General features: G+C 44.1%; 2 protein-coding genes across 2 annotated transcripts; one reads left to right on the forward strand and one right to left on the reverse strand.

Annotated features, from left to right (window-relative positions):
- Nucleotides 1–24520: 24520 nt before the first annotated feature.
- CISH (cytokine inducible SH2 containing protein) lies at nucleotides 24521–33594 on the reverse strand. Its single transcript, XM_032120837.1, has 3 exons — nucleotides 32830–33594; nucleotides 28027–28250; nucleotides 24521–27540 (listed from the first exon to the last, which is right to left on the reverse strand). Exons 1-3 carry the CDS (start codon nucleotides 32874–32876, stop codon nucleotides 27038–27040), a joined length of 774 nt encoding a protein of 257 aa, XP_031976728.1. The 5' UTR covers nucleotides 32877–33594; the 3' UTR covers nucleotides 24521–27037.
- Nucleotides 33595–40879: 7285 nt separating this feature from the next.
- Nucleotides 40880–92668, forward strand: MAPKAPK3 (MAPK activated protein kinase 3). Its single transcript, XM_032120900.1, has 11 exons — nucleotides 40880–40970; nucleotides 41739–42088; nucleotides 73993–74132; nucleotides 74963–75027; nucleotides 77138–77217; nucleotides 78643–78766; nucleotides 80214–80289; nucleotides 80469–80593; nucleotides 82434–82519; nucleotides 85146–85226; nucleotides 86632–92668. The coding sequence occupies exons 2-11, from the start codon at nucleotides 41864–41866 to the stop codon at nucleotides 86788–86790; spliced, it is 1161 nt and encodes a 386-aa protein (XP_031976791.1). The 5' UTR covers nucleotides 40880–40970; nucleotides 41739–41863; the 3' UTR covers nucleotides 86791–92668.
- Nucleotides 92669–110935: the final 18267 nt, after the last annotated feature.

A 110935-nucleotide genomic window follows, 5' to 3' on the forward strand; every position in this document is an offset into this window, starting at 1 on the left:
CAGGTGTACAAAGCCAGCAACAGTACTCCTGCAAGAATCACAAAGTACTAGCTGGAGTGTCTTACAAGATCTAGACATACCAAAGGTTTCCCAGCTTTCAGAAGGGGGAACAAGGAGAGCCTATGAGCACATCTGTGTTTGGAAAACAGGAATAAGAGCTTTGGCCTCTGCTTTTGGTGGAGGGGGATGGTCTGGAGAAGCTCAGTGGCAGGGGAATAGGAGAGCTGTGTTGTGGAATATCTCAGTCAATGTCAGGTTCATTGCTGTCAAAAGGAGGGATTAGAGATGTGGTCAGATCTTAACTGCGAGCATGTGAGGTGACTGGCATCTCCTCTTGGAAATCCATAGCAGGTGATTACTGTGCCCATTTCTGTGTGCATTATATGACTGCTCCTTTTCTTTTTGTCCCCTGTTTATTGACCTTTAAAAAAAAAAAGCTATAGGTTGTAATAGAGTGTCAAATTTATATTAGGAATGGTGTCATCTTACAGTGAGTGCTATAGGTGTATCTTAAAGGGCCTCTCTAGCAGGGAAAGCCTGACCTAACACAGCAAGTTCTCCTGCAGGTCCCTTTTCCCCTATGCTCCCACTGGGTAGCTTGTTTTTGGGGGCAGGGAGTCAGGTGGATGAAAAGGACAAGGAATAGTTTGTGTGTGTCCTGGTCACTCTGATTAGTGGGGGAGAGGCTCCTCTGCTAACTTTGGAAAACCAGTTTGGCTCTAGCTGTTCCAAGTTTGGAGGGATGGGAGGATTTTGTAACAGAACCTGGTCTCATTCTTTCTTCCCCCTCTGACATCCCTGAACACTCTCCTGGAACACTGGGAGTTTATCCCCCATGTCTGTAAGGTTTTCTCCTAATACATCTGATAGCTAAGGAAGTAGTTCTACAGCCTTGTCTTACACTTATGGTAAAAGTCCTTGCTTGGCAGCACTTGCAATCTAAATAATGCAAGATAAAACCACAGCTGATAAAACCCAGGGCACAAATCGAACGAAAGGTTAGCGAAAGGGCGGCTCAGACGTAAAACAAATTAGAGATACTGAACTATTTCAGGGTTCTTTTCACTGGAATGGTTGACATTAGTAATGTGGGGAGGGGACTTTCCTTGAAGGCTTGTGTTGAGTTTGCATATCTGGTCAGAATGGAGCTCTCTGCCCATCTGCTCCTGTGTCTCGGTCTGCTAAACCTGCACAAGGGGAAAGTCTGTGCAGCAAACAAAAAGCAGCTTTGACGTCAATACCTGGGACTGTTGCCCTGACACTGGGAGGTGGAGCCCAGAAAAGAATCTGCAGCTAATAGGCTCTGGACTGGAGTGCACTTTGGCAGAGGGACAGCTACTATCCCTTCTTTCCAGGAATAATATTGTTTATTTCTATCTCACTCTCTGGCTAGAGTTACCCTACTCAGGTTTCACTTCACCTGTCTCTACCACAAAGTCATCAGAGCCCAGGAAAAACTGAATCTGCAGACTCCCTGTTCTCCAGATCCTCTCCCTGAGGAGGGATTCACTAATACTGCATATTTGCTTTATTTCTTTGCTTTGCTGAGTTCGTGACTGCAACTTTCTCTTCCTGAAGCTTTTGCTGGTACAATTCAATGAACACCTGCACATGTGGTTGCTCTGTTTGTGTGTGGCCGCACCCATGTAGAGATAGATACTCGAGCAAGTACCATTCCTGCCTACTGAGGAGCACTGGCTCTGTGTGTGTGTGCAGGATTCACTGTGGGACAGCACTGGCTCTGTGTGTGTGTGTGTGCAGGATTCACTGTGGGACAGCAGTGGCTCTGTGTGTGTGTGTGTGCAGGATTCACTGTGGGACAGCAGTGGCTCTGTGTGTGTGTGTGTGCAGGATTCACTGTGGGACAGCAGTGGCTCTGTGTGTGTGTGCAGGATTCACTGTGGGACAGCAGTGGCTCTGTGTGTGTGTGCAGGATTCACTGTGGGACAGCAGTGGCTCTGTGTGTGTGTGTGCAGGATTCACTGTGGGACAGCAGTGGCTCTGTGTGTGTGTGCAGGATTCACTGTGGGACAGCAGTGGCTCTGTGTGTGTGTGCAGGATTCACTGTGGGACAGCAGTGGCTCTGTGTGTGTGTGTGTGCAGGATTCACTGTGGGACAGCAGTGGCTCTGTGTGTGTGTGTGCAGGATTCACTGTGGGACAGCAGTGGCTCTGTGTGTGTGTGTGCAGGATTCACTTTGGGACGGCAGTGGCTCTGTGTGTGTGTGTGCAGGATTCACTGTGGGACAGCAGTGGCTCTGTGTGTGTGTGTGCAGGATTCACTGTGGGACAGCAGTGGCTCTGTGTGTGTGTGTGTGTGCAGGATTCACTGTGGGACAGCAGTGGCTCTGTGTGTGTGTGCAGGATTCACTGTGGGACAGCAGTGGCTCTGTGTGTGTGTGCAGGATTCACTGTGGGACAGCAGTGGCTCTGTGTGTGTGTGTGTGCAGGATTCACTGTGGGACAGCAGTGGCTCTGTGTGTGTGTGTGTGCAGGATTCACTGTGGGACAGCAGTGGCTCTGTGTGTGTGTGTGTGCAGGATTCACTGTGGGACAGCAGTGGCTCTGTGTGTGTGTGCAGGATTCACTGTGGGACAGCAGTGGCTCTGTGTGTGTGTGTGCAGGATTCACTTTGGGACAGCAGTGGCTCTGTGTGTGTGTGTGCAGGATTCACTTTGGGACGGCAGTGGCTCTGTGTGTGTGTGTGCAGGATTCACTGTGGGACAGCAGTGGCTCTGTGTGTGTGTGCAGGATTCACTGTGGGACAGCAGTGGCTCTGTGTGTGTGTGCAGGATTCACTGTGGGACAGCAGTGGCTCTGTGTGTGTGTGTGTGTGCAGGATTCACTGTGGGACAGCAGTGGCTCTGTGTGTGTGTGTGCAGGATTCACTTTGGGACGGCAGTGGCTCTGTGTGTGTGTGTGCAGGATTCACTGTGGGACAGCAGTGGCTCTGTGTGTGTGTGCAGGATTCACTGTGGGACAGCAGTGGCTCTGTGTGTGTGTGCAGGATTCACTGTGGGACAGCAGTGGCTCTGTGTGTGTGTGTGTGCGTGCAGGATTCACTGTGGGACAGCAGTGGGTGTGTGTGTGTGTGCAAGATTCACTGTGGGACAGCAGTGGGTGTTTCTGCTTTGTGCAAGTGGCTCTGTCCTAGGGGTAAAAGCTTTGTTCTGGGAAGTTCCAAAATGTTGCAACACAGCGCAGTGACAACCCGAAGTTCAGTGGATTTGTTACAGGAGTTTGATTGGCTCTGGAATTACTAAAAAACACTCTATTTTTACATTAGTTTCAGGTTGCCAGCCTTTCCTGGGCAGACTGTACAAACTGTTGAGTCATAGATCAAACCTACAGTAAACTGTTCCATATTTTCTGTTTTATTCATCTTTCCCTGCAGCTCAGGTCAGTGTGTGTTTGCCCCCTGTGCCCTTGGGGACACTGTGCGGCCTTTGAAAGTTTAGGAGCTGAATCCCAGCCTCTGGACAGGATGGCAAAGGCACTCTCAGGTGTAGCTGTGTTTGGCTGCATATGATCCAGGGGGAGGTGAAGGGGAATTTTATGACCAGCTTTGGAAAGCTTCACTCAATAAATCGAATCAAGTTTGCCAGAGTCCTGTGAGCTGTATTCCCTGATCACTTGTTCTTTAGGTTGGCTGCAGGGAGCAACCTGTAAATAAGCATTCCCTCTGCTGCACAAGGCAGAACTGCTACCCAGACTATAGAATTAGAGACTTTTTCTCCAGCTCTTGTTTAACCCTTCCAAGATTTAAGCTCACAGAAGTGCATTGCCCCTCTTTTTATGTACACATACCATATGGATGAGAAGTACTGAGAATAAGCCTACGAGATATTAATGGCATAAGAGTCTGTCTGGTTTTGACATATTTTTAATTAAAGTCACCCCTTTAGAATACATTAGTTAATTTTTTCCATTCAGGATCAGTTACTCAGGACTGTCCCTGGTGAGACGTGACTTGCTTTGCTATGTTGGCGGCCATTTGCTTCCTCCTCCCACCTCAAATTCAGGCATGGAGATTGTCTGTGTCAAAAAACCCCCAACAGTTTAAACCAAGTTTTCAGCAGCTCCTCAAGTAGGAACATGTAACAGAGGTTGTTTTTTCCTTCTAGTTCCTAGCACAAGCCTGTTGAGGATCTGCAAGTTGTCAAGCTTGGGTCAGAGCTGTCTCCGCTTCTCTCTGTACTTCCCTAATCTGAATTCGTCACTGTGTATGTTGTAAGAGTTTCTTTGTGTGTCATTCTACACAGAAGCCAGATCCCAAGAAACAGTGAAAAGTTTCTTTTTTAAACAGTGAGTTTCCTGTTACAATCTCTTGCCCCACAGTCTGATTGGGTAGTTGGCATGAGGGATTCGACTCTTCCCTGATTTCCTGGAAGAGCCTGGCTGCTGGCTGAAGTGACTGCAGCAAGGAGGATGGGAGGGACTGCCTTGCAGAAAAGGTGGTGATGGATGAGTGTTAATGGAGAAGAAAGAGTTCTTGGACCTGGTTTAATTTCCTCAGCCTTCCTATGAAAGGGAAGAGAATGAATACATCTCTCCAACGCTGCACTGTTCCAGCTGCCTCCTACCCTTCCAGATAGGCACTAGCTCCATGTTTCTATGTTGAGCAACAGATGATGCTCCAGTCTGGACCTAAAGCATCTTAATGCTTATACCATGGTTTCTCATTCTGTTTTCCACTGCATTTTAATTACAGCCTGTTCCTTAGAGCCCTCATTGTCTCTATAAAGTGCACTGTGAGAAGAGAAGGTGCTGCCCAGATGTTTCAGCAGGGGAGGAAGGAAAGGTGGGGTACTTGGAGACACAGGAGAGGGCTGGTAAGATGAGCACACTGGCTGGGTGCTTTTGATAAACTGATTGGCAGTGAAGTAATTAGCACTGGCACACTGCCTTCACTGAGCATTGATGCAATTTGCTTGGATCAGGCTTTCAAGGTTTTTTGCCCAAGTCTTGATTCCAGAAACCCCAGCAGGGAACTGCAGTTCATCACAGGAGAGGGGTGATAAACTGGTGTGATAAATCTCATGGCTGCCCAGCTATGATAGGTGTAGCTGGGGGATGAAAGGTGGAGGATTTCTGAGTATCGATAAAGTCAGATCCTGGCAATCCAAACCCTGTTTGGAAACCAGCTCTGTGGGGAATTAATCTACATTTTATGCTATGTGGGCAGAAAGACCTGCTGGGGATGTGTATAGAATTAAAGTCCTGTGAGGTGAGCCTGGGACACGAGTGGTTTGCTGGAAAAATTCAGTAGTTACCTGAGTGCTGGCTGAAGGAGTTCTCTTAGAAATGGGCTTTCACTGTTTGGACAGACTTAGAGTTGGTGTTGTGCTTAAACTCTGAGAACCCAAAAGGACGAGAGAGGGCTGCTGTGGAGAACAGCTCTTCTCTCCTAGATGCTTCCTTTCTTATACTCCCACCCCATGGGGTACAAGGCAGGTGTCTGATGCTGTAGGATTGATGAGCAACTTAAATCACCACCTTGAAGAGTAAATATTATTTATAGTTGTGTCTTGATGGCTTCAGAAAGAGTACATCCAAAATGAAGAAGTAAAGAAGGAACATCTCGTTCAGCTGATTTGAGTTGTTCTCTGAGAAAAGGTGGAAGCTCTAAGGTCCTGTCGAAGGCAAGACAAAGCAGCAGCACAAAGTTGTGGAGAAAGAACTAAGGACAGTGATTTATCAGGCTTGAGTATGCTGTGTGTACAAATTGACAGCAGTGATGTTACACACTGTATTAAGAAGTTAATATGTAAAGGCAGGGTTATGTACTCAATTTGTGCAGTTTTACATTGCTTGAAGGGTGGAATATGGGATTGTTTTTCTGGAATTCAAAATTTCACTGTCTTAGCTAGCAGAATTGGAGTCAAGAGTATGGCAAAACAATGGCTGGTTTTGTAAATAGAAAGAAAAAAGGATGGTGCTTTTATTTTTTGGAGTGCTTCCTGCACCTTTTTTTCTCCCACATCAGTAAAATCACCTCACGTGCTCTGCCTGAGTGAGAGTTAAAGTTGCTGTGTTGTCTGTAACTTCATAGCAGTTTGAGTTACAGCGGCTGTAACTTCAATAGATCTAAGACATTTTCTATGTAACTGTCTATTACATGTACATATACACCATACATTAATACCTAACAGGTGGGTTTCTCCTAGGTTCCTCATAGAGCAGATGAGGCCCAACTCCCACCTCCAAAGAATTTTCCTTAAAGCTGTTTCCCAGCTCATCTGATGCTGCCATTCTGCCACTCACAAAGGGGTTCTGCTTTACATGATGTTGGTGCAGAGGGGCTTACAAACATGGTTAACCTTTTCACATATCTGGGATGAATCTGTAACCTATTTCACATTTCTGGAACTCCTGTACTGTAGTCTCAGTTTTAGAGATGACTACCCAAGGAAGCTGCCTAGAATTTAAGAGGAGGAGCTAAATTAGGAAGGAGTGAATATAACTCAGTGTATGAGTGGAGGAAGGGGAGCATCACCTGTCAGCTCTCACCCAAAACATTCAAAGACTCAGGGAAACTGTTTGCCACTCATCACCAGGGGACTGGTTGTCAGCACGTTCAACATAAGTAGCTCAAGACTTGCCACCAGAAAGTTCTCCTGACAGTAGGCATCCTCTAGTTAGTCATCTTTTGTGGATGGCAACAATAATCCGTGGAAACCCCCTTGTCCTAAGGGCTGCAGCTTGAAAACCACTGGTTAAGACAGCTTAATGGTGCCTCTGGTGATGTTGGTGTGTATTTTATCACGTGTTTTTTTCTTCCCTTTCTGTGTCAGAAGGGCTTGGATCTGAGGGAAGTCAGGCTCTGCATTCCCATGGGGTCACTGTACACATCGTGCTGCTGGGTCAAAGCCAGCACAGGTTTGTCCAGAGTCAGTGTGGGTGGGTTTTCAGCAAGAGCTCCTGGCCTTCTGCATTTGGCACGTTCTGACCTCTTGAAGTGTCTCAGGAATGTGGATTTTTGCTGTTTGTTCTCTACTTGTGCAGCAAGGGATGGTTTCCTTTGCAGTTGCTCCTTCTGGAAAAGTGAGAACAAGTTGTGGACCAGTGTCAGGCTCATGATCCTCTTGATTTCTGGCTGTTTCCTTGGCTACTGCAAGGAGGAAAAGGACTGTCACCAGATAGACCGTGGAGACCACGGGGCTGTGAAGAATTGGCCAGGGTGCCTTTTGAGCACTGTGTGTGCTTAATGGTCTGATTTTACAGACCACATCTCAAGGTACACAAGTACATAAAGTTCCAGCCTGTTGAGGTTTCCAAGGAAAGTAAGCTGATAAGCCAAGCTAGTGTGTCTTTGGATGCTATGGAGAAGGCAGTACTGCACATCACTTGCTTACTGCAGCTCCTGCCTGCCCATTTAAACTGGTGTGTGAGCACAGAGGACCCAGGTACCTGCTCTCTAACAACAGTGCTTATTGCTGGAATTCTTCCACACAGACCAGTGCCTCACTTGACTGTGATTCATGGCTTGAAAAGATCAGCAGTGTTTTCTGGGATCATTGTACAGTCTAAATCTTGACATTTTTTTCTTTTTCCTCTTGTGTGTAATAAATAATATTTAAGGAAGCTGTTGAGAAGGATGTGGGATTGAAAGCCCTCTTTCTTCCAAAAGCCCCCCCACCCAATATGTGTAGACAGCTGTAAATATTTTTCATTGCAGTTGTCACACTTGGTTTAAGATCACAAAGGTAAAAGTCCAGAGTAAACTTTCTGTTTTACCCAAATATGCTTCCTTGACTTTATGAAAAACCAAATAAACACACAGTATTGTAGCCTTAGGGACAGGCCAGGAAAAGCTCTGTAAATGGAGCAATATCATCACCTTTCATGGCAGTGCAGATGATTGAAGGAAAAGTATGTGCTGTCAGCAGCAGGGAAATCCATTTAGTTTATTTACTTTCCTTCAGCTCCTGATTTTCATCCACCACATTCTGGGTTTTTCTGGCTGTTACTTGTCAGCCAGGTGCTCAGAGAGCTTCCTTCTGTAAACCCTAAAGCTGTCTGCAGCTAAATGCTGTGCTGGGGGAACCCAGACTGCGGCCAGGCTCTTTCTCCATCGGCTTGGCGCAGTTTTCTTGAGCCAGAGAAATTGCATGGGATTAGCTAAGAACTTGGTCCCAGCTATGTCTGGCTCATGCTGTAGACATCTATTTATCTAGAAATAAATTTTATAGCTAGGTGTGTGCTGGGCTGTGCACACAGCTGCTTGGAGCAGAGTTAGGAGCTGAGGTAGCTCCTGAAAAAGCCTGAGGTAGAAAAGGTGCTCTATAAAATGAGGGCACAGGACCACCCTGGTGTGTGGTCCTTGTGCACAACTGCCATAATGGTACTGGAGATCGTGCCCAGCCTGGATTGCCTGTGTTAGGCTCAGCCTAGTTTAAATCTTGCTGTTGTATGGCAGATTTCCATCTTGGTGATCTTTATTATTGCTGATGTTTCCTGGTATAGTGTGTGCAGACGCTGGAAAGGATTTTCAGTGTGATATCCAGGTGTGGCTGCTGCCTTCGACAGAGTCGTTTTCAGTTGCAGGGGCTGGAATTACTGAAACCAAAGCTGGGATATGGCAGGAGCAGGGAAGGCAGCGCCGGGCAGGGGAGCTGGGAGAGAGGTGGGAGCTGCTGCTGCCAGTGCAGACAGGCTGCAGCTGGGCTCATCCCACACCGCCAGCACTGAGAAGGTCAAAACAATCCTTCTGGGACTGACATGAAGAAGGAGAGGGGAATGTCTGGAGAGCTGAAGGGTCCGTGCAGTGTGGCCTCTTTGCTGCCATCCTTCCCCCGCTGCCGTGCCCTGGCCCCCCCGGTCCCCCATTCCCGGGGGGAGCGCAGCCCCAGCGGTTCTAGGAATAGCTCGGCCCGAGTCAGCAGCCGCCAGTTCCGGGAACCGCGGCCCCGGGCCCTGCGGGACGCTTCAGGGAATTCTCGCTGCCATTCCAAGCATGGCAAAAGAGCTCGTCCAGTGACCTGGGGCTCCCCCGGGGGCAAAAGTTTGGAGTCAGGCCACGGGACTGGGAAGATTACCAGAGACTGGAGGGGCTGGAGATTTATGCCCCACTCAGCTCTTTACTATAGAATGTTGTTTGGCTTCTCGAGGGATCGAGAGAAGGAATTTGCTACATAAGAGACAGCAGTAGTGACCACAGGAATTTAGAAAAGGGATATGGAGTTAAAAGGTCGAAATTTCCCACCATCAGTCATCATTTCCATGGTAGGAGTCAAAGAGCGTGCCAGGAGCTCAGACAGAGATTTTGGGACCCTGAAACCTCCCACAACCACATGACCTTGTATAAATGAAGCAAGACAGATTGGGTAGCACTGCCTGGTGCTGCTGTCCCACACTTTGTGCTTCCCAGTGCCACAACTCATCAGTCCTTTGCCTGTCCTGGGTTTAGGCCTCTGCTGCATGTTCCTTCATTCCAAAGCAGAAGATGATGGGAACTTTTCTCCCAAGCCCTGCAGAGCTTCTAAGGAAAATACTCAGCATGACACTGACAAATTAATGTTATTCTTACTGCCCAGTTAGAATTATTTCGCATGTTGCTGGCAGCCTGGGAGGAGTGAATTTCTCACAGCACTTGGCTTTAAACACAACTTTTATATGCAGTTATTGAGTTGCTCTGGGTTGACTTCAAAATAGCAGGGAATTGAGGAAGTGTGTAAGTTGGATATTGGCTTTCAAGGTACTTTTCTCAGTCACTGTAGCAGTGCTGCAGACAGTGCCTGCTTTCTCAGTTTTTGGGTAGGGCACATGTGGAGGGGGTTGCTCTCCTGGGAGAGGTGGACTAACCTACCATGAGTTGCTCCAAGACAGAAGGGGAAGAAGTCACATTTTCTGGCCTTCTGGCCAGACCAGACAAGTTCCCTAGGCCTTGACATAATCAGTGCTGTGAATTTCATTTGGATGTTACCATTTTGCACACTATTTCCAGTCTAGTTGTAAGCTTTGAGAAGATCTGTGAACTCTGTTCCGACTCTGACCCTGAATTTTGCTGCTCTTTTTTCACTTGAGCTGACAACCACAGCTCTGTCACATTGTGCTCCAGCTAGCAAGTGTGCTGTCCTCTGGGGCTGTTTGTTTAATGTCATCAGCTTTTCCCTAGACTTTAGGGCAGATTGTTTCTTTACTTTCACATTTAATGCCTTTCTCTGGTACCAGTCAGCCCCCAAACCTCTTTCTCCCCATGTATTTATTGGGATTCTGCTTCTAATGTTTGATCAGACTTTCTGATACTGCTTTTGAGTCTTTCCTGCTCTTCATTCTTTCTTATTTCCTCTGTATTTTTCCACTGTGGAGAAACTTTAATAAAATGAGAGCCAACAAAATCTTTTCAGCTCACATATGCCCTGGGCTTGGTAAGAAGCATATGTGTTTGTGGGGGAGGCAGCTGTTCCTGCTCTTCATGTAAAAGACCTTAATGCATTCACAGGATTATGCTGTTTCATCAAAGCCATAGCAACTTCCTTGTTGCCTTTCATTTTCTTAGTCTATTATATGTGTTTGGTTTCTATGAACAACTAATTAAAATGCAGAAGAGTAGCTCTTTATTAAGGTTTTATTAACATTTAATTTGCTTTTCAGTTTTTGGTAGGAGATCAAAAGGCTTAGCTCTTTCCTAGAAAGATAATAAAAGAGTTGCAGTGCTGTGCTAGGATAATGTCCCTCTAACAACTTCATGTGCTCAGCAGGGAGGTGGGCAGAGACCCCTTGCCATCAGGGGTACGTGGAAGGAGGGCACAGTGGGGTGTTCACCAGAACTTGGGAGTCTCCAGGTTTATATTTGTTTTGTTTGTAGATGCTCTGGTCTAAGGGCATTATTCCCAGGTCTTTCAGAGCATCTCCACTGAGCCTGAATGTAGCTAAAACAGTAGAAGTAGCTTTTCTTTGATGTTTACATTTTTCCTTTGTTCACCAAAAATTCTCCATTTGGATGCAGGCATGTGTTTAAAGTGCACAGGACTCCTTTGGGTTTGTGACTTGTTGCTTTGCTGCAGCAAAGAGACAGGATGAAGCTGAGGAGAAACCAGAAAATTCTGTATGAAGATGGGGGGGGGGGGGGGGGGGGAAGAGATTGCTTTCTTCTCTCCTTTTCCCTTTCTGCAACTGTTGCAGGTACCCCATGTCATTATTCTCTCAGTTCTCAGCTGCTGCTTATGTGGATAGACCCTGCATTTCAGCTGTTGCTGACTGCCAAGAAAGAAGGGTGATTTGATGACAGAAACTTCTTGCTGCTGTTGTAGATCAGCGGCAGAGAAGTAGAGCAATTACCTTGTTTGTTTGTGTAGTCTTGAGGGACTTTTGATCCATCCATTGTTGCATTTTCTATTGACTTTCCTTCTAGCAAAGGTTTGCTTTGAAGTTTGCATGTAACTCGTTTGTTATGTGCATCTGCAAAGGGTGAAACAAGTCTCAACTTTTCTGGCTGCTTGCTTTCAAACAAGCTGTGCAATGATTCCTCAAAGGAGCTTTCAAGGAGTTAACTCTTTATGAATTTGTTACCTAATCTGAAGGATAAGGAAGATGCTCAGCTTGCTTTTCGTATGGGAAACTGGAATCCTAAAGCAAACAGATCCTTCCCCTCCCTAAACACACACATTTATTGCTATAATACTTCCTTTGTCCTGTAAGAGAACCCCCTTTCTTTCAGATATTAAATGCAGAGGTAGTTCCTGCCTGAGCAAATTTCCTTGTGAGTTATGAGCAATGCCTGGGATTGGGAAATTGGGCATGGCTGTGTCCCCTGCAGCTTGGACTGGCTGTCCATGGCCCTTTGGCTAACTGGGTTGTGCCGTGGGCTGTTTTGTCTCCTAGAGTAAGGCAGCTTTTGCCCTTCCTCCTCTGGGGTGTTCATTGTGCCACGTTGTCATGGCAAGAGTTGCAGTGGAAAATCCCACTTGCTGGACTCCATGGAACTGCCGGCTGACGGCAGGGCTGGCACAGCAAAGAGTGTGGAGCAGCTGGAGAGAAGTGGGAAGAGTTACAGTGTCATTTTTAAAGACTGTCCTGGTCTCTTTGTGGTGTCCTAAAGAAGGTGCAGAAGGCATGAGAATCCCTGCCTCGTTAGCCAGGGGAGACATCTATTCAACCTGAAACTGAACGTCCTTGGAAGAGGGTTTTCCCTGTGAACTGGCTCCTGGGTGGGGATTGGGGAAGGCCTGTGCAGATTTCTTGCTCAGCAGTGGATAGGAAGCTTCCAGAGGTATTCACAGCACCATATGGCTGCAACGTGATGTAGTGCCAGACTACTAATGCCCTCCTGAGACTGTGTCTCTCTCCCTCTTGTTTTGCCTTCTCATTCGTTAGTTTATTGTCCTGTTGCACGAGACTGTCTTGGAGAAGGTTGAAGGGAGCAGAGGCAGGTGAAATGTTGAGAAACAACACAATTTCCTGGAATAAGGCATTAGCAGTTGCCTTTATCGATGCTTCTCAGTCCCAAGGGGATGTTTAAGCAGCTCAAAGGCTGTACAAACCATCTGTAGTAACAGTAAAAGGCAATGCAGGGGCTGATGCCCTGCTGGCACAGCCCTCCCTGACCCGACAGCTGGAAACACTGAGTCCCTAAAGCTGCCAGGATGCAAATGGGGGGTGTTTGCATGATTTGCTCCCCCCAGTTTGGCAGGCAGACCCACTGGTGCTGCAGTGCCACAGCTCAGGGCCATCTGCTCCTGCAGCCCAGAGCAGGAGAGCACACACCACTGGAGCTCCACAAATAAAGGCTGTGTGCTCGGTGTCCTTGGCCTTACTTCCCCCACTTCATTGTGTCATCACTGGGGATGGCTTTGCACAGTGAGCAGCAATTCCTGTCACAGGGTGAATTCTGAGTGGATTTTTGCCCCACAGCCCTCACTAAAGGTGTGCGTGAGGCTTCCATCTTACCTCTTTTCTAGGCATTGCTTCCCAAAATGAGACCCCCTTGTCAGTGTAAGGTGCAGGCCAGATGTGGGTCTTACGTTCCTTCCACACTCCAGAGAGAGTTCATTTTCAGCTTTGTGTGCTTCCCTTGGCAACATATCCAGCAGATCCATCTTCCTTTCTGTGTTTTCTGTGTTTCATAGAATTTGCTCATAGAGCAAAGCAGTGGATTTTGGGTTTTGTTTTTTTTTCTTTGCGATTAAGCTGTTCAATTACCCTCCATAGAAATCCCTTCCTCGGTGCGCTGATTGGGCGTGTGGCAGAGGAGGGACTGCTGTCAGCATGGCTCAGTTCCTGGAAGAGCTGAAGCGCAATGGAAATGACCCCAGGGAGCAATGGGCTTTCCACAGAAACCTGATGGGGGAAGGGCTGCCTGGGGCTGGATGGCTTTAAGAGCTCATTTAGTTTCCTTTCTGCAGCCTGACAGGGAAAGGGAGGGAGTGACAGTGTTGCACACAGCTTCAATCACATCATAGGGTGTTACTGCAGCATCCTGCGCAGTAAAGACATCGGGCCATCCTTTTGTGGTTCTGTGCCCCAGGGCACCCTGTGGGTGCCGTCAGCATCCTTCTCATCCCCAGAGACCTAAAGGCTCAGTAGATAAATTTGTCCGCTTCTTCCTTACACTATAGATTTGTAATTCTACATCATATTCCCATTTGGATGATGTTTTCCTTCACCTTCCACTATTTTACTTGCACTGTTTCTGCTTTTAAAGGAACAAACAAAAATTGCAAATTTCATAGCTGTGATTTAACCTTTTTCCTCTCTTGTACTTCTGGGCTGGGTTGGTGATAGGGCCTGGACTGATCTTTTAGGATCAGTCATCCTACAGATGTTTTGATATTTACAGAATCACTTGTATCTTCTTTTATCACTTTTATCTTCTTCAGATATCTGGACCAAATATCTGTTGCCTAGCACTTGGGGGCAACCAGGGAAGAAGGGAAAAATACCACCTCAGTCCTTATGGCAGAGGCCTAAGGGAGTTAACATTAAATGAAAAATCTGCCTGTGCCACAGTCTGGAAATAAGACAGCAGTGGAAGGATCTGGAAGTTTCTCCCTACCCCAGCTTGCTTTGTGTGCAGTGTCCTGTGGTGCAGCCTGAGGTGTGAGCAGGCACGGGAAGGTGCTGCTGCCTTGGTGCTGTCAGACTCAACTTGCCATGTTGGAAAATGCTGCTTTGCATGAGAGCATTCCTGAGGACTGCAAACCTTTGGAGCCTATGGCTTCAGCTGCCCTGAGCTCAGGAGCTTGTCTGTGTCAGGAAGTCAGAGTGAACTAAGGCAGTGCCTGGATTTAAAGTGCTTGTGCTTTGTGGGCTCAGTGTCTTCCGAGAGGTCGATTTTCTGTAGCTCACTGAAATGACTTAATTACCTTGTGTCTGAAACAGACCAGAACATGGGGGATCTGGGGTGCTCTGAGGTGCAGGGTTATGTGACCCTCCTGCAGGTTCTGCTGGGCTCTCAGCAGGACAGACTCTTGCTCTGAGAAGTTATCCTCTCGGGATTGATTCTTACTCCTGTAATGTGGGGTGAGCCTCATCTCAGACTTCAGGTGCCACTGGCACTAAGATTTAAAGTTTTCTTGCCTGCACAGGTGGCCCTTCAGAGTTTTAGTAGAAGAAAGAGATACTGCTGTTGATGTCACACTTGATGAATGGATGGATCCTGCTCAACCAGCAGCAAATACAACCCTGCTTCTTGGCTGGTGAAAGGTCAGAAAAGACTCTGCTTTTCTTTCCTACCCCCACTGGCTCCTCCATTCCCACATCAAAGCCTTTTGTTAGGCTGTCTGCAGCCACTGCTGCATAGAGTGGTTGTGACTTGCCCTTTCCTACACACTTGGGTGACTTAGCTGGGAGCTGCACCACATTTTCCAAAATATGGGAGGAATTCTTCATACATTACAAAGTATAAGTGCACCATAGGGAAGAAGCAAAAAGTACTTTTCCAAACAGAGGGGTTGAGTACAATTAAAAATTTATTTTTCCAAGCTCCTTTGGTCTGCACTGGAGATTCAAAAAAACTAAGGATATGTATATCTGCGTGTATATATTTATATACATATTTTTATATATATTTATATATAAAAGGACTTGACATTTAACAGCATGGGGAAGTGAAACTAATCAGATACATTGTATGAAGACAGCATGAGGAAATGCTGGCTTGTAATTGGTTCCTTTCCAGGCAAATCCTCTTAACTATCTTCTGTCAAGTAAACACAGGGTGGAAGAGGTGTTTGTCACGAGAAGGGCGTAGCTAGATGTAATTAGTAACAGAATCCAACTTACCATGAAAAGCTTATTAGCTTATTAGTGAGGAGTCAGACCTGTTCAGGTACTTCAGTGCTGCACTGCTCCTGCTCCATCAGGGTGAGCTCCCACGGAGCAGCAGCGATTCCTTGGTCAGCAGAGCTGCCTCCACCATGGTGGGGAGGCAGCTGGGCAGTGCTGAGCACAGCACTGGGCTTTGTGCAAGAGCAACAGAGCCCAGGGTGCGAGCTCTGGCATCAGAGGTCAAGCCAGAGAGTTCGCAGTTTGAGAGGGAAAGGACCAAGGGAAGACTTTGTATGGTGAGAACACAGGACAACTTTGCCTCCCGAGCATATAAAGCCAGGATCAAGAAATGTGGCATTGACTGCCCTAGGGACAAGGGAAGCCACTGGTGCTTTCCTTTATGGTCCTACCCCTCTGCTGCACTTGTCTCCCCTGGCAGTGCAGGGAAGAAGGGAGGCTGGGTCACTTACAAATTGCTCTTGCTCAGATTTGAGGCAGCATTGCAAGGGCAAGAGTCACCTTTGCACAGAGTAACTTTGGGCCTGACTTGCTTTGTGTCAAGGTTGCTGATGTGAGGCTGAGCTCAGCGGAGGCGGCGGCGCAGAGAACCAGCCCCTTAGCGTGCTGCCATAAGCATTTCTCTGGGATTGCTGTCGGGCTCGTTTGGAAGCTGCCCTGGGTGAGACTCTTCAGGCCTGGGTCGAGCCCTGCTTGTTCTGGCACCGGGCACTTTGCCCACTGTCTGTAAAGGCCGTTCCCGCTGCGGCGTCGCCAGCCGGGCGCCAATGAGGTTCTGGTTCAGAGGAGGCAGCCTGGGGGACTTGAGCTCAGTTTGGTCCCTACCATCTGTAAATCCACTGACCAAACATGAGGCGTTCATGTAGCCCTGTGTCATCCTTGGGGATAAAGGAATGATTCCAGCTCTGTTCTTGGGTGGTTCAAAGGATTTTTGACAAGGTGCACTGGATTCCTTTTAGTGTAAGACAGCAGTAGGAGGTGCCTGGTATAGGCAGAATAACTGGTTTGAGTGAACGCAGCTACGGTCGGTCTGCTTTGACTTTGATGTAGAAGAAATGACCCACTTTTGGCAGGGACAGCTGTCCTTTGAAAACAGAAGTTAAATTGTTACTTGGTAACTGTGTAGGATTGGAAGTGCCTTTAACATCCCAGTTTGTCCTCAGCTGCTGAACCTGTGGTTGCCTTTGTGTGTCTCAAAGTCAGGCTGGTCACCACTGATAATTTTGTATCACTCAGGTATTTTCTGATGATGTGGAAGATCACCAGCACAGGGAGCAGACATGAGCAATACCATGAAAACTCCACCCATTCAGGCACTTCTGTCAAGTACCATGCAGGAGATGTACGCTGAGTCCTTGTGTCCTCAGCCTTTTTGTTCCTGCTTCCCCGCTGGAGGTCATGGGGAGGACACACAAAGGTCCAGCATCTCTCTGCAAAGCAGAAAGAGGAACCAAAGATGAAATTTCCTCCATTTGACAGTTTTCCTTATGTTCCCTGAACATGCACATAGTTCAAGTGGGAAAGGAGGAGAAAAAGAAGAAAGTAAGTGTTGCTGAGGTTCATAGATCTAAACAACCAAAAAATAAAAAAAATCCAGAGACTTTTCAGTGCAGATTGTCAGTGTCTGACATTTTGCTGTAGTGATACTCATTGCTTTAACTGTTCACAGGTTTGCTTGTATTCTTGTACCACCCTCCTTTTCCTTGTTGCTGTTGGAAGGTATCCCAGCCATGGTTCTTTCAGGATAAGGGTCAAGTTAAGAGGTTTGTGCCCATGGGGCAGGACTTCAGAACACATTTCGTGTTGATCTTTAATGTAGTCATCTTGGCATATATACTGGTCCCAAGGTTTAAAACTGGGGCTGGAGGTGAAGCTGAAGAGAGTCTGTGTGAACCATCTTTGCTCACTGGCATTCTTCACACAGCTGGAGTTTTGGGGTGTCTTCCACAGTAATGAGCTGGGCTCTTTCTTTGGCAGTAATTCCAGCTGGAATGAATACCTAATGGCAGAGAGGCTTAAGGGCCTGGGCTTTCCCCTCTCCCTTTTGTTGGCAGCAGAACATATAAATCTCATTTGACTTATTTCCCTTTGCATCAAAAAGCAATCTCTGCAAGGCAAAAGAGACGTGAAAAGTCTGTGTTTCCCTGACAGAACTTGAAGTGCTTCCTTTTGTAGGCATTAATCATCAGCTGCCTCCAAACAAGCACTGCTGCACTGATTTTATCAGCCTTAGGAAGGCTTGAGGGAAAGGGTAAAAAAATAATTCCTTTATTCTTTGATTCCTGTGACATCATCATTTGAAATGCCCGTCTTGGAAAGCAAACACCCTGGAACAGCCAAGTACTGGGAATATTTATATCTCTGGAGCTGGGAAAGGTAAACCCCATGAGGAGTGTGACCTCAGCTGGCTGCGTCACCCGGTGTTTGTTGGGCTGTTCTGTGAGATCCAGGGCTACCTGGAATCACCAGTGCCTGTAACATGTTCCCTTTGCATTAGGTCGTTTGTTTTGTCAATAACTGGGAATTTTGAGAGCTTTCTGTTTCTGCTCCAGTAAGAATTGATGGTGCTAGTTATAGCAATTACTATAGGATATACAGTATTTCCTGTAAGCCTTTGGGGTTTTAACTCAGCTAAGTAATAGGCTGAAGAGGAATGCTGCTGGTGGGGAATGGGAAGAGTGAAAAACCAGCTTCTTTGACGGTTTCCTATTTCACTTAAGCATAAGAAGAGAATGTTTCTTTTGACTCACAGGACAAAGATTGTCCTTGGTTTAAGAAGTTATTTGACAGGAGTGTTGTTCTTCCATCAGCTAATTCCTCTAAGAAGAGCTGAGACAAAGGAGGTGATTATTTGAGTAATAACAGGCCAAAAATACAAAAAATTACAAAAAATAAACTGCAAAATAAACATCCAAAATCCTGCTTGTTGCCTCCTACAAACTGGGTAGAGAAGCTTAAGCAGGATAATATATTATTTTTATTGTTTATTAGTCAAGTAGGTGTGGATTGATAATATGCAATGGGGTTGTCTGGTTGTGTTATGGAGTGGACTTTTCTGAACCCACCTCTCTTCCCATCCAAGATGGGTGGAGTATTTCCACTTCCAGTAGCTGTGCTGAACCATCCCTTTGGAACGATGGTTTGTATAAGCACTGATACCAACGTGATGATCAATGCATATTTTCTGTTAATGCCAATGCACTTCTATGTTAGGAAACAGCAGAAGCCAGCATGTGACATCTTCACTTACTGCACCAGTCAGTGTCACACTGTCACTTGACACTGGCACAAGTTATTTTGTTTTTAGCTGTGTGCCTGACTTGTTCTGGCTTATGTAGTGAAGTTTCCTCTTTCAGGCTGTGCTATACAGCCAGGCAGGAGAGAGCTAAGGGATGTAAAACCTGCCTTCAGGTGCCTTCTTCACGTGGCACTTGGAACAGGAGGGACTCACACCAGGGCAGGTGTGGATCAGGCCTCCTCCCCGCCTGCCGTGGGTTGGCAAGGCACAGGGAAATGCCTCCCTTAACCCAGAGCCAAGCTAGAAGGTTGTATCAGCCTGGGGTGCATGACTGTGTCAGATGGAAACTGCTGTGCATGAAGAGAGATGAGTGGAAGGAGTAGTGGGGACCATAGGAGTGGGAGACCAGTCTGGTTTGTGTCATTGGAGGGTTCTGCAGTGGGAGCGGAGAGTGGAGAGTGCTGCTGTTCCCTGTCTAACACGATGCATTCCTTCTGCACCAAGCTCCATGGCAAACTTGCTCCCAGCTGGTTTTCAGTATCCTGGGGCATGGAGGGCGTTACAACACCTGCACACTCTGGCTTGGAATGGCTGTTTGTGGATAGCCCTGAGTCAGCTGCCTGGCAGCTGTTCACTAACCCTGCTCCAAAGGCTTTCATCAGCAACAAAAGGTTCTGCATGCACAGAGAAGGCTTCAATCTCCCGTATTCTTGGAAAGAAAAGAGTCATATGGAGTCTCCATGTCAGCCCATACCAGGATTGTTCTGCCCCTGCTGATCCATCCCCAGCCTTGCAGTGCTGTTTTGTCCCTGTTCTTCCCAAAATGCTGCCCAGTGCCTCTCAGCCAAGATGATTTTCATAGCACAGGACTGGAGGGAACAGAACTAAAAAGGGGTGAATTACAAAGAGTCTTAAAAGAATGTAAGGAGTATTCCAAAACCAAGGAAGAGAGTGAGGTATTTTCAAAAAGTTACAGAGATTTCCCAAAAAGTTCCCTGGAAATAATGTTAATAAATAACACTAGGTCATGCTTTAGGCTATTTCAGATTTATGTTTTAATCATAACACCACCTTTTATTAGTGCTGAGCACTTTCAGACAAGTGCAAACATATAGCGTGTGCACTGGGCAACATATTTCTTCATTACATTTCCAGGCTTGGAGGTAGAGTTTTGAACTCTGCAGCATTTGGCAATGACTGTGATGACACTTGCATGATGGGAAGAATCCTTGCCAAATTGGGTAACTTCTGACAAGTATAAACATGGCTCTGCCCTCTGTAAGCTAGATTTCAAACCATATTGCTGTTCTAGGGAGGAAACAGCCCTGACATTAAAGACTCTGCAGTCTCTGATCAGCTATTAAATCTCTGCTCCTTTGCGCTGAGTGAGCCCACAAGGAACAGGCAGCGAGGGACAGCTGGCAGGGAAGGGTGTCCCAGGAGATGAGCAGTGGGTCTTACTATCTCTTTGTACCAGATAGAACCCAGATCTGTTGTTTTTAGGAGTTGTCATCACAGAAAGTTCTGTCCTAGCCAAGGTGAAACGAGTTTACTGAGATCAATCCAAGCTTGGCTGCTCAGTTTTCCACGGGCTGATGTTTACATCGTGAAGTGGCATCGCACATGTTCCCACTGGAGTATTTGTAGGTGAATTCAAGAAAGCCAGAACTTAATTGTAAACTGCTCCATGGGCTTTCCTTCTGCTTTTAAAAGAAAAACCTCAGTGCTGGGTTTGTGCATGCTGGGGACAGTGTGTGAGGGAAGGGGGTTTTTGTGTTAAATCAGCAGGACTTCAGTGTTACAATTTCCCTTGAAGACAAATTCGTGTCAGAATTTCACCAGGGATAAAATTCTTGTCTGTAAAACTAGGAATATGAAGTGGACCAAATTCAGCCCTGAAGTAAATGAATTCCCATCCCACTCCATGGGAAAGGAACCTGGATTTGGCTCGGTGGGTTTTACAGGTTTCCATGGCAGAGCTCTTCCAGCAAGGGCAGCGTTTCTCCAAGAGTCACAGTTGGAAAAGTTGCAGCGTATCTTCCAGACCAAGGCAGTCACATGATGGAGTTACTGGCCAGGCCAGAGTCCAAGAACTCCAGTCCTGGCTGAGCTCTGCCACTGAGTCTTGGTTGACCAGCTCTTCCTTTGCCCTTCCATCTGGCATATTTATATCAGGTTTTTGAGAAATACCAAGTCTCTGATGATCTGTTTGGGCAATCTAATGCTGCAGTAACCAGTATTATTTCAAGCTCTTATTATCACTGTAGTACCATGGGGGGACATTAAAACAAATGCCTTTCCCGGCTAGATAGAGTGTTAAAATATTTATTTTGACAAAAACTAACATTGTATTTGGTTTTTGCAACTCAAATCTGAGCTGCTGCAAAGTGCATTTACTCAGCATTTAGGAAGTAATGGCATTGAGGGGAAAGCCCTGCCAGTGAGGTCTGAGGAAGAGGAGCAAAAGGGGGAAGGTAGTTCTTGTTCCTGAAAGGAAACCCTTCTCTGCAGATCTAGGTTGGTATGTCAGGCTGGAGCAGCTCTGACTGAACCCTTTCCTCTGCTGGGCCAGGCTGCTTCCCCCAGGTCTGTTCTTTTCTATATTTAAATTAATCAAATTATGATTTTGCAATGGGGGGACCGATGGGCCAACAGCCTGTCTCCAGCTGTGACTACTGCCACAACTGCTCACATGGGAATTGAAGGGCTAAGCCAGCAGTGGTTTGCAGTAAAACTTCCTTTTTTGTTCTCATCTGTAGTGAATATTAGCTGGAGTTCTGAAGCTTTGTTGTTTTCCCTGCCCTTTCAAAATCCAAAAAAACACTCTGAATTGTTATGTTAAGATTGTTATTATGTGAAGCCCAAACTGTGTTTTACTTTCCATAGTTTTCTTTTGAATTTTAATGCCCAGTCTTACAGTGAAACCCTTAAAATTACTTTTCTTCTCTCTGGTCAACATGTTGCCTACTAATAGCCTTTTCTTCTGAACAATATATTATTTTTCAAATAGAAGAAATTACTAGTTCTTGCTAAAGTTTGGAAGAGTGTGTTCGTGTAGACTCCTTAGTCCACATAATTGAACGCTGAAAGACTCTATAATTTTATTGCTAGGGCCACTTTGTCATTTTCCCCTGAGCTTGTTTTTTGCTGCATAGCAGAGGTGATGACAGATGTCTGATGGGTGCTGCAGGGTTGTGCCTGCTCCCGAGGGCCACTTGCTGCACTTGTTTGTGCAGTGAGCAGCAAGAACCACAGGATGGTTGTGTTTCATGGGAAGCAGCAGTGGGAGATCAACACGAGGTTCATTCAAGGCAGCGTTAGCCTCCAGATAAAGCCGTGCCTCCACGTGTTCCTGTTCCCTGGGCTCTGGCACCCAGCACTATAAAAAACCCACAGAGGCAGCCTGGGTGTGGGCAGAGAGCAGACATGTCTGAGTCTGAACGTGTTATCAACGCTCTGAGCAGCAGTGGGGCCTCCTCGCTGTTGGGCAATGCTGGCAGCACCGCCTTCCCTCAGACTCCTTCTTCCACATTCAAAGCTAGCTTGCTGTGACCAGAGGATGAATGTTTCTGCCCAAAGACAGGACAGATCTCTAAGTAATGCCTTATTTTTATCTCTGACTGGCTTGTTTCGTAAGGAGCTGCCCAGACTGATGGGTTTTTCTCCCATTTCCCCTGTGAACGATGGGTGGGGGTCACTGACAATGTGATGTGAATGCTGTGACAATGCTGCTCAGAACTGAGGGAGCTGGAGGATGTTACTTGGCATCCAAAGTTGTTTTGGCACATCTTCACTGGGTATTGCTTTACCCTCTGCTCCAGACCTTTGGACTGCTGATGATGTCTGGGCTGGGGAAGAGGATACTGCAATTCCATCGGGATTGCAAGGGTCTCAGCAGCCATTAGGGAGAGATAGGAGAGGGCTGTGATATTTGGCTTCTGACAGATTTGAACATGAGAACACGTTTGGCAGAAGAGCCACACATACAGTGTCCAGTTAATTTTGGGTTTAATTCCCTTAATATCATAGATAGCAGGTAAGACTGACAATGGAATTTTGACTAGAAATGACATGTAATAGGTCAATAACTGGAAATACCTGACCGTGTCTGTCCTAAGAGAATTAAATACACTCTGCTGATTCACTTGATTTGGTGCTGGTTTCCCTGGCTTGGACTGAGGGACGCTGGGCACTTGAAAGGATGTGGGGAAAGGACTAAGATTTCAGTAAGTTAGAAAGGATAGGGATATGTGCATGTAAATGGGTTGTTTTATGCTTGCATGTGTTGCTTTTTCAAAAGGCTGATGATTTAAGACAGAAAATGATACCATATGTGCCTGACAAACTGCAGGGGAGTTCTGCTGTGGCAGTGGGCCACGGGAGTGTGGTTTCACTCATGGACTGGGATTTCTACTCCCAATCCTATCAGTCTGCTTTTCAGACTCCGTGAGGGCTCCACACCCATGTTTCTGTAGACAGAAACTAAACCAAGAGAAAATCCAAGTGCATTGGCTCTACAAGCCATACAGGTGCCACTGGGAGAGGAGTTGCAGCTGTACTTGGGTGCTGATAAAGGCCAGTCTGCATTGCCACAAACGCTCCTGGTTCCAGAGATGTGGAACTCAGTTCAGTCTGCACAGAGGTTTGGCACAGGAGTTTTCAGAGCATGATCCTGTTTTATTTGACAAAATGTGTGCTGAAGGTGCAGGAGTGGGAGTTGTTAAGGTAACAGGCAATGCAGTAAAACTGTGTGTGACTGCAGCTCTGGACCAGCCTGGCTCATGCCAATCATCTCCACCTTTAGCCTGTGGAAAGGGAACAGCAGGGTTTCCTATGTGTACTCAGAGGAAGAGTTTAGCCCAGCTAAGAAATTAAGAAATCACTCAATAATGTGTCAGAAATGCTGCATTTTTTTTTTCCCAGATTTTGCAGATTTCTTTTTAAAGATGGATGCAGCTTTTCCTTCCTTTTGTTTTTGGGTTTCCACTTACTTTGTGTTTTGCTTCTACCCTGTGTAGTTCTCTTTCCATTATTTTCTGTTAAACCAAGAGGGATGTGATTTTGTTTAACAACTTGATCTGGAACGGATTATGGCATTGCCAATATTTCCTGGTTGGTGTGCAATGGAAATCTACCCATGGACTCAGGTTGATGAGATTGTGGAAACAATATTTGCTAGGGAATGCCAGCTCCATGGCTGGCATAGGAAGCACAGCATTGCTTCAGGAGTACTTCAAAGCAGTATTTTGAACTTTGAAACCAATGGATTCACAGAGGGAGAAGGATGGGAGAGGAGCTAGTTCAGTTTGTTGGGAAGAGTTTTTTTCTGAGCATGTTTTCCATTGCCCAGTGGTTGGGAGCACGTTATGCTTGCTTTGGGCAGGATGGAGGGACATGTCTTGGGCATCTCTCCTTGAAGAGGAGCACGGAGGGGCCACAGTGCAGTCATCTCCCAGTAGTGGCATTGGCTCAGTGTGTTCCCTGTGTTTCTGGACAGATGGGGTGTCCTCTGTCTCCCTCTGACATCATAGGGCAGATCCACGCCCCATGGTTTCCCCACCTGCTGTCTAGTGTCTCAGGTGATGTGGGGGGAAAGGCTGCAGGGCCAGACCACAGGTATGGGGACACTGTGGCCCAATGGCACCAGAAAAGGGGAAAATGGATCTGCCCTGGATTTCCCACCCTAAGCATCATATGCCCATTTATGTTCTGTCTTCTTTCCCCTGCATTTTATTGGTTTTCTGTGGCATACAGAAACAATACAAGAATCATTCCTGTGTTCTTCCACATTACTGAAAAATGTTCCTTCAGTCCTTATTAACTTGGGACTTGGGATCTGCCACTGCTCATCTGTGTGCAGTAGAAACCAGGCTCACACTGAGGAGGATTTTGGTGTAAATTCTCCCAGTATCTGAAGGGCCATTTTTTTGTTAAAAGGCTTTTTGTCTTGTTTGAAAAGAATGGTCAAGAGTTTACTCTGTGTTCTTGGGGAGGATTTCTCTAAATAGAAAATGAATTCATCCATTTGGACTTTACCAAAGACTTTTACATTGAGTGGCTTTAAAGTATATTTAAAATGTTTATTTAAAATCCAGCGTCAAATGATTTTTAACAAACTGTCTCAAGATAGAAGAAACTGACTTTTTGGAGTAACTGTATTGTTTATTTGTTGTATTGCAGTAGCACCTAGAGATCCCTACTGTGCTAAATGCAGAACAAACACAGAACAGAGCTGGTCCCTGCCCCTGGGAGCTCACAGCCTTCAGCTTGGGGTCAACCACAAGCTCTCGGGCTCTTGTGGGTCAGTGAGTCAAACCCACAGCTTGACCTCCCCATCACCCCCAACAAAGAACAGATCAAGTAGGAGGCAAGTTTCAGAGAGCTGAACAACCTGCCCTTTCCTGCTGTACACTTCTCCAACTGATTTTTCCCAAGCTGTAGTTACCAGGCCTGTGGCTGAGCTGTGTGGGCTTCCTGAGATCACTGCTGCTCCTTGGAGAGCCGTGGTTTCCTTGTTCCCAGTGTCCTCAGGCAGATAGAGGTGTTTGGATAAAAGGAAGCCTTTTCAGTGGTTTATCATTTATATTATTAAAAAAAAAGTTTCCTTTTTGCCTTCTAAATTTCCATTCTCATTCAGTACCTTCCCATGGTTGCTGCCATAGGGGGCAAGGGGGAAGGATATACCAAAAAGCAAACCTGACATCACACATGCACACTGTCAATCATCAAAGTATCAAAAACAAAGCTTGCAACAGCACAAACTTGTATAAATGTGGAGAGAAAAAAAAAAGGACACCGACTAAGCACATCAGGCCATCTTGTCCCTTTTGGCAGCTTTAAGATAGGGTGGAAGAAACCCATTTTTTGAGTCTCCTGGGTCACCATCTCATCCTTTTCCATCTTCTCTTCCAACACTCAGCTATAGCTGGGGGTTTGTCCACTCTGATTTACAGAGCCTTAGAGAGAGTCCCAGGGAGGGATGAACAAGGAATCCTTAATGTTCATTCATGCTAGAACAAGTCAGGGGGTCTTAGGGGCAAAATAACCCAAATGGTAATTTCTGTAGATCTGTTTGTTCCCTCCTCTACTCTCACTCGATGGCAAGGCTGGGAAGGTGATGGGATTCAGCAAATGCACAGGAAGGGGCAACTTGTCTGTGCTGGTTTGGGGCAGATCCCATCTGCTGTTTGTCCCTCGTGTCTGTAAAAGAGCAGGGGAAGAGCCATTGTGCCTCATCTGCAGGGGGTGAAGGGGATGGGGCACAAGAAGGAAACCCAGAGCCAAAAGCCTAATTATGGATAACAAACACACAAGGCAGAGCAGGGGAGAGGAGAGGTCTGGCCCTTGGCAAACAGAAATGTTGGATTGTGGTTTCCAGTGTGTGCTCCAGGCTGGAGCTGGCAGAAGCCATGTGGCCGGTGACTAATGCTGGCAGGAGCAGAGCACGCGGCAGTCTGGCACTGTGTGAGCAGGGAGGAAGGACAGCTCGTTCTGCTGAGGTGCCTCCAAGTGTTACCCTCAGAAATAAATAAATAAATATCCTGAAGCTGTGCGTGTCACTGGTGCAGCCCAGCAGAGCTGTCTCTGAGCCACTGCTCAAGGAGAGCCTGGTCTTGCCCTGTGTCTCAGGGAAGGGCAAGGTCAGGAAACAGCACTTTGAAAATACAAGCCAAACACAGGGTGCTCTGAAACCAAATCCTTCTGCCTGCATCTGAGAAAATTTGGGTTCGAATTACTTGTTTCTAAATGATGCATCACAAACTTCCTTTGGAGATGGAGAAGATGGGAAAAGAATGGGATGAGTGCTCCCTGGCCCAACCTCACTATCCAGATCTCTGGTTAGAGCTCTCAAGGAAGAAGAGCTTCCTCAAAGAAGTGTCCTGTCCACAACGTGTGATGCAGCACACATCTCTGGGAGCTCCCACTGTGCTCTGAGGTTGTGATACCCTCTGTAGCTAAGGAAGAAAAATCAAATAGTCTTTACCTCTGTAGAGGTGGGTCTAGATACAGTCATCTGAGTCCCACATACCCCAGAAGCCTGGGAGAGCTTGGATGTTGATTCCTGTAACCTGTCACAGGGACAGGCTCAAACAGAAGCTGTTTGGATGTGAATCCAAATTCCCACAGAGCTTTGGCTGCCAGTTGGCTGGGAGCCTTTATGCGATCTCTAATTCCACAAAAGAAACAAAACAACAATAAAGTAAAAGGTGCTTTAAAAATACCATGAAGAGAGAAACTGCCATGGAAATAAATAGCAAAAATAACAACGTTAACATGTCCGGTGTCACAGCAACTCTGACGTTCAAGTAGTGTGGCCATGCCCACAGAGCTTCTCACAGCCACTGCCGGCACGGCCCAAGGGTCAGAGCTCAGCTGGTGCCCCACTGCTCACTGAAGCAACCCACTCCTCCCTGGGGCTGGAATGGATGTGAAGAGAAGGGGAGAGGAAAGATGGATGCAGTCTCTGCTGATAATCAGGTTGTCACTGTGCCCACCTTTAGTGGGATGGAGACACAAAGTTCTCGTGGTTGTGTCTCTCTGTCGTTTGTGCCTGAGCGAGAACGGCCACGCCTCAGAGCTGGAAAGGATATTGCTTCAGGTAGTCCCCCATGCGCCGGGGCAGGGGCAGCTGCTCCACGTCGGCCGTGCACTTGTTGATGCGCAGGCGGCACAGGTGCTGCAGGCTGGGAATGCTGTCCTTGCGGCCCAGCGGCCGGATCAGCTTCAAGTGTACTGCGGCTGCTGCCATCTCTTTCTGCAGGGGAGGTAGAGGAGACGGAGGCGGGTAAGGAGCCTCGGTCTTGCTTTCCGTCGTGCAGGACGTGACATAGTGCTGGATAAGACTGACCACATCGGGGAAGGCCAGGATGCGAGGTTTGGACAGGTAGTTGGAGTCCAGGCGGAACCTGCTGTCAGTGTATTCGATACGCACGTTGGTGGGCCCTCGGTTTGTCTTGACGGACAGTGTGAACAGGTAGCTGGGGTGGGTGCTGTCCCGCACCAGGAAGGTGCCCTCGGGCATCTTTTGCAGATGCTGCTTGGCCTCACTGGCGGTGATGGAACCCCAGTACCAACCTGGAAAAACATCCGAGAAAGAATTTGTTAAGCAAAGAACATATTACAGGACTGGCAGTATATTTAGGGAAGCCTTGAAGACAACCACATTCAGGGCCTGGGAAGCAACCAGAGCCAGAGTTGGCAAGAGCTTCAGAAATTAAGACCAAGTTCTAAGGGCTTCCTGCCTATGCTTGTCATTGCTGTGCTGGGGCTTGGGATGAGGCTGGCAGCTGCTGCAGCAGCTGCAGTTTACAGAGAAAAAGCAATTTGCTTTTTGCAATTCCTTCCCCCAATTCAGTTACAAAAGATAAAGCAATAAATTAGTTCATAGTATAAGTTTGTAGAGACTGCAGATACACTTGGTGTGTGCACAAGAGTCAGACGTGGCTGTGACAGAAGCAGGTTCCTATCTGAAGTGGGATCAGGAGATTCTTCCTGGTGCTCAGGTTGTGGAGTTGCGTCCCCGCACCCTTCTGCCCCTGTGACTTTGCAATTGGGTCTTACCAGATTCTCGCAGGTAGGAGAAGGTTTTCGCAATGCAAAGAAGGTCTTCTTCAGGGTCCCGTGTCTGAGGTGGGTTGCTGTCTGGAACTGGAGCTGCAAGGGCAGGCGCAGACTCCTCCTGGAAGGCCATAACTGGGAGAGGTTGCATGATGGGCTCTGACAATTCCTCAATGCCCCTGAGTGACAGTCTCCTGATCTTTTCCTCCGCCAGCAAAGGATGAGGTCTGAAATGAAAGGCACACTCTGCTATTTCTCCTTGCCTTGAGATCAGTTGCAGAGTCTGTTCAGTGCATGCTACATTGTACTACAACGTGTTATGTTTTACAAACAGATCCTTAGCACAATTGTTTCTGAGAGAGGCAAGGGAGGAGGGAGGAACACAGCTAAAGATGAGCCCTTAGAAACAGGGAGCGAGTCGGCCCCTTTGGCCTTATAAAAGGTTGTCCGTCTTGCCATTTAGGAAAATTTTATCTGATATTTTTAGATGTTGCCTTTTAATACATAGTTTCAGGGACAGTAAGGTTTACAGCAGCATTACAGCTTCATTTACATGATTACAATGTTAGAGCATTTCTGTTTCTGCCAGTGGGATTGTCATTTACTGCAATATAATTAGAAGCAGAACTGGGAATAGCTTAGGTTTTGTCCTACCCACTTTCTGCTCAAGGATGACCTGATCCTAAATGAATCTGTCAGAACTCAGAGTGAGCCGATCGTGTAGGAGGACAATGGGAATTCTTGTTTTAGCCAAGCCTGTGCACTACACCCACCCCACCGTTCAACAGCTCGATGGAGAAGTCAGTGTGGCTGTAATCCCTGCAGGACTGCAGCAGGAGGAGGCTCTGCCATGGCCACACTGCTAGAACATGTATTCCCCTGTGGCCTAAAGTGGTGTAGCTACTCAGCATCTAAATGCATTTTCACAGAGCCTGGAGCTCTCATGGGTCATGGGTGCTCCTCCTCTGCAGCATGGAGATTCCTAAAAGAAAGCAGAGCTCCAGGGGAGGATGGATGCCAGAGGCCAGGGAAGCCTTCATTCCCGGGCGAGCTCCTGAGCAAAAATTAGTGTCTGTCCCGGTGTGTGTAGGCTCTTTGCCTCTGTGTCCCCTGTCCTGCTGCATGTCCTGTGTTACATCCCCCCATCATCCCCAACACACCTCAGATGTTCTTTCAGACACTTTAAAGAAAAGATGGCTGAGAGAAATACACTCAGTCCTCAGTGTGACACTGCCATAGCACTGCTGGAGCTGACGGTGATGGCACAGGGTGCAGCTACCTCCCCACATCACTGAAGAGAAGCAGGAGACTGAAGTCATAAGAGCTTCCCTTCGGATGTGCCTCCTTCCCTGTGCTCTATGTGAACAGGGACACTTCAGGTACATAAATAAATGTGCTGTAAACTGATCTGCACCTGATCATAGCTGCACTCCACCACCTCAAACTACTGAGACTCAAGTCCAGAGAACAAGAAGAAGGGATGTGGGAGGAAAGTACATTAGAGAGAACCTGAGATCACCTTCACACCTTTTAAGTGAGAGCCATGATCAGTTCCACAGCTCTGCATTTCTAAACAAAATGTGGAGGCTTGGAGTAAAGTTTTGTAAAACCACTGGTAAATTGAAATCTACAGAGAGAGATTTCTTGCCCTTGCAATACATAGGAAACCCCCTGCTATTCTGTTGGTATTTAGGAAAGAACATTCTCTCTTTTTCGATGTGGCAAATCACATTTCAGAAGCAGGATAGCTGCTTGGCTTTCATGGCATCTAATCTATGTTTCTTAATTTCTATTAATGGTAGGAAGCCAGGCTGAATAAAAGTGATGGCTGGCCCTTGTCCTCACCAGGGACCCTTGGTCGCAGGACCTGCATTTTCAGGGGCTTTGACAGAACTGTGCATCTGGATATATTTTTATACCCAGAGATCATTGCTGGGAAAGCTCCAAGTTCTCTTTTAAATCCTCCTTGAGATACATTTATAGGTTTTGAGGGCTGCATTTTTCAAGATTTTTGGATGTCTCCCTCTTAATGTCATGGTCTTCACAAATGCCCAGCTACCTGTCTCCTTGGGGAGATTCCCGATTCTCCATTACCCCCCCTTTTTGCACAAGGAGGACCATAAACCAGCTCAGCTGCTTGGAGAATGGTGCAAATAACACCAAGGTCATGGATTTGATCCTCATATGGGTCATTCAGAGTTAGATTCAATCATCCTTGTGGGTCCCTTTCAACTCAGAATGTTTTGTGATTCTGATCTTTCCCTGTGCTGAACCTAATTAACAATTAGTGCTGTGCAAAGAGGGTGTTCCAAGCCTGCTGGCAGAGCAGTGTCTCCCTTATACCAACTGTTCCCTGAGCTGAAAATGACTGTGGCTGATAGTAAGGAAGATCAGTCCTGCACCATTCACTCCCTGGAACTCGAATACTGCAGTCCAAGTGCCAAATGTCTCTGAACTTATTTTCTGCTGGAAAAATTTTCTGGCCTACCCTTCCAGAAAGGTTTGGAACATCAAGAAAATTTTTCACAGCATGGAACTTCTTTTCTTTTTATATACCAACTTCAGAGAGGAAATTAGGAATTGGCTGAGTGACGGGGAAGGAAGGGAGAGTAGCAAAGATACACAGGGAAATGTCTGCCATAAATCAGGAGGAAAGTTTTACTTTCAAGGGCTGTACCAGCTCACAGTTCGGTCCTCCAAAACCCACATCAACTATGTAAATTTGTCAGTAGGTTTCTTTTACAGAGCCCATGTGCTTGAGATGAGGCTTCCCACTGTACTCATGCTCTGCTGCCTTACACTTTGTGCCACATGAGGCTGGAGGAGCCCAGACCCCGTGCAGGCAGTGTGAGGATCCTTCCACCAAAGCCAGAGAAGGGCCGGGCTCACACATTTCCTATTTTCCTTCTATACACCAGCCTTATGCCCCTACAAACCTTCCAGTGCATCTGTAGGCTCAAAGGAACACGGTGGAAGAGAGGAGAAGGATTCAAAATTTTGACAGACTGGGAGGTGCTGCTGTCTTAAACAACTGTACACAGGTTGAAGAAAGAAGAGCTGCTGCTGGGAGCAAACAGAGAAGCACAGGAAAGGGAGAGCAGAGGGATCAGCAAGTAATGGCACACTACAACTTTTAATGCAAAAACATTTGCAAGAGGGTTAAGAAGAGTTTTCTGGGATAAGGAGAGGCTGAAAAAGATTTGCTGACATGAAAAATTCAATGCTTTGGTGGCGCAAAGAAAGGATTTGCAAAAGAAAGAAAGAAAAGGAAAGGAGAGGAAAGATGTGGAGAATCAGGACTGAGTAGAGCAAAGTGTTTGTACAACAGCTGTGAGGAGGAAGCAAACCACCATATGAAACTTGGCATGTCTAGCTGGGAGTCTGGGTGCACTCTCGAGAAACAGCAAATGAACTTCCCTGTGATTTGGCAGTTAGTGTTTCAAAAAGCCTTGGAATGGCAAGAAAGTTCAGGAGAATCAGATATGTCTTGACAGCATTTAGTGTTGGCTTTGTAGTTACTGTGCTGGATAAGTTAAACTTCATAACACAGCATAAACACTACAAGAAAAAGTGTGGAGCTGCTCTCCGTTCAGCCACATCCCAACACTCCAGTGGGAGCTTGGTCTGAATAGGACAGAGAGTATGGAGTCCAGGATACATGAAATCCTAGAGGATAATGAAAATGGAGCAATAAATAGTCTTCAAAATAGACATTAAAAGAAAAACATCTACATATCTGGCTCCATAACAAGTTCTTGGTGAGTAAGGGAAGCAGGAGCTCTGGTATGTTGACCCTGGAGAAAAGCTTCAGATACGGGTTTCCCAAAGGCCAAGCTGAAAACTGAATTCCCTTCACCGTGGCTATAGGAACTACAGCTGCAGACTGAAAATAAGAGTGAAAACAAGCCCCCTTGTGTAGTAGGAAATTAGTGGTAAGCACGAGCTCTCCTTGTCTGTGGAACAGATTCTGGGGGGAAAATGGCAGAAAAATCCCCGTGCTTCGGTCATTGCAAGCAGACAAGGAAGATTTTCCTCTGAGGAAAATCCACCGTACACCAGAGCAATAGGAAATACTGACGTGATGGCTCAGACTGAAACAAATGCTCACAATTTCCAAGCATGCAGCATGTGTAAAAATAGCAGGAGATTCCTGCACACCAGGTATTCCTTAGTTGATGAACTGAGCTGGTCACAGGGACACTGAAGTGCCAACACATCAGTACTGATACCAGAGAAGGCACTTGGATGTCACCTGTTCTCCTGAATGCAGCTGTGGAACTATCCATGTGCCCCCTGTGGCTCTCTACAGAATGCTGTGTATGTGTACATACACTTAAGCTTACACAAAATTGAAATTATTTTAGCATGAATATCTTCTTAGAAATAGACCAAAGCACCTAAACTCCAGGGAAGTTTTTCCCTGTAAGCAGTTCGTTTCCAACAGGACTTTAGAGAGCACCTATGGTGTTGGGTTGGTGTCCACACTGGCACTGCATCCCCCACACTGAACAACACACTCCAAGTTGTTTTTACTCTCTCAAAAACTTTGAATACCATGTAGTGTTTCAGCAATAGAAAGCATGGAGATCAGGAATACTTTATAGTTACATGATTTTGGCCTTGGAATCTAAAACACAGACACATAGGACAGCCACACAGAACTCAGCACTCGGCCAGCCGAAGTCATTCCCATTCCATTACAGTCACACTTGGCAACACACACGAGCTGAAAAACTGTCCCAGAGAACCTTCCTAATTACAATTATCAAAGCACAGCTTTTCACAGAAGGCTGCAAAGCATCTTACCCCTGAACACAGAGGATCATGTCACTCCCGGACCAAGGGAAAAGCATTAAGTCTTCAAGAAGGTGGGAAATGATTTCTCCTCTTCTTGCTTTCTTTGCTTCCCCGAAGCAGCGAGTTGAGCCTCTAGTTGGGGTTCACGGTGAGAGAAGGCTGGCGAGTCCCAGCAAACCCCTTCTGCAGGTTGTTTCAGACACAGGAAAAGCCAAGCAGAACACGAGCTGTCCGACAAAGACTTCAGCAACTTTGGCCGAGAAAAAGCGTGCGCTCTCAGTGCTTTAGAAAAAATAATGTATTCTTGTTCTGCTTTTCAGAAAACAGCAGCAAAAAAAAAAGTTTAAAAAAATAACCAGAGAAGAAGGAAATTACATGTATTTAAAGAGGAACTAATCTTCCTTCAGAGCACTCTGAAATAGTAATAAATAGGTACCAATAAATAAAATCTCCCCGAGTGCTGCAGGAAGAGCCGGAGCAGCGACCTGTCTCAGCGCTGGCTACGGAGAAGTGAAGCTCCGTGGAAGGAAAAAAAAAAAGCAAACCTCCTTAGTAATCTTTTGTGTGTCCCTTTTAATCTGTTCCAGGAAGTGAGGGATTCCTGGAATCGTATTGTGTTCGCATCACTCTTCCTATATCAGCCACGAGGGGAGGGGGGGGGGAAAAAAGAGAGAAGGTATAAATAGCTGTGTCCAGCACGGCCACATCCATGCTGCCATGGCCGGGGGAGAGAGGGAGGGAAGGGGAGCGGAGCCCTCCCGGCGGGCGGGTGGGCGGGCAGGCGGGGGGGGGGGGAGGGAGAGAGGGAGAGAGGGAGGGGAGCCGTGCGGGGCCGCCGCCGCCGCGCGTGTTCGCGGAAACGCCTTTGATCCATTTCCAAGAACTTTCCAGGAACGCGGGGCCGGCGCGCCCGGCGCTGCCAATGGGCGCCGCCGCCGCATGCGCGGGGCCCGCCCGGGGCGGGGCCGGCAGCGCCCACCGCCTCCTGCCCGGGCTTGTGCACGGCTCCCTTTGATTTACTCGCAGTTATGTGCCATTTTCCTCCTGTTTATTTTTAAGCATTTGTAGTTTCGCGGTGTCATTTTATGCTTCCCTTCCCCGGCAGTTTAGCATCCTCCCCGGGCTGGCGGCGCCTCTCCGGGTCGCTTGAGCACCGGTGCAGCGGGTGCTCGGGGAGGGGCCAGGCCGTGGGGCCGGAGGGGCAAACAGGGAATGGGGCAATTTCCAGTGAAACCTGGGGAGTAGGATGTGCTGTAGGGTCTGCTACTCTGGGCAGCGACTGTGTGGCTGGCACGTTGCATAGGTTGTGTTAAAGGGGTTGTCTTGGTCACCTGGGAGTCCTTTGAGAATCAGGTATCAGCTCAGCCGTCTCCTGGAAAAGCCTACGCCACCACCGTTTTGTCCTGCATTTATATATAGATCATTGTCAAGTTAAAATTTGGCAATCCAGGAAGAAATATTTCAGTTTCTTTTAGGGTTATTGAACCTTTTATTTTTGAACATTTTATAACAAAAGCTTTTGTCTTTTCCTGACACGAATTGCCACCTCTTCACTTGTCAGAGATAGGAAAGAATGAGAGTGGTCTGTCTGCCACCTCCATTGGAGTCGATTGAATACTTAAAAATATTAGTAATCGTTGTGCCATTCAGAAGTGGAGGGGGCCGGGAGCAGAGGGGAAGGCAGGATGCTGATAAGGGTGAGGTTAGAAGGGTGTTCCCGTGGGCATGAGTCTGAGAGCAGGCAGGCTGTGTTCGGCTCCTGACTCAGCCTTTTCACTCCCTGCAGTTTCATTTGGCAGCTGCTCAGCCTCCTGCACACTTCCATCCGTTTTCTGTCCTGAATCAGGGGCAGTGCAGTAATGAGTACTGCTAATAATACCCAGCTATGCGAAGAGAGATGTGCTGAGGGCCATCTAAGTATCCCATCCATCTGAGTACTCTGAGGGCCATCTAAAGGGGATGGGAATGTCAGCCTGCAGGCACTCCTTGACCTCAGAAGCTCAGTTTGCTTCTGAGCCTAAGACAGACTTCAGCTCACGCTTTATCTGAATATGTGTAAATTCACAGGGAAGGCGAGTGGCTGGCAGAGGAATTTCAATTTTCACCTTTCCCGTGGCACAGCAAGCACAACATTCAGACGACCATTCGGAGGCCCCGTTGTAGTCCTGGCTCAGGGTTGCAGGGGACACCTGCGTGCCTGTGCCCCTTCACATCTAAATCCGAGGTTGTTTAAACCTTCTGTCGGTGATAGAGCAGCACGATGGATTTGAACAGATCTAGGCTAGAGAGGTGGGAGCAGCTCTTGTCTCCTGCAAACCACAGTGAACCTGCACATTCAGAAGGTATTTAACTCGTCGTCAGCCTCGGAGGGGACGCTGAGATCCCAGCTTGGTGTGCTGGCAGGAGCGCTGCAGCCTGGCTCCGGCAGTGAGGATATGTCTGCATCTTTTTTTTTCACTTAGAATTGGGCTCCATCTAGTGATCCTCGCCTGGAGGAGGCTTTTTGTGCAGACGCTGTGCTGGGGGCCGAGCAGCCATTTGTACCTCCGGCGCAGGGAAGCCACGCTCAGAACTGTGCAGAGGAAACATCCCCCGCAGAAGCGGGGTCTGCGCCGGCAGCTCTGCGCTGTGAGCGGCAGCGGCTGCTCCCAGTGCATGTCCCGCTCTCCTGCCGTGGTTTCCAGCCGCAGTGACCAGACCCGAGCCGCTCTGCTCACGGGTCCTACCGGACCCGGAGAGATGAGCATTGACTCGAAGTAGCTAATGCGTGTGAGCATCAATGAAAGGAGCTTGCATTTGCATTGGAAACTTCTTTAGGGGACCACCTCAAAAACATATCCGGGCTAATGCCTGGGCTGTTTTATCTACAAAGTCACTGATCGGTTTGAAGTCAGGAGCACTTAGCAGTGCTTCATCATTCTACATGAACGTTGTGCTGGTCATTGGCACTCCTCGGGCACACGACAATGCCCCAAGAGGGAACAGCACAGTGTGCCCGATGTGCTGGTGTCCCAGGCCTTGCACAGTCAATATAAATTGCTGCCATTCACACAAAGGAGTTGTTTAAACCCAGTTTATATTCATATAAACGGCTCTCCAGAGTTCTGTCTTGAAGAATTAGAACATTACAGAGGCAGTAGCAAGAAATAGTGTTGAGTGATATCATTGAGTGCTAGGCTTTAGTTATGAAAGGTATGAAAGAAAGCTCAAAGCTCGCAGTAAAGTCAGGGAAGAAAATCCAGAAATTATGAGGCGGTTAGTCCCTCTGGAAAGTTCACCGACACAACAGCACCATCTGCTGCTAAATGTGTGCTTGGGAAGACCGGTGGCCAGAGTCCCTTCCCGCTGCGGGTGCCACGCGGCTTCCGCTGTGCAGTTGGACATTCCTGTGATCTTGTAGAGTTGGTGTAAATGAAAAGTGACATCCAGAATCGTAACTTCCGAGAGGGGCCTGTGTGCCTGGGGACTGGATTTACCTTCACCAATAGGTTGAAAGACTGAAAGTCACCCCTTTGGTTACTTTGGCCCTTACCCTGAGCTGTGCTGTAAGGAATCGCAGTGACCCAGCGTTACCAATAACAAGCAGCTGTTCCTTGTTTAGAGGGGCCAGCTCGTTATTCGAGCAGGACACACCAATTTCTGTAACCAACAACAGGTGGTGAACTTACTGTTGTGGTTTTGATTTCCCAGCCTCGTGAGGAACAACGGAGGAGTCTCTAGGGTGTGGGTGAGTTGTGCCATGGATACAGAGACATCTGAGCTGGCTTTATGAGAAGTAGGATGTGCAGAAAGAAATGGGTTTTATTTCAAGCTGTGAAAAATGCCCTGGGTTATTGTAAGGAACTCAGCATATTTGTTGTCCCAAGGCTTGTGGCATGTGGTGACCTAGAAGGTGATGGCAGTGTGGTGTCTCTTAGGGGTTTTGCTGCTTGATTTGGATGCTGTGTCTCTGCGAAAATTGTATTTCTGAGTGGCCTGGAAGGCCACCCCAGGACTACCAGGCAATGCTGTCATACCCATTAGTTGCAGGATGTTTCAGTGAAAGAGATTAATTTCTTCTGCTCCACTGCAGCATAAAATGAAGCACCATCTCCTGTAGACAGAATAGAAGGGGTTTTTTTGCTTTTGATTTATGATTCTTCTGTGAAAAAATTTATCTTTTTTTCCCTCTCTGCTGAAATGGAAATGCCCAACTGGTGTCTCTCTGACTCCCCCATCAATAAGCTGTGGAGGAACATGGATGGAGCCTCCCCAAACCTTCTCAATGACCAAGACAAGGTACCTGTAATAGGGTGTCTGAGGCCAGGCATAAAAAAGCAGCGTTTCTATCCTCATCTGTATTTCTATAGGAAAATACCTACTATGTGCTAACATGGAGGAATTAATCTTGAGGAACAAACTCAGGTACTAGGACAGGCTCTCCAGATGGTGAGAGTGGTGTTCGTGAGACTTCTCTTTCCTTAACTAGAAGCTGCTTCATAGCCAGAATTTAAATTCCTCCTGGAAACCATGTTATAATCCCAGGTTAGGACAGAGGGTGTTGAGAATTGAAGAGATGTTGTTCTAGCAACAAAGCATCAGTAAAGATCATTGCCTGTGAAAGAGCTTTATAAACCTGGTTTTGTGTCAGCCGGGAGAGAAAAGAACTAGGCTGTTTGCTGATGAGCTTTTTGAGTTTGGTTTTTTTCACGCTTTTTGATAAATCCGAGACAGACACCTCCAGAGCAGAGCCAAAAGGCAGAAAAACATGCATATAGTTTGTGTTTCAGACCACTGTGTACATGACAGACTAAAGTAAAGATCCTACAAGAGGCTGCTTTTGTTCTCCTTCATATCAAAATATTACTCTGTAGAGCTGCCCTTTCTGTCTTCTAATATCATAGATGCAGTTTCTGAAGAACTTCCTGGGGGATTTAATAAGGTTGTTGCAACCTCCCAACCAGACAAAGCCGTGTCCTCACTTCAACCTAACAGTACAGAGGATTTTCTCTTTGGTGACATCTATATAATAGCATGGATTTCTCATAACAGCAGGAAAAAAGAGAGCTGTTACTCAGAGGAAGCAAAGTTTCAGAAAAACAAGTGACTAGTTTTCAGCTGATAATCTCTTTATCATAGCTGATGGGATTTCCATGAGACATTGCTATCAAAGGGCTGACCTCCAAGCAAATCATAAATATTTTGTATATATTGTATATATATATTTTATATATTGTGTATAAGGAAACTGAGGTCCCTGTAGCATTCAGGTATCACTCCTCAAGATATGGCATCCCTCAGAGAACATTTGATGACATCAGCTTTCCTAGCTCTCCAGATGACAGCAAACTCAGTTATTTCATTTCGGTTTTATTAAGAAATGAGACATTTGAAAGTCTGAAATGGCTTTGATCCCAGTTATTGAATTGCTAGAGCATGGCAAAGAGGCAGCGAAAATACCCAGTGGAATAGCCAAAATTAACCTTCTCTGTTTAAACAGAGTGGTGCTGTCTGTCTGTAAAGCAGGTATCTGTGATATCTAAGACATGATAAAACCAGGGAGAACATATCCAAACTGTGTGCTGGCTAAAATAAGAAGCTTCACCAGGTGAAGACACTGGTTAGAGGAAAGGGGCTGCTGCTCCAAAGCTTGTTGAAAGAACAGGGCCTTAATATTTGCTGTTTTCTCCTATAAGCTGTTTTTTTGAGACAAAGCAGGCACAGCTGAGCTACCAAATTCTCTTTTGAAATTTAAGTTGTTTTGCGTTGTTGCTGTTGGGGACTTCTGGTAAAAATAGGATTAATGTTTAATTTACAGTTTTAGGGATTTTTGTGAAGATGAAAGAACTTTTGCTGTAGTGGGCTTTTAGCCTGTAATAGTACTGTTTTGGGGGTTTTTTTTAACTTCAAAAAGCAAACATCAATGAATAAATAAAAATATCTGTTTGAATGAAAAATGTCCCCCGGCTCAACAAACTGCAGTGAGCCTGTCAGTGTATTCCCCATCAGCATCTCCAGAGGATGCTAATGGAGCTCCACCTGCCACGAGCACAAAGAGAAGCTTCAGGAGCTGTTTTTTATTTTGGGGCCATCCTTGTGTAGAGTGAGGCTGTCTGATACTTGGGCTGGTGCTAGAAAGGCTTTTTAGGAGTTTATGGTGGTTGAAATTAGCAGAGGGTTGATGTAAGGCCTTATTAACAATGATTCACACTGGGTTTTTAAGGTGTTTGCCCTGTTTAAACTTATTACTGGCTACTGGTAAAATGATGAACTTTGCCAAGAGCATGTCCAGGCAGTATCAGGTGGTGAACCCAAACAAGCTTTTCATCCAGTGAGATACCCAGTGACTTGAAAAATGTGTTTTGTATGCTCCCAGTTTAACTCTTTTCATCAGGAGACTGCTCATAACTGACACATGTAGAACCAACTGATTTCACACATCCTGTCTTATTCCCTCATCTTTCCTCCTTGCTTTCCATGCACAGCTTGTTTTTTTAGAAACTCATTCTTGTAATAGTTAGAGTCAGTTTCTTAATGAAATTCCTTACTTCTGACACACTGTAAAAAATAGCAACCCCTTATGTAGACAGCTGCTTGGAATTTTTGCAACGTTTAATATTTCCTAGAATAGAGTCATAAATTGCCTTTCTACCAGCTTCAATGAGCTAGTCAGTGTAACTCCTACTTGCTTTGGGCAGCCATAGGCTTTTGGGTGAGAGTTACATGGAAAGATCCAAAGTGGGGCCAGTAATGGGAGCTACAGATGGATGTGAGCAGGTATGTTTTTCAAATTAAAAAATGCAGAAGAGAGCGGAGAGATCTAGAAGTTTTCTGAAGGATCTGGCTCCCAGTGACTGAGTACTGAGAAGAGGACTAATAGTTACTTGTTGCAAAGAGAAAGAAATTACCATCCAGGACGAACAGATCAGCAAACACAGGCAGAAGCCATGGGAAGGAAAATCAGAGCAAGCTGGTGTCTGGAGAACCATGTTATTGAAGTTTTGCAACCTGGGAGCTCAGAGTTACATATACATTCTCTCAGACTACCACAGTGGGAGGTGATGCAAAGATTAAGAAGGCTGGCAGCTAAACCTGAAAAAGTTGGAAATAGCTGTTTTCCTCAGGGATTTGATTAGCCCAGAATAGGTGAACTGAATCAGGGAACCAGGCCCTCCAGCAGCTGAACTGCTGAAAGCCTGGAAGGGAAACCTGAGGCAGAATAGCTGTAGCGTCACATCACATGGTGATGTACTGCGGATCTGCATCCTGCTAAGTTGAACTACTTTTTATTCCCTGGAGAAAAGGCTCATTAGCCCTTTTAATTATTTTCCTAACCACTAGAACTCCAGATGCCATTATGTTACGTAAAATGACAAATGTATTTTTAACTTGTAAAGCATGTGAACTTTAAGCTCCTTCCAGTGATACGAATACAGCTCCATTTCAATGCATGACTCATCTTCACATGTAGGGAAAAAAGCTCAGCATTTCACATCCCTGGAACCACACTCTGTGCACCAGGGATGAGCGACAGTTGCTGTGGGAACCATCACTTTTAGTATCCTGACTGTGCATCCGAAAGTGCCGGGAAACACTGGCCGCGTCTTTGGTCGTGTTTAGTGACTGCATATAGTGAGAGCACCCTTTCGGTAGCCAAGCGCCTGAAGGCTCATTGCCCGCTGTCGAGTCTCATTGCAACAGCCTGTTTAACACAGGGCTTGGAGCGAACGTGGCGGTTCTTCCCAGAGGAGGCACCGGGGGAAGGGCCGGCGGTGCCACCGCGCGGGCGCGCTGCGGTACCAGCCCCGAGCTGCCGCCACTGAAGCCTTATTTGCCCCCTCTATCAGGGCCGTTTACCCCGATAAATTAATATCGTGCTTAAAGTCACCGTCCTAAATCACCTTAAAATCACCGCGGGGGTTGTTCCCCACCAGGGTTGTTCAGGGGAACCCGAACAGTGGAACCTGAACACGAGGCAGCTCCCGCTCCCCGCTCCCCGCTCCCCGCCGGTTGTCGGGGGCTCGGGCCGGTCCCGCCGCCGGCAGCCCGGCGCGGCTCGGGGCGGGAAGGCGGCGCGCACCTGCCCGGGGCGGCGGGGCGGACCCAGGCAGAGCCCGCCTTCCCCGAGCCGCTCCGGGAAGCCTCGGCTGGGGCCGCGCCGCCACAGGCAGGTAATCGAGCTCCGGCGTGGAGCTGCCCCCGCCCGGCTCCCGCCGCCGACACCCCCCGCTCTCCCGGCTTCGCCTCAGAGCTTTCCCGCCCTCCGCCGCCGCCTCAGCGCGGGGGGCTGAGCGAGCGGCCCTTCTGCTCGTGGTAACGGGGCTGCTGGCACCGGGACCCGCCCCGGGGATCCCCCTCAAGTCCCCAGCGGGACCCGCTCGGCTTTGGGAGCCACGCCATGGCATCTCCACGGACTCCAGTTTTTGGGTGGTTTGGTGGTCCCTGCCCCTCTCCTGTGGACCCAGGCAATTAAAGCACTGCCCCAGGGTTCGGTGCCTACCCAGGCAGTGCCGTTCTGGGGTTCAGTCCAGGTATTCCTGGTTCTCTTGCGTAATTCGGGAGTGTCGGGATGAGGCAGGGGACCATCGTGAGGATTTCTACATAAAACATTGAGGCAACAAGTGGTTGATGCGGGTTTATAAGCTTGAAGCTCTGTTCTATTTTACAGAGCTTAGCTGTAGTGGGTTATTCCAAGACTCAGCAGTTACTCAGTTACTTTTTGTTACAGTAAAAGCAGTGATTTATACCTGCAGACTGAGAGCTGTGTCTTGGAACTGGGGTGACTGGTTTGTAAAGGCAAAGTGTGCTTTCCTGAGGTGACCCTCCGCTTCTGTTCTCTCTAGCGCCTGGTCGTCTTGTTAAAAACAAGAGAAAAGCGGTGAGGTGGGACAACAGTTAGTTGACATCAATTATTAACACTTATTTACATTTTTACTCAGGACTCAATGGCGATCAAATGGACTGTTTGAAGCACTGGGTTTGATTGCTTAAGAGAAGGGACTCTGCTGAGGATACCCCACAGGAATCTGTCGGGTATCTCTGTCATCCCAGGCTCTTCCCTGATATGGAACAAAGTGAAGGTGAACAGCAATCCCAGGCAGAGAGTCATGTGGAGAGCAAGAGCAGTGTGAAATCCTTGCCTGGGGGAACAGCCCATGTCAAACTAGAGATAAAAAAACATGCAGTTACAGATGACTACAAACTCTCCAAACGTGTGCTAGGGCTAGGAATCAATGGCAAAGTACTGGAGTGTTTCAACAAGGAGACAGGCCAGAAATGTGCTTTGAAGGTATGTGTGTTTTGTCTTTTCTTCCTTATTTATGGTTTGGAGGCCAGAGTTCGCTCCCAGAACGCTGTAAAAGCTACTTTTTCTGTTGCTTACCTTTCACAAAGAGGTGAAGAATCTGAATATGTGGAAACATTTGCTATTGCAACACTGGAGTCTCAACTTGAGCCTTTTCCAGAATATTCTGTGTAGTTTCCAGAATAACGTTATCAGCTGTGAAATTCTCGTGTTTATATTTAAAAGACAAAAAAGCGGGGGAGAGAACCGTGTCTTGGTGTGTTCTGGGAGAAAACTTGCTAGATTTTGAATGAACATATTATGCAATACTCATGAAGGAAACTATTTTGGATCTTGTGCAAAGAATAGGCCTAAGCTGTGAAATATTTAAATGTTCATTGATCTTCAGTCTTTCCTCTGTTTGAAGACTTTTCTTAAGAAACATTTCTAGTTGTTCATTTATTTTCCTACTTTATTTTTGCAATCCGTTTACCAAAGGATGTTTCCTGTGAAAGCACTGATTACACAAGTAGGGCAAGTGAGTTTAGTAGATATTTATGGTGATAAGTACCACTTAAATAAATGGAGCAATAAGCGTTCATTAGAGAACATAAAGCTTACTTGCCTTTTGTTCTACAGCTTTTAAACTTGAAAATTTCCCTGATGCTCTTAAACCACATTGTTAGGGGGGAAAAAAAGCAGCCTAAATGAGAGCCAGGTGGTTCAGTAGGAGAGAACGAGAGCCAGCTGAAGTAATTGCCATGAGAATTACTTAAGGATGTTACAGATGCCTTGCTGATGTTAATCTGATGGGTCAAGGAGGCTCTCAGGTATCCTTCTTTTTCTTAAACACACTGCATGTGTATTGGGATCAGGGTGGATCTGCTACTGGTCACCTGTAGGGCTGCCAAGGCCTGGAGATGGTCTCTACCAAACAAAACTGCTGTCCCCACCAAAGCTTTTGCATTTTGGTAGAGAAGCCTGGAAATACCTGGCAGCTTTGGGTATTAAAAAAAAATTTAATAGAGGAACTAGAAAAGCTTACAATACAATAATTTGCTGATTAATTCACGTGTTTCCAACACTCTCGTGTACTTTATCACACTCTTTTGTATTAGCTCCACATAGCTGACTCACAGAAGTTTATCATGGGGAAACTGGAGGTTTTGACATCAGACTGCAGGTACTGGGGTTTTGCACCTGGCTAGGGGAGTGTCAAGTTTTTGCAACTCTGAGGTGATCCATTAATCAGGTCCTTCTGGAGTGCTAGTAGCATTAATTTCTAAACTTAGCATACTGTGATAAAGGATAATAGTTAATGCTGAAGCTGATCTGCTGTTTCTGAAGAGTTCATGGCTTTGTTGCTGGTTAGAGATCATTCATACTTCAAAGGTTTTGTAGTCAGAAAGGCTGGAAGCATTTTAAATCAGAAGCTGCCATCCCAGAGGACAATCCAGTAGCAACAAGTATGTTCCAGAGCAAATTTGGTAGTTTTGGAATGAAGTAGGAAATAGATTCCAATGGATATTAGCATGTGGAAAATATTTTTTTTATTTTAGCCCTCAGAGATGGGGAGAGGGGAAGAGAATGGAAACTGCTGTGCCCTGACAGAATGTCTTCTGCTTGATGGGTTGGAGGAACCTATGGTGGAGTCTCTAATACCTGTTTCTGTTTAGCACTGATTGAGTTGGCTGATTTTTTTCCAGAACTTTTAATATAAGTTAAGGACCAAAGTTCCACTTCCCCAGTCATTACAGGTCAGCAGTGGCTGATACATCACTGAGCTTACCCTGTACATGTGTTTGTCATCCCCTTTCCCTTCCAACTGTGGAATGTGTGCACTTTTCTTCTGAAAGGGACAGAAGTATGGCAGCAATATTAAGATGTTTATGAGTTCTCTAGGGAGTCTGAATGGCAGGTAATAGTTTGCTGCTTGCATGTGTGTATTTCTCATTGTTATGGGTTTAAGTGCTGAATAAAAAGTTAAACATGCAATTAAGTAAAACTGCCAGCAGCCCAGAGAGAATCCGCTGCTCTCTGCAAAGATGGGCTAGTGAGAAGATTACCCAACAAGGAGGGATAAAAACTGCTTGGTTAATTGGCAAGAATAGAAGGATCTTTTCCCAGCCCTGAAGATATTTGCAAGGATGAAAATATTCAGAAGAAGTTTTTTCTTTGTTTCTTGTGGAACCTGAACTGGGCCACACAAGTCCCAAACCTGCTCCAGATGACACTTCAGAGCAAATCATCCAGTCAAAGCAGTTACATAAAAGGGACAAGAAACTTGGGAAAAAATATTCAGAAACAGCTTCAGAGCAGAATTCTCTGTGTCAGGACAACAGGGCCTTGCCACTGCTCATTCTTCTCAGGTGTGATGGCAGGGTTATCATTCACTTACAGGAATAGAAAGTGGAGGCTGATGAAGCTGTCACAGAACAAACCCAACTGGTATGACAGGTAAAGAGAAATGGAAGACTGAACTGCAAGTTGAATGTGAAAAAAAAGGCATGCTGGATGGATTTTTTTCTGGAGGTTGCTTGCACATATTCATTGAGATTTATGTATATTTGTGGACAAATACTTCAGGCATGAGAGTGCTTGCTGTAACCTGCTCCTGGGAAAGGAAGAACATCACTCCTGCTGCTGAAGATAAAGTGTAATAGGCTGTTCCCCTTCACATCAAACTTGCCCATTAAAGCAGCTCCTGACTGGGCAGATGGCACTGCTTTCTGCCTGCAGGTTTTCTTTTAAATGGGAACAGAGCCAGCACTGCCAGGATCTGGATAGAAATTACTCAATGGAAGGAATTGTAACAGAGGTACTCAAGAGGAAAGAGCTTGAACAGGCAAAAATATTCATCCCCAGAGCCATATGTCAGTCAAGCACTCCATGCTGTAATTGGGAGGTCCCTGTTGTTGCTGTTAGTCTACATCCATAATTGGAACTGGTTAGAATTTCACTAATCATTTTAGAGTGGGAAAACACAATACATCCTTTTGAAAATACCGCAGGGCTTTGGTTATTTTCCTAAAATACTGTGTAGCTTAGTTTACTCTGCTTGGCATTGTGATTTGCTGCCCAGTTTTACAATGTGCTGTCAGCTTTGTTTCTGTTAAATTGAAATGCCACACGCATTGCTGTCCTACTCCAGAAAATCTCATCTGGTTTCTCACTTAGACACATAATGACATTTTGGCTGAACAGCACTGTTTCCAAATAGTGAGAACATGGGGATTTAGAAAAGTAGAAGCATAAACAAAACTGCTGTGCAGGACTGTGGCCTTCTAGAAGGCAACTATGTTTTGGTCTCTGTCTCCCTTACAAATAGAAGACCTTCTCAGATCTCTTTCCATAGTTGATCCAGAAATAGCTGTCAAGTGAAGTCTAGTCACTTCTATTTTTATCTCCTCTCTGCCAGCCTGCCCCCTTCTGTTCACTTTACCTTTTGGAGCTTTAAGGCAAATTTAACCTCCACTTCTTTAACCCTGACATCAGCCCAAGTGTTCTCTGCTGGTGTTTGCACTCCTCACTGTTTTTAGAGAGAGGAGACCAAAATAGCTGGTTACCTGTGAGGATAAATGTGAACTCCTAGGACTTGCCTTCCATTAAAAAAACCCCCAACCCACAGCTCCTTGTTCTTTCTTTTCTTCTCCCTCATTTCCTTTTTGGCACAAATTCCTGCTAAGTGGTGTCAAAGTAATACTTCAATGTATTTGATGATCTCCTTTATTTTTGTGGAAAATGGTAGGAAGGGCTCAGAGCTGGGATTAAGAAATAATAAGAATAGAGAGAGCAGAGAGGTAGAGAGTCTTCTGCAGGGTATTGGGGCTTCTTTGCACCTGCAGCTTCAGGATTTTGGTGGATGTTTCAGGATGTAAAAACAGTGTTACATGTTAATCTTCAGTAAACAGATGGTGCTTCTTTCCAGAAGGAAAGGAAGGACAGTTCAGGCATAGGCACAAAACAAAGACCTTTGGAACTTCAGAAAAGCCAAGTCCATTGGTTATGGGTGCATTGGTACTTTTAGGATGAGTAACTCCTGAGTAGCAGAGGTAAAATGCTTCTCCCCTAAGCACTGGACACATTCCCCATATACTGCAGGTGCCTCCAGCCACCTGACACTTCCAGGTTAAGGTGGAGTGTATGAATGGACCTGCTACTTCATGGAATTGTTCAGGTTGGAAAAGACCTTAAAGATCATCAGGTCCAACTGTTAAGCCAGCACTGCCAAGTCCACCACTGAACCATGTCTCCAAGTGCCACATCTACACATAGACCTTATCCTCTAGAATAAATAGTGAGTTAAGCCATCCCGTGCCTCATGGAAAATGTGTTGTGCTGCTGAGTGCCAGCAGAAAAGTGACTGTAACTTGCTGATTTGAAGACAAATAGGCTTAGCCCAAATGTTAAATAAAGCAAAAAGCAAACAAAATTGAACACCCTCTTTGCCTTTTAGGTTTAAAGAATGTTTAGTGAATGATAGAAATGATAATTGTAGAGTAGGAGTCTCTGCTGTTACGCATAACAGTATTAGCATAACTTTCTTCTCAGAAGGAAAGAAAACAGGTAATAGAGAAACAAATTTTGCAAAAAAAGTCCTTCCTGAAGTGATTCTTGGGACCCACACATAAGACTATCTAGAGAATGTTGTTCTGCTTTCCATAGGTGAGTTGCTGTGGGCAAAGGCATTCTGCCTCAGTTCCATTTAGTCTTGAGCTATGTTTCTGCCTCTCGCTCAATTTTAATGTTTCTGATTACATTAAATAATTCTGCATGGCAAAAGCTAATAGTGGGACAGTCTGTTTTCAGTTAGTTTACCCTGAAGCCAGGTCATGATTGCTCACAAACGGGAGACTGTACAGTCCAAAGTATTTGTTTTGCAAGTTATCTAAATAGCTGGTGCTTGTAAAATACCCTTCTTGCTGCATGAAGTAAGATGATGACCAAGGAAAATGATGCAGCAGTGGAGAAAGCACTGCACACTGTGAAAGTGAAGGTTATTTTAGGCTGATGATTGCCTGTAGAATAGGAAATGGTAACAATCTTCTTAGATGCTGCAGATTGCATTTTTAGAAGAGAATTATGCCAGATTAGGAATGAAACATTTCAACATTTTTGGCATAAGGAAGAATAATGGTGTGCTAAGCTTAGAACTGTGATGAGAATTTGGGGAACCAAGTATAATAGTTGGTTAGGTTTTATCCAGGGTGAAGCAGCTCTTCTGGAATGATTGTGTGTTTCTGGAGGAAACTAACACTTTCTAGTGAAGTATTCTGTAGTTCCCTCTTACCTACCATGTTTCCTGCAGCCTGTTTATGCTGGTTTAGCTCATGCTGCAGTAAGTTCAGTGTCAGTAACACAGCTTAAGTCTGAGTAACAAAGTCTGGGAGCCGTGTTGTAGATCAAAACTGGATACAGCATAGAATGAATATGAGTTCAGAAGAGTTCTAGTTAAGTGGCAGCCCTGTCTACAGAGGAGTACCTAAAATATGGATAGCATCAGACTGGTCCTTGAATTTTATCCTTCAGTGCTAATCTTGGTGACTATTACGTAAATATGCATAAAATACCTAAAATAACTTCCAGTCGATTAAAAAGTGGGTCGTTTCTACTGCTACAAGAATTGTTTTTAAACCAGTGAGTCATTCAAGACCAGAGTCTTTGAGTGCTTTGTACTTATTGGGGCCAGACTGGCACCTTTCAGAGTGTCAGTTGGACTAGTTAATTCTTGAAAAATGAGGACTTATCAATTTACTTTGAAGATCTGACATTCTTGACTGGTGTGCTCTTTATTTGAAATACAATAAATAGTTTAAAAAATAAAAAGATGGGTTTGGTCTGAAATAATGAAACCATATGTAATAAATTTTTACTTTTTTGAATGGCAGTTCATTAAGCCTAAAAAGCAGAAACAGAAAGCCAAATGCTGTAAACCATTAAGTCATCTTGAAAAAGCAAAACTGCATTGATGCTACTTTGCACCTTCTGCGTCCTCCCCCAGTGTCTCAGCAAGCTGGCACAAGTTATACCCTGACTTGAGTGGCAACAAAGCTCGGGAAGATGAAGGCGCGTTCCCCGTTTTGCCAAGTTGAAAGACCTGATAGTGTTACAGATAAGTGTCTTAGGGCAGCTGTGGGGAGGGTGCTGAAAGCAGAGCGCGTGTGTGCCTCGGTCAGACGCCACTGGCCGCCTGACACCCTCCTCGGACTAGAAGGCTCTTCTCTATGTCTCTCCCTCCTCCCTTTAGAGTATAAGTCCTCCTATGCCATTTAACCAAAGGAAAACCTCGCTGATTTCTGCTAGTGGGAGTCTCGTTACAGGTAACTGGATTTTGCAAATCAGCTTAAGTACAAAGGAGCAAATATGCAAGAATTTTAAACTTAATTTACAACACGAGTGTACTTCAGCTGCATTTACTTATGGTAATATCATGTAGAGAGATGTCCAGATTGGAAAAAACCTGATCACGTTTGGGAAGAATCAGGTGCACGCCTGAATGTCACAGCTCACACACATCCCTTTTTCCTTAGTGTATTTTTCTCTGACTGTGGTAGCACCCTATGTAAGAGTGGCCTGGCCTGAGAATAAATGGCTTCTTGTTGTCGTTTGTGCCAGCTCAGTTTCAGCTGAAAACAGATTATGTTCATGCTGTGATAAATTCACAGGAAGCATAGAGAAGGAAGGTGTCACCATTATTGGGAGCAAGAGTCAATGTGAATTTGAGAAAGTTAATGGATTGGTATCTTTCCTGTGAAGACTGTTCTGCTTTAATCCCTTCACTGTACACAGTGATTTATCTTTTTCTTTAAAAAAAGATACAATCGTTGATTTATTTACACCATCATGCGGCATTTTGCATCCCTAAAGGTTTTTGCAGTTGCTATTTGCTTGACCCTGAAGAAGTTCCCATTTCACATATGACCTGAATACATTTCCCTGTTTTGGAGGTTTTCCATGATAATTGTGTCTTTAGAACAGCAAACTTTGGGATGGTGTGCAATATTCTGTTAGCAACAGTCCAGCTGTCTGCAGAGCTGTCTTTTGTGTCTTTGCGTCCTGCAGAGTTGTTTGAAGTCCGTGTGGCACAGCGACATCGATGGGAAGGGAAGTGGCAGGGATGTGGCCAGTGCTGGAGTTGGAGAGTAGATGACCTGTTTAATTAATTGGAAAACCGTGAGAACATCTTTCCAATCAGCAGCAGTGAAAGCTGGTGGTGTAGTCTGTCTGGATTAGGGTGTATAAACTGCAGGGATTGTGGTATTTTACACAGACTTCCTAAGTACTTAAGATGATTCAAAGCTCTGTAAATGAGATTAAGCTGTAACGCTGCAGCATTTTAATACCTCGGGAGTGAAGGGGGAAAGGATTCTTGCTCAGCATGTAAATCACGAGTGGCCTCCGAGTTCCTGAATCTTTGTGACACCTGGCATTTTGCACTGGAGCTTTCATGGCCTGTATTAAGAGAAAGCCCAAATATTAAATTTGTGTAAAAATTAAGTTTTCCTCCAGAGAAGTTGGCTTGCTGATTTTTTTTTTTTTTTTTAAAACCCCAAAAACCAAACAAACCACCCTGAGTGTGCCATCCTTATGAGTAATTTCAGATGATCTGGATAAGGAGCCAGTCTTATTAAAGTTGCACTGTGCACAGATCTTAAGTCTTGCCAGTTCAAACTCTGGCTCTTCTCCATGGGCTTTTTCCCAGGATTTTTTTTTCTTGAATACTCTCCTAGGGATGCTGGCATTCCAAGTAACAGACCCTAAAGCAGCTCCTGGGATCTGAGTCAACAAGGGCTGAGGACAGATTTATTAAGCCCTTTGTAAGGGGAGAAATCAGAAAAAAATTGATTGTTTATGGTTTTTTTGGATGGCATTTCTGAGATACATAAACTTTTTGGGAATGGCAGGGTGTGGAGCACTCATGATCTCCATGGCTAGGACTTTGTTGTGTGCTGAGGTTTTGGCTGGGTGAGTGTTTTGCCCAGGTGTGAGTCAGTCTGGGCCTTGCGAAAGCCCTGCAGTGCTGATTTGTACCGCCCTTAGCTTCTGTTGTACTGTGGGGTGGGGCTGGGTGTAATTTTGTTTTCAAAGGAGAGCAGTTACAAAATGGATAGAGAGCAGCACACTCACCTGTGTTCTGTGCTGGACTCCTGTGTGTACTCCTTAGCCCTGAATCTACCATATATTTCAGGGATGAAGTGTCCTTAAAATCCATTTGCAGTGCCACGAGGCCTGGCATTTGGCAGTGTTCTCCTGGCCTGTTGTTCCAACACTGAGAAATACTCTCCTTTACTTGCTTAATTTTTAACCAAAATTGTATTTATTTTTCATCTAAAGGATTAATTTCTCTCAGGGCCTTATTCCATTTTCCCACATGTTGCTTTTAGTCAATGTGGCTTTGTCAGAAGCAGTCTGGTTTCCACAGCAACGAGTTGTTAGCACCAAAGATGTCAGAGCTCCAAGGTAGGGAGGGGAGGGGGCCGCATTTTCTGGCTCAGCTGCTGTGCCACGGTACCGGCCTTGCTGCAGCCACGCTACAGCACAACGTCCCCATTGTCTTCGTGAAGAGTAAAAGCCTTTCATTTTGTTCTACTCTTCCCTTTCCAATCAATTTGCAGTCAAAATTTGACACTTGGGAGGTAGATGGGGCTTGATGGTTCCTTGATGCTTTGAAGCTTCCTGTTCTTTCAAGCCCTCTCTCTGTTCTAAGGGCACTGCTGTGTCCTCTGCTTTTTAAAGAGTTTTTCTGTGGACAAAATAGGGCTTTTGCATACATACAAACCCTGTAGCAGTAAGTTTGTGATAAAGGGGAGCAGAGCACTATTCTTTCTGACCCATGTTCAATGTCTGCCTGTGAATGATAACACAAAAAATTGTCAGTCCTTTCACCTTGCCCAGTAATGTGAAACCTGCTCCAATTAAACCTGCTCAGTTGGGTTTTCCAAGGCACCCATTTCCTTAGGGTGGGAACTAAGCCTCGCTGCTATTGACCTTGGAAAATTGCATTATTTAAAACGATTTTCTAAAACACAGTTGACCTGTGAAATTCATTGCCCCAGGAGCTGAGAGGTTGTGATGCTGTGAAGATCTTGAAAGAAAACAGAGCTTCTCTGAGCATTTCAAATGTGAAGAAACCCCCTGGGGTTTCAATATACTGTACAAATTTGGTTCTAGATCCTGTTGTTACAACTGATAAATACAAAACTGTCAGGATAAATAATGAAACTTTGAGCTTCAGAAGGCATATTGTTGTTTCTCTTGTGTTAAGTGTACTGCTGCTGCAGGGGTAAAATATCTTCCTGTCTAAGGAGAGGGAAGTGGAGCTTTGGCCTCAGCTCTGCTGGTGGCTGTGCCTCTGGGTAATGTCCATCCCTTGCACAATAGTTTCATGTAAGGGTGTGTCTTCCTAGGCAAGTTGTACTTGTCTAAACTTGGGTGTAAACATAAGGTGAAATAGGGGTTTTTTGCAACAGCTCTTCATATTTAGACCTTTTTTTTTTTTTTCCCCGCTCTTATGAAGGGCAGGGCAGGAAGGCACTTTATGTGGAAACACAAACAGTGTAATGTCATTGAAACTTCTTTTCAGGCACATTCTGCTCCTCATTTTCACCTTTAATATGAATTAAGGTAAAACTCAACTGCTAAAGACAGTTAAAACCAGAAGCTGAAACTTTAGAGACTTGGGTAGTTAATACTTAATGGCTTAAATATATGATGAAATCATGCACTCCAATGCAGGTATGAAGAAATTCAATTTCTGGAAGTCTGCTGTTGACTTTTAAAGGCTAAGCTTTGTATCTGGAACTTGGAATAGAATTGCAAACCTCTTTGGTAGCTGGTTGTATTCTTACTCTTTATTTCACTCACTTTCTTAAGTCTCTAGCTCTGCATCAGAGTTTGTGGTGCATAAATCATGCTTACAAAGGGCAAAATATCTGCATAGCTGCCTTCTATACTGGAATTAGGTGGTTTTCCAGATTTATCATGTTTAGTTGGGAGGGCTTTCAGTTGATTTTTTTTTTAATGTTTGAAAACCTACAAAGTAGCATCTCCCAAGATTGCTGGCACCAGAGTGCAGGGAAGCAGACTGCCAAAGAGAGAGTGGTTGCATGGGGAAAGGTCAATTAATTTAGAAACAGTCCCAGTTCCGGGGGATTGGTATCAAGTAGAATTTTTCTCCAGCCTCTTAGCCTTGTAATAACTTCTTCCTGGTGCTGAGATGCTGTTGCAAAAGGCCTCTTGAAGGCAGAGGGAGTGTGAGAGTGACTTTCATTTCCATCTGGATTTCAGAAACCCTGCTTGCTAGGGCGTCTCTGTTGTGATGGGTGTCTGGCTGTCTTGACTGCCTTTGCTTGGGCTGGGCCTCTGTGTCTGTTACTGTTGAACAGTGGGACAAGTCACGCAAGATCTGCAAAAAACTGACCTCTTGCTGCACTTGGGAGGAGGAGAAAACAGCAGTATACATTATTGATAAAACACTTTATACAAGAGCAGTTAGTTCTGAGCCTTCCCCACCTCTCTGCTGTCTGAATCAGTTGTGGAGGTGTGAGGGAGGGTGAATGCTGTGTTGTGTTTGTGCACAAAAGCCAAGTCTGCCAGGGAAAATAAGGAAAAAAGTTCTCACAAGTGTTGGCTCAATAAAACATCCAACACAGCAAAAGTAATTTATTGTTAAATGGTTCTTGCTGTTTGTGGTAGTCTTCATTTTTGGCAATATGAGGTAATAACTGTGTAGGACAGCTTGGGTTTAAAACCAAAGCAGGATTTTTCCTCCATCCTACAAGAAGGGAGCAGGTTTCACTGGAGGGCAGTTGTGGAGGAGGAGAATGGTTTGAGCTTTGAGCCTGAGCAGTCAGTGTGAGAGAGGGCTGTGTGACAAAAACCTCTGTGGATAGCGTGGGAAAGCATCCATGATACTGCTCAGCGTGGAGCTTCTCCCATGTCTTCATTCCTATCTATCCCAAGCATCAAAGCTCATGAGGAGAGTGTTCTCTGGTTTTGTTTATGTGAACCTTTTAAGCTCAAACACTTGAGGCCACTCAGTGTGCTGTGTTTGTACTGTGTGCCCAACAACTGTTTTCTGATTCAGTCATGCAAGTTCCAGATATTTATTTATTTCTGCTTCTTGAGGATGCTCTGACTGGGCAGACCAAAAGGGAAGTTTCTGTCTTTTAAACCTGATCTTCTGATCTGCATTTGAGCAAGTTAAAATAGGGGTGGCTTGGTAGAGGGAGGTGTTGTTAATATTACCACTGGTCACCAACTTCTTGTGTACACAACACACCACCTTCATCACCAAGGAGCATTGCTCTGTTTTATATAAAAAACTAATAACATTAATGTGTCCCATCTTCCCTTGGTTTCCTGCTGCGTAGGGGATTACCAGGAGACTACTACTTGTCATTCCCCCTTTGTGTGCACAAGAGCATTAAATGCTCTTTGGCTGAGATTAACACTCTTAATATTATTAATATAAATTAAGGTTCTGGTTTATGTTGCTTCTTATTACTAAGGACGCCTCACCTTCTCTGAAGATCAGTATCCTTCTAAGCTCCCAAGTCTACCAGGTTTGGGGTTTTTTGCAAAAAAGAGCTCACCAGGATAGAACTCCCTCAGTTTCAACTTTTTAACTTCATAGGAGGAACAACTTTTCTAATGCAGGGACCCTACTGAGAAATTACACTGCACTGAGTGTCTGTTCAAGCCTTCAAATGATACTTAAACTTTAATTAAAAAATAAATTAACTTTAATGAGATAATTTACGCTTTCATAACATATTTAATCTAAATCTGCAAATTATTCATCAAAATACCTTCTACCTGTGGATTGTAGCAATCTTTAGATTCCTGTGCACATTTTGTTGCATGATAATACAGAAATCTTGACTGGTGCTTTGTATCTGCACAGAGCAGTCAGTGGCCCTGCTTCAAAACTTGGGGATTGTGGGGATTTTCTAATTTTCTATTTACTTTTAGAAAATGGGTTAATTACATTTATAAAGCACTTCCCTAACCAGACGAATAGAATCCTGTGCATGTTGTGAGCTGTCAGCGTGTATTGGTCACTGATTACTGCCACTGAGACATCAGGAGCAATGATCTGTTCCCACTTTGGTGTGACTGATGGCCATTAATGGTCCAGAGTTGACTGTGTTGTAGGGGGTATTTCTAGGGAGCTCAAAATCAGCATTCCTGGGACCTCTGACATCCTCCTTGTTTGGAAGAACTTCATCTGCAAATACTCATGGTTTAGTGCTTTCATTGAGTTTGTTTCACGCTTTTTAATTTTTATCTTCTGTGTAATCAGAGCAGAAGTTGGTTTCCTTCTCTTCCACCCCCACCTTTTTCTGCTATTCATTCTCTGGAAGGATTACATTTTAACTACTAAATGTCAGTAAATGTCAACTTTTGCTTCCACCCCAAAACTTCAATTTTTTAACTAAAAATTATATGAGGGCAAAGTAATCTGTGAGACATCACTCTTCCCATTTTTTCCCTTTTTTAAAATCTCAAATTCACTTAGCATTCAATAAATAGAAACTGTACTTCTGAAGTATGATTAAATTTGTTGCTATTTTTTTCCCCAACTACTGAATTTGGTGTTTTCAATATGTATTTTTTTAAATAAGGCACCAAAGAAGACAAAAAGTAAAATTGCTTTAAAAATAAAACAAAAATTTGCACGAACGTTTTCTGAGGCAAGGTAGAACTGTATTATCTCTGCTTTATCTTTACAGTTGATATGCTTCCCACTCCCCATTTAGTGAGGTCTTTTCCCCTCGTTTTATTTTTATTAGTTATATAGAAACATAAGCTCTGGTATATTATTTGCGTGTTTCTTGTTTTCTGAAATCATGGAGCTTGTTAGCTCAAAATAAAATACATTGGTTTGCCCTTTTTTTCATGTTTATATATCTGTGTGTAAGAGCATGAGAGCCAAAATTTGTATTATTGAGAGAAAAGGGAACAAATAAGCATTAATTACTGGGAACTGTAGCCCACTAGAGGCTTGTTAGTAACTGCAAATATACAACAAAACCAAACTTGTAGGATGAGTTTTCTGCCTTTTTCCTGAAAAGCCTGTTGGAGTTTGGCTTGAATTGGGAGCTCAGTTTTGAAGCTCTATTTGTTTGCTCACTGACTGTGAAAGTAGAAGTCAGGAAGCATTGCCATTTTTGGGAATACTCCGGCGTCCGTACATTCTGTAAATCAAGGATATAGGAAAGAGAAGTCCCAAAGCAGATGCTGCTGCTGCTGCTCAGCGTGACTGTGCTGTCTTTGTGCCTCTGACCCTCCAGTAATCTGAGGTTCTCTCATTTAACACTTGTCCCCATGAGCTCTGTGTTCCATCTTCAACATTTACATTTCCCTGTCTATCCACACAGGATTATATTTTACATCTTAAAATTTGCCAAACATGTGAGTAGAAAAATTTGGATATACGAGGCTTTTACTCAGCAGAATATGCCAAAGTTTACCTTGGTACTTTGTTTGGATGCTCCCATGGAAGACTTGGAGGAGCTGTGAGGCACATTTAGTATTTCTGCTGTTTGGCCAAAGTACTTTCTACACGCAGTTGTTACTGTTCCATGCAGTGTTAAAAGGCTGGGGGAGCAGTGGGAAGTGTTCCCTGTGCTGTTTCCTGCAGGCTGGGCTGTGAGTTGTGCTGCTCTGGGCAGTGGCTGCTGCCTATGGAGCTGCTCTCCAGCACAATTAGTGCCCCACAATGACTCCATGCAAAGGACAGGCTTTGATTACACGAGGACAAGGAGTATTCTGGGATGATTTCTGTTCTCGAAATGCATGTGCTCTCCACTCAGGTCATTCTTGCAGGATGGTATCTACTGTACAACCTCCCAAATGGCTCCTCTGCTGAGGTGATCGAGGTACAAAGCTGAGAGCAGCTGAGTTGATCAGGATGATCTGGATGATGACCCCAGAGATGATGAGGATGTGCCCAACTCAGTTTCTCAGTGTGAGTGTTCCTCATGAGGGGAAGCCTTACGAGGAGTGGCTGAGGGCACTTGGTTTGTTCAGCCTGGAGGAGACTGAGGGGAGACCTCACTGGAGCCTTCAGCATCCTCCCAATGGGCAGCAGAGGGGAGGGTACCAATCTCTGCTCTCTGTGACCAGGGACAGCAGGGAATTTCTGGAGCTGTGTCAGGGGAGGTTTAAGCTGGATATCAGGAAATACCATCAAGTCATCAGAGCTTTCTAATATAGACCAATTTTTAGTGGGATGTACTGTGAAGAGAAACAAAACTGTTATCACTCTACTCTGAACTTTCTTCCGAAGAGAGGAAAGAACATTCTGTGGCTCTTCCCTCACTTTGAAACAAATCTAAATCTAATTTGCTGAAAACTAGGAGAGTTTTGACTATGGCAGCAAATGGCTTCCCCTTCCCTGACATTGTAGTTGAATTGGGGTCTCTCTGCTGGAGCAAGAGACATGAGTATTATAAAAGCCATAGAATTGGCCCAATAGTCTCGGACTTCTTTAGTTTGATTACATTTATTTAAAATTCTCTACTTAAAATACAATGTATTATTCCTTACTCCACAAGTCAGGAAGTGTGAAATAAGTATCTTCTAATTTCATCTATTTTATCGATAGCTTGAAATGGGAGAAAAAGAGGCAGGAAATTACTTACCTGTAGACTTTGTAAGACAAAAAAGGTAAGGTACACAAATGATTTGGTATACCCCAGTAGAACTGAGGAAAGTAAACCAACTAATAAGTATAGTGAGGCTGAAAGACGTGGAGTTAATGACCCTTACTGAAAGAAGAGAGCAATCAGATAAATGAGTCTAAGAATTATTGATTTTATGATTTTAGTTAAAATAAAACAAAATCAGAGTGGTAGAAAATTACATATTTTTTTAAAGGCAGTGTAGTGGCACAATTTTGTGTCATATAATGCTGAAATGAAGATAATTCCTAGTTTTGATCATTGGATCAATCAGGCATTAATAAAGGTAGCAAGTCTTTTATTCAAGTCTTTGGTTCTTTACTACACCAGAAAAATTAGGCTGTATTTGAGCAAAGCAAATGAAGAATTTGCAGTAAAAGATGCTGAGGGTTGTATTAAGTCATCGATTCCTCTGTTTTTGTAAATGATTTTCAAGCAGAAGTATGAGGTACAGATTAATAACAGTAAGGTCATCAATACAGTGTTACAAAATCAAAACAAAGTGGAAGACATGGACTTCTCCAGAAGACAAGAGAAATAGGCAGAAGTAAAATATTGAGCCTAATGCAGGCTGATGCTTGAATTTATCCCTTCTGGGGATTAATAACTGACAGCACAGTGGCATTAAAGAAGTTAAAGAACTTTCTATAGAGACCCTCAGTTAAATTTGGTGCATCAGGGTTGATCTGATTTGCTACAGTAGTGCTGGAACCACTTAATGTGTGGATGGAACTGCCTTTGCAGCCTTCGAATCTCAGCATCAAGTGACAGATACTGCCTATCAAGGAAACATCAAGCATCTGAATTGTTCCAAGAGCAGATCATTCTGGATAAGGGGTGTTTGAAGGGAGAGCGGTGATGAAAGCTGAATAGATGTGGTTTGAAGACAGCATCAGGAAAAGGCATCTCAGAATACTGATTACTTTCCTGATGTAATTAGCCTCTAGGGCAGTATCAGAGTTCATTGTGGAAAGAAACAAAACCACCAAAGTCATTGTCCTTGCTCAGGCAAAATATCTGTAAGTTGAGAGAGTGGTTTATCTTGGTGAAGACATCAGATCTGTGACTAATGTGATAAATCTTACGTAAAAAGAAAAAAAATAGATGTCAGGAAAATGATGCTATTGTGAGGTCAATGCTGTGAGTGCTCTTTCCAGGGAGCTCCACTGTGCCTCTGGAAAGAGGCAGAATTGGGCTGGACCAAGCACTTTGCTTCCTGGTGGGATTGCCTTGGTCTGCATGGCCTCATGCATTTTAGTATTCTGACAGATTTGAAGGGTGGTTTTTCCTGTGCTGAACTGAAATAGTTTTGCAAGAGTTGTTTGGGCAGAAATTTTTCAACCTTTTCCAGTAATAAGACCAGAGGAAAAAGTTGTTTTGGCTACGTAAAATACAAATTTAGGGTCCAGTGATTTGCCTGTTACTTGGATTTGAGGTTTATTGAGGGGCGAATTTTGTTCCAGGCGTGTCTTGCCCTGTCACCCTTAAAATCATCCGAAGTTCAGCCAAGTTCCAAATCTGTAGTGATCAGTCTGCTCTCACATGCACAAAGCTCCCTCATCCTCATAAACAGCAGTTTTGTGTTGGTAAACTGATCATTCAGATGTAGGAGATGTCAGGATCCATGCTGTGTTTGTACTTCTGACTGTCTTGCACTCTGTATTTTCTATCTCACTTAAGGATTTTTCAGCACACAGACAAAAATATTAGAGTGGCAAGTGATTGATTTCAATAGCTGGTTTCATCATCATTGTTCAGTGTAAGGGTTTCTGTATTTCAGGTTAGCTTAGATCTGCTCTGAAAACAGGTTTTGGGTTTGTTTTGTTCATTTCCTCTGGTTGTGCTTTGAGGAGTTTTCACTCTAATGGCTGGATCACTGTTATTTTCACAACATGGCTTTAAGATATGTTTGCATTGTCTCTTTGTATGTGGAGAAGATGAATAGGTTAAAGTTGTGAAATTCCTCTGAATTTTGTGAGCTGCATATGAAATATCTCAGATGAGGGTGGCTTGGTTTTGGTTCCCCCCACTGTTACAGATTGCACTTGAACTCAATCAAGCTTTTTAGATCCAAGCTGTGCCCCAGCTGGGAGTGCCCAGGACTTTGGCAAATCAGGCCACAGTCCATGCTCTGGGAAATGAGGAATAGGCAGTTAGAGACTACCTGTGTGGCTCAGCTGACTTCCTGAGCATTGCATGAGACACCAGGAAGAACAAGAGGAGAATCCGGATTTCTGAGAGTAGCATTCAGCTGTGGTTAAACCACAAGACGCTTCTTTCTTATACTGCACTTTCCACTATCTGTGTAAAATGCAGAGGAGATGGGAGAGGCTCCAGATGGCAGTTCCTGTCACTCTGCACCCCAGCTTGCCTCCTGACTGGGTTCAGGTTGTACTCTTCTGTAAGGATAAAGTTAAAGAGGGGGGAATAGTGTAATAATATTGTGCTTAATACATACAAAGGGAGCAATATTCAGGTTACTCAAGCACCTTAATCCTGAAGTTCACTTATGTTAGAAGGGCAATTTTAATCATATTATAAAACCTGTATTTTTGGTAATTATCACAAAGGCCTGTTGTTAGCAAGTAGAAGGTAAACTAGTGGTTCTTTTTTTTCTGCAACATTTTATTTATTATGTATTTATTGAGAGGGTATTAAATGGTTCAGAGAAAAGAATTTCTAGAAAGAGCAGAACTGATGGAATTGCTCAGTTCTGCTGTGCGCACAGAATTTATATTATTAGGATTTATTACAGTTTCTGTCATCTCTGTTGAAGATTGCTAAATAATTTATGCCAGAGCACCCCACTGCAGTAGAACATGAGGAAGTGACATCCAGAAACAGGTTTTGTCCCAAAAGAAGTCTGTGACCAAGAAAAGGATCTGAGATTCCTCGGTCCAGTCTCCAGCTTAGGCTCTTGACCAAGCCAAAGCAGTCCATGGGTTGCATGTATGTAAATAAATTTTTCTGTCAGAAAAATCCATGGTGAAATCTTACAGGCAATCCCAGGGCCATGAGCTGCAGGAACCTTGGAGTCAATGCCACACAGAGAGAGTGTGTCACACAACAGCCCAAAAGGAACGCTGCTCAGGACGTCAGTGTTGCTCAGGTTATTGCTGATGCTGCCATCAGTCACTTCTGATAACTCCTCACTGTTCTTCCCTTGTTTCTCTGAAGCCTTTCCAGTAAAACCTGCAACCTGGGCCTTGTCTGCTTTGCTGCTAAATGATTTATTTTTTAGTCATGAACATGCAAAGAAGATGATTCAGTTTTTATTTCTTCATTTTTCTTTACAAAAGTTACCTCATTTCCCTAGACTGGATCAAAACTTCAGGGTTTTGAGCTGCCAAAGCTTCTTTTACAGGTGCTTCTGTGTGTGCACACTGCAAATGGCCCTGGTGGGAAAATAAACTGTATAAGCTGGGTTTTCCTTTCTAATTTTTATTGGCCTGGCATTAACAGCTCAACTAGATAAAAGAATATTAATGCATCTGAAAAATTTAAACACTGCTTGAGTTTTGGAACCGGCAGCTCTGAGCAATGAAAAGGATCCTTTTTTGGGGTATTGCAGGAGAGATGGGAGGCTCCAGGGCTGGGACAGAAGGAGGAGGGCATGGGATTGTGGATGTGATGCCTGCTCTCTTTCATGGGTTGAATTGGTAGGGCTACCACAGTAAATTCTATACTAACTTTGCCCAAATCATAAGAGCTTGGAAATAAGATGTCTGAGCAAGAGGTACAGTAAATAATAAATCCACACTGAATATCAATAGATTATTGATAATAAAATCTATGGCAACAGCATTAACAGACAAAGAGGAGGTGGGAAAGATAGAATGAGGAATGTGACTATTGACTGGGTGCCCTGGATTTTAGGACAGGCAAGAGCAAATGTGTTTTGGAAGGTTTACATAGTCAGAGATGATAATGTTATCAGATGTGGCCTAGATGAAATCTGGACTGAGAAATATTGCAAGAATGTACAGCACTACAGACTATTTATAAATCTGTAATCTTTACATTTGACGGTATCTTTGCAGAATGCAACCTTTAAATTTCACCTTTAAAGTGCTAGAGAGCACTGGGATTTAAATATCTTTCTGTCTTTTTCTTCTGTCAGATATCTGTTAGGCTTTGTACCTTTTGCAAGGTATGTAAGACAACTGTATGGCTGTATCCAGGAGAACAAAGTTATTGCACACATTGCAAAACAGCCAGGGATTCAAGGCCAAGGCCTGCAGAGTTGAACAGAGCTCAAAGGTGGGGAGAATTTATTTACAAGTTTCCAAAGACATGGGCACTGCGCAGCTTTGAAAGTTGCAGCCAGGCCTTTTATGGGCAGAGGAGGAGGTGGGGTTGTGGTAAATGTTAAATTTAAAGTTTCCAGACCTGTCGAAAGGAGGATGGCAGGCTCTGTGGCTCACTTCATTTGATTCACATTCTTGGATTGGTTTCTGTTTCATTTATAGTTTCTCTAAATAATTGCTTAATTTGAATATTAAACTTTATTCCTTTTAACATTATTTTTTTGGTTTGTAGGTTTGGTGCTATTCTAGGGTAGCCAGAATTTGGGTCATGAAAAATAGTCACTTAGTCATTTGAGTTAAGCATCCAGACTTCAGTCCTATTCCTGCAGCCAAATCTTATTCCATCTTTCTCAACAGGCAAGATAATTTTTCTTTCTGATTCAGAGGCTGGATTACCCTTTATTAGAAATTGCCTCAGTAAGCATGTTACAGAGTTATGGAGAGGCTTCACTTTCACATTCCACATCTCACGTTCTCGTGGTCTTTTCACGGAAGGTTCCCCAGGATACATGAGTGAAACAGGTATTGCTGTAACAGTCCTTTGGGAAATAGCAGCAGTGTTTTTCCAGTAGTTCTTGCTGTGGCACTGTATAATCTAGAAAGTGAATGCAGCTCTGACCTGGCATCCCCTGAGAGTCTGGGTGCAGCTCTCTGGTTCTGCCACTCTCATGAAACTTGCCTTAGGGGTGTCTTCCTTTTTCAGGCTCTTTTCTGAATTCCCCTCACCCTGTAATGAATCCGTGTATCCCTGAGGAGGTTTTCTTGCTAAGACTCACCTTTTCTTTTGTTGGGTGATAATTGGTTTTGGAAATACCTCTTTTAAAACTGAGCAGGAAATGGTATTGTGACTGCATGAAAGCTTTATCCAATACAACAATTTGTATTCCCCACACTTAGAAACACCCAGGAGCTTTTAAAATTCCTCACAAGAAGTGAGAATAGCCATACCCTTCCCAAAACAGACAGTGGTTCCCCCTCAGCTGGGCTCTGAGGAATTCAGGGCTATGTCCCTATTTTGCGAGCTCGTGTTTCAGGGGTGAAAACTGGGAGATACTGCACACTGTAGGCATGCAAACAGTTCTCTGTAAGAGCTGGAAGGACTCAGGTAGTGAAGTGGAAGACCCTCATCTAATTCAGGCAGAGCAAGGATCTGGAGGTAGATTTCTGCAGCCAGACTTAATAGAAATTTGGTTGTTGGTTATTTGATCTGGAAATCCTGGGTCTCTTGGTACTTTTCCATGGTGGTTCTGTCCAAGACCTATGAATGCTTTTCTACCAATCTGCTGTATATTTGCATGTGGAAACTTCTAGTTTTGACTAAAATAGTTCTAATCTTGCAGTTAGAAATACAGATAGTGATAGATAATTATGAATTCTGGCAGAGCACCCCCCCTCCCGTGTTCAAAATATCACAGCCTCTTAGTTTAGCATAGTCACTGCTAAGAAGAAACTGAGACTTCAGGAGTTTTGAGGTTTAATGCATTAAGGTTTGAAAAATGTCTCCAGATCCTGCAAGAGTTAGTATCATCATTTAGTATTACCAGGTGTTCTGAAAGGGATCGCATTTGCTGACCTGGTTGAGCTCGTCCTGCATAGTTGTGTGATGAGAACAATGTGTCACTGTCTTGATGTTCTTCTCCTGGACCTTCAGGGATTCTCCTCCCTCGCCCAAAACAGAGCACTGGGAGTGGAGAAGCCTGGGGTGGCAGGGCTGCTGGGATGCTCTTCAGAGCTGGTCTCCTGCTGGTTGTGAGCAGCCCTTTTAACTTCCATTAGTGACTAATGGGGGGCAGGAGGGTCAAATGTGTGTCTGGGAATTTACAAACAAATAATCCCCTCCCTTGGTTATGAAAAGGTAAAGACGGATCAAGAGAGGTTTCTAAAGGTCTTCAAAGCAGCCCCTGCTTGGGAAAGTGTTACATGGCCATATATAAATAAACATAAAGCTTTTTTGGTGATGGGAGAAGGATTAGCCCATGGATGTTTAAATTTCCACCACTTGACAGGTCTTGGACAAAATCCTACATATTAAGCAGGTGTCATCCAGATCTTCTGGGGTGTGGCAGGATGTTCAAAATCTGTAAATTCCCATTACCTTTCCAGTCTCCAGCTGGGGATCTGTCTTCCCAACCAGAGGGAAGAGCATCATGGCTGAGTGCCTTCTCCCCTTGCCACTGCCTGCCGTGAAGTGCTGGAGCAGCTCTGTGGAGGGACCAGCAGCTGCACTCTCGGACAATCTGTTTCCCTGTTTGTCGCTAGCCGGTATAAAGCTGAAAAGATACCTTCCACACCTGTTAACATGGCTTTAGTGCAGGAATGTTTTGCTATTTCCTTGGCGTGCCACATCCAGGAGAATGAGACTGGATGAACACACATTGGTTCTGTGAAATTATCACCTCAGGAGTCAGGAACACGCTCATGGGGCAGCTGTTTCCAGAGTACTGATGTTAGTTGGAAGCAGGCAGGTGGCTTCTGAGTCCCTTTTCTGTTGCCCCAGCTTTCTCACTCCCTCCTCCCCCTGCCTCAAGCCAGACTCTCTCTCAGACATGCTGACTTGTGGAAGTGAGCCAACATTGCAGTGTACCACAGGCAGCTACTACTGCAGGGAGAGGAGGGGAAGGACAGTGCCTTAAGAAAGGGAAACTGATATGCTTCAGCTTGGAAAGATGAAAAGGATCTAATTCCTGGAATGATTTTTGTTTTTAATCAGTGCTTTTGCTACATCTCTTTTTCCTGACCCCTGTGCAGTCCTCTCAGCATGGTGTTACTTTTGACGAGACATCAAAACATCAGACTTCCAAATATTCCTGAGATCCTCCTCCTCTTCCTTTTTCATGTACAGTCATGAGGCAGCCAACACAAGGCAGGGGGAGAGAGGAAATTATTCAGGAATGTGAAGGAAATGCTCTTGATTTTGGCAAAAATACACCCTTCCATTTAAGCTGCTCTGTTCTACCTTTGTGGTGCCTGACTGCTTCCTGTCAGCTGGTTGCAGGGAATGAGAACCATTCCTCTCTAACCTCTGTCAAAGAAATGGAACATGGATGTTGGGGGAAGGAGCCCTCTGCTCACACCTCTCACTCCACAGCATATCCTGGTATAGGGAAAATCTTTAGAGTGAGGCAAGGTGGCTAAAAACTGAAATAAAGTGGGCAGCAAAATGGAAGGATGTTCCCTGCCCTCAGGATCACTGGGGAAATAAAGTCTGCTTGCCTGGAATAGCTGGGAGCTGTGACTCACCAGGAACAGGAGTTCTCAGCTGTTGCAGGAGAGTCTCCAGGGCTCGGGTGCTCGGACAGGCAGGGTGTGGGAGCCTGGATGGGCTGGGCAGATGCCAGGTTTGGATGAAGAAGAGATGTGGTCAGGAGGCTGTGGGTTAGAAGGATGGAGCATTTACTTGGTGAGGGGATCTTCATTAAAGGTGGCTGGTAGGGCATTTAAGGTTTCTGAAAGGAAGTGTAAAGGAGTGTCTGGCTGTGTATGAACTGGCAGATCCCAGCTGCATTCTAAGAAGTGTTTTCCATCGTTGTGGATATTAAAGAGCACTTAATCAAGTAATGAGTTCTGTAAGGCATTAGCTGCTCCAGGGATGTGCTGTGAGGCTTGAGAGGAGGGTTGTGCATCTGGTTGCTGGATTCTGCTGCCATTGTGGCAAAGCAGAGCTGTAACCCGGGGCGGCTGAGCCAGTGCACCCAGCAAAAGCCATCAATGAGAATTGTAACATAAATAACAGTTCTACTGCAGTGTCACTTGCCTGTGTTGATTCCATCTGTTGAATTCCCCTCCCCCCAGAGTATTTTTCTTTTCTTTCCTTGCCTTTCCTGTGTAATGGTTTAGTTAGCTTTAGAACATATATTCAGATGAAATAAGGACAAGAAGTCTTGGGAGAACAATCTACTTTTTCTCTTCATGGCTTCTTTTGCATTTCTAGCTCTGCTGAGTGCCGCATAGTTTTGTTTCTGTTCACAGTCACACTATTCTTTATCATGTTATTGCTGTACACAGTAAGCAGTTCCAGGGATCTTTATGCCTGGAGGACTATTAAGCTTCCATCCCCAGAGCTATCTACTGAGTTGTGACTTAGATACAGATCTTTGCTTGACGATGCCGACAGCAGAGCTTGCACAGACATGAATGTGAAAACACATAGCAGTGATTTGAAGCACTAGAGAAATCTTACAGATGGCCTTGCTGAAGGCTTTAGGGCTTTGTTTTATTCTTGCAGACAAGTCAGGTGGCCACAGGTGACAGCTTTTTGGATTGAATGTTTGATGTTTCACTGGCCAGAGTCACTTCAGTCAAATTCCCAAGAACTGGGTCAAATCTCAGTATCTCTGCTGTGAGAGACATGAGGTAGAGTTGCTGTCAGTGCCACTGTTGTCAGGGATTTAGCCAGTTTCCCCCTAAGGTAATGCTTAAATGAAGTAGATGAGCCCCGTGGAATGGGAGAAGGAAGATTTGAGAGTTCTTTGTTTATTTCTGGGTTCTTGGATGATTTAGGAATACTTAAAACAGACGATGCAGCAGGAGAGAGACACTGCTTGGTCGTTCGACAGAATGCACAAATGTGGGTGTAGAGGAAGGAGATGTCAAAGAAGAACAGCTCTGTTTGAGAAAGAGCTGGCCTGGGGTGGCATATTGCCAAGCTTTGCATGCATGGATGGCAACCTGAAATTCATGTGGAAAGGGATGGGAAGCCAGCTAAAAGGGAGTTCAGGTGTGTGGGCAGTGGTATGACAGGACAGTATCTTTGTTCTGAATTTCTGTGCCAAATGGTGGGGATGTGGAGGAGAACAGAGCTGCAGGTATGAGGGGAAGCTCATTAAGGTGTCAACTGTCCAAAAATGGGGCTGGGGGGCAGAGAAGGGTGAAAAGACAGACACATGGCAAATGGCTACAGCAGGAATCCAGCAGGCACCCTGAAGAGCCTCTGTCAAAGCCTTCCTGGGAGTTCTTGGGTGATTTAATCTTCTTGACTGTAGTCACACATGCAAAAAATACAGAGAAAGGCTGGGGGACAGCTTGGGTTTCTCTCAGAGCTACTGTTATCTGTGGTTAATGAGATTAAACATGTTCCTAATTTCTTCTTCTACCTTGCTCAGTATTATCACATCTGTGTTAATTTCCATACTGCTGATTGGTGTGAAGGCTGGGAAAAGAGAACATTGGACTTAGATCTTCTCGGTGCCTTCTGCCACATCCTGCTCCAGCAAAGCTGTGCCATGGCTTGCTAATGTTGATATCATTGTTCTGCTGTCCCACACAGCAGTACAGGTGATTTTCATGGCAGTTACCACTGAAATGGGCATTAGAGCACTCGGAATAATATCTATATTTGCTCTTTCCCTTTCTTTCTGTGGAAAATGTGTAGAATGTTACTACTAGTTAGGTGTGCTATTGAGGAGTTCTGGTTTTATTAAAGAAAAACAGAGGTGTAAGACAAAAATATAACAAAATATAAGAAAAATGGCATGGTATAATATATTGGGAGGAGGGAGGATTAGGGGCAGTTAAAATGGAACTTAGGAACTGTGTCTGTCAGTATTGGGAAGTGTGTGAGAGGGTCACATCCTGGCAGAACCACATTCCAGCCCATTTCCTGGTCATGAAAAGTGCTGCTGTGTATTCCAGAGGTGTTGCTGCATCACATTGCACAGAAGAATGTCGAAGGTAAGGAAATACAACTGGCACTTCAGAAAATACAAAGAGCTTTTTAGGATGGCCATAGTTCTTGTGGAAAACTGTGTCTCAGTTTCAGACTGGCCCCAAGACAACTCTGACTCTGGACAGGAAAGATGTGTCCTCATTGTGGGAGATTTCACTCTGGCAGGTATCAAAACTCCTGGCCATAGTGTACATCTCAAAGTTTTAAGTGATCCTTTATTTGCTTTGTTTCAAAGCGTAAGGATCTTGGACACCTAGAAGATCAAGATTGTAGTCTTGAATTTATTTTAGTGTTCTGTTAGTAGCTAAAGTCAAAGCAGAGGGAAAGTTTGATTGGCTGAAGATACGAGGAAGTGCCACTGTATTTTGTACTGCTGGAATTTTCTTACACAGCAAAGTTTCACAAGCAAGGTGCATTCATTTTGCTCAGCCAAGGATTGAGTTGTATAAATTACTGAAGCTAAGTCAGCTGACTCCTTGTTCCCAGAATTTATGAACTCATGGCTGTCAGGAGTGAAGTTTGTGTTGAGGGTTTTTTTTTCTTTTTTTCTCTTTCTTTCCCCTTTTAAAGGCAAACCTCGGATCAGACACTTGAGTGAAATTACAAGGTAAGAAGTGTCATAATTTTCAGCTGGGATTTTAGATTTCGTTTTAATCAATTTGGGAATTTAGGAAGAGTAAAAATAGTGGCAGAGCTAGAGATTATTTTATTTTAATCACAGATTAGCATGTCTGGCTTTTGGAAAGGGCTTTACAGCAGGTCTCCCCAGCTGCTGAATATTGACTGCAGGTGTTGAATGCAGTTGTCAGTGCTGGCTAAACAGCATTTTGTGGTAGAAATTGTCATCAGGAGAAGGTAGAGAGAGCAGCTGATTTCTTTTAGTATAAACAAGTGTTTGAGGATGTTCTTGTCTAGTAGCAGCATGTTAGTAGCCGTTGGTGATTTATTTTTCTTTTAAAATCCATTTGCAGTGTTTTGAATACAACAGAAGCCACATGCAGCTGGTTTGTAGCCTGTCACAACTGAGAATAGCTGGAATCTTAACAGTGCCAGTAGGAATTATTTTCTCATCCACACAGAACAAGCACAGTATTAAAATACAAAGTAATATTATGGTTCACATAGCATGCTTTTTATTTCAATCTACATACACCCCATGGTATTGAATGTACAGTTGCTTGTGTTTGGCACTGCAGTTCAAATACATTCATGTAAGATTATCAGAGTATCTGGAAAGTCACTTTTCTTTGTGGGCATTTTGGCTCCTTTTTGTACTTCCTTTTATGCCAACCTCACGTGTGCAAGGGGATACCTTTGAAATGTATCCTGGCCCTCAGTTTTGCCATTTCAGTTGCATTCCCTGTATCTCCACTAACATTTATGAGCAAAGACAGCTGACCTTTGCAGAGTGAATGGCTAGTTGCATGTGTAATTAGAGCATTAATAGTGCTATGTCTCATTTATTTACCTCAGGTTGTAGAGTCATGGTGAGTGCCTGGTGGTGACTCGAGTATTGCTACAATAAATAAAATTCAGAAACCACACCAAAATTATTTTTGAGAGACCTGGTTGATTCACTGCAAGGGGAGAGGCTTGGAGCAAAATAATCTTTATGTGGTGTGTGCTCTCTAGGGTTGGAGAAGCGGGAGAAGCAAAGTTCTTCAGCAGATTTGCTGTACGTTCAGTGCTCAGACTTTTAGAAAAAAACCCCATCTCTCTGTTAACTTGTTCTTTTTATCTTTGTCTATTCTACTCTTTTCTCCTGTTTTCCCTTTAAAACACGTGCTGAAGGAATTTGAAGCCGTGTGTGTCAGCAGGGAGCTGGTTTCAGCATGGCTCTGACTCCACGTGCAAGGAATCCTCTCTGAGTCCTTTGCACATTCACTTGTGCTGGCAAGGTCCCAATGATCTGCTATAGCTTCTGCCATTCCCAGGGATTAGCTGAGTAGAGACTGGAAGAGTGGAGGGAAGAGGTGGATAGAGAAGGGTCCCTTCGGTGCAGGCAGTACAACCCTGACACTCAGTAGGGTGAGCAAAAGGATTCAGTACCACAGGCAGGAGTGTTGGAAAATTGTGCTACTTGACTGTTGTTCCTATTATTAGCTTGGAGAAGCCCACCTTTGGGACTGGCTGTCTGTCTGAGCCCCCATGGAGGGGCCAGGGAATGCCAGCTGTGTTGCAGCTTGGACAGCTCTGCAGGAATTGGGTTGACGGTTTGTTTCAATGAAGCCTCTGAGCAGGTTTAATTTTGAACAGCCTAAGCTGCATTTGAAATAACAGCAGAAAAGTGGAAGGTTTACAGATGACCCTCTACCTGTGCCTGCCCTGGTTTATCCCTTAGCTGTAGACTGCTGCTTCAGTACTAAATAATTCAAGCAGAAGTGTGTTGTATAGTTTTCATTTTAAAGAATAAAATCAGTGCTTTCTTGGAGATTTGCAGGAGTGGATTCCCCACTCGCTGGGCTGCCATTGCAGGCACACACATGGTTGGTGCTGCAGCTCGACTGACGGGCAGTGCTGATGCCTGAGGAAGGAAACCTTGATCATTTAAATTCCTTGAGTGTTCTAACACAAAGGATGGCTTTATCCTTCATGAAGAGACCTGGAAACAGATAAAGATTGTTAACATTGAATTAATAGATGTAGTGGAAATAATCAGGATGTAATAAAGGACAAAATGTCCAAAGCCATAAGATCTTTTTTGGTTTTTTTTTTTTTTCCCTTTTCTTTTAGTAGCATAGGGGAGGGAGGGGATGAAAGAAACCTTATCCAAGCCTCTTTTGCCATCAACCTCTCTTGAATAAAGAGCGACTGGAAGAACTGCTCTGCTGCAAGTGGTGTCAGGTTCTGTGCATCAGCGTGAATTCAGTTCCCAAGGCTTATTTGTAGGATTCAGCATTTTTGTAACAGCCACACACAAAGAGGAAAGAAAGCAAAAAGGCCCACATTTAGCCCCTTACACCTTTTATTTCCCAGCTGGAAACATAAATAAGCTAGATATAAGTGCCTATCTGTCAATATTGCATGCTAAGGACCCCTAGGACTGAAAGTTTCTGCAGGTTCCATTTCTGTTTTAATAATGGGAAGCCTTCCTGTAAGGAAGATAGCGTAGAGATTATAAAACTGATTGCCTAGGGAAGGAGAGTTCAGATTCTGGAACTGGTGCATATAAGAAGGAGATGGTTGCAGTGTCAGATGCTGCTTTATTGTAGCACATGGAGTAGATGAGAACTGAGCTTGTAACACCTCTAATCCAAGCACAGCACCTGTTTGGAAATAGGAAGAACTGCTGAAGTTTAAAATAAATAAAGAAGCATATGTGGAGGTCTTAATCTCCTATGTAGGGAGCAGATAGCAGGTCTGACAGGAATCTGTAATCTGGCAGTGCATATTAAAGTCACTGAGAAGTGGTTGTTTCTTGTCCTTAGCCTGTTGCCTACCCATGCCCATGGATATCTTCTCTCTCAGTTGTTACAGTTTCAGAGTCCAGAAGATCACTTGCCACTCCCTGGAGTCCTGAGGTTATTTCCTCTATAGATCAGACCATTAAGGTATGAGAGCTCCTGCTGTCCTTCCCTGTGTACACCGCACTGAATCAATGGAAAAGCTATTAGAAGATACTGAGTCACTTTTTAGCCTTTTTTTTTTTTTTCTTTCTTTTTTCTTTCCATCAAGAAATTCTGCACAGGGAGAAATTCCACAGAGCCACCCTTCCAAGCTGCAGTTTAGAATTTGTTTGGCAGGTGCTCCCCAACCCAAGCTAGGCCAATGCCCCAGAATAAGAGTTCAGGCCTCCCTGCACTGCCCAGGCCCTGAACTGGCAGCACATCCTGGAGTGTCTGCTGGCATCTGCCCTGTTGTTCCTCAGGAACAGGCTGAGCACTCCCACTGTGCTGCTCTTTTCCCTCTTCAGCTTTTTCAGATATTGAGGAGAGTTGTATGAATCACATCCTGTGCTTTCTTGCCTTCCATCCATCACCCCTGTTTTTGGTGACCTCCCTTTTTCATCTGCTGCTTTTAGGCAGTGGTTCAGTGATGCTGAGCTCCAGCAATACTCCAGTTTTGTACTGAGCAGCAAACTGTGTTCTCTGACCACACACATGGGCATCCCCTCATAGTTGTGCAAAGGCTGCTGTGCTTTGTGCCATTTGGTCTCATGAGAAACTGGGAGATGGAGCACGTCTCTTGGGGTTTCTGTGGTTTTGAAATTGGGCTGGTTCATGATCCTGCCCACAGCCTATTGTGACTCAGCTGAACCTCGAGGGAACTTTAGGGGAGTGACTGGGGGCTCCTGTTCCCAAAGCTGCTCCTCCCTCAAACCAGCAGCACTGGAAAACTGATCTGAAATTCTGGGTTTGTTCACAACTGCCTCTGCACTTCTGTACAGTATCAGGAAACCTGGTTGAAGTCTTATCAAAGCTATTGCAGCAATAGAAGCACATTTGCTCTTTGGGCTCAGGAAGATGGCAAAATGTCAATTTAGATTCTTTGCAAGTTTGTGATATTTAGCCACAAGTCTAAAATTTTAGTCTGTGTTTCTAAATAATCACTTAAATTTTGCAGAAATTGGTGCTTTCAGCCCTGCCTGGCTTACATTTTACGAGTGTCTGTGTCTCTAAAATGTCTTAAAAGGTACAGTTCTGCCTTCCAGTTTTAGACATAAAGAGAAGATTTATTTTATTTTTGAAGTTCAGAAGGAGAAATCCAAAGGTTAACGGTTGGTATATCAGATGTTACTTGGTATGTGTATCTGCTCTTTATTTTTGAATTTCCTTTTCTCTGCTCCTCCAGGTGTCATCTTGACATGAGTACATTCAATCTTGGCACGAAGGAGTGTACAAAACTTACTTGAAGGGTGGAGAAAAGAAACTGCGGCATCCTTGTATGCATCAAAATGCCTTGTAAAAGCTCTTCAGAGTGAGAATTCAATTCTCTGAAACAATTTTCATAAGCACTTGGTACAAACATGAAAAACAGCATCTCTGTGTGCACTGTGCAAGCAGAAGAGACACAGATGATAGTGTAGTTACATTAATATTGGGAATGTCTGATCAGTAGCAGAGAATAGAGGAGAAGCTTTTTGAAGTGTCCTGCTCAGAAGTGGCATTAATCCAGTAATATCCAAGCAATAAACACTGTAAGGCCTGGTTAGTCCTGAGGGTGTTTGGGCTTTATTGTGGCACATGTAATTGAACTTTTGAAGAGACCTCAAGCCAAACTGAGAAGGGCAGAGAGGAAAATGCTGATGGACAGTCCTACTGAGCTAGAACACAGTGGCTGTGAAGGAAAGGCTACTGAATGGGCTGACAGCTGAAAGAAGTAAAGCAACCGCACTTGGACTCACTAGTGGGCTCTTTGTCCAAGTTGGAGCCATCTCTTTCTCTAGGAAGCTATTTGTGTTGGAAATGAGGCCATAGCCAGGCGGGAGCAGGAAGGAAGAGGCGGATAGTGATCTCAAAGGGGTGTGCTCTGGGTGCAGAATGACAGCCGTGCAGAAGTAGGTTGGCTGCGAGGGCAATGAACTTGGCCAGAAAGCTCCTGCAGCTCCTTGCTCTGCTGAAAATCTGGTGCCATGTGCGAGCTTTGGAGCCCGGCTGAGGGGCCCAGGGTGGTCACAGTGTGGGGCTCCTGCACATTCAGCTACAGAGCCACAGAGCTGCCCTCCTGAGCCCACTTGGCCCCTCCTGCAGACTCCCTGTGCTTCACAGAAAAACAAAAATGTGCACTCAGCAGAGGAGTTGTCACCCTTTTCCTGTTCTCAGCCTGGAAGAGAAGCCATTTACCTTCTCTCCAGTCGTTCCTGAGCACTTCCCCAGCATTGTACAAAGTGCTACAGACCTTTCCTGCTGTGTTACTGTGTCTGCCCTGCTGAAAGGGATGTTGAAGCAGCAAAGAGGTGTAAGCCTTTATTCCAAGTGATGTAAATTGTATTGAAGTCAATAAAGAAAACAGAATTTGTGTCTTACTTCTTGTGACCTTTAAAAAATGTGTTTGCCTGTATTGAAGGTGCCTGTGACACCATTCGTGGCTTGACTATCGGATGGAAACAATTTCAGTTTCCTGTTCTGATTCATAGGTCCCTAATGACAGGTTGGTTACATGTTAATTCTTGTTTTCAGCAATTATCATGCAGTTGTGCTTTCACTGGGACCTGACAGCATACATGAGTGGAAAGAGCTTCAGGTTAAGGCCTAATAGTGCAGCAACAATACTGTTTATTTGCCTATCTGCTAACAGTTCCCCCACAGTTGTTGTGAGCCATTTCTAACACAAATATATCAGAGGTGATTGGTTTTTTGCTTGTTTTTTATTCTGTTTCACTACATTTAACAATGCTTTATATAGCATCAGTTTTGTTGCTGCTTCATCATCACCATGATTATTACCATAGGGCATAAAGTATCAAACTCAGATCACAGCTGTATTGTGCAGGAGCTGTATAAATGTGCAGTAAAGGGAGGCTCTGTCACAAAGTGTTAGTGGTGTCTGGAGAGACGAGGCAGAGAGGAACAGGCACGATTCAGCAATGTGCCCCTACTGCACAAAAGCTCAGTTGTGGTGTCGGGTACAGAGCAGTGCTTCAGACAGGAAGGGACACACTTCTTGTGCACGAGGTTGCAGGATCAGGAAGGATGAGCTCTTACTGCCCTTCTAGAGATCAGTGCCTTTAAAATAAACTGGCCTTACATGTGACAGAAAAAAGTTCAAGCATCTAGATAGCTAAAGGTCCCTCTCGTACTCTGGTGAGGTCAGAAATATGTGTAGTATTTAAACAGCGCATTCAGAGTCACTGTGAAAGTCCTCATTGTTTCAAATCTCCCTGAACTTCTTCAGGGATTTGCACTGCACCCACCTGGAAGTCTCTTCTCCCAGCAGCTGGGGGGAGGTGGGAGGGTTATTGTCCTTAGCAGGGGGATTCTCTGTTTAAAAGTATTGCAAACAAGTAAGAAAAATTTGCTGTTTCCCATCCAGAAGTGGGTAAGATAGATCTGTCTCCATCTCTGATTCAAAATCTCTCCTCACTGTCACTCAAGGCCCTTCCAGTTCCAAGGGACCAATTGTTTCTGTATTCCTCAATCTAACAAGTTGGACAGCCCAGAGAAGGTGAATGTGTTGTGATGGATTCTCATCCTTTGACTGGAGAAGGTTTTCTCATCTGGAGCTCATCTTTGAGCCCCAGTGCATACTGGTGCCAGTTCATAGCAGGATGATGGTGCCTCGCTGACTTTGCTCTCTCCTTTCTCTCCACAGCTCCTGTACGACAACCCCAAAGCCCGTCAGGAGGTCGAGTATCACTGGCGAGCCTCAGGATGTCCTCACATTGTCCATGTCCTGGATGTCTATGAGAATATCCATCATGGAAAGAGATGCCTGCTCATCGTCATGGAATGGTAGGGACCAGCAGCAGCCCCTCACCAGGCACTGCCTTTGGAGGGATGGAGGGAGTGGGAGAATGTGTTGGCTTAGGTGGCAGTTGGGGGATTTCTCAGCAGCAGGATTTTGGTTTGCACAGGAAATCTTTTGTTCCCTTCATGGAACTGGTAAGGAAGTGTGCAGCTATTCCAGCCATCCTATGTGATGGAAGAATGAGGAACCTTAACCAGAAAACAAATTTGCATTGTGCTCCATAGCAATTGTCCTCATTAAAGTGTTGACTGATTAATACACTCTTGAAAGATGCATCTTTACAAATGCATTCTGCTTTGGTTGTGATCGGCTTCCAACTTCAGATGTAAATCCAATGATCCAACGTGATCTGTCTTGTAACTATTTTGACTCTAACTTTCCCTATTCTCTCCCTGGTCTGCAATACCACAGTTATTGTCCTCTTCACTGAGGACAATTAATTCTTTTAGGTGTCTTTGCTTCTTTCTTTTTCTTCCTCTGCACCCCTCACATGAAACAAGATTATTGTCAGCCTCCCAGTGCCAGCATATCTGACTTCCCAGTGTTGTGTGTCATGCTCCCTGTGACAGGGTACATTAAACAGAAAGCATCAAAACTCTCTGGTCTTATTTTGTTTTCTGTTTATGCCATACCAGAATGGCTTTTTGCATTGATGCAAGTGAGTGTGATGTTTAGGGAGCATTGGCATAGGAGGCAGCCTGTAATCTTTATTTGTTCCTGCCGTGGTTCTGTGAGATTATATGATGCACAGTCAGGTGTTAATTTTGTCCTTTCTGCTAATACAAGGTGGGTTTTTTTGTGTTCTTTGTTTCAGCATGGAGGGAGGAGAGCTGTTCAGCAGGATCCAGGAGAGAGGAGACCAAGCTTTCACTGAGAGAGGTGAAATATTGCAAGTTTAATTTTAAAGTTCGTGAAAGATTTTTTCTTTCTTCTCCATTTCTCAGTTCCCTGGCTTAGTTTCCTTTTAGGAGTTTTTCTCTGATTTCATTTATGGTTGTTGTTGTTGTTATTGTTATTTCTCCCGCTGTGTGTTAAGAGTGATTTTGAAAAGTTCCTGAGAACCAGGAATTATGAGAACTGGCCAAGTTCAGGCAAAATGTGGAAGGTTTAGAGAAAAATCTTTATACAAATCTGCTCAGCTTCTTCATTTCTGTACCACGAGAGTGTCTGTTCCTCTGATCCCTGGTCTCGTGCCAGACCACCTCTGACATGATCAGTGTAGATCCTGCTGCGATCTCTCTTTGGCTGTCCCTCAAGCAGCATCACTGCACAGCCACACTGTTGGGTCATGAGTGTAATGAGCAAATCACATCTGATGGAACATCTCCTATCCAAGGGTTTTAAAGCACTACTTGAAAGGAAGTGTCATTAGCCACAATGCAAACAAACCTGCTTGTCTATAGGAGGGGCTGAGCAAGTGTAAAGCCCTGCTATGAGACAGGCAGAGCTTGCACTGGACTAGTCTTGCCCTTTTTATTGTCTTTGCTATTTATTATTGACAGAGAACCACAGGTCTGCTTGACCACAGTTCTCCCTGCCCCCTCACAGCAGATGAGCTTATTTCTGCTCAGAGTAAAACCATTAATGTTTGTAAGGTGTTAGTGTTTGCAACTATTGGCCTGAAAAAGGTGTTTAGAAGCAGAAAAATACACACATGAGCTTGTAAATTACTGTGACTTATTTTGCAGGTCTGGTGTAGAGGCCAGTCTGTTTTCTTCTTCTGCGTTTCCTAGCCCAGGGTGAATCATTTTTAGTCCTATAAGAGACTTGTGCAGGGAAAATGAGCATTTTTAGAAACTTTATTTGTTCTTCTCTAAAATACGAATTCCAGGGAGAAAACTGGTTCCGTGAACATTAGTGACTGCACTCTACTAAAAACATTATTTTTCTACATTATATGGCATTGTATAACATTATAAATACTTACGCAGAAATCACCTGGGAGTGTTAAACAAAAAACCACCTTCATTGTTTCCTGAGATAAATGAGCCCTGTGCCACTGGATTCCCCAGGTTCACTGCCTGTTTAGATAGCCACAGCTTCCCATTAGGATTAGGAAGGAGGAGGCTGTGCGAGGTTTTCCCCAAAGAATAGGAATGTTACTGCATTCTGATTGTCCTTGTCTGAGATTGTATAGTTTCAATCTCAAGCCATGTGAAAATGGATTCCAGGTTACAGTACAAGTTCTGCCTATGCAGAACCCAGAGGATCAGGTGGAAGTTTCTATTGTTTCCCTGTCAGTGGAGATGTGATATAATGCTCACATGGGAATGTCATTCCTCCTTGCTCTGAAACCCCTCCCTGTGTAACTGAACCCTTCCAGACTCCCAGAGCACTGCTGTTGCAAGGCAGCTCTCCACCAGTAGAATTTCCCACTGGGGCTCTGTTAAGTTTTTGAAACATACTATTTCAGAGGTGGTAGTTTGGGCTTTGCTGAACAGAACTGTTGATTTTGTTCCTCCCGATGAAAAACTTCTAAAGACAGTGAAGAATTAAGATGTGACCTATCCTAAAATTACTATATTGTTATGTTGCTCTATTTTTAGAAAATCTGTTAGATCCTCCTCCTACCCCTGAACTAGAAACTGAAAGTTAAATTTCTGTCTCAAACAACCAAGGACATGTCCTGGACAATTACAGATATATTCTGGTTGGAGCTCCTTTCTTAACAGTTGCTGCTTGTGTACCTGCTCTGCTCTTGCTGCTTTTTTTGGTGAGCAAATTAAAGCACGAATTTCCAAGCTCCCGAGGAGTCTGAGCTGTTGGGCTGCAGTGCCTGCTCAGGAGGAGGGCTGAGCAGCCGGGCAGTCGAGGGCTTGGTGCCTGCAAACCCAAAACACAGCTGTTAGGGCTAATTTTAGGGTTTCTCCAGTCTTGATGCTTGCCCTGTGTTCTAGCAAGCTGTTTGTAAGCCATAAGCATTCCCAAGCCTGTCCCTGAGTTACAGTGGGAATATTAATGTGACCTTTCTCTAAAATTGTATTTATAGAGGCCGCTGAAATAATGAGAGACATTGGGACAGCCATCCAGTACCTGCACTCCATGAACATCGCACACAGAGATGTCAAGGTGAGGCTCCAAGGTGTGTGGGCAGGGGAATAGAACTCATGGCAGGAAAAAACCTGGGCAGCAGTGATTTTAACAGAACTGGGAGTGCAATCAGAGTGTTCCTGTTCCTCTGCCGGTGCGAGAAAGGATTTGCTCACTAGTTTGCAACCAGTCCAAGGTTGGAATATTCATGTGTGCTAATGCCTTCCAGTTGTGTATGGAATGCAGAAAAATCTCATGATAGTCAGATGCGTAGTTAAAGAGGTACTGCCCACTTGCAATCCATTAATTAGCAAGAAAATAACACTGCTCCAAGTGAAGTTATACTAGATGCCTCTATGTACAGTCTTTGCCAGTTATTAGTTGTTTTCAGCATCATGCTTGCATTAAAAAAAAAAAGAACAAAAAAAAACCCCCACAGAGCCCCCAAACAGCAAAACCTTCTTCAGAAAAAGGAGACACTTTTGGGAGGAATAATACCAATTTCATGCATCTAACCCACTTCAATAAGTGTGTGAATATTTGGGAAAATAGGGAGATCTCAGTTGCTGCCAGGGTTTAATGAGGTAAAGTTTGAACCCCTATCTTGTTGCAGAGGTTTGACAGAGCTTGTAGTGTTGTATTTTGTGTTCATGCTGTGAAGTGCACAGCACAAGCAAAACCAAGCTCGCTGCACCCCCGGCATTTCCAGTGCAGGGCCACGGCATGGGATGGAATGTGCTGGGGAGCAGGACATGTAATGATAGGCTGAGGGAGCAGATTCATTCCACAGCTCTGAGCTGATGGATTTTCTACAGATGTTTCTGTGTGTTTAGCTGGAGGGAGAACTGATGCATCATGGTGTCACCAGGGGGTAAACTGGGAAAGGAGCTGGATCTAGTTGTAGATAATGGAAATACCCTGTTGTCCCTGTTCTTGGACACAAGAGCTTGTATTTCCCTCTGTGCCTCTTCTGCCTCTATGGAGTGTGGAGCTGGAGTGGAATTGACTCTGGCTTCAGGAGACAGAGGAGGGAAAAGCAGCAACAGGACTGTGTCTACATCATTTAATTTTGATGGAGTTGTGTCAGTTGCTCATGGAGGCTTTGGCTGAAGATTTCCCTTGTCCTACCCCTCGGTTGCTTGAGGCACGATGTGGTGTCAGATCAGCTGCTGTCATCACACAGATCAGTCCCAGGAAGTGCAGAGAACTGGGAGAGGTTCAAGAAGCCAGACTGGTTACCCATTGGATGGGATCTTGTGGTTTGCTCTCCCAGATACCTTGCTAAGAAGGATGTTGATACATAGTCTGAGGAAAAATGCTGCATGGTGGGAGGAAATTTTCTGTGTGTTTGGCGGGGATGTGATAGAAGTAAGAAGACCTAAATGTTGGTGGTGGGTTTGACCTGTCAGCTCATTAGAGACATCTCTTCATTGTCCTCTTTATCCTCTTTTGGTGGCCTTCCAGCCTGAAAACCTGCTTTACACATCTAAAGACAAAGATACTGTGCTCAAACTCACGGACTTCGGCTTTGCCAAAGAAACCACTGTAAATGCACTGCAGACCCCCTGTTACACTCCTTATTATGTGGGTGAGTTATCCAAGGCACATTTCTTTTGTATTTCAGTCATTCATTCCCTTACAGCAGTGGGAAATCTTCTATTGGGGCTGTAATGTGAAGTGTTAGCCTGCAGGATTTAAACTGGGATCCAGCCCAAACCTAGTCTGGTTCCAGTACAGTTCACTGCTCCTGCTTTCTGTCTGAGGAAACAGCCTTCACAGGAGATACAAATGAGGGTTTACAAGGAGAGAGAGAGAATTTCTTCTGATTACACTTGAAGTAATCCTGATGTTTCCTCTGAATGATGCAATATGAGCCATAATTTGAATTGAGCTTCATGATATTTGGGTGTTTCCTTGCAAAACTTTCCTTAGCTTAAACTAATGCAATAAGAGAGAAGAGTATTGCCTCAGCTATAAAACTTGTTAAGCTGGCAGATAGAGGAATTAATAATAAAGAACCAACGTGACTTAATTGCAGCAGAGTTTTTCCTTCATTTTGTCCAAAGTTGAAGCACTGTGTACTGAATGCCACAGCAGTCTATCCTTTATGCACTCGTTTTAGTCTTGAGTTAATAGTCGTTCATCATATGGTATCACTGGGGCAGTCCGTGCTTGGAATTTCTTTGCTGGAAAAAGGACTTAATTTGTTCAAAAATTACTTCTCTGATTAAAGCTTGTCTAGTTTTCTGTATTGAAAGGTACTGTTATTCACTGGCAGCAGATAACCACATTAGCAATACTCTTTTTCTCATGCCTCCTTCTATATTTTTGTAGGCTGGGTTTGGTGATAAAATGTTAAGGAGTTTACACACGTATGTTTTTATGCCTTTATATTTGTGTATAAACAAGCTGACATTTTCCTTCTCAACACCTTTTTATAAACCAGCATGATTGCTCATATGTTTAAAGAATCATTTTCCTTACAAAATCAAGCTCCCTGCCGGTTTACCTGCCCCAGGGGACAAAAAAAAATCCCCTCTAAATGTATCTCTGTCTAATTTTGTTACTTAGTGGAAAAAATATAGTGCTCTGGAGGCCAAAGAAAAGTACGGTGCCCTGTAGCTGCAGGAGCTAAACATACCACCTAGGTATCATTCAAAATTTTATCACAGCTCCAGTAGGGCCTTTCTATTCTGATTGCTGGAACATATGCTCCTGCCTCTTTGAGTGCAGTGTCTCCCTGCACGCATTTAGCTGTAGCTCCTTCTGCTTTTTGTTAATCTTAGTACTCTCTTGAGCAGAGAGACACCAAGGTGAGGAGTAGGGCATCTTTCCAGCTCTGTTCCTCCTTTTTAAAGCTACTTTAGATGCTTTTAGGAACTTGTCAGTTGAAAATGCTACCCAGTTCCTGCAGTGAGTTGCATTTTTTTAATGCCTCTGATACCTGTTATTGAAGGGTGCTGCTACTGACAAGGTGATGGAGATGAAGAGGAATATCTGGTACTCTGTTAATTTGTGGTTTTAATCTTCCCCAGCCCCAGAAGTCCTTGGTCCTGAGAAGTATGACAAATCATGTGACATGTGGTCATTGGGTGTCATCACATATATTCTGTAAGTATCTGGGAAGAAACCTGGTGAACAGAAAGAGAACACAACTTGTTAAATCTGCACTCACAAGTAGTTGTGCACTGGGATTGTGCAGCCTGCAGTAGAATATGAGCTTGAATAAAACTTTTTAAGAGGTAGGAGGACTTTCCTAGTTATGAAAATTCCTTTGTCCACTCTTACAGCCTGTGTGGGTTCCCTCCATTCTACTCAAACACTGGTCAAGCCATTTCTCCAGGGATGAAGAGAAGAATTCGGATGGGGCAATACGGATTTCCCAATCCAGAGTGGGCTGAAGTATCAGAGGAAGGTAAAAATGCTTCCTGGTGCTGATGAGTGTGGGCATGGTTGTGTGCAGTGCTGCAGTGCTTACAAAGAGACTATTTCTAAAAATCTGTCTGAGCTTTTCTTTCCCTTTCTTTTACAATTTAAATCAATTTTTTGTTAGGTGATACAGAGAACAACTGGGAACTCAGATACCAGCCAGCAACCTCAGTGCTACAAAAAGTAAATGACTACTGAAAACCTTCTTTGAAAATCCAGCTAGTGCTAGTGAATGCTGAGATTAAACCCTCTGGAAACAGAAAATTCTGATCCTTAGAAAGGAGACAGCCAAGACAGCTCCAATGCAGGCTGAGCTGGAAGAAAGGCAAACTGTTTTAAGAACTCATTCAGTCTTCGCCCTCCTTGGAGATCCAGCCAGCAAGGATGGCAAGTTTTCGTGCTAGCTTTTTGGGGTGTGGGAATTTGCCAGCCACCACTTCAATCGAGGTCAACAATTTCTTGTCTATAAATCATTGATCAAAAGCTGCTGGGCTCAAATCAGTGTCCTGAAAGTGGGTATTTTTGATTTCCTCTTATCCTGACAGTCTCATAAGCTGGAAGTCTCACCTGTCTGTCACATTAAAGAGAAGGGTCAGTAATGTCTGGGCTTACCTGGTTTTTCGTACAAGCCCTTTACATTGCTGTGTCCTGTTTTTATCTGCTGTTTAGCAGTAACAATTATCCTTGGATCCTGTTGTGCTCTGGGGCATCTTCACCCCTCACTGGATCTTGTGGCTCTGTGTGCAGCACAGCCTGCTGAACATTGTTGAGGGAGATGTTTTAGTCATGGGTTTCTGGCTAAATATTTCCTCTGCTTTGGGTCTTGTTCATATTCCAGCAGTTAAAAACGTGCTAGAGGAGCTCAATGAGAGAACATGTACTTGGACTGTGTGTAGGGTTTCTGTATGCTTGCATGGATGGAGATAGGGAGCCTCTACCTTTGCTCCTGTTAAGAGCATCTCATTTGTGGGTGTTCTTCAGGCTGATGGGGCACCTTCAGCAGGCTGCTGCTTTTTTCCCTGCTTGGTGCTGTTCTTGTCCTTTGCAGCCTCTCTCAACAAACTAAACTTGTACCTCTGGCAACTTCTTACAAGCATTTAGTCATCTTGCATGTGATGTTCCTAAAAGAGAATTCTTATTTAGAACTTTTTCTAGGTTTCCCAAGGAAGTTTTGTGTAAGTCCCTCTGAATAACTTCTTTGGATGCAGTATTTCCAGTCTATCCACCCACATTAATGAAACTCTTGTCTAGACTCTTGCCATCTCGTATCTTACTTATTAGTGCTCTTGCTTTGGCAGATCCCATGTTCACAGAAAGTTGCTGCAAAGCCTGTTTGTGTAATCCATTTATTTGATTTTTTTTGTCTTTTTAGTGGCCTCTCAGTTGTCAAAGTTCATTGTCCCTTTATTCCACAGCCTGTGCTATTTGTTGTCTTCCATCATTTCTCAAAACATCAGCTTATGTATTCATTCAGCTCATAATGCTCATAATGAGGCAGGCAGCTTAGCAGCTTTCTGTTCCTGTGCTTCTCTTTTCCTCCAGCTGTTGCTCTCAAAGCAGTTGGTGTGGTGATGTAGAGAGCATAGCTGGAATCCCCAGGCCTTTTCTTCTTGCCTCTTGTTTTGGATGTTTTGTTTGTTTGGATGCCCCTCTAAACACAGTGACCTGCCCCACTGTACATGGTTTCTTAACATGGTCACAGCAACAGGGAGATGTTTTCAGTTCTGCAAAATTGTGTTTCTTCATTCAGCAGGTCCTTGTGTTCCCAAGGTTATTTGGGAATGCAGTCCTAGGCTACACCGTGCCCTGTTGGTTCTGTTTTTCAGCCAAACAACTCATTCGCCATTTACTGAAGACTGACCCAACAGAGAGGATGACAGTCTCTCAGTTCATGAATCACCCTTGGATTAATGTGAGTCTTATATCTCTTTTTACACCATGAATTGATTCTTACATGCAGAACTTAGGTGTAGCTCCACACAGCACAGCAAGAGGAGGATGGTTATTACTGCTGCTCCCTTAATTAACTTCCTGTGCCCTCCACAGAGGGTCACCTGCCCATAAAGCCACACTTGCTCCTGGTGTTACCAGAGGACACACAAGGGGAGACACCCACAGTCGTGTCCTTGGAAGCAACAGCCCAAGATGTCTCTGTGTTCTGTGAGCAGGCAGTCACTGTTGACTCTGCAGCATATGCATGTGTTACTCTCTTTAAAAATATAAAAATAAACTCTATGTGCTTACTTCATCGGTGCAGGATTTGAAGAGCTATTATTAGTGGTCTCAGGCACCATTGTGCATAGCTATGTTAGTGTGAACACGTTCCTGTGCTCAGTGGGAATTCTCATCCTTGGCAGAGTTTGGAAATGCATGGGGGAGGAGCAAGGGTCTCTTATTGCCCTGGTAGGGTGGTACACAGAGCTATTAATGGTCCCAGTTCAGGTTTCATTGTATGACTTGGTTGAATTTACTTTTCCTTAGAAAAATTTTTGGGGGTAAAAAAGAAAAAAGTACTTGTGTTAATACAATACAGACTATTTCAAATGAGAGACATGAATCCCAGAAGTTACAAGACTGAGTTTCATGATACCATCTCTGCTCTGTAGGTGTCCCTCAAAATAGTAGGTTATGCTTCTCACATTTGTGTCTAAAAAGATACCAGTCTTGTTCTTGCTGCCCAAAAAATCATCAGCTAGGAACAGAATCACTTCTGCTGTAGAATGCCCTTTGTTCCCCTGGTGTTAGTGTGTCTATGCTGATCCTCAGATGACAGGGCAGAAGCAGAGGTGTGGCTGATAGTCCCCATTCCTCCGATGCCTGCTGCAGGATCTGAAAGCCCTTGGAATCAAATGAAATGTATCTGTAGGGCATCCTGATGAAGTAGAAAGGTGTTGTCATTCAGAGTGGTGAAAGCTGAGAAACTGAGGTTGTAAAGACTGTAGAACAGACCCCAGACAATGTTTCGGAGTCCTTTTTAACCAAATAAAAGTGTAATCACTGCTCAGAATAAATACCTCCAGATTTAAGTGTTTGAAGCCCCAAGAAGGTGTTTCAGAAGTCAGCAGGTGAGGAATTTCATGGAGTGAGTGCCTAATAGCTAAGGAAGCTGCCACCTACAGCGACGCTTGGTACTTGGAATATGCAAAGAGCCAATTAATGAGGAGGAGATTAGAGACAAGGTCTGCAGACTCTGCTGCACCAGAGCCCTGCTCTCATACCCTTCCTGGAAGAAAGCTGCAGGTTGGCTTTCTTTTCTGCTGAACCTATTGCTCACAGGGGGCAGAGGGAGGGAGAGGGAAAGACCGATACAATGAATGTGCGTGTTCTCCCTTTTCCTAAATCCCAAAGTAGAAACATGTCTGGGGAGTTGCACAAGCAGCAGAGGAGGGTGCTTGTGTCTCTTTTTTTTACCTTTCCCCTCTTTTTTTAAATGAGATGGATGGCAGAAGTATTCTACTGTGAACTAGGCAAAAATTGTCAGTTTAGGTGGAGCACAGAATCCTCTAGTTCCTTGTGTATAAGATTTTTTTTAACAAGCAACAGCTCACAGCAGAAAGGAGGGCACCTTCCACAGGGACAGGGACATCGCTGAAGCCAGTATGCTTGTTTTCCATTTCTCTTGTCCCAGCTGTGTTTGATAAAACTGTACCCTGGCCAGCTTGGGTCCTTTTCCAGAGGATGCAGGAGTCAGGATTTCTGCTTTGCTTCTGTGACTGCTGCACTGTTGCTCTGAGCTCGGGGGAGCATAAGCACTGCTTCCAGTGTAGGGTTTGTTTTACAGGGATGTACAGAGATCTCCTCAGGCATTGTTGACATGCAGCTATAGGATGCTACAGCAGCAGACAGCAAGTTTGGGTAGAAAGCATAAAGAAAATAGAGTATCCAAATGAAATTATAGTTTGGGTTATGGACTAGCAAGAATTGCCATGATTCTTGTTGAGTTTAGCCAGGGAGCTGTGCTTCACGCTTTAGAAATTGTCCCTTATTCTAATGTGAAGTATCTCCTGATCTTTCATGGCAGGTGAGCATAGATCCCAGTTTCATGTGGATGCACTGCCTTCCGAGCTGTGCCTTGCTGAGAAGAATTGTGTCATTTCCTCTTTGGGGCTCACTTAGTCCGATGAAGTGGTAATCTCAGTTAATGCGTACATACAGGAAAATGTCTCCTACAGCAAATCCTAGGAGATGAAGGTCAAATTAACCACTTTAAGAGATTGACTAATGAATAGTGAAATTACAGTTAAAATCTAAAACATACCTGAAAGTTTAGGTTGGACTGGAAGGGAGCAGAGTGAAAGAAGCTCAGCACTGATTTCTGTTTCCTTTTGTTCTTTCAAGACACTATTGTGTGGGGACTGTAGTCCTTTTCTACCACACACACACGAGTTCGTTTGTGGAGTGATTGGAAGCAGGAATAATGAGGGTCGTTGGAGGACGTTAGATCAACTTTTATGCCCTTCATACACATAGAAGAGCAAGAAGTCACTTCCCAAGTGTTGCTTTTCAGAACTTCTTTTGGTATTTTTCTCTTTTCACAGAGATCAATGTCAGTGCCACCAACTCCTCTTCACACTGCACGGGTCCTGCAAGAGGATAAAGACCACTGGGATGAAGTTAAAGTGAGTCAATCCAAGTTCACATTTCTTTAAGTCAAGTCTGATAGGAGATGAAATGTGCTGCCTCCTCTGGCGATGTGCATTTCCTTGGATACTGTGGCTATTTTGAATACAATCATGTCAAACAAGGGAGGCATAAACAGTCTTGGTTAGAACAGTAGAGTATATGATAACTGTTTAAAAAAAGAAGGAATGCAATTTGAGCTTTATCTGGCAGCCTTACAGCTGCACCAGCTGTCAACAAAGATGGTGTTTATGATCAAAGGCATTAATGATGCTCCTGCTGAGCCACTGTGGGTACCCAGGGAGGAGAAGGACAGTGCTGAGGCAGTTTGAACTTCATTACAGTGAAGAATGTGATGAAAATGTAGGGGGACAGGTGGGAGGGCTGAGCTGCATTCTGGTTTTCTTCAGTGCTCTTGAATTGTGGAACAACACTGAATAACCTTAGTCTTGTCTTGTTAGGACATTTGGTGGGGGGAATAAGAGAGAAAAAAAAATTGTCTGTTCCTTAATCTAAGCAGGTGCCTCACCTACTGTTTGTACTGATGACTGCTGAATGCCTCCTGCAAAGTGAAACTGTAGGGCACACTGAAAGTCTTAGCTCTTTCCTGCTGGCCTTTAACAGGTTGGCGTGCTTTTACAATTAAGGCCGAATTTTCCGCACTTAAAATTTTTAGCATTTTGACAATTGCAACATTCCTGTAGTGTATTTTATTGATTACTGATTTTATTTAAATCACTGATGTGTGGTCTCAGCTGTTGAGCTATGTAACGGTAACATTTTCTGGGACCTAGGCAACATTTGCCTTCTGAGTGAGAGATCAAGCAGTTATTTTCACTTAGCTGCCTTTTTTACCATGTTTCTGAGAATTTCTTATGCTTGTGCTTTTGTATAGGTCCCAGAGGTATTCCCTCGAGCTACCGACATTCCCATGATATTGAATTGTTTTTCCTTTCCTGAACCAAATGCTTAGACGTTCATTTATTCTAACATATTTTTTTTTTTTACAACCTTATTAAAGAGTTTAAAATGTGCCTGTACTTAAGCATTAATTCAAACTAAGGAGGTGTGTGAATTTGAAGCACATACTTTTAAAGATCTTTGTGTGGAGGCGCAGAGCCAGCCAGGGAGAAGCGCTGGGCATCGGGACACGGTGGAGTTTAAGCCAGCAGAGCGTGGTCCTGTGTGCTCCCATGTGAAATGCTGTGTGAACAGTTCCTGCTGGCTGAGCCCCTGGTAGGAGGAAGCCTTTGGTCCTGGTGCAGTGCCACAGAAAGGGCTCAGCTCTTGCTGCCTGGGGGGTGATAGAGGGTTCCTTGTGTCCCTTCCTCTCCAGGCTGTAGTGTGGGGTGGCTGTGCTCTTACTGCCTCAGGGCCTTCAATCCATTGCTTGCTCGCTTTCAGGAGGAGATGACCAGTGCTCTGGCTACCATGAGGGTGGACTATGATCAGGTGAAAATCAAAGACTTGAAAACGTCCAACAACCGCCTCCTGAACAAACGCCGCAAGAAGCAGAAGCAGGCGGGCGCCTCCTCTGCGGCCCCGGGCTGCAACAACCAGTGAGGGCAGAAGCCAAGGACCTGTGGGTGGAGGGTAAAAGTTAAACAGAGCAATTTAAAATCATATGATCACCTCGGTCCACTCCACAAAGACACAAATGAGATCGTGAAGATGCTATCCTGCAAAGAGGGAACAGTGTGATAACGTTTTGGTAACTTGAATCAGGGCTTTGCTTTTAAAGACTAATGGATCTGACAGGATTCTGTTGCATATTGCAAGGGAAGGTACAGTAACGCCAGCAATGTTACAGGTTTTTGGTTTGGCTTTAACTGCGTAGGACAAGAGGAGAGAACAGGAGGCAGTCTCAGCATACTAATGCACTGAGGCTTTAACAGCCATCTACAAGAGTAAATTCTGCTGCTGTTTTAAACTGGGGAATAGAAAAGTGCCAAGTGTTCTGCTAAGAGTGTTTTCGTAGTTTAGTAGAATTGCTAATAGTCTGTATTTCCAAACTTACCTCCTATAGTTACAGAATATCACCTAAACTGTAAACAGTTATTCTTGTTACAGGAAAAAGCATCCATACATTTCCATTTTCATAAAGTCTTCATGTAGTCTCATGTAAAGATTTGAGTTTGTCATGGATTCACATTTGATAACATGTAAGTTTTCTGAACTGTAGCCACTATGTTGTGTCTCTGCCACTGTCAGACCCCTCTTTTGTAATGTTTTCAGTTTAACTGATACTTTGATGTGAAGAGTTTCAGTAAGGATTTAAGTAGTTTAAAGTATCCTGCAGAGAACATTGCTGTTCCCTTGGATCCACAACCTCCAGGGCATGCAGCTGGACATGCAAGGGACTGCTTTAGAAGAGAGACTTCTGAAATTTGGGAAGAAGTGGCAAATGCATGTTCTCTGAATGGACCCTGGTGTCTGCCAGCATCCCTTCTGGTAATTATCTCCATATCCTGTGCCTAAGATGTGCTGATCACAGCAAATTGTGGGATGTTGGGGTTGGTTTGTTTCCTGGGGTCAGGAGGGGGGAGGATGCTACTCTCTTTATGGTGATGTGGTGGCATTTCAGGATCCAAAGATTTTCACCACTTAAGGAAGATTACTTTTAGGTACATCCACCCATTGTTGTTTTCCTATTTTAATTCTTCTTATTTCATGGGAACCTGGCCTTAGGTTTGCTGGTATGTTTTATTTTGTGATCAGAATATTTTCTCTCACTGTATTTTGGGCTTTGGCTTTGTTTCTTTTTAGTTTAGGTGAAGCAAATATTTGTGAAAGTGTTATCAGAGTCTGGGATGAAAATGATGTGCTTCCAGTGACGCAGACAAATACAACTTTGTGGTAGGCACACAGAGTACTGGTGTGTTAATAGGCTTGGGAGAATGTAAAAAGACAAAAAGGAAAACAGGGCTCCAGAGTGGATCTGAATTGTCAGATGAGAGTGACACACAGCAAATCTCAGCTCGAGGCTTTGGACCTCATCTGGGGAGCCCAGTTCCCATCTTCAGAGTGTTGAATGAGACCTCAATTCGCCTCTGTGAACTGGTCGTAGAGTTTTGTAACATGATTTATTAAAATCAGTTTTTAACATTCCTTCCTCCTGTCATCCCTGTTTTTGTTGAGTTGTTGCAGAGTTTGCATTGCTTTGCAAGATACATCTGTGTTGAAGGTGACAGGAGAGGGGAGAAGGAAAGTGTTCCATGATGTACACATCCCAAGGCTGCCCAACTCTGAACATTTTGTTAGATCCCAAGGTTTTGGTTTTAAATATCAATCTCTGTAAAGTTGTATTTTTAAATTATTTCATGTTTCAGGTACCTGTGATTGTAGCATGTTCTGTATGTATTTGTTTTGCCATTTTACTCCAATGAATTATGCAAATATTATTCACTACCTGTAAATGAATACTACAAATGAAGAGTTGTGATGTGTTCAGGGTGCAACAGTTGGAATTAGAGCCAGGTCCAAGTTTCTGTCCATTTATCCAATTTTCTTGAGGGAGGTATGTACATTATTGCTGCCATTGCATCTCTGTGCCCCATCAGGGTGATGGATGTTCCCAAGGCAAGCTGTGTATAATGAGATGTCCTGGCTGCTTTGGGGACAGTGCCACTGAAACTGTTGCAACTCAACTTTTTGCCTCTGCCTTGGCCAAGGTTTGAGCAGGAGCTCCCAGTTGCCACCTGGTGCCTCCTGGTTTGTCAGTTCAGCCTGGAGCTCAAAGATGTCTGTTCCTGGGTAGTTTTCCATAGGGAGCTGTAGAACACACCTGGGCCTGATTCCTTCCTGTGGGGTTCCAGTCTTTACTGCAGGTCAGAAGCTGGAACTGAGGCACCTGGCACAGCACCTTCAGCTTTGTCTCTGTGCAGCAGAGACATTAAACTTGGACTAACAGTTCTTGCCTTCTACCCTACAGCAACAGCACCCAGGAGCACTGTAAAGCCCTGCAGGAACCAGAGGAGGGCCTCAAAATGGCAGACATGGAAGTGTATGCAAGTATTGGGCAGAAGGGTTTGTGTTTGTTGTCCAGAGGGAAGGAGGAGACTCCTTGGGAGCTGAGAAGCAGCTGCCCTGCGATGTTTGGAGCCTCAAACTACTGCCCTGCTCCGGGCACCGCTGCCTTCTGCAGCCCAGTGGAGCAGAACAGCTCGTGTTTTATCTGGGTCTCTGTCACCTGGAGCTGGGAGGGGCTGCCAGGGAGCAGGTTTGGGGTGCAGGCATTCCCCCAGCAGGGTCTGTGTGCTCCATGGAGATGTAGGGATGTACAGAATGTTCGATGGACTTGGCTCTGCCCAGCCCTGCCGCACCACCTGCCCCACAGGAGAGCTCCCCAAATATGAACCTGCCATCAGCTCCTCAAAACCAACCTGCCATCAGCTCCCTAAACCCTGCAGCATTGCAGGCCTTGCTCTGGGCCTGTGGCTCTGCAGAAGGTGTTGCCCCTCTGGCTGCTGGCTCAGCTCTGGGTAGGACCCTCTTCCTCCCTGCATTCACACATGTTATAAAGAGCTCTGGTGAGCCGGTGGTGGTGTTTGGGTCTTGCCTTTACCCTCAGACATGTCATACAATAGGCTTTTTGGAACTTGCTGCTCAGGATCCAAATTTATAGCCCGTTTTTAGAAAGGATAGGCTATTACAGACCTGATTATGCATTTGCATATTCATCAGCCATATAGAGGAGGTAAAGAGCTGGGAAGGGAAAGAAGAAATGAATGGTCAATAGAGAAGGCTTCAAGGAGAACACAGATTAAAAGGTCTATTTATTTTTTACAGCAGAAGCTGAAAAAGGACTGTGCACAATTCCCCACCCCCATCCCTTTTCACAGCAATTGCTCATGGGCTGCTGCCTCCCCTTGTGTTTCTCTGCACTGTGCTCCTCACACACGTGGTTCATGTGCTCTCACCAGTGCTCTTGCTCTGATCCACACACAAATGTGTGCCCAGGCATGCAGGAAATTCCCTCCCTCTCTTTCCCAGCTTTTGCACTACACACTTTCTTACCTCTTTGATCACGTGCCACATAGTGAACCTGGCTTCGACATGGTACAATTAAAAACGCACATTAATGATAAGCTCTTGGCCTAATTCTGTGGTTTTCTATTTGTCAAAACCCAGCATGCAGTCCTGGGATTGCTTTTCTGTCTTAACACTTCACTGCCTTGAGTCTGGAGGCCCAATTACGTAAGTGCTTCTGGCTTGTCTGACATGAGGGATAATGAGAATGCTACATACTCAGTTTGATCTAATTTCCCTGTCCTCTTTTCAATTCACACTTTATTTGGCCCATGTTTAGACAAAGGTGCTTTTGAGAAGAGGAAGGTTTAGTGAGGAGGAGAGAGCCAAAGGTTTTAATTACTTGCAGGGAATCATGCCCACATGTACTGTTTTAAACCTGTGGTCCAGGTGGGGAGGAGGTGTTAATGTGTGCTCAACTGCTCTGATGAGTTCTGCTCAGCCTAAGGATGGAGCCAGCTCAGCTAACAAACCTCAGGGAGGAAGGGAGGGAAGGCGAGCAGGGAATGACTTCACATGCAGGAGAACTCCCTTTTTTTCTAAGAGTAAATGTTTTGGGGAGCGTTATTGTGGAAATATCAGAATTTTCTTTTTCCTAGGTTCCAGTATTTCCCCTTTTCACCCAGCTGTTCTCAGTAGTGGAGCTGTCATAGCTGGGAATGGACATAGTTAATTCTCTTTCAGAGAGCCTAAAAAGGATGAAGACAATGAAGGAGACAGAGAACACATACTCAAAATCTCAAAACAAAAATCTTGTTAAAAATTCTTGCAAGCTAACAGGCCAGTCTTCAGCTCCGTACTTAAATGTATCTCACGTGGAAAATTGAGGTTAGAGCAAGCCTAGGTAATAACATTTGCTGAAGAAATGCATCCCTGAAATCTTTGCACCAGGTAAGAAACTTCTTTTTGAGAATTAAGTCCAGCTTTAAAATAGGAATTTTTTTTTCAGTTTGTGTGGTTAGAGGAATTTAATGGAGCAAAGGGAGCAGAAATGGGGGATGATATGTCATGCTGAAGAATAAGATCAGAAATGTCTGCTGTTGTATTCTATTTGAACTTACTTTTTTACTGCAAGTGCTACCTCTGTACAGACATAGAAAGATACATTCAACTCTTTTTTAGCACTGCAGAAGGAGGATGTTGCTGCACTCTAGGGAAATGTGGAAGATAACCCTGTGACTGTAGATGAACATCTATTCTGGTAAATCTGTAAATGATGCTTAGCATTACATTTATTTCAAAATTTCCTGCCTCATGAATCTGCCAGATGCCAAAGTCTCACAGGTCTGCTCTAACTACATGAAGGCACAGAGGCATCACTGTCACTGGATTTCCTCCTGCTATTTGGGACCACAAAAAGAAGCAGTTGCTGAAAGGTACCGCAGTGGTTTTAGTTTCCAGGAGCCAAAAGAGGAAAAAAGTGTCTTTAAAAGAGCTGGAGATGACAGAAAGGACCAGGCTCTCTTTTATCTGTGGAGGGGTATCTTGACCTTTAGTTCAGCTCCCAGAGCTGCTCATAACAAACATGTTTTAGCTGTGTGGGGGCTGCAGGCCCAAGGCACTGGAGAAATCTCTGCTGCTTTGACACCGTGCTGGTGCTTTCCCACTGTGAGCCAGGGAGATGCACTCACTGGGGCCATGGTTGCAAACCACTGAGCATTTTTGGTCCTGGGGCTACAGTGAAGCTGAATAATGCCAAAAAGGAGAGCTGCATTGTTTTCTTCCATGTTAGGCTTCTGAGTGTATCTGCTGAATTTTCCTGCCTCCAGGGTCTGTCCTGGTACTGCCAGTGTAGCAGCTGTTTCTTCATTTGTTAACAGGGAGCACAAACACTTCTTTTGGGGACTGCATCTCTTTCTCTACATTTCAAAGCTGGAAGGAAACTCTTGAACAGCATGGTCATTTTGCCTAATACATTCTCCCCAAACTTCCAGGCTAGTCCATTTGGGAAACATGGAAGATGTTCCCAAGAGACTTCTTATTGCTTAGCTACTGAAACACCTGCTAAAACTGAGCTCTTTTAAAAACTGAAAATTATTTAAATGTGAAAAAGAGTGGGTTGATCTGGAAAAGAAACTTCTCAAAAGACTAAAATTAGAATGGAATGTGTTAGAAGAGAAATACTGGTGGGGGAGGAGGACTAAGGGGTTTTTTTAAGTAAAAATGCTACTGCTTGAGTAATGATCAAGGAAATTCTGGGTAGGATATTAGCTGCTGCTCCAACCCAGAGCAGTTCCTGGATTCAGAAATAATTATGTTTTCCTAAAGATAGATCTGCAATACAGACTCCAGGGTTTTTTTCTGAGTTAATCTAAAGCAAGGATAAGCTTGATGTTTATAAATGAAACTTTTGAGTAAATGTTGTTAGTGAACCAAATGAATAGCGCCCTTTTTTTTTTTTTAGAGCAACTAATAACTGAATAAATAAGCTTTGCAGATTAACTTCTGCTCTCCTAAGGTTGCCTGACTGAGCTGCTTGCAGAAATCTTGTAAGGTGAAGTTAACTTTCATTTTTGCTTTTGGAATTCTGCATTTGCACTTTACCACTGCATGTTTGACTTTTGTCTTGAATAAAAATCTAATTAGTTGTCCCAAGGCTACCATTACATGATGCAAGGTTTTTTCTCTTTTCTTGGCTCAACTGCAGTTGTACCACTTCTTCTGTTATTTATGAACTCCTTGTGGTGTAAAGTATTGGAAGAGTTTCAAGGAATCCCACTACCTGGCAGGAAGCAAAAATCTTCATTGTAAAATGGTAAGGAGGAAAGTTCCAAGCAATGGCTAATAGAAGGAAAAACACCCCTCTGAGGAAAAGAGAAGGTCTCTGCAAAGAAATGCACCCAGCTACAAAGAGTAAAATAAGGTGGTCTGGTTATCTTCCTTTTAAATCCTTTAATTTTCTTCTCCTCCTTGCTTTCAGTAGTTTGATGTATTTTATACTCCTTGGAAGTCGTAAGTACTTCCTTTCGAGAGACTTGACTGCAGTATTTCAGTTTCCTCCCTAAACATAAAAAAAAAATCCTATAGAAGCTTTATGCTGTAGGATATTTTAAATCTGAGGAGTAGGAAGGAATTGAATTTCCTGATTTAAAGTGACTCAGCTCGGTCTGCCTCCTTGTTTCGTAATAGATTCTCTGCATCCAGCTCTAACCTTGGCTGGCACTCAGGAGAGCTGTCAGATGTTTTCTCCAATGATTTGTCATTCCTGCACAAAGTCAGTTTTTAAGCTCTTCCTTGAGGATCCTGGAACAACCATTTAGTAAGCAGTGATTAGCTCAGAAGGTGCATGCCTGTGGCACAAGGCATCTGGTGCTGTTCCTTGGAGCTTCCATCAGCTCCTGTTGGACAATGATGTGCCTGGCCAACAGGAACTCTGCAATCATCAGCCATTCCTTTAATAATATTGCTTGGTTTATAGTATCTTCCACACATCAAACCTTCTTCCCATAACCACAGTCCAATACGAAGTGCTACTTTTATCTGTGTGAAACCTTCATGGTGGTCATGTTCTGTATCAAGTAAATTAATTTCAAAGCAATTTCTTTTAAGCTTGATACTTTTTTTGTAGGATTTGTGAGATGTTGTGTTTTCCTTTGGAGCAGATGTTGTTGCCACCTCTGGAAAATTACTTCCAGTGGGAATTTGAAAGGAAAGTTCATATTTGTTAAAAAGAAGGTTGATATTTGTATGCCATGTATGGATGCATATGACGAACTAATAATGTGGAAGAATCTAATTAGTACTATCCAGGCAACGGAAGACCTTGAGCTTGCTTGATTAGAATTAACTGCTGCATACATGAAAGGAGAAATTTAATTCAAATTTCTATTAATCAGAAATACCATCCTGCCTAATTGATTAAAAAAAAAAAAAAAAGCCATGCTAATTTTCTGTTTGGATGATGATGATGTCCGTGTCAAGAGTGATTTTTGTGTTGCTTTCATCTCTGAAGTTATATATCCTAAAGTAAAGTACACACAGGAGTATTTCAAGTTTTGTGGTCCGAATGCTTTTAGATCAGAAGTACAAATATATATTTATGTACATAGAAATAGGTACTCTGGCACAAAGCCTCCAAAAATTTTGTCAAGTTCCCTTTTGTCCTTTCCCACAGCATCAGGCAGGTAAGGTTCTCACTGCCAGTGAATGTTGTGTGGTTCCATGTCTCTGTTTTCTCTTTCCCCTCTGCCACTGGACATTGCTTATTCCAAAGAAGAAGAGGAAGAGAGCAGCAGAGGGGAAGAGCCCTGGCTAGAATTGCCTGTGGTGTTCTGCATGTGCAGGTGAAGCCTGTCAGGACAGGGAATTGTGGGTCTGTAAATGTTGCTCAGTATCTGCACCTTGGCTCTGTAGGAAACTTCAGTGTTGTGGAAAGCTGCCTGGCAGATCATGACCACTTCTGTGTCATACTTAGGGTTCCTTCTGGTTTTTTCTGCAGCAATTGGATTATAAGAAAACTATGTTCTGTTGAAATAGTCTTACAGAGAGTTAGGGAAAGGCTGTTTGACTTGCTGAATGCCAGCTTTGTGTTGGTTTGTGTGTCATAAGGTATCAAGGAGTGTGATGAAATAGTGACTCTTGATCTCAAATGCTGCCAGCCACAAAGCTGCCAGCATGCTGTCTCAGACAGGTTTGGAGGCTCACTGTCTGTCTTTGGAAGTCTTGAGAAGTCCAGGTGACACAACTCAATATGCTGTGGCAATGTCACAGGCCAGGAAAATATTTTAGGCAGGTTCCTCTGTGTACAATTGGGACAAAACCTCACATGTGACCAATGTCACGAAAATGGAAATACACCTCTCACATGAGGAGTCATATACAAGCTGCTGTCCTGATATGCAGTGGGAGCAGAAAAAGAAGTCATCAGGGAATGGCCAAATGTTGAGTTTCATGTTCTGTTGGGCTGTGTGTTTAGCTGAGGGGTTGAACATCACCCTCCTTGATATAAAAATTAATGGATTCTCTTTGAAAGTGGATCAGAGCAGGGTATGTTCAACTGTGCATCAAAGTGCAGAGATAGAAATGTTAGACTAAATTCCAAAATCTCGAGCACATGTAACAACGAAGGGGAAAGAATATGTAAAGTGCACAAACAAACTTAGCTTTATGCCTTATTTTGAAAATAATTCGTAGTAATCGGTATGTTACTTAGAGTGCCATTTCTGGGCATCGAATACTTGTTTTATGAAGGAACTGTGCCACATTCCTATCCTTGAAAGGGACTTATTAAACACCTCGCAGTCTTTGAAATAATGGTCCTCAGGTTTATCTCTGTCTATGCTTTTGAGGGAGGCTCGTTGATTCTGGGAATCCCAAATGAGCGGGGATGGAGCGTGGGCTGCAGTGAGCATCAGTTCATCTGTACCTGCAGGACTGCAAGGCACTGTCAAACCCAGGCTTCCATGATGGCAGACAGACCTTGAGTTCCTGCAATTGAGAGGGCAAAACTGAGGCTACTCTAATTTGTTTCTCATTTAGTCCTTGATCTTCTGTCTTCACTGGAGATAGGATCGCTCTGACAGCTCTGGAGGGGGAGCAGGACATTTCAGGTGGCTGCCAGCCATATCTATGATAAATGGAGAGCCCTGTCCATGTGCACAGAGCCAACTGCAGGACTCAGAGCATGGGCTGAGTTCCAGCCTGGTTCATATGAGATCTGACCTTGTGCTGCTGCAGGCAGGTCCCTGTGTCTGGCATCACAGCTGTTTGTGTTTCTCACACCTTTTATTAATAATTATTTTTAATAGGAAAGGTAAAAGATTCCTGTGCTCTTCTTTTTGACTTGCATGTATGTTCCTTTCCACTCTTTTCTGGGACTAAGGTCCCTTCCAACCCAAACTGTTCTGTGACTGCTCTATGATTTACAGTCATTGCACTCACTGTGTTGAGAGTTACAGGGAGGAGCAGGCAGAGATCATCCTCTGATCCTGCAGTGTAGTTGCTGGCTGAGCCAGGCACCAGCCACTGACAAAGAGCAGATAATGTCCCTCTGAATGTCCCCAGTTAGGATAACTCTGTTTTTCAGCTGTTCATTCATTAGCAGAGAAGTAAACAGTGCAGCAGAAGGTTGTGAAGCAGGGTGTTTATTCACTTGTTTTCTGGCCTTCTCCCCAGATTAATGAAATGACTCATGGACAGTAATAACATGCTTGGAGGGGAAAAAAGAGAAAAAAGGAATAGAAATATCTGGAGGTGGGACATAGAAGGCCAAATCCTTCTGTCAGGACACCCACAACTCACCTTACATATGTGATCTGATTCTCTTTGTTAAATATAAAGAATGAATCACAGCCAAAACCTCAGGGCAAAAGAATCAAATGGGCATCTAAAATGTGCAGAGTGGTTTACATCTGCCTGAAAGAAAAGGCTGGTGAGAACGTGAGGCTCTGCAGTTGCTTGTAAATGCTTCTGTACAACTTGGCCTTTTCTCCTACCATGTTCCCCTCTGACCAAGAGGAGGGACAGTGTGTGTGATGTCCCACAGCGTTCGTCACACGGGTGAGGGACACAACACAACTGAGCCATTCTGGCTCTGCCTCCGTGCTGCCACTCACCCCCTCTCTGATTCTAAAGTCCCACCCCATGGTGATGCTCAAACCTGTACCAGTCTCACAAAAGGGGGAAAGGAGAATAGTGAGACTGCTCTGATTTCAAAGATACTTAAGGACTCACTGTCCTTGGAGAATTTGGAGCTGAAAGACTTGGAAAGGTTACATGAATTTTGGGCAGAGAAGGAAACCAAACACAAAACCAGGTATCACAGATGCAGTTGGAACACCCAACTATCTCAGGCCTCTCTCTTACAGCTTCCCAAGGAACACTCAGACCCATCCTTGTGAAGGTGATATATCTGCTTTTGAGTTATTTACTAAAAACCTGAAATTTTCCATATTAAAAGCTGTGTGAGCAATGAAGCACAGCTATCTCTTAGTTTAACAGCACAATTTTTCGGCAAGGTTCAACAAACTGAAAGCAGGACAAGAGAGGAATAGTAATTGTAGAATTCTGAGAAAAATTAATTTATAGCACATACTACCAGGCAATTCTGATGTTGGAAAAAATAAACTGAGATGCACCTATGTGATACTTTCAAATACAGAAAATGCTGCTCAGCATTCATATTAGAAATTATTATCAATTCAGAGTCCTTGTCATCTAAGGGAAATGATGTGTGAAATGCTGTCCTAAAGACCTCTTTGGTTCTAGCTTTTTCTCCATGGTAGTACATATCACATGGAAACCCAAACCCCTCCACCAGCTCCTACTCTGAAAACTGCTTGATTTATAAATTCTCCAAGAATTGGTTTATAGCTAAGATGTTCTGCTATTTATTGTTTATTTAAAACAGTTTGTTGGTTGTTTCTATGTTTTTTCATTTTGAGAGGAGCCAGTATTTTTAGGGTGGAGATTTAAGCCACGCAAGGTGAAAAATGGGGATGAGGCTGGAGAAGGAAGAGGAACTTGTCAAAGCCTGTAGAGAAGAAGTGAGGATAATTAATCAGACAAATGGAGATAGAGAGCAGGTGTGCAGAGGGAATAGTCTGATGGAACAAAAAGGCAGCAGAATGAAAATTAATGTCAGAAGAGGTGAGTCTCTATTTTATGCATTATAAGCTGTAACAAGAAAAGTTTTCCTTAACAGGCTGAATTTTTATTTTTTGAGAAACAGCATTACAAACATTAATCAAAACATGAGCATTTTAATTTTTTTTAATTGTAAAATTTCTATTTAATAGAAATAATTTGATTCAGTGCTGATCACCCAAACAGTGAATATGGAGTCCTCTCACCTACGAACTCCAACAAATGACTAAAATACATTATGTGAAAAACAATTTTCCATAGTTTGGGCAAGGGAAATATGTTAGAGGTACTAAACTGGGAAGAGAAAGGGAAATGTAGGGCAAGGGCAAAAGCAGTTTTCCCTTGATATGTTTGTAAACCAAACATTTTGCAGTATTCAGGTCAGTACAGGACTCAAGAGCACAGTTTATAAACTGCAGTGAGAGGGAGCAGTTGAGGTTCACTCTCAAGCAGGCAGGGTAAGGTCAGGTCCCCTGTTTCTCTGAGCAACAGAGCAGTGTCACCTCCTTCCCCAGCGAGCAGGATGTGGCTGACAGCCCAGAGTCCATCAGAAATGGAAATTCATTCACTGCTTTTGCAAAGAGAAGCAACTGGTATCACTTCCTTCTTGGAGATGGAAGGAAAGTGCTCCCTGGCTCCATGTTTTCTTTGCAGTTCCCACACAGAGCCTGTTGCTGGATTACAGGTTTTTGGGTCCTGCCTGCACTTTTTCCCTTCTCAGGGCAGCACTGAAGTGTTTTGTTGTTCCTTGGAGGCCAGAGGGCTGGGAAGGGATGAGCACACCCAGAAGGATTGGCTTTCTCAGATGATCGAAAAGGAAAATTTGGAGGAGTAATTTAAAATGAATAAAAAGAAGCAGGAAGGAAGGAAACTTGAGGGATCCAGAGACCATGACCCTACAGATTTGCAAATGGGATCATCTCAGGTGATAACAGACCCAAGCTGGTTATCTGTGGTGCCTGCCCAGAATGATGTTCTGATTCAGATCATTTCTACATTTCACTTGATCCAAGTCCTGCCTTCATCATAAAATTTAAACTGACACTAAATAACAAAAGAATGTATCTGGAGCCAAGTGAATGTCAGTATCTAATAATTAAAATCTAATAGTGTGATTTTCTGTGCCCACAGAGATGATGGCAGAAGCCCAAAGTGGTTCTCTAGGTATCCCTTGCCTTGCATAGAATTTTTATTTGTATAAATACTTGACTTACCAGATCATCAGAGTGTTCCAATAAGCATAAGCCAGCTTTTTGCATGAGCAATCAAAGGCTGTGTCCTAGGTATGCAGGAAGGAAAGTTACAGAAGTTCTCTGGTTTAGCTGCAGAGAAAGCAAGCTACCAGAGTTGTTGCAATTATCAGCCTTTTATTTTTCTTCCTTTTTTTTTTTAAGGAGTATTTTCTAACACTTTTAAAAATTATTACTTTAAAGTATGGGAAATACTAGCAGAGACTGATCTGGACTGAAAACTGAATAAATTATTCCGTATTCAAGCTTAGCAAGGCAGACAGTGTTAATCCTTTCCTCTGTCCCTGTGGATTTCACCAGGATGCAATGGCCAGATCCTTGTTTCAGGAATGACTTCCCTTGCCCTGAGGTTCACAGCATCTCAGGCATCAGTGTGGGTGGAGCAAGACACAACTGTCAGACAGGGTTTAGTGTGGCCTTGGCAGTGTTAGATTTACAGTTGGACTTGGTGGTCTTAAAGGTCTTTTCCAACCTAATGAATCTGATTCTATGTTTAGATTGAGGTTTAAGGAAAAGAAAGAGGGAAGAGGTACAGTGGGAACACAGCTGTGATATTTGCAGCAGTTTGCCTTCCCTCAGAAGTTCACTGAGAGTTCTGCATGGAGATGGCAAAAGGTAAAATCACCATTCCTCAGTGTTAAAATAGTCTGGCCAGCACAACTTTTCCAAGGTCATCTCCTCTCAGGCTCTCTAGTGCAGCTTTTCTGCACATAGCTGAATTTTGTACTCTTTGTTAGCTGATAACCATACACAGTGCATTAAAACCAAACCAAATTCTTCCAGGCTTTGCATCCCTTTCATGGCAGATGCTTTCTTAACCTCTGCCATGTCTAATCATGAACTTCATACTATCCTGATGAACTTTCTGAGATTAGGGAATTTTTTAACGGTGTTTATTCCTGGAGTTCTTAAAAATAATCAGCCTGTGCATGCTGTGCTAACAGATCCGGAGCCTTGAGAAGGGTTTCCTCAGTTCCCTGTAATGCCAAAGTCCAGGAACATTTTTCCTGGATTAAAAATAAATTTAAAAAGTTAAACCATGTGAACTTAGTACTTGTGCAAGAAGCAGACTCGGCAGCATCAGTGAGATGTCCTTTTCCTGGCTGTAAGGCAGAGCTGTTGCAAACAGCTTCCTTCTGTCTGTATCAGCCCTACCTGAGACTTTCATAAGACCCTTCAAACTCATTCCTGGTGTAAAATATGTCTGAACTCCACATCCAGCCTTGGCATCTGTAGTTGTGGCATCCAGGACCTGTGTCAGGAGCTCTCTACACTGGCATTTATAACTCCCTTGTGGGAGGGTGACAGCTGTGGTAGGGAATGCACTTCCATCCCTTTATCCATAGGCAGACCTAGACATGGAGTTTGCAGTCCAGTTCCCTTTAAGAAGTAAATGGTGTTAGTAGCTTTTAGATTAGCACTTTTCTGTTCACTTTATTATCAGTACCTACATATTTGGTAAGTTAGTTAAAAGTTTATCTGGATAATTTTATGTTATTTACGCAGAACATGCCCCAAAACCGACACAAAATACAAAACCCTTAAGGCCTCCGTGTAGATTCTGGTGGGTGATCTTTTTTTCTGATTTCCCAAAAGGAAGCTGTAAATCCTTGGTTCTGATCCAGTAAGTTAACACTGCAAATGTTGAAAGCAGTCACGAATCATTAATTGGAGTTTCCAGGAACCCACAGAAATATCAGAATAAGTTCACGAGAAAAATTACTCCCATAGAGAAATCTGTTGTTGGTCTCTTTTCATACATGGTCCCTACCCTAATCCAAGGTGAATTTCTTTTCATTCTTTGGGGATTGAAAAACCAAGAGTCATCTTTTTATCTGCTTGCTAAAGATAAAACTGTGCCTAGAATAGTTTAGGGCTGCTGTGTGCCACAGGGTCCCTGTTGTGCTGTGTGTGATGTGCTCATGGCTCACCAGGGCTGTTCTGTTATGGCTTCAGGTTTTTGCAAGGCCACCTTATTTTTAGAATGAGTTTATACTCTGCTGCAGGGCCCCCAAGTTGCATGGATATGCAGATGGGAGAAAATTGCTACCATAAATCAATCTTAAAAGAAAGAGATCGCAGAAGTTGGACAAGGTACCCTCTTCAGATATTGGAAGGAAAACAAAAAAAGGAGGGGAGATTTGAATTAATCCTAAAGTGAGTGTCTAGATGGTCACTTGGCTAAAGTACCACTGTGACTTTAGTTCACCTATAGGTAATGCATTTCCATGGTGTGCATCAGGAACAATAAAGAAGTCTGTGTTGAGTACTGACCTTGGTAGCACAACAAACCCAGCCAACACTTCAGGGATATCTCTGGCAAGTTGTGCAGAGCAGTTCCTGGCAGGGAGCTCTCACCTCGAACACAGCAGATCCTGTTGTGGGTGACACATGCAGCAGCAGACTGGCATTGCTGGGGAGAGACAGAGAGAGATCCATGTTCCTCAGGTAATGGATTAGGGACATGCTGGAGGTGGAGGGAGATGGGAGCACAGTGACACAGCAGCAGAGCCCTGTGAGGAAGCACCAGGTGCATGTCAATGGTGATGGTGAGAACAACTCACTGCTACCTGCAAGGAGAAGCTCCTGTCACAGTCACTTCTCTTGATTCACACACATGCTTTGGTGGTGTTAGAGTTGTATTCAAGCTCAAAATGACCTTTTTTTTGGAGATTTTATTTATTGTGGTTTTCATTTTGTTTTAGTTTCCTTTGATTTGGGGGTAAAATTACTCATGGAAAGAATATTTTAAAGTTAGTTCTTAACACCACAGCTTAAAATCCCTGAGTCCATCATGGCTCTGTTGTTTTCCCTGATTAGAATGGCTTTTCTCCCCTGGCTGGCTCCTGGGCTGGAGTTCTGTGTTACAGGCAGTGCAATGACCAGATGAGTATAAAACATCACAGGACAGGCAGTAACAGCACACAAATCTTGTAAATAATATCTAATAAATCTGAGGGAGCAAACAAGGTTTGCTGAGTTTGTCTTGTTGACAGGTGAAGTTGGGAGGCTCCTCCATGCCTGGTTCACTCTTTCCCCACTGTGTCAGGGGGAAGATTTATCCATGTGCTTAGGAACCCTGAGCAGTGATCTTACAGCATCCCCTAGAAACAGGAGAGGTTGCCAATTCCTCTCTCCCCACCTTGTCTAACCAATGAATCAAAAGGAGTGTTGTGTTCCACTCTGGTAGATTGTGTTCCTGCTCACAGGAAGGAAAACCTGGGCTGATTAATGAGTTATGCTGCGAGCAACGGAAAAATAAGATCCCAAGTCCTCTAAATTCTCTAGAACTTGCACTATTTCTTAAAAACAAAACAAGATTTTTTTTAAAAAAAGGCCAGGCAATAATGAGGGGCACCTGATGGGATTTGAGCAAACAGGCTCCTGGTGTTAGACTGAGAGACGATGCCTGTTGCCAACAGGTGCATTGATTTGGATATTGGCCAGCATATTTTTGTTTTTCACACATTTCAGGTGTTTCTTTCTGTAATGTGGGCAATATTGATCCTCTCAACATCTCTTACTTTTTAACTTCCTCCGACATAAGGTAAAATTGCCAAGTTTCCCATTCTGTTTTATCGTTTATATTTTAATTCTCTGAGAATTTAGGAGTATAGATTGTGTTGCATTTTTCTCATTTAAATTCAGGAAACTGTGTGTTTGTGTGTCTGTGTGCACGCCTATGTACACATAAAAAAACTGGAGACTTGAATTCTTGCTGTAAGCATATGAGAGCTGGCAGGAACTGAGTTTTGAGCTGTAGGGGCAGCCACAGCACGTGAATGTCCTGTGTTTGATGCTCAGCAAAGGAAAGTGACTTCTAGGGCCCAAGAAAATTTGAGAATTAGCATAGCATAGCTGAATTTGGGGACCCCACTACTGAGAACTCAGCAAGTCTGGTTCTTTTAGCTTAATTCTCTCTAAGTAAATTAAATTCCCCTGAAAGAAGTATGTGTAGGAACAGTTCTGCTTAAAATTCATGCAGTATTTTAATCTGATTTAACTTGCTAGATAGACAACCAATAATTTTCCCCTTATCTTGCATAATTCTGTATATGGGTAACACTGTAGGGTGAAATAAATAAGATTACTTTTTTAATTTGACTGGGTTCATTTTAGGATAAAAACCCCCAATTGTTATGAAAATACAGCATGCTAGCACCTTTCTGTGTTAGCTTTCTGCATACTTCTCATCCACAGTATTAAAAGGAAATGATTATGGTTCCTTTTCTGCTCCTCTTTCAATGATTATTTAGAGCTAGGAGATTATTCCGCTTGATAGTGATCCCTTCTTGTTAATCTGCTGTGCTTGAAAATGAATTAGGATTAGGAAAGTAACCCTTTATCGTGAATGACAAAGACTCAAAGGTCACCAGTAGGTTACCTACAAACCTCTCCGTGGTCAGTCTTGTGTAGACAGCTTGGGCTGGAAGGATCTTCTTGATACATTTTTCTGAATCCATTTGATTCAGCTTTTCTCTTATTGCTGCACCATAACTCAAATCAGCCAAAAATCCTTTCCATGTTATTCTAATTATTCTTCTAAATTTCTCTTCTCTTGCTCCATTCTGTCCTCCATCAGCATAACGGAGTCTCATCTTTATTAATCAGCCTCTTTTAGCTTCAGAGTAGTTTGAGGAGCAGTAAGTTGTTTGCAGAGTGCAAATCATGCACCAATGAGACAAATGAAATTGGAAGAATTAAGTGATTTTCCTTGGGGGAAGTTTGGTGAGCAGACCAGGATTAGAAATCTGTTCCTAACCTTCCATTTTGTGTTTCAAGTGTCTCTTTCCTCTTTCTTTGCTGCCTTCTCATCTTTATTTCTCTGACCCGCGTTCTCTTTCCTCCCTGCAGAAATCCCTTCTGCCTTCATTCAGCAAGCAGCACCTCAGAGCAGGACCTTTGCCAATGCTTTACACACCGAGCACAGGGCTGCTCTGGGAGCGCTGACTCAGCGCAGGGAGATCCCTCTTTGTGGCAGGGACAACATTCCGTGCAAATGTTGGCAAATGGCTGGATCTGGACACAGCCGCGATTCTTACCCAGCGCCTGAGCCTTCCCGGGAGCTCGGCTTAGTGAGGACGCTGCCCTCAGCCAGGGCCATTCCTGCAGCTGCCGGTGCTGCTCGGGATGAGCTTGGACCCTGCAGCGCTGCCCCTTTTCCTGGCCCTGCTGCCGGGGCTCTGGAAACAGCATCCTAAGGGCTAAAACCCTCCTTAGGCAGGGCTTCAGCTCAGAGTTCAGTCCTGTGGCCGCTGACAAATCTCCAGACCCTTCTCTGCCCACTCCGCTCCACGTGGAGTTTTCACAAGCAGGGTTTGGATTTTTTTTTTTTTTTTAAACTTCAACAGGTAACATTTTAACTTAAAAACAAACAATTCTATACCTACTGAAATCAGCTGGTAATGTTGTGTCTGTTCATCCTTTCTTCCCCATTAGAAATTAGGATTGTGGTTAAAGAGGTCCCTTCTGGTGTCGTTTTCTCATGAAGTCTTAAAAGTGTTTCTGCCTTATGTAAGGGAAAGGAAGGTTTTGAGGCATTCAGAATTTCCTTTATTCATGTTGGTTTCATTGCAATTTCACAAATTTAAAATAGAGGTTCCAGATGAAACTCAGTTTCTCCAAAATAGTTCCTGGAGAAAAGTATAAGCTCTCTTCCAGTTAAGTAGCATAAAAAGAGAAAAAAATTTCAAATATGATTGAAATTTATCTGTTTTTTTCTACATTAGGCAGACAGTTCCCTTCCTGTGAATTGGAGAGGGAAAACTCTTAAAGACATTTTATGGTCCAAATTCTGTGTTATTAACTGAAATCCACTTGGCAAGAAAAAACCGCAAGTATTATGTACCCCATATTCTATCTGTCCTACTGTAAGGCAAAAAAGGATGAAAATTGGTGTATGAATGTAAAGCTGACCCTACAGCTTTGCAGCTAGAACCGATGGGTCTCAACTCTTAATCATCCCAGGGAGCACAGTGGGATGATTTAAAAAAGGAATTGCAATTGAGACAAGATCTGTGGGAATTGAAAGTCCAGGGTCCCCTGATGTGAGAGTGGTAGAACCAAATCCAGCTTTTAAAGTGCAGTGAAAACCACTGGAAGACATCAGAAAAATGGAACAAGAACCCATCTTGTTTGTGTGTATTCTGTTTATACCCAATGTTTTAGGTAAGAAAATCCTTTCTGTGATAGTAAGTTTATAGATATTATTTGCACTTAACCTTCTGTTCAGAGCATACTAAAAGATTAATATAGTGGCCAGTTGAAGAGTTCTGTGCAAGTTAGTCCAGCAACAAAGCAACTGTTCACTGTTAAAATTAATGGGTAAATGGAAGGGCTCTGTGAGGAAGAAGGGAATTATTTGTAATCCATTTCAGTCCCCAGGTCTCCAGCCTGTGGTTTCTGGAGACAGAGACCACATTTCCTGACTCAGAGCAGTTACCAGTTTGTGATCTGGGGATTTCCAGGGAGTTAAGGGCTAATGACATTGCTAAAGGAACAGTTACAGGCTATTGTAGATCGAAATTCAGAGTTGTATTTGCATTGTAAGGTATTTCTGTAAGCAATGTGCAGGAGAGTGTTGGTGAAGGTATGTGCACACTCAGGGAGAAACGGAAGCTCTGTCAATTAAGGAACTGAGAAGTACTCACAGGGCGCTTGGTTCCTGACCACTGGAAATAGCAGCTCTTCCCTTTGCTCTGGCTGAGCTCATTTAGCTGGAACCTGGACCTGGCTTGCTGCTCTGAGCAAGGTGATGTTGCACAGGGCAGAATTGGCTTCAAGGGCTTCTTAGGAGCAGGGAGAAGGAATCTTTTGTTCCTTCTTCCAGAACTACCTTTTAATTGGTAAGTTGGATTCTTTGGGCACTTTCTGTGGCATATCTGAATGTGGTTTTGCACTCTACAATGTGTAAATTTGTACCTGTGTTTCTTTCCTAAAGTGAACCTGAATCTCCCATGAAATCTGCCCAAATTCCATGGATTTTTAGAAGACGACATTGAGTATTCTTTGAGTTCTAATGCAAGAACATTGCATAGTACAGCTTCAGAAAGTTAATGTGAACACAAGAGAGTGCTTCCTCTGTAAACTGCTGTTTCCTTTTTGGAAGCTGGGAAAAGCAAGCTGTATAACTTATTCTAAAATACAGTTTTTACTGATCCCGTGGTTTTGTGCATGGCATGTTCAGAATGTCAATGCATATAAAAACCAGACACTTTCCTGCGTTCCTGGGAAACCATTGCTTACAAAAGGACAGCAGTAGGGCAAGGGGATTGTAATTATGTGTTGACCTCTCACTTCCTGAGAGAACTTCATAAAATTCAAAATAATTGCCCAGTGCCCTGGTACATATTGGTCTCCCTTTGGGATTGATAAACTCAGGGGTCTTTGGCCTCTGAAGTACCTGACCTCAGTGGGACACACACTGAGGCACCATTAGGATCAGCCTGAAGAGGGATCAAAGGTGAGAGGGAGAGCAGTGGTGGTCAGTGCCCCACATGGCAGTGAGAGATCTTGGTTCCTTGTCTCTTATGGGCTCCATGAACTTCAAACCTTTGTCACTCCTTTACCAAGGAAGTGCTCTTGCCATGAGATTACAAATTTGCCAGTGGCTAGGGAAAAAAAAAAAAATCAAGGAGGCTGAAGAGAATGAATAAGAGGGAGAAAAACTTCACAGAGTGATGGAGAGGCCATCCATGTAATATTTGAGTTTCACTGCAGGGCTGGTGATATTTGGTTGCTTTCTTAGAGGGATAAAATCCATAACCACTTTTCCACCAGTAAAGCTGATTAGTGTTTGTGCAACCCTTGGCTGTTTCCAGTTCCAGCACTAACTCAGCTCTTCGCTCTGTGGGCCTCTGTGCAGTGCAGATTTATCCTTAAGCCAGACATCCCAGGTTTGAAATGTCTTTGCAAGTGGTTGTGTTAGACCAGGGGTGATTTGATTTTTAAGGAAAGCTCCTCAGTCTCTACTGTTGGTTGGCTGAAGTGTTGCATCACTGTCCATATTCTCTGTTGTCACACCTGCTTTTAGGAGCCTGACTTTTTTGGGTGAATTGTGCAGAAAGTTGTACAGAGCTCTCCTCACCTGGGTCCAGCCCACTGAGTAGTTTTATCAGCATCTCTCCTGCTGGTAGAGTCAAATCAGTAAATTATTTCTGCAGGAATTAAATTAGGGCTGCATTTTACATCACACAGTGAGGTGTGAGGTTTTGCAATTGTCTAAAAATATATTTAAATGCAATATTTTACTGCAAAGCTAATTTATACTGAGACATGACAGAGGTAGTTCTGTAAGCTCTGGTATTAATAAAAATATTATCTTCTTATTCACATCTCACTTGAGTGACATATTATCTAATGTGGTGCAGGTTAAAAACACTTTCTCTTTTCCATGTGTTTATTTATCAGGACTCACTCTGTTGTTCTGAGAAGGTGTGTTACATCAGCGTTTTCCCTTCAAACTGCCTGTTTTGTGATTTTGTAGGATCTGGATGAGTTCTCAAATCATCAAGAGGTTGTGGGTGGAACAAAATGAAAAGACAGAAGATAGGAGTAGTGTTTCAAGAAAAATCTGGTTCATTCTCTTGATGGGAAAACTGACTAAAATTGCCTGTTCATTGTTTTCATAACTTCAGATTTAAATGGAGTTTGGGTGTTTGCTTTTTTTGTGTTTGTTTCTCTGTTTCAATAAGAACACAGAAAGGCAATTTCATTGTTTTCGTGCTTAGGAGGCTCTGAACTTTGGACAAGTAGACTTTTTATTATTTCCAAAACCTCCATCTGAAATTGTGTTTTTCAAGCTCAAAAACATGTTTTTGTCTTTGTAATGACTTTGGTAATCACATGACTTCTTTTTCTCCCCATGAAATTGTTTTATTATCTGAACGAATGTGAATTTACACCACCAGTGAAGTTCCTAAGCTGCAGATAAAGTGGCTTTGTTTGTTTGGGTTTTTGTTGCCCATTAATGTTCCCTGCTGAGGGTTGTACAGCAGAAAGGTTTGCTTACTCTGGGCAGTTTTCAAGCACAGACATCTATAACAACAAGAGTTTAGCAAGTGCAATTGTCTTCCATAAATTCCTTTCTTTCAGAGGATGCATGCCATTTATTTTTCTTACAGTTGCCATGAAAAGTCAACTTTTCAACTAGTTTGATTAATTATTGAGGACTTGTAACCTTGTAAGATCCTTGACACCAAAATGCAGAGAGATGACTTGATCCACCAGGGAAAATGCAAGTGACACACAGCTCCTCCTTTGCACCCCAAATCAAGCTGGACTAATCTTTATGACATATCACATTTTACACAGCTTTTATCTGAAGAACCCTGGAGGGTTTGCCATCTGAAATATTCACCTGTAAGGAGAATTGATGTTTATCAGCTCAATGTCTTCTATTAGGAAGACACCATGACCAATACTGTGTTTGCATAAAACTGTTAGTGAATCTAATGAGCTAGAATGTAACCTTGCTAACCACTGCTTAAGGGGAAACCAGAATGCCAGAAATTCTGCACTGGGCTTGCCAACTAACTGGTATTCAATTAATCTTAGGATTAAAATTAAAGAATTCTGAGTAGTCAGTCATTTTAAATATTCCACTTCTGACAAATCTCCCTCAAATCCATTTTAAAAAACTGCAGCCTGACTTTTGAAAGGAGTTTAAGAGCCCTCTAAAATGGCAGTGTATAATTGAAATTCTAGCCATGTGTCATCAGATTTGAAGTAGCACATTGTCTTCTGTCTGATAACACACAGTGATACCAAGCCAGCCCTGAGGAAATCCACTCTCTGTTAAAGCTCCAAGGAAATAAAGAGCAGAGGCACTGCATGGGTCAAGAGTCTAAGCCATTCCTATCATGAACAATCATATCTGTATAAATCCTTTTGGCAGGTGGATTAGGCTTACTCTCAGAAATCTAAGTTGCCCCTGAAGCTCTTCTTGGAGGGCTGTAACAGAATCTTATTCCATATTTCATTTTACTTCAGCCAGTTTCTGGCCATTGATTTGTGATGCAGATGTTTCAGCCTTTCCTCCTCACTTGTCTGAGTATTTGTCCTTTTAAAGAGTTAAAAACAGATAATAATTCTCTTCTTCACCTTTGTTTAGACAAGCTGACTGTTCCACTCTCCTTAAAAAAGACATGTTTTCAATTCCTCATCTTGTTATAGTGGTCCCTCAAACTGGCATTAGTGAGGAAATTATTCCTTATAAAACCCCACTCCCAGAGTTCTGGAGGAGCTGAGTTCCCAGTGGTCAATACTTCTCTGCCTCCTCCTGACTTTTCTCTCCCCAGCTGTGCACTGCCATGTCCTGACCACGGTACACAGAGGGCTTGGGATCAGCTTCAGATTTCCTAATAAAGAGAAGGGTTTTTCCTCTGTCACTGGCCACAGGTAAAGGTAAGGCTCATAGTAACCTTTTTATTTTATTACAAGTAGCTGTGTATTAATAAATTTTTATCCTTCTTATTTACTCTCTTAAAGAAGATCCTCCACAAATAAAACTCCTGTATATAGTGTAGCCTCAGATTATGCTATGCCTCCCTCAGTCATAAGGAACTCCCACAAGTGCTCCCCTACTTTTTGAACCAACACTATTAATTAAAATACTAAATAAACACAGTCCCAGATGCAAAGCTGAGGAACACCAGTAGTGATCATCTTCATCATCTTCATGCACAGCATTTTCCCATTCAGAACACTTGTAAGGTTTTTAGCCTTTTTTTTTTTTTTTAACCCCATCTTACAGTTTTTATACAGGTCCCTTCTCCATTTTCATCATTCCATTATTTCTCATCTGATTCTACATTGTCTATTTTTCACAGGCACAGACTGTGGCATTCAGGTCATAGCTCCCTTTAGATATAAATACATTTTACATTATAAGCAAAGCCAAGTGCCTTAGAGATTTCTTATCTGAGGTTGTCTATGCCAATGTGTTCATAGCCCATCATATAATCTAGGAAATGTAATTTTTCCATGCTTTTAATAGTTTTTATTGAAAACAGAATAAGAATAAATTAAGTTGCTCAAAGATGAAAAATGCGGTAACTAAGCTGATTCAGTTTAGACTGAAACAACAAAATAATTCAAGTGAGTGTATCTAGAAATTAATCCACCAGTAATGAAGACAAAGTGTAAAGCTCATTTTAGAATATTTTAGTCTCATTTTATAAGACACCATCTAACCTGAAGGGTGCATAAGAAGCAGATGCATCGAGGTCAGGTGCCCCAAGCACTGCTCAGTCTCAAGTCTAAGGATCGAGCTATTGATAGGCATAAAGCAGGAGTCCCTCAACATGAATTTGTTGGGTATCAAACCTTCTCAAACAGGAACTGGTAACCCTGATAGGAAAGGTTGGTTTGGATTGCCTTATGGCAACTTTGACTTCTGTAGCATTCCTTTTGTTACCTGCAATCAGGCATTGGAGGCTTAGTTGGGTTCAGTAAAGCTTGGACTACTCAGCCTGGCCATAGCAATGCCTCAGGTATTTCACCTGTTGCTCCTGGATGGCCAGTGAAGGGAAGAAAGGAGTATCTGGAGCCTCCAGAATTGCTCATTGGTCATTTGGGATACATTTTGCCTTCATACAACCTTTGCATTTCATAAGTCTCATTAGCTTTAGGAACTATTCCCATGACTTCAAGATCTCCTGGAGCCCATCTGGTCTGTTCCCAGAGAGCAAAATCCTCAGGGTGAATCAGGAAAGATTTAATTCCAGAAATGCAAAGAACAGGATGTGTAAGTGGTTACTGCTGGTAATGTTACACCACCAGGCTTCTGACAGAGGTGGTGAGAACAACACCCATGATTAGTAATTAATCAGTATCTAATTTCTTAA

This window comes from Corvus moneduloides, chromosome 11 (genome assembly GCF_009650955.1).
Source record: "Corvus moneduloides isolate bCorMon1 chromosome 11, bCorMon1.pri, whole genome shotgun sequence".
In the NCBI taxonomy this organism is placed as follows: Eukaryota; Metazoa; Chordata; class Aves; order Passeriformes; family Corvidae; genus Corvus; species Corvus moneduloides.

Coding starts and splice junctions, on each gene's coding strand:
- CISH (XM_032120837.1), bottom strand. CDS start 32,876: ATGCTTTTCCCTTGGTCCGGGAGTGACATGATCCTCTGTGTTCAGGG. Junction 28,251..32,829: donor ATGATCCTCTGTGTTCAGGG/GTAAGATGCTTT, acceptor CTTTCATTTCAG/ACCTCATCCTTTGCTGGCGG. Junction 27,541..28,026: donor CTCCTACCTGCGAGAATCTG/GTAAGACCCAAT, acceptor ATGTTTTTCCAG/GTTGGTACTGGGGTTCCATC.
- MAPKAPK3 (XM_032120900.1), top strand. CDS start 41,864: ATGGAACAAAGTGAAGGTGAACAGCAATCCCAGGCAGAGAGTCATGTG. Junction 78,767..80,213: donor TTACACTCCTTATTATGTGG/GTGAGTTATCCA, acceptor AATCTTCCCCAG/CCCCAGAAGTCCTTGGTCCT. Junction 85,227..86,631: donor ACCACTGGGATGAAGTTAAA/GTGAGTCAATCC, acceptor GCTCGCTTTCAG/GAGGAGATGACCAGTGCTCT.